This window comes from Bos grunniens, chromosome 29 (assembly GCF_055505025.1).
Source record: "Bos grunniens cultivar Pamir isolate PY7600 chromosome 29, Bosgru_T2T1.0, whole genome shotgun sequence".
Lineage (NCBI taxonomy): Eukaryota > Metazoa > Chordata > Mammalia > Artiodactyla > Bovidae > Bos > Bos grunniens.
Genome location: NC_141193.1, coordinates 33,586,257 through 33,701,513, shown reverse-complemented (window position 1 = coordinate 33,701,513; position 115,257 = coordinate 33,586,257). Strand labels below are relative to the sequence as shown.

Genomic DNA, 115,257 nt, shown 5'->3' with positions numbered 1-115,257 from the left:
GGGTTTGATCCCTGGTCAGGGAACTAGATCCCACATGCCACAACTAAGAGATCCCATGTCATGATCAGTAAAAAGTGAAAGTTACTCAGTCATGTCTGCCTCTTTGCGACCCCATGGACTATACAGTCCATGGAATTCTCCAGGCCAGAACACTGGAGTGGGTAGCCTCTCCCTTCTCCAGGAGATCTTCCCAACCCAGGGATTGAACCCAGGCTTCCCACATTGCAGATGGATTCTTTACCAGCTGAGCCACAAGAGAAGCCCAAGAATACTGGAGTGTGTAGCCTATCCCTTCTCCAAGAGATCTTCCCAACCCAGGAAATGAACTGGGGTCTCCTGCATTGCAAGCAGATTCTTTACCAACTGAGGTATCAGGGAAGCCCGATGACCATAGATCCTGCATGCCACACAAAAAATCCCACGTGCTGCAACAAAGATGGAAAGTCCCTCATGCTACAACTGAGACCCAGCACAGCCAAATAAATGAATATTTTAAAAAATAATAGCCACTAACACTTAGCACTGGTTGCTAAGTGCCTTTCATTTCACTGGACGTATTTGTATTTATGGTAATCTCTTCAGTCTGAGATGCCTTTCTTTCTTTCTGGAAAATTCACTATTTTAAAGCCAGATTAAAAATCATTTCCTCTGTAAAACTTCCCTGAGGCACCCTGAAGTTAGGTCTGTTTGAAGCACTTGGCTCTGTTATCCAGCACATTTTGCCCACTAATGATCAGTTTGGGTGTCTCCCTTTCCAGTTAGACTGTAGAACCTTGAGGGTAAAAACCATCTTTTCAGCCTTTTGGACTCTTCTCTGCCTACCATAGTCTTCTTTTTATATGCATTCTACATTAATTCATTTCAAAGAATGAAACCATAAACGTCTGTCAACTAAAAACTGGCACTTGCCAAGAGCATTTGCCAGTGACTGAACAACAACAACAAGGGCATTTGCCATCTGCCTGTGTTGCTGCAGTTGCTGACTTTTGACACTCTCTGAAGGGAGTTTAGGGTGGAGAGTCAGGCACTCTGTGCTCCAGTGAAACTGGTGGGACAGCTCTTTAGATAGTTGGGTATGTTCAGGAACTGATTTCATGATCCCAATTCTTGCATCTGATGAACTCCTTATTGCAAAATTCAGACTTAAATTGAAGAAGGTAGAGAAAACCAATAGACCATTCATGTATGAACAAGATCAAATCCCTTATGATTATATAGTGAAAGTGACAAATAGATTCAAGGGATTATATCTGATATACAGAGTGCCTGAAGAACTATGGATGGAGGTTCATGACATTGTACAGGAGGCAGTGATCAAGACCATCCCCAATAAAAAGAAATTCAAAAGGCAACATGGTTGTCTGAGGAGGCCTTACAAATAGCTGAGAAAAGAAAAGAAGCAAAAGGCAAAGGAGAAAAGTAAAGATATATCCATTTGAATGCAGAGTTCCAAAGAATAGCAAGGAGAGCTAAGAAAGCCTTCCTCAGGGATCAGTGCAAAGAAATAGAGGATTTGGCTTCACTTGAGCCAAAGAATGCTCAAGTGAAGTCGCTCAGTCGTGTTTGACTCTTTATGACCCCATGGACTGTAGCCCACCAGGCTCCTCCGTCTGTGGAATTCTCCAGGCAAGAATACTGGAATCGGTTGCCATTTCCTTCTCCAGGGGATCTTCCCGACCCAGGGACCAAACCCAGGTCTCCTGCATTGCAGGCAGATGCTTTAACCCAAGAATGGTCAAACGACCGCATAATTGCACTCATCTCACATGCTAGTAAAGTAATGCTCAAAATTCTCCAAGCCAGGCTTCAACAGTATGTGAATTGTGAACTTCCAGAAGATCAAGCTGGATTTAGAGAAGGCAAAGGAATCAGCGATCAAATTGCCAACATCATTGAAAAACATCAACATCATTGAAAAAGCAAGAGAGTTCCAGAGAAGTGTGTACTTCTGGTTTATTGACTATGCCAAAACTTTTGACTGTGTGGATAACAACAAACTGTGGAAAATTCTTAAAGAGATGGGAATACCAGACCACCTGACCTGCTTCCTGAGAAATCTGTATGCAGGTCAAGAAGCAACAGTTAGAACTGGACATGGAACAACAGACTGATTCCAAACCGTGAAAGGAGTACGTCAAGGCTGTATATTGTCACCCTGCTTATTTAACTTATATGCAAAGTACATCATGAGAAACGCTGGGCTGGATAAAGCATAAGCTGGAATCAAGATTGCCAGGAGAAATATCAGTAACCTCAGATATGCAGATGACACTGCCCTTATGGCAGAAAGTGAAGAAGAACTAAAGAACCTCTTGATGAAAGAGAAAGAAGAGAGTGAAAAAGTTGGCTTAAAACTCAACATTTAGAAAACTAAGATCATGGCATCTGGTCCCATCACTTCATGGGAAATAGATGGGGAAACAGTGGAAACAGTGAGAGACTTTATTTCCTTGGGCTCCAAAATCACTGCAGATGGTGACTGCCACCATGAAATTAAAAGATGCTTGCCCCTTGGAAGAAAAACTATGACCAACCTATACAGCATATTAAAAAGGTGAGACATTATTTGCCAACAAAAGTCCGTCTAGTAAAAGCTGTGGTTTTCCAGTAGTCATGTATGGATATGAGAGTTGGACTATAAAGAAAGCTGTGTGCCAAAGAATTGATGCTTTTGAACTGTGGTGTTGGAGAAGACCCTTGAGAGTCCCTTGGACTGCAAGGAGATCCAACCAGTCCATCCTAAAGGAAATCAGTACTGAATATTTATGTGGAAGGACTGATGCTGAAGCTGAAACTCTAATAATTTGGCCACCTGATGTGAAGAACTGACTCAATGGAAAAGACCCTGATGCTGGGAAAGATTGAAGGTGGGAGGAGAAGGGGATGACAGGGATGAGATGGTTGGATGGTATCACCGACTTGATGGACACGAGTTTGAATAAGCTCTGGAAGTTGGTGATGGACAGGGAAGCCTGGTGTGCTGCAGTTCATGGGGTGGCAAAGAGACACGACTGAATGACTGAACTGACTGACTGACTGAATCCTTGCATCTCCTCACATCTCAGTTCAGTTCAGTCACTCAATCGTGTCTGACTCTTTGTGACCCCATGAATTGCAGCACGCCAGGCCTCCCTGTCCATCACCAACTCCCGGAGTTCACCCAAACCCACATCCACCGAGTCCCTCCATGGTGATATCAGCTCCTTGTGACTAGCAGAAAAACTAGTCACTTGATTTGTGAGTTGATTGATTGCAATGAATTCCCCCTTCACTAAAATTTTATATATTGACCTTCCCCCCACTGCCTATTTGGAGTAGTCTCTCAGAACTATCTGAGATGCTGTCTCTTGGCTTCCCTGGTGGCTCAGCTGGTAAAGAATCTGCCTGCCAATGAAGGAGATGCAAGAGACGTAGGTTTGATCCCCGCATCAGGAAGATTCCCTGGAGAAGGAAATGGCAACCCATTCCAGTATTCTTGCCTGGAAAATTCCATGGACAGAAGAGCCTGGCTGGCTACAGTCCATGTGGTCACAAAGTGTTGGCCACAACTGAACACACATGCCTTTTTCTCTTGGGCTGTAGTCCTCATTTTGCCCCCAATAAAACTTAGCTCACAGCTCTCAGGTTGTGCATCTTTTTAGTTGACACAGCTAAAGTGTAATGCAGGATGTAAACCTTGACCTTGGATTTATTAACACCAGCATGTGAACTACACTTTATAGTGCAAAGTATTTCTGCATTATTTCATTCCGCTACATCTTTGTTGGGTTAGGTGTTACTGCCATTGTAGTTGAGGCTACTTGTTCATTAAGTGCCAGCTGTAGCGAAGCAGGAGGGAAGGGCGCAGGGCACAACCTTTAAAAGAATGACAATAGCTAAGAGTTCCCTGGTGGCCCAGAGGTTAGGATTCCAAGCTTTCACTGCTGTGGCCTGGGTTCAATCCCTGGTCAGAGTAATGAGATGCTGCAAGCCACATGTCACAGCCAAAAAACAAACAAACAAATAAAAAGAATGACATAACCGTTGAGGATAAGACATAAACTGGTTAGAACCAAGTAGGTCCAAGATGGCAGAAGATTCACCTTCCAGTAGACCTGGAGCTTCATTATATGTTCATCGTAGTACATTAGCATATGCTAAATGACACCCCTACAGGCACCATGACAGTTCTGAGCTCAACCATAAAAGGCCAGAAAGTGGGTGGTGGCCCAGTTCCTGGAAATTCCATCCCTTCCCCGAAATAGTTGGAATAATCCTCCCACTCATTAGTCTATGAGATTACTCAGCCCATAAAAACTAATCACCTCATATTTCAGGGCCTCTCATCTTATGAGTGGACACACACTCTGTCTTTGGAGGCTGTTCCTCCCAGGTTCGCACTTGCCTTTTGAGACAAGGCATTCTTGTTTATGGGATGTGTATCTCATTCTGTTTATGGGATGTGTATTTCTCTAAATAAATCCACTGCTTACCCATCACTTTGCTTCTTGCTGAAATCTTTCTGTGCTGAGACATAAAGAACCTGAGCTTCAGTAAGTCCTGACACGAGGTGAGCAATTTTAACTGAAAGACAGTGGGTTCAAGTCTCACCTCATGGGTTCAAGTCCCAGTCAGAGTTTTGGCTGGGTTCAAATCCCATCTGAGTTATGTGATCTGAACCTTTGTTGCTTGATCCTTGGCCTCAGAATTCTTTCCACTCTCCCCTAGCTATCAGATGATGGCTTGATTCATTAAAGGATAGGTAGCTTTTCAACAACTGGAATGAGAGAGCAGGAAAAAGTACCCTAGGCCAGGAGAGGTTTGGAGGGGTGGCATACAGCTTTGTAGGCAGATAGGGTGGGGGGGTCCCTAGAAAAAGATGTAAGAAAAGCCATTTTTGGCTTAAGCCATTGTTTGATCTAAGCCTGACCACAATGCTTGTCCTTGAACAGGTCTCAGTAATTAATTATCTTGAGAGAAGTGAGGGAATGAAGGAACAAAAGAAATACGTTTTCATGTTCCTTGCAGTCAAAAACCAGTTTTTCCTTAAAAATATATATGTAACAATCTGATATATGTCTTTGAGTTCTGCAACAACTAATGTTCCCCACTCACGTGGAAGATGGAATGATGATGTCGACCCTCCTGACTTCAATCAACTAAAGCTTGGGCCCTGTAGACCTCTGCCCCAATCCAATGCTGAATTCTCCTCTGCGCAAGCGCCTTCATGAATGAATATGCATGAACCCTTAGGCTTCTGTGGTAGGTCAGAATCTGCCTACAGTGCATGACACCTGAGCTTGATCCCTGGGTCAGGAAGATCCCCTGGAGAAGGGGACAGCAATTCATTTCAGTATTCTTGCCTGGAGAATTCCATGGATGGAGTGGCCTGGTGGGCTACAATCAACGGGGTCTCAAAGAACTGGACACCATCGAGCGACTAATACTTAGCTTAAAGCGTCCCCAGTTTTGCTGTTTGGAGACACTGCTTTGGGGAAGATTGCTTGTGCTCTCCTTACTTGCTGCAAGTAATATGTCCTTACTTCTTTGGAACTTTGGTTAGTTGGATCTTCAGGCTTGACACCAACCAGAAGGCAAACTCAGTTTTTGAGCAACAGCTCGATCAAAAGGCGAGCACAGGATACAGACAGATAGCAAATACTGAGAACAGCAATGGATGATGGAGCTGTCAGCTTGACCTCTTTATGTTATCTTCTGAGTCCGAATCCTCACACAGCTCCAGGTTTTATCTCTAGCTCTGGATAGCTCCACCTCTGCCCTTTACACTGTAGCACTTCCCCCGACCCTCCGTTTCCCTCCGTCACTCAAACCCAACAGAAAGCCCCCCAAAGCTCCCATTGGCTCCTCCAGCCTTTCCGACCCGCCTCCTCCTGCCAGAAGCCCCGCCCCCTGTGCTACGCTCCGGCTCCGGTTTCCGTTCCTCCCGCTCAGCAGGCGTAGGTGGCTAAATCCAGACGCACAGCGACAAGGCAGTAGAGCAGCCGGAAGCGGCTTCTCTTTCCCGGAACCCCACTGCCTTGTGGGACAGCGGCTGGTTCCTCCCTCCTGGGCAAGTTTTTTCGTATTCCTCTGCCTCCCTCAGCCCCGTCGGGTACGGAAGCTGAGAAGGTGTATGGGCAACCATGGCGGCCCATCTGAAGAAGCGGGTTTATGAGGAGTTCACTAAGGTGGTTCAGGTAAGCTCTGGAAGGAAAGGTCTCAGGACTGGTCTGGGAAAGGGGAAGGTTATCCACGCCCAGACACTTTGCCAGAACTGGCGCCACAAAGCTGGGTAGGGTGCCAGTGCTGCCAGTGCTTTGGTAGGCTGCCTCTCTGACTACACTTTAGTGGGCGTGTTCATTGGCCGCTGCTGTTGTCAGTATTAACATGTGCAGTCTGACAATAAAAAAACTATTAGAAGAAGCAAACAGCAACTTACAATTTACGAAAGTATCTTATCTGTTATCTCATTTTATTCATGTTACATTCAGTTCAGCAGCTCAGTCGTGTCCGACTCTTTGCGACCCCATGGACTGCAGCACCCCAGGCCTCCCTGTCCATCACCAACTCCCGGAGTTTACTCAAACTCATGTCCATCGAGTGGGTGATGCCGTCCAACCATCTCATCCTCTGTCGTCCTCTTCTCCTCCCGCCTTTAATCTTTCCCAGCATCAGGGTTTTTTTTTTTTTTTTCCCAATGAGTCAGTTCTTCGCATCAGGTGGCCAAAGTATTGGAGTTTCAGCTTCAGCGTCAGTCCTTCCAATGAATATTCGGGACTGATTTCCTTTAGGTTTGACTGGTTTAATCTCCTTGCTGTCCAAGGGACTTCCGAGAGGCTTCCCCAAACACCACATTTCATTAGCATCCTCGTTTTACAAATGAGGACTTTGAGACTTCTGGTGGGGTATTGACAAATTTCCTCCCAACTCCCATTAGCAAAAAAGTGCCCAAAGCCAAATTGGCTGTATGGAGAGCTCTAAGGGTTTGGAAGAGGAATCTATAGGAATCCTCAAGACCCAGTCACAGCAGGCGAGGGTCACAGGCTTCATAGGGGTTGAAGTTTTCGTTCGTAGAACAGCTCACTTATAAAGGAGGGCAGTACCATGCTTCCTCCTTTGGAGTTGTTTCAGGACTGAGGGGCCCAAACCGTGTCAACAGTCAGTGATTCTCTATGTATTTCCTCAGAGAGATCGCTAAAGTAGAGGTTGATCCCAAGTCATACGTTGTGTCCTGCTTCTCTGACTTTGTGTATCCAAATCACCTGGGCTCTTGTTAAAATGTAGATTCTAGTAAGTGAGTTTTATGGGGGAGGCAAGGCAATAATCTGCATTTCTGAAGAGCCCCTGGTTAATGTCAGCCAATAGCAGGTTTCCATCCATAGACTTGTGGCCTAGCAAGATTTAGACCATGCAGCAGGACGCTGATCCTTAAGTATGTCATTTATTCCTTCAACAAGAGTTTATTGAATAAAGTAGTGGTTATTATGTATCAATATTGGGTATGGTGAAAGGTGCTGAGCTATAAAATCCAATACACATTAGGGTTCCTGTCCTTTTGGAACTCACAGGCGAGCGAGAGATGTGGAGCATCATATCTGAGATTATAGTACGGAGAGGTAATTGCATCGACAAACCAAGTCTTCCTTACTCTTTTACAACTACTTCTTTTTCTGAAAACTAGCCAAACTCTCTTGCCCTTTGTGATTTAACAGTATTCCTTCATTGCCTTTTTCGTTTTTTTGTGTGTGTGGCATATTTCCGTTGTGTGTAGGGAAGTTAGTTGGCTGCTTGTTCTTGTTTTTTTTTTTTTTTTTCTGAAAATAACTTTGATACTCACCTTGTCAGTCTTGTTGCTCCTTTTTATGTGAAATTCGTTTTCTTGAACTTTTAGAATGAGTCAAGATTCAGGAAAGCTTTACAGCGCTCCCTCTTCCGTGGCTTGCTTTTTGGGATTTCCTAGCTCTGGATTCCTTTGCCCCCATTTAAAAAACAAATTGTGCCAAATAAACATAACAGGATTTATCATTTTAACCATTTTTTAAGTGTGGAGTTCAATGACATTAAGTCCATTCACTTTGTTGGGCAGTATCAGTTCCTTTCTTTATTCTGTTGTTCCCTCTTACCAAGACTGCTCACCTCTCCTCCAGTATACTGTGTGTTTGGACCTTTCCAAACTTTTGTATCTGTTGTCTCTTTTACATAGAATGGATGTCATTCTTCCCTCTCTTTTGGTTCTCCACTCCGTGGACTTAGGTTTTGCTTTAGTCTCTCCTCCCCTACTGCGGTAGCACTCATCTATTTGTACTTATCACTCGGTGCTACTGTTCAGTTCAGTTCAGTCCCTCAGTTGTGTCCTACTTTTTGCGACCCCATGAATTGCAGCACGCCAGGCCTCCCTGTCCATCACCAACTCCCGGAGTTCACTCAGACTCACGTCCTTCGAGTCAGTGATGCCATCCAGCCATCTCATCCTCTGTCATCCCCTTCTCCTCCTGCCCCCAATCTCTCCCAGCATCAGAGTCTTTTCCAGTGAGTCAACTCTTCGCATGAGGTGGCCGAAGTACTGGAGTTTCAGCTTTAGCATCATTCCTTCCAAAGAAATCCCAGGGCTGATCTCCTTCAGAATGGACTGGTTGGATCTCCTTGCAGTCCAAGGGACTCTCAAGAGTCTTCTCCAACACCACAGTTCAAAAGCATCAATTCTTCGGCGCTTAGCCTTCTTCACAGTCCAACTCTCACATCCATACATGACCACTGGAAAAACCGTAGCCTTGACTAGATGGACCTTTGTTGGCAAAGTAATGTCTCTGCTTTTGAATATGCTATCTAGGTTGGTCATAACTTTCCTTCCAAGGAGTAAGCGTCTTTTAATTTCGTGGCTGAAGTCACCATCTGCAGTGATTTTGGAGCTACTGTAATTACTAGTATTTGTTTCTGCCTACCAGTTTGGGCTCCTTGAGGGCAGAGGTAACGCTTGGTTCATCTGTGTTCCCTGGATAGACCATAGGGCCTGGCGCACTAAAATATTGATGGTTGAATGATAGCAGATATTGGTTTGTCCTTCTCCTTATGTGCTCCTTAGGGAAAAAAAATCTTCCCAGTTTTTTTACCTAACTGCTGATAACACTGAAGAATGAATTTGTGTGGAATAGGATGGAAATGGGTAAGGATTTTAAGAGCTCATTTCTTTGCTTCATTGTTCGTAAATGGTTACCACAGAGTAATCACCTGAGATCTTAGTGCTTCTGTTATTTTTCCTCTGCCATGAAGATGAGAGCGAGAGAATTGATATGTATGTGGTGCATATGATGTGTTTGTACAACAAAGACATTGTAGTTTAGACTTCTCAGGTATCCCTATGATGTAAGTATTGTATTCCTTTTTATAGAAGGAGGAGCTACCAAGTGATAATTTAACTCAAATTCCTTTGATTTCAAAGCCCTTAGTCTTATTATCATGCCATGCCATGTTCCCGTCTAGACTAATCCGACTCTCTAGTCTGCAGAGGTGTAATTTTATAAAGAGATGATTCTTCAAGGTATCATTGTGATGCATCAAGTGTTAAGGAAAATTATTGATTACAACTTTATTCTTATGTTGTGATCCTCTCTATATCTATCCCAGGGCCTTACTTAAGCCCTGGAGTGAAGGTTCCCTTTTACATGAACTTTTTGACACTCCTTATATGTAACAGACGTGTCTGAAATAGTTCTAGTTATGTACTATCCTTGAGAGAATCGAGAAGACAGTTGCTCAGCTAATTTGGTGTGTTCTGTGGTTCAGATGAGGATTCCTGATTGAGAAAGAGTAGCGGTAGGTCATCATTCCTATTTTATAGATGGTGAAACTGAGAAGTATGACATCCTTAGAAGAGAGCAGCAGAGTTGGATCTCAGAGAGAACTCCTAATTCCACATTAGTCATTTAGTAAACATTTATTAAATAGCTGCAGTTTGCTAGGCATGTGGCAATGCATTTTTCCCTTATACTGTCTATTCTTCTAATAAAGGTAGAATGATTTGGGTGAAAATAGTCATCTGTTTTGAGAGGAAGATTTTTTTCCTCAGTGTAAGCTGTAGACTGTTCCTGTTGGTTCTGGGTTTCTCAGGAGGGAAGGTGAGCCTAGTAAGTGCTTTAGCACAGTCTGAATATATTTGCTGAATTGAGATTTCTGTTCTAATAAAGAGTGGAATAGATCTTTTGTGTGTCCTCTTAACCCCGAAGCTACAGCAATCCTAAGAGATAGGCAGAACAAAATATTATGGACATACTTTACAGAGAAAGAAACTGAGACTTGAAGAAATGAAATGACTTTCCCAAAGCCATTGGAGCTAGTGAAAAGCAAAATTGGGACTCATAACTTTGTCTCCAGTTGGGTCTTTTTCTAGTTCATAACGCTGCTTTTTTGTTTAGGCTAGGTCTGTTACCCAAATACGTTATTTGGTGTAGAAAAAGTTAATTTTCATCAAATGAGGCAAAGTTAGATTTGTAGACTCTTTGTTTTCAGCCAGGTTTTCATGTTTTATCTTCCTTACCCTCTTGCAGCAACAACAGGAAGAAGTTGCTACTAAGAAACTCCGAATGACAAAACCAAGTAAATCTGCAGCACTCCACATAGATCTATGTAAGGCTACCTCCCCAGCAGATGCTTTGCAGTACCTACTTCAGTTTGCCAGGAAGCCTGTTGAGGCAGAAAGTGTGGAGGGAGTCGTCAGGATTCTCTTGGAACATTATTACAAGGTAAGAAGGTCTTGGGACCTGATGGCAGTAGGTATGAGAGTTGTATTATATCTGCAGAATGGGTTAAAATGGAAAATAAATAAGGTGTTCATTCAGCAGTCTTTTCCTGAGTATCTTCTATATGCTAGGCGCTGTGGATACCGAGATGAAAAAGGTCCAAAAGATTCAAAAAGATCCTCTCCTTAGAAGCTTGGGGTAGCTAGATGGAGACAGATGTGAATGATAAAATGCATCAAATTGCTGAGGGTACTGAGAGTGCAGTGGAGCACAGAGGAGGAGTTAACTTCAACCAGGACCGTCTGTAAGCAGATTTGCCTCTGGTATATAGTCTTCTCTCTGCTGTTACTGCTTTAGTTCAGGGCCCCAATATCTTAACTGCAGTAGCCCCTCATTTTTTTTTTAAGTTATGTAGCATTTTATTTCTCTGTTTTCATAGGCTAGAAAAAAGCATCAAGTCATGCATGATTAAATACAGAAAACAGTTTAAAGAGAGAAAATGAAATTTACAAAATACATTTTTTTTTTAGTTTTTGTTTGTGAGATCTGAGGTAAAAGAAGAAATGATTTGTAAATATTTGAATCACAGATGACTTAGAATTTGAAACTTTAGTATGAAAATTATTAAGCTTATAGTAAAGTAGAGACAGTACTATAATGAACTCCCAAATAACCCATCTTTGGGGTTAAATAGTTAATGTTTTGTCAAATTTGCTTTATTTGCTTTCCTGAAGTTTTTGTTAAAGTATCATAATATTTTCCCCTAAATAGTTGATTAAATACCTCTTAAAAGGGTACATTGAAAAAAGATATAACCATCTAACCACCTCAATATAATTCAGTTATTCCTTAATGCCATCTAACAAATAGTTTGTATTCAAATTTCTCTGGTGGCGATGGTTTAGTTGCTAAGTTATGTCCAACTCTTGTGACCCTATGGGCTGTAACCCGCCAGGCTCCTCTGTCCATGGAATTTCCCTTCAACAGAGGATAGTGGAGTGGGTTGTCCTTTCCTTCACCAGGGGATCTTCCCAGGGATAATCCTGTGTCTCCTGCATTGGCAGGCAAATTCTATACCACTGAGCCATGAAGAAAGCCCCAAATTTCTCTAGTTGTTTCCACAATATCTTGTTAAGGTTGATATGTTCAAATCAGAATGCAAACTGTGTCCACGCCTGGCATTTGCTTTTTGTAAAATCTGGAACAGTTTTTATTATTTTGGTGATATGATCTATTAAAGAAATTTGGTCAGTTGTTTTACAAACTGTCTTGTTTTCTGAATTTGTTTACTTCCTTGGTTAACTTGTTCCTCTATCTCCTATATTTACTATGAACTGGAAGTTAGATCAATAGACTTTGTTAGATCCTAGATAAGCATACTTTTGAAAATTTTAAGAATACCTTATAAATGATTTGTACTTCATATTTACATCAATCAGGATGTATATATATTGAAGTCCCTCCTTGCTTCTTATCTTTTTCCCTTTAGTCTCTTTTATTTTTATAAACTATCTGTATTTAAATATTTTATGTATGATCTAAAAAGTCCTTTTCTTCACGTATATAATGTTGTAGCTTAATCAGAATGGTTGCAGTTTTCCAAAGACCTTGTGTGTTTTCAGAAGTCAGTGTCTTTTCCCATGTTGTTACCTCAGCCTAGAACCCCTCTCCTTGACACGAACCTGGTCTGGTGTGTCATTTTCTCTGTCAAGTATATTGCTTTCTCAGTCTTTCCACTTATCTTTCCTTCTGCTTGGAACACTTCCCTCAGGTGCTCATATGTCTGTTTCCCACACTGCATTCAAGCCTTTGCTTAAATGTTACTTTTTCATTAAGGTCTTCTTTTATCACTCTATTTGAAATTGAAACTGCCTATCCCACTTTCAGCACTTTCTAGCCCCTTCCTTTATTTTGTTTTCTCCAGAGCACTTAACATCTTCTAATATTGTATATAATTTTCTCATTTATTTTGTTCCTTGTCCATTTCCTTGTACAAGGATGTAAGATTCTCTTGAACAATATGGGACTTTTTTTTTTCTTCCAGTTTTATTGAGATATAATGACATACAGCACTATTTACATTTAAGGATACAGCATAATGATTTGGCTTGCGTAAATCATAAAGAAATACAGTTCAGTTCAGTTCAGTCACTCAATTGTGTCCGATTCTTTGCGACCCTATGAACCGCAGCACGCCAGGCCTCCCTGTCCATCACAACTCCTGGAGTGTACCCAAACTCATGTCCATCAAGTTGGCAATGCCATCCAACCATCTCATCCTCTGTCGTCCCCTTTTCCTCCTGCCCTCAATCTTTCCCAGCATCAGGGTCTTTTCAAATGAGTCAGTTCTTCGCATCAGGTGGCCAAAGTATTGGAGTTTCAGCTTCAACATCAGTCCTTCCAATGAACACCCAGGACTGATTTCCTTTAAGATTGACTGGTTGGATCTCCTTGCAGTCCAAGGGACTCCCAAGAGTCTTCTCCAACACCACAGTTCAAAAACATCAGTTCTTCGGTGCTCAGCTTTCTTTATATATAGTCCAACTCTCACATCCTTACATGACTGCTGGAAAAACCATAGCCTTGATTAGATAGACCTTTGTTGACAAAAGTAATGTCTCTGCTTTTGAATATGCTGTCTAGGTTGGTCATAACTTCCTTCCAAGGAGTAAGCATCTTTTAATTTCATGGCTGCAGTTACCATCTGCAGTGATTTTGGAGCCCCCCAAAATAAAGTCAGCCACTGTTTTCACTGTTTCTCCATCTATTTCCCATGAAGTGATGGGACCGGATGCCATGATGTTAGTTTTCTGAATGTTGAGCTTTAAGCCAACTATTTCACTCTCCTCTTTCACTTTCGTCAAGAGGCTCTTTAATTCTTCTTCACTTTCTGCCATAAGGGTGGTGTCATCTGCATATCTGAGGTTATTGACATTTCTCCCGGCAATCTTGATTCCAGATTGTGCTTCTTCCAGCCCAGTGTTTCTCATGATGTACTTTGCAGTGTCCAGTTCTAACTGTTGCTTCCTCACCTGCATACAGGTTTCTCAAGAGGTAGGTCAGGTGGTCTGATATTTCCATCTCTTTAGAATTTTCCACAGTTTATTGTGATCCACACAGTCAAAGGCTTTGGCATAATCAATAAAGCAGAAATAGATGTTTTTCTGGAACTCTGTTGTTTTTTTGATGATCCAGTGGATGTTGGCAATTTGATCTCTGGTTCCTCTGCCTTTTCTAAAATCAGCTTGAACATCTGGAAGTTCACGGTTCATGTACTGCTGAAGCCTGGCTTGGAGAATTTTGAGCATTACTTTACTAGCGTGTGAGATGAGTGCAATTGTGCAGTAGTTTGAGCATTCTTTGGCATTGCCTTTCTCTGGGATTGGAATGAAAACTGACCTTTTCCAGTCCTGTGGCCACTGCTGAGTTTTCCAAATTTGCTGGCATATTGAGTGCAACACTTTCACAGCATCATCTTTCAGGATTTGGAATAGCTCAACTGGAATTCCATCACCTCTACTAGCTTTGTAGGGATGCTTCCTAAGGCCCGCTTCACTTCACATTCCAGGATGTGTGACTCTAGTTGATTGATCACACCATTGTGATTATCTGGGTTGTGAAGATCTTTTTTGTATAGTTCTGTGTATTCTTGCCACCTGTTCTTAATATCTTCTGCTTCTCTTAGGTCCATACCATTTCTGTCCTTTATGGTGCCCATCTTTGCATGAAATGTTCCCTTCGTATCTCTCATTTTCTTGAAGAGATCTCTAGTCTTTCCCATTCTATTGTTTTCCTCTATTTCTTTGCATTGATCACTGAGGAAGGCTTTCTTATCTCTCCTTGCTATTCTTTGGAACTGTGCATTCAAATGGGTATATCTTTCCTTTTCTCCTTTGCCTTTCACTTCTCTTCTTTTGATAGCTATTTGTAAGACCTCCTCAGACAACCATTTTGCATTTCTTTTTCTTGGGGATGGTCTTGATCCCTGTCTCCTGTACATTGTCATGAACCTCTGTCCATAGTTCTTCAGGCACTCTATCAGATCTAGTCTCTTAAATCTATTTCTCACTTCCACTGTATAATCATGAGGTATTTGACTTAGGTCATATCTGAATGGTCTAGAAGTTTTCCCCACTTTCTTTAATTTAAGTCTGAATTTGGCAATAAGGAGTTCATGATCTGAGCCACAGTCAGCTCCTGGTCTTGTTTTTGCTGACTGTATAGAGCTTCTCCATCTTTGGCTGCAAAGAATATAATCAGTCTGATTTTGGTGTTGACCATCTGGTGATGTCCATGTGTAGAGTCTTCTCTTGTGTTGTTGGAAGAGGGTGTTTGCTGTGACTAGAGCGTTCTGTTCGCAAAACTCTGTTAGCCTTTGCCCTGCATCTTTGTGTAATCCAAGGCCAAATTTGCCTGTTACTCCAGGTATCTCTTGACTTCCTACTTTTGTGTTCCAGTCCCCTGTAATGAAAAGGACATCTTTTTGGGTGTTAGTTCTAGAAAGTCTTTTAGGTCTTCATAGAACTGTTCAACTTCAGCTTCTTCTGCATTACTGGTCAGGGCATAGACTTGGATTACCATGATGTTGAATGGTTTGCCTTGGAAACGAACAGAGATCATTCTGTCACTTTTGAGATTGCATCCAAGTACTGCATTTCAGACTCTTTTGTTGACCATGATGGCTACTCCATTTCTTCTAAGGGATTCCTGCCCATAGTAGCAGATATAATGGTCATCTGAGTTAAATCCATCCATTTCCAGTCCATCTTAGTTCGCTGATTTCTAGAATGTCGTCATTCACTCTTGCCATCTCCTGTTCGACCACTTCCAATTTGCCTTGATTGATGGACTTAACATTCCAGGTTCCTATGCAATATTGCTCTTTACAGCATCGGAGCCTGCTTCTATCACCAGTCACATCCACAGCTGGGTACTGTTTTTGCTTTGGTTCCATCCCTTCATTCTTTCTGGAGTTATTTCTCCACTGATCTCCAGTAGCATATTGGGCACCTCCTGACCTGGGGAGTTCCTCTTTCAGTATCCTATCATTTTGCCTTTTCATACTGTTCATGGGGTTCTCAAGGCAAGAATACTGAAGTGATTTGCCATTCCCTTCTCCAGTGGACCACATTCTGTCAGACCTCTCCACCATGACCTGTCTGTCTTGGGTGGCCCCACAGGCATGGCTTAGTTTTATTGAGTTAGACAAGCTTTGGTCTGTGTAATCAGATTGGCTGGTTGTCTGTGATTGTGGTTTCAGTCTGTCTGCCCTCTGATGCCCTCTCTCAGCTCCTACTGTCTTACTTGGGTTTCTCTTACCTTGTACATGGGGTATCTCTTCACAGCTCCCCCAGCAAAGCACAGCTGCTGCTCCTTACCTTGAACGTGGGGTAGCTTCTCTCAGCTGCTGCTGCTGACCTTGGATGTGGGGTATCTCCTCATGGCCTCTGCTCCTAACCTTGAACGTGGGGTAGCTCCTCAACGGCCGCCACTCCTGACCTTGGACGTGGGATAGTTCCTCAACGGCTGCCGCTCCTGCACCACCACAATACATTTAGTGAACATCTGTCATCTCACATAGATACAAAATTAAAGAAATAGACACAGTTTTTTTCTTGTGTTGAGAACACTTGGGATTTACTCTCCTATAACAACTTTCGTATGTAACATACAGCAGTGTTAATTGTATTTATCATGTTATTCATTACAACCTTAATACTTAACCTCACAACTAAAAGTTTGTACCTTTTGACTACCTTCATCCAGTTCCCTTCTGCCCACCTCTGCTTCTGGTAACCACAAATCTGATCCCCTTTTCCATGGATTCATTTGTTTTTAAAGTATAATTAAGGGCTTTCTTGGTAGCTCAGCTGGTAAAAAATCTACCTGCAATGCAGGAGACCCCAGTTCAACTCCTGGGTCAGGAAGATCCCCAGGAGAAGGGATAGGCTACCCTCTCCAGTATTCTTGGGCTTCCCTGGTGGCTCAGCTGGTAAAGAATCCGCCTGCAATGTGGGAGACCTGGGTTCGCTCCCTGGGTTGTTCCCTTTCCCCCACCTCTGCTTCTGGTAACCACAAATCTGATCCCCTTTTCTATGGATTTGTTTGTTTTTAAAGTAGAACTGACCTACAACCTTATGTTAGGTCATGCTACACAGTGTAGTGATGCAGTATTTCTATGCATTTCAAAATGACCACAATAAATTGAGTTATGATCTGTCACCATACAAAGATATTAGTTATTGACTGTGTTCCCGATGCTGTACATTTCATGCTCATGATGCATTTATTTTGCACCTGGAAGTATGCATCTCTTAATCTTCCTCACCTATTTCTCCCTCCTCCCCCTCTGGCAAACACCTATGTATCTCTGTATCTATGACTTTATTTCCATTTGGTTATGTTTATTCATTTGTTTTGTTTTTCAGATTCTACATATAAGTGAAATCATACAGTATGACTTTCTCTGACTTATTTTACTTAGCGTAATACCCCCTAGATCCATCCATGTTGCTGCAAATTGCAAGATTTCATTTTTTTTTTATGGCTAAGATTCCATGGTGTATATATATATCACGTCTTTTTTACCCATTCATCTATCAATGGGCACTTAGGTTGCTTCCGTATCTTGGCTATTGTTATAATGCCGCAACATACAGGGGTGCTGATATCTTTTGGAATTAGTATTTTTGTTTTCTTCTGATAAATACCCAGGGATAGAATCTCTCGATTGTATGGAATATTTTTTCAACTTTTTACTATGGAACAAATCTATATACAGTTAGAATAGTTTAATTAATTCATATGTAGTTATTATCCAGCTTCAACAATTATCATTTCATGTCCAGATTTGTTTTATTCTCACCCCCCGAGCCCAACTCCTACTGTCTACCTCCATTTCCTCCACTTTCACCCTCTGCACCAGATTCTTGTGAAAACAAATTCCTAGCATCTTATCATTTTACTCTTAAATTTCAGTTTATATCTCTAACAGTAAAGACTCTTTTTAGGGACTTCCCTGGTGGTCCAGTGGTTAAGATTGTGCTTCTACTGCAGGGGACGTGGGTTTGGGCCCTGGTTGGGGAACAAAGATCCTGCATGCCTTGTGGTATGGCCAAAAATTAATAATAAAAAGCTTCTTTTTAAAAACATAATACTGATACCATCTCTAGAAGAAGTATTATGTCAGACCCTAAGCCGTTTAACGAGGCCATGCTGCTTGCCTTAGTCTAGCAGATTCTAGCCCCAAAGGTAACGAGCATTAATAAGTTGGTCCAGATCTAGATTGATGACCATAGTGTTTTATTTATCCTTTCTTCTATTTTATCCAGAAATGTGGTATCCTGTATTTTAGTGGGTAATTACTTCAGCTTCTGCTTTTCTACTACAAATTTTTCTGTGGCCAGGTAGCAGTATCTGAACTTATTTCATATGAGGGATTCTTCATTTATTCTACTGTATTAGTTACTGTGGAGGATGTTAAAGAACTGTGAGACATGTTCTTTGTCCTTTAAGGACTAGCAGTAGAGTTGGTAGACCAAATAATACATGTGATATATAGATAGTTAAGGGCTTGAGTTATTAATTTACTCATTTTGTTCATTCATTCAAAATGTTCTGGATACTAATTCTGCCAGCCCTTTGCTTCATGTTAGTGATACAGAGATTAATATATGATCCCTGATCTGAGTCTGATTGGGTAGATTAGACAATAAATGGATAATTGCACACTGATTTCCCAGGCAAAAATGCTGGCATGGATTGCCATTTCCTTCTCCAGGGGATCTTCCTGACCCAGGGATCAAACCCATGTCACCTGCCTTGGCAGGCAGATTCTTTACCACTCAGCCACCATGGAAACCCAGTACAGTGTTACAGGTGTTATGAAATGTGGGACAGGTTATAATGTAACTTTTAAAGAAAAAGGTAATCAGTTTTACGTGGGAGCATAGGTCTAGAAGGGCATCATAGAGTAGTGATGCTTGGTGGTGGTTTAGTCACTAAGTCGTGTCCGACTCTTGAGACCCCATGGACTATAACCCGTGAGGCTCCTCTGTCCATGGGGTTCTCTAGGCAAGAATACTGAAGTGGGTTGCCATTTCCTTTTCCTGGGGATCTTCCTGACCTAAGGATTGAACCCGGGTCTCCTGCATTGCAGGCAGATTCTTTACCGACTGAGCTAGGGTGATGCTTCAGGTGAATCTTAAAAAGCAGATTTTGACTAGTTGGAAAACAAGAGGAAAGGTGTTTTAGAAAGAAGGAAGAATTGTGAGCAAAGACTTGGAGATGTGAAATAATCTGTCACATTAGAAGAAATACAGGTAGTTGGGCTGGTGTACATTTTAAATTGAGAGCTCTTTAAGAGATAAGACTAGAAATCTTATCTAATAGGTTTTTGAATTCTGCCTTGTGAATTTTTGTTTTAGCTGTCACTCTGGGGGGTGGTATGGCAGATGGAGGAATTGAATGAGGGCCAGGTAAGACAGGACTTAGGGTGACCAGCTAGGAAACTGGAAAGTCTGTAGCAAGATGAGAAAAGCCTGAACAAGGAGAATTTTAATGGTGAGAAGAGCAGTTATTAGGCTTTTGACAGAGGCAGTTGTAAGCTTAGTCATGAAGGGTACCAGGGGATAATTTCAGAAAGTAGAAAAACTTGAGTAAAGTATCCAGATGAAGAAAGAATGTTACTGGATCAGATACTCTCATTATTCTTTGTTCCGTCCTTGCCTTCCTCTTATTTGCTAGACTTAGTATTTCTGCTTTCTTGGCTGTTTCCATCTGTTTGGAGGTCTGTGACTCCATTCCAGACTGTAGAAAGGCTATGTAGCTTTTCTGTCCTTTCTTACTACAAAATTAGGGTATTTGATGAGTGCATTGTCTCTGAAAGACAATTACTTGATTTGATGATGTTCTTTCAGTCCATAAAGAATTGACTTCTCTTTGTATTCAGAACTGAACTTGGTATCTCCATTCATTCTCCAGTCTGCCTTATAGCAGGAAATGTACCACCATCAATATAGACCCTTACATCAGAAAACCAAGAAAGATACTTTGTACCACCCTCACCCTTTCCTCTCCCCATATTCCCTTCTTCCCCACTCATGTTGATTTTACTTTCTAAGTATCTCTTGAGTCCACCTACCTCGCTGTTTCCACTATTACCCTGGTAATCTAAGTAACTATCGTATTTTTAGAACTTTATTATGAACTGTAACACAAAAAATATATAGAAAAAACTCATATAGCCTATTGATCAACATGAACACAGGGTGTGACTGCCATCCAGGTTAAGAAATGGAATATAATGAGCCTCCCATAGGGCCCCTCAAAATTCTTTGTAATTGTTTCTCCTCACTTTTTCAAAGATAACCATCGCTCTCTTGATGTTATGGGTAAAAGCTTCCTTTAAAAAGATTTTTTTTAAATCATTCAAACCTGTACTAAATGCAACCCATGCTTCCTTCCTTCCTCCTTCCCTCCTTTACTTTCTGTGTGTATCTTTTTATGTGTAACTCTCGCTCAAAATTCTATCTTGAGATTTACCTCTGTTGTTAACTTTAGCTATAGTTCATTTATTTTTATCGCAGTATAAGATTTCATTGTATGAATATGCCATAATTTATTTATTCATTCTATTATTGATAGACATTTAGATTGTCTCCAGTTTTTAGCTATTATAAGAAGTGTTACCATAACATTTTTGTACAAGTCTTAGTATGCATTGTTTGTGTTTCTGTCTAGTGTGTTTCTCTATTATGCCAATACTGTGCTGTCTTAGCATAGCATTATAATAAATTTTGACATCTGGTAGGGTAACTTCTCCTGTTTTCTTCCTCTTTAAGAATATATTAATTATTCTTGTCTCTTAATTTCTTTATAAATTTTTAAATCAACTTGTGAAAATCTGCCTGAAAAGAAAATTTCTTGTTAGAATTTTGATTAGGGTTGCATTAATTCTGTAATTAAGATGCAATTTGCTGATTGGCATTTTATAACATTGAGTCTTCCATTCAATGGACATGGTATGTCCATTATTTTAATGCTGTTTTCTGCATAGAAGTTTTGTACGTCTATTTGTTAGTTATTCCTATATAGTTAATATTTTGTTATTGTAAATGATATATTTAAAAATTCTATTTTTAAGTAGTACATAGAGGACATTCAGAAATGCAGTTGGTTTTTGTTTATTAAACCCTATATCTAACAACTTTGTTAAGCTCATTTAATAATTTTAATAAATTACGTGTATGTTCTTTTAGATTCTTTGCGAATAATCATGTCACCATATAATGGCTTTGTCTAGTACTGATATAATGATACCAGCTATCTCTTGCATGATATACCTATTTCTGCCTTTTATTTTCAACTCTTTTTTTAAATCACTTTTTATTTTGTGACCCAACGGCATATAGTTAGTTTTTTAAGAAATTTTACCTGATAGTGTTTAGTTTTTAATTGGAGCATTTAGTTCTTTATATTTAATGTGTTTATTGAAATATATGGGTTTAAATCTACCCTCTTATGAAATACATTCTATTTATCTTACTTGCTAGTGTTCTTTTTTTCCTCTCAATTGTTACCATCTTTTGCATTGGCTCTTTTTTATTTTTTTATTTATTTATTTTTTTCATTGGCTCTTTTTTAAAAAATTCTCTCCTCCACTGCTTTTTTATTAGCGTGGGGGTTATACATTTTACTGGTTAACCTAGATATTACGTTAATTCTTTTTAAGAATTAATTTTATTTTTGACTGCTCTAGGTCTTCATTTCTGTGCACGAGCTTTCTCTAGTTGTGGTGGGTAGTGGCTACTCCCAAGTTGCAATATGGGGGCTTCTTATTGTGGTGGCTTCTCTTGTTGCAGAGCACAGGTTCTAGGGCACTTGGGCTTCCGTAGTTGTGGCACATGGACTCAGTAGTTGCTCGCAGGCTCTAGAGCACAAGCTCAGTAGTTGGGGTTGTGTGGGCTTAGTTGCTCCGCACCATGTGGGGTCTTCTGGACAAGGGACTGAACCTGTGTCCCCTGCATTGGCAAGTGGATTCTTAACCACTGAACCACCATTCACTCAGTTACGTCTGACTCTGCGACCCCACAGACTGTAGCCCTCCAGGCTCTTCTGTCCATGGAGTTCTCTAGGCAAGAATCCTGGAGTAGGTTGCCATTTCCTTCTTTTAGGGGATCTTCCTGACCCAGGGATCTAACCTGGGTCTCTTGCATTGCAGGTGGATTCTTTACCATCTGAGCCAACAGGGAAGCCCAATAAATCATTTCTTAGTCTCTTTTGCCTTGGGGCTGAGATCCGGGTCCAGGCAGCGGACCTACACCCAGACAATTAGATTCACCTGCTCCGAACTTCTGATCAGGATATGGTGATCCAAAAAAACAGCGAAAATTTTCTGGCAATAGCAGCGGTAGCTGCAGCACCCAATTTCTGGGGGCTCCCAAAACAGTCGCGCTGATAGCAGTGTTGGGGTGCCCGGTGTTTATGGTACAAGTTGCTGCAGCTCATGTCAAATGTGACTGCGCAGTGGAAGAAAGGTACTTTTAATCCCAGAAGCATACATCTGGTGAGAGATTAATGACATCAGGAAGGTGTGAAAATATTCTCATTCACTTTGCTTTATTTGGATGTAACACACAGATTGAGAAAAACTTTCTCCCCCAAAGCATATACAGCTAATTTTTCAGAAATAAAGCTTGAGAATACTTGGATCATTGAGTCTTTTTTGAGATACTTCCCATGTTCCTGTTGTTGGTTAGCTGAGAGTAGAGCATTAAGGTAACAATAGCTTCTTTTGTTGCAGGAGAATGATCCGTCTGTGAGACTGAAAATTGCATCATTGTTGGGTTTACTGTCAAAGACTGCAGGCTTTTCACCAGACTGCATTATGGACGATGCCATTAATATCCTGCAGAATGAAAGTAAGTTGAAGTTTAAAAGCTGTAGAGGGAATTCCCAGGTGGTCCAGTGATTAGGACGCTGCACTTCACTGAAGGGGCAGGAGTTCCATCCCTGGTTGGAAAACTAAGATCCTCTGTGCCTCGCTGTGCAACCAAATAAATAAAAGTTGTATAACTAGAGCAGAAATCTTTAGTTCCTTTTGTATAAAGTGTAGAGCAAAGTTTTGTTGTGTTGGTGATTATTGAAAAGAAATATGAGGATGACAGCAGCAGCAGTAAAACCATGTACAGATATTTACCTTCGAGTTTAAAATACAGGTTTGTCTCTTAATAGCTGTCATTTATTGACCTCTACTAAGACTGCTGCACAATTGCACTCATCTCTCATACTTTGAGCTAGTAAAGTAATACTCAAAATTCTCTAAGCCAGGCTTCAGCAGTACATGAACTGTGAACCTCCAGATGTTCAAGCTGGTTTTAGAAAAGGCAGAGGAACCAGAGATCAAATTGCCAACATCCGCTGGATCATCAAAAAAACAAGAGAGTTCCAGAAAAACATCTATTTCTGCTTTATTGACTATGCCAAAGCCTTTGGCTGTATGGATCACAATAAGCTGTGGAAAATTCTGAAAGAGATAGGAATACCAGACCACCTGACCTGCCTCTTGAGAAATCTGTATGCAGGTCAGGAAGCAACAGTTAGAACTGACATGGAACAACAGACTGGTTCCAAAAGGTCAAGGCTGTATATTGTCACCCTGCTTATTTAACTTATATGCAGAGTACATCATGAGAAACACTAGGCTGGAAGAAGCACAAGCTGGAATCAAGGTTGCCGGGACAAATATCAATAACCTCAGATATGCAGATGACACCACCCTTATGGCAGAAAGTGAAGAGGAACTAAAAAGCCTCTTGATGAAAGTGAAAGTGGAGAGTGAAAAAGTTGGCTTAAAGCTCAACATTCAGAAAACGAAGATCATGGCATCCGGTCCCATCACTTCACGGGAAATAGATGGGGAAACAGTGGAAACTGTGACTGACTTTATTTTGGGGGGCTCCAAAATCACTGCAGATGGTGACTGCAGCCATGAAATTAAAAATGCTTACTCCTTGGAAGGAAAATTATGATCAATCTAGACAGCATATTAAAAAGCAGAGACATTACTTTGTCAACCAAGTTCCATCTAGTCAAGGCTATGGTTTTTCCAGTAGTCACGTATGGATGTGAGAGTTGGACTATAGAGAAAGCTCAGCGCTGAAGAATTGATACTTTTGAACTGTGGTGTTGGAGAAGACTCTTGAGAGTCCCTTGGACTGCAAGGAGATCCAACCAGTCCATCCTAAAATCAGTCCTGGGTGTTCGTTGGAAGGACTGATGTTGAAGCTGAAACTCCAATATTTTGGTCACCTGATGTGAAGAGTTGACTCATTTGAAAAGACCCTGATGTTGGGAAGGACTGAAGGCAGGAGGAGAAGGGGACGACAGAGGATGAGATGGTTAGATGTCATGTCCATCACCGACTCAATGGACATGAGTTTGAGTAAACACCGGGAGTTGGTGATGGACAGAGAGGCCTGCCGTGCTGTGGTTCATGGGGTCGCAAAGAGTTGTACACGACTCAGCGACTGAACTGAACTGAGCTGAAGAGCCATATACCTAAGACAGTTTACATATAACATAAGATAGATAATATTGTCCTTAATTTATAGGTGGGGAAACTGAAGCTCAGAGAAGTTAACTGACCTGCTCAAGGTTACGAGTCTGTAACAGAGTTGATGTTTTATTGACTGTGCCTACCAACCCAGCAGGGGCTTCCCCGGGTGACTCAGTGGTAAAGGACCTGCCTTTACCAGCGGAGATGCAGGAGGCACAGATTTAATCTCTGGGTCGGGAAGATCCCCTGGAGAAGGGAATGGCTGCCCACTTCAGTACTCTTGCCTGGAGAATCCCATGCATGGAGGAGTCTGGTGGACAGTTCATGGCGTTGCAAAGAGTCAGACATGACTGAACAACTAAGTACACACACCCACACACCCACACCCACATCCTCACACACCCCCCTGGTCATGGAGTCCTCCACCATTTAGTTCCTATAAAAGCAGAAACTAAAGCAGACTTTAGTTCCTAAGTCTCATATGTTGTTGCCTTTTCTATTTGTTCCTTGTTGATGTGTACTAAACATCTCAGTGTTTACGTGAAAAGGAAAACTGTTTCATCATAAGAAGTTTTTTAAATTATATTTGTCTTGTTTTATTTATGTACAAGATTTTCTAATAGAGTTAGTGCCTCATCACCTTGATACTTATTCTGAAATTAAAAGAAAAGAAATCTTTTGCTGCTGTTTCTGAAAATATTTTAGTTTTGTGTGAATTGGTCGTAATTTCAAAAAATAGTTTTATTTCACTTTAGGGTATCCATATTTAAACAAATATGATTATTTAAATATTGGACAACAGTTTATTCTATAAACTTAAGAGGTTATAAGAATAATAAAGGGCCAGTGAACTTAAGAGATAATCTAAATTCATTTATTGTACAACTAATGATACAAATATAAGTGGCCCATTGGTTGATATTGAAAATATTTTTTGTAGAAACAACTTTATATTTAAATTTTAGTTGTATTGAATTTTGACCCAAGACTTATAATTCATAGAAAACAATCAAAATACCTTAAAAACTTTTTTTGACATTTATTGAAAGCCAATGTAATGATATTAAGGGAAAAATTAAAAGATATCCCTACTGCTACCATACAACTATTTGTTTTACATATTACCTTTTACTTACATAAGTTTTATATGGTTGTACTTACAGTGAATGTATTATTTTATCTTTTAGTATATTTACTTAACATTATATATGATTTTCCCATTTTTATACATTCAGTTCAGTTCAGTCACTCAGTCGTGTCCAATTCTTTGCGACCCCATGAATTGCAGCACGCCAGGCCTCCCTGTCCATCACCAACTCCCGAAGTTCACCCAAACTCATGTCCATTGAGTTGGTGATGCCATACAGCCATCTCATCCTCTGTCGTCCCCTTCGCTTCCTGCCCCCAATCCCTCCCAGCATCAGGGTCTTTTCCAATGAGTCAACTCTTCGCATGAGGTGGCCAAAGTACTGGAGTTTCAGCTTTAGCATCAGTCCTTCCAATGCACACCCGGGACTGATCTCCTTTCGAATGGACTGGTTGAATCTCCTTGCAGTCCAAGGAACTCTCAAGAATCTTCTCCAACATCACAGTTCAAAAGCATCAATTCTTCGGTGCTCAGCTTTCTTCACAGTCCAACTCTTACATCCGTACATGACCACAGGAAAAACCATAGCCTTGTCTAGACAGACCTTTGTTGGCAAAGTAATGTCTCTGCTTTTTAATATGGTATGTAGGTTGGTCATAACTTTCCTTCCAAGGAGTAAGTGTCTTTTAATTTCATGGCTGCAGTCACCATCTGCAGTGATTTTGGAGCCCCAAAAAACAAAGTCTGACACTGTTTCCACTGTTTCCCCATCTGTTTCCCATGAAGTGATGGGACCAGATGCCATGATCTTAGTTTTCTGAAAGCTTTAAGCCAACTTTTTCACTCTCCTCTTTCACTTTCATCAAGAGGCTTTTTAGTTCCTCTTCACTTTCTGCCATAAGGGTGGTGTCATCTGCATGACTGAGGTTATTGATATTTCTCCCGGCAATCTTGATTTTATACATTACCTTGATAAAAATTAGGGTGTTGATAATATATTAAATATTTCTTTGCTCTTGTAGTTAGTGGCAAAAAAATATTTCTTTTAAAAGCACCAATGCAATTATATTGCCTCAATATCCCTTTTTTCCCTGGAAAGTTCTTATATGAGCTATACTTGGAAGAATTTCTTACTTATTGATTGGGGATTTCATACAGTCATAGACTATTTGAGATATAAATGGCCTTATAGTGATCATCTTGTCTAATTGCTTCTTTTTGCAGATGACAAGACTGTTAAGAACCAGAGAGATGAAATGAGTTGAAGTGAGTTGGTCTAGCTAAAAGTAGTAGCAGAATTGAGAACTTAGTGTGGTGCTCTTTCTTATGGGCTACAATTTAACTAAAAACACTTTATCTCTGAAACAGAAACATTATAAGAGAGACTTAATTTTAAATCAGAACTCATTCTAGCCAAATTATGCAATATTCATGAAAATAGCTGTTTTACTTTTTTTAAGTATTCTAATGTTTCTTATTTAATTGTCTGTAAGAGATCTGGTCTAGGACTCTTCCTGGTTTCCTGTTCCTGGCCCACCTAGATTCATAGAAGATAGAATTGGAAGGGACCATAAGTTTCATCTAGTTCAAACCCTTAATTTCAAGGCTGAGGAAGATGAACTCCGGGGAATTAAAGTGACTGCTGAAGTCACTTTATATTTGCAGCTTAAAATTAAGAGTTTCCCGATTATCAGTCTGAATATTATCAAATCCAGGACTGTGGTCTGCACCTTGGACCAGAAGTCTTTAAGTTCATCAAATGCATGAATTTTATAACTCTTTGGCAAGCATTGCTTCTCTAGTACATGCTACACCACTAATGATAACGTCAAGCTTGTTTTAGAGGAGGTATAATTAGCATACTGTGGGAGCAGAGGAGAGAATGGGATCAGTGCTGACTGGCGGGCTCTAGAAAGGCTTAGTGAAAAGGTAGGTTTGGAAAGTCCAAATCCTCCAAATTTGGGGAAGGGTGGTACCAAGAAGGAACATGATGATAGAAGATAGAAGACTGGCAAAGTATAAGAGATGCTTGAAGAACTGAGTTGAGAGATCGATAGGAAGGAAGTAAGGGGCTTTTGGAAGAAAAACATTGGTAAAATGTTCTGAAGCCAAAGGGTAGTAGTCTTGAGTACTGAGGATTTTAAACGTTATTTTGTAGGCAGTGGGTACCTAGTTCTCCTTGAACAAGGCATGAAGTGATCAAGTCTAGTTTTATAAGGATAATTTAGTGGTTGTGTGGAATTTGCTCTGATGAACTGGGTGGTTTAGAGAAGAAATGTGGAAGATTCATTTATTCTTGTGGCTATGCTATGCTATGCTCTGCGAAGTCACTTCAGTCGTGTCCGACTCTGTGCGACTCCATAGACGGCAGCCCACCAGGCTCCCCCATCCCTGAGATTCTCCAGGCAAGAACACTGGAGAGGGTTGCCATTTCCTTCTCCAATGCATGAAAGTGAAAAGTGAAAGTGAAATCACTCAGTCGTGTCTGACTCTTAGCGACTCCATGGACTGCAGCCTACCAGGCTCCTCTGTCCATGGGATTTTCCAGGCAAGAGTACTGGAGTAGGGTGCCATTGCCTTCTCCGATTCTTGTGGCGATGTCCATCTAACCCGAACTTACAGTGTAGGCCTGGAACTCAGCTGAGAGACCGGGATTTAAGATTTAAATTAGATTTATGATTTATTAGAGGCAAGAGTTAAGTTCAAAAAGGTCTAGCTGTCTTTTTATGGTTGTCATGCAGAATCATCTTTTTTAAGAAGTAAATTTTAGAGCAGTATGGTGGTATTGATTTCTTCACCTCTTTTTTATTACCTTCTTTTCTCTTTGTGACCTCTTTCATATTGGAGACTTACCTTTCCTTTCTTAATCTATTCAACTTAAAAAAATTCTTATATTCTTACTGAAATATAATTGATTTACAGTGTTGTGCTTGTTTTGTTTTTTCATATTACTTCTTTGACTGGGCCGGATCTTGGTTGCTGCCTGCAGAATCTTCAGTCTTTGTTGAGGCATGGGAGATCTTTTAGTTGCAGCATGTGGGATTTAGTTCCCTGACGAGTGGTTGAACTAGCCGCCTGCTTTGGAAGCGTAGAGGACCACCAGGGAAGTCCCCTACAATGTTGTGTTTATGGAGACTTCTCTTAATGATCCTTGGCTTTGCATTGACGTTTAGGATGAAGCACTAAAAAGCTGAGTGAGAGTTCTTTGTGAATGAATGGGGCTTGTCAGCTGGTAGGCGCCACTCTAACATGATCCTGTGTGTCTTTGGAGGACTGTTAAATAGTAGTGTCTTATGCTGTTTTTTGTGGGCCTGTCAACTTTTGACTCTCCTTCTGGGAGGACAGATGCCTGACTGCCATGTTTTTTTAGCCAAAGCAGCCGAAGAGTGATAGGGAGGGAGTCTCACTTTCAGTGTGTTGATTATCTCTTAACCTCTTTATTATCAGTTCAGTTCAGTCCCTCAGTCACGTCCAACACTTTGCGACCCCATGGACTGCAGCACGTCAGGCCTCCCTGTCCATCACCAGCTCCCAGAGCTCACACAAACTCATGTCCATTAAGTCAGCGATGCCATCCAACCATTTCATCCTCTGTTGTCCCCTTCTCCTTCTGCTTTCGATCTTTCTCAGCATCAGGGTCTTTTCAAATGAGTCAGTTCTTCACATCAGGTGGCCAAAGTGTTGGAGTTTCAGCTTTAGCATCAGTCCTTCCAATGAATACTCAGGACTGATTTCCTTTAGGATGGAGTGGTTGGATCTCCTTGCAGTACAGGGGACTCTCAAGAGTCTTCTCCAATACCACAGTTCAAAAGCATCAATTCTTCTGCACTCAACTTTCTTTATAAACTCTCATGTCCATACATGACTACTGGAAAAACCATGGCTTTGACTAGACAGACCTTTGTTGGCAAAGTAATGTCTTGGCTTTTGAATATGCTGTCTAGGTTGGTCATAGCTTTTCTTCCAAGGAGCAAGCGTCTTTTAATTTCCTGGCTGCAGTCACCACCTGCAGTAATTTTGGAGCCCCCAAAAATAAAGACTCTGTTTCCATTATTTCCCCATCTATTTCCCATGAAGTAATGGGACCAGATGCCATGATCTTAGTTCTCTGAATGTTAAGTTTTAAGCTAGCTTTTTCACTCTCCTCTTTCGCTTTCATCAAGAGGCTCTTTAGTTCTTCTTTACTTTCTGCTATAACGTGGTATCATCTGCATATCTGAGATGATGTTATTGATATTTCTCCCAGCCATCTTGATTCCAGCTTGTGCTTTATCCAGCCTGGCATTTCTCATGATGTACTCTGCATAGAAGTTAAATAAGCAGGGTGACAATATACAACCTTGAGGTACTCCTTTCCCGATTTGGAACTAGTCTGTTGTTCCATATCCAGTTCTAACTGTTGCTTCTTGACCTGCATACAGATTTCTCAGGAGGCAGGTCAGGTGGTCTGGTATTCCCATCTCTTTAGAATTTTCCACACAGGTCAAAGGCTTTGGCATAGTCAGTAAAGCAGAAGTAGATGTTTTTCTGGAACTCTCTTGCTTTTTACATGATCCAGTGGATGTTGGCAATTTGGTCTCTGGTTCCTCTGCCTTTTCTAAATCCAGCTTGAATACCTGAAGTTCATGGTTCACGTACTGTTGAAGCCTGGCTTGGAGAATTTTGAGTATTACTTTGCTAGTGTATGAGATGAGTGCAGTTGTGTGATAGTTTGAACATTCTTTGCCATCGTGTTTCTTAGGGATTGGAATGAAAACTGACATTTTCCAGTCCTGTGGCCACTGTTGGGTTTTCCAAATTTGCTGGCGTATTGAGCGCAACACTTTCACAGCATCATCTTTTAGGATTTGAGATAGTTCAACTGGAATTCCATCACCTCCACTAGCTTTGTTCGTAGGGATGCTTCCTAAGGCCCACTTGACTTTACATTCCAGGATGTCTGCTCTAGATGAGTGATCACACCATCGTGATTATCTGGGTTGTGAAGATCTTTTTGTATAGTTCTTCTGTTTATTCTTGCCACCTCTTCTTAATATCTTCTGCTTCTGTTAGGTCCATACCATTTCTGTCCTTTATTGTGCCCGTCTTTGCATGAAATGTTCCCTTGGTATCTCTAATTTTCTTGAAGAGATCCCTAGTCTTTCCCATTCTATTGTTTTTCTCTATTTCTTTGCATTGATCACTGAGGAAGGCTTTCTTATCTCTCCTTGCTATTCTTTGGAACTGTGCATTCAAATGGGTATATCTTTCCTTTTCTCCTTTGCCTTTCACTTCTCTTCTTTTGATAGCTATTTGTAAGACCTCCTCAGACATCCATTTTGCATTTCTTTTTCTTGGGGATGGTCGTGATCCCTGTCTCCTTTACAATGTCATGAACCTCCATCCATAGTTCTTCAGGCACTCTGTCTATCAGATTTAATCCCTTGAATCTATTTCTGACTTCCACTGTATAATTGTAAGGAATTAGATTTAGGTCACACCTGAATGGTCTAGTGGCTTTCCTTACTTTTTTCAATTTAAGTCTGAATTTGGCAATAAGGAGCTCATGATCTGAGCCACAGTCAGCTCCTGGTCTTGTTTTTGCTGACTGTATAGAGCTTCTTCATCTTTGGTTGCAAAGAATATAATCAGTCTGACTTTGGTATTGACCATCTGGTGATGTCCATGTGTAGAGTCTTCTCTTGTGTTGTTGGAAGAGAGTGTTTGCTGTGATCAGTGTGTTTTCTTGGCAAAACTCTGTTAGCCTTTGCCCTGCTTCATTCTGTAATCTAAGGCCAAATTTGCCTGTTACTCTGGGTATTTCTTGACTTCCTACTTTTGCATTCCAGTCTCCTGTAATGAAAAGGGCATCTTTTTGGGTGTTAGTTTAAGAAAGTCTTTTAGGTCTTCATAGAAGTCTCAACTTCAGCTTCTTCAGTGTTATTGGTAGGGGCATAGACTTGGATTACTGTTATATTGAATGATTTGCCTTGGAAATGAACAGAGATCATTCTGTCATTTTTGAGATTGCATCCAAGTACTGCATTTCAGACTCTTTTGTTGACTATAATGGGCTACTCCGTTTCTTCTAAGTGATTCTGTCCACAGTAGTAGATAAAATGGTCATCTGAGTTAAATTCACCTGTTCTAGGCCATTTTGGAGAAGACAGTGGCACCCCACTCCAGTACTCTTGCCTGGAAAATCTCATGGACGGAGGAGCCTGGTAGGCTGCAGTCCATGGGGTTGCTACGAGTCGGGGGCGACTGAACGACTTCACTTTCACTTTTCGCTTTCATGCACTGGAGAAGGAAATGGCAACCCACTCCAGTATTCTTGCCTGGAGAATCCCAGGGACGGAGGAGCCTAGTGGGCTGCCGTCTCTGGGGTTGCATAGAGTTGGACACGACTGAAGCAACTTAGCAGCAGCAGCAGGCCATTTTAGTTCACTGACTCCTAAAAGACCTATGTTCATTCTTGCCATCTCCTGTTTGACCACTTCCAATTTGCCTTGATTCATGCACCTAACGTTCCAGGTTCCTATGGAGTATTGCTGTTTATAGCATCGGACTTTACTTCCATCACCAGTCACATGCACAACTGGGTGTTGTTTTTGCTTTGGCTCCATCTCTTCATTCTCTGGAGTTGTTTCTCCACTGATCTCTGGTAGCATATTGGGTACCTACCAACCTGGGGAGTTCATCTTTCAGTTTCCTATCTTTTTGCCTGTTCATGGGGTTCTCGAGGCAAGAATACTGAAGTCCCTTCTCCAGTGGGCCACGTTTTGTCAGAACTCTCCACCATGACCCGTCCATCTTGGGTAGTCCTACATGGCGTGGCTCATAGTTTCATTGAGTTAGACAAGGCTGTGGTCCATGTGGTCAGATGAGTTATATTTATTATATATTATCTTTATTATATTTCCTTCCTTTCCTCACGTAGCATCTGCCAGATTAGATCTTTTCTGTCCTAATTTTTAGAGAAAAAAAACTCTACTTCAGTGGTTGATTAGCCAGTTGTATAGCATAGGGAAGGAGGTAGAGGTCCAGCTACTTCTTATAGAAACTTTAAACAAATCCATGCCTCACTCCATTTTGGGGTGTTTTATGGTTGGTTTTTTTCTTTTCTTTTAAATCTATGATTCTTGATTCTTGCTTGGCATATGGCTGAAATTTATTTGCTCTGTTATGACTCCCTCCTCAGTAGGCATTTAGATTAAATTTCTCAGTTTGCCATAGACTTTTTCATTTGCTTGCCATCTCTGAAAAATTTGTTGACTTTTCTCATCTGCTTACTATTCTTCTGTTTTCTTAGTCCTTGTACGTTTATACTTTTAAAGTTTCTTTATATGTTAATGAGGTTTTAAGAAAGAATTAGTGATAAACAGAGGTGTTCAATCTAGTGTGTCTTACTGGAAGTGTTTTTAAGAGGTGATTGTTCCCAGTATTTTATGTTTTTTTTTTTAGGATTTAGTTGTTTATATTTCATTATCATTTTTGAAATTTGTTTTGCATCTATATTATGAATTTCTTAATGTTTTTCTTAAGTGGACAGTTATTTTTTTTAGTTAAAATTAATTTAAAGAGACTATATTAGTAATAGTAAAAGGAAATTAATGTCATCAGCATAGTAACTATATTTTTTATTTTGTTCTTAAAATATAGTCATGCATACCTCTGAGATATTGCAGATTCTGTTCCAGATGATCACAGTAAATTAAATATTGCAGTAAAGCGAGTCACCCGTTTTTGATTTCCCAGTGCAGATAAAAGTAATGTCTATACTATACTATAGTTTATTGTGTGCAATAGCATTGTGTCTAAAAAGAATGTACTACCTTAATACTGTACTGATAAAAAATGTTAACCATAATCTGAGCCTTTAGCAAGTTGTAATCTTTTTGCAATAGTAACATCAAAAATCATTGACCACAAATCACCATAACAAATATAACAATGAAAGTTTGACATACTGCAAGAATTACCAAAATGTGACAGAAACATGAAGTGAGAATGCTGTTGAAAAATGGTGTAGAAGACTTGCTTAATGAGCAGGATTGAGGCAAACCTTCAATTTATAAGAAAAACAGTATAGTATCTACAAGTGAAGTTGCTCAGTCATGTCTGACTCTTTGCGACTCCATGGATGGTAGCCTACCAGGCTCCAGGTCCATGGGATTTTCCAGGCAAGAATACTGCAGTGGGCTGCCATTTCCTTCTCCAAGGGATCTTCCCAACCCAGTGATCGAACCCTGGTCTCCTGCATTGCAGACAGACGCTCTACCGTCTGAGCCACTAGGGAAGCCTGTATCTACAAAGTGCAGTAAAATGAAGCACAATAAAACAAAGTATGTCTATAGAAGGGTATTAACATAAAAATGATTTTCTGCATGCCTCTTGTATACCACTAGCATAGAACCATAGAACCATATTTTGAAACAAAGAAGAGAATCTGGTTAAGGTGATTGACAGTGATTTACTTGGAATTGTCTGTTTGCTCATTTATTAAGCATCCATTGAGCATGTAATGAGGCATGCTAGATTCTGAGAATACAAAGGTGAATAAAACATAATCCTTGCTCTTAAGGATCTTTCAGTTTCCTGGTTTTGTCTGATATGCAAATAAGTATCATAAAGTTACAGTTTATGTCAAGGGTTCAGTGGAAGCATGAATGAAGAAATGGTCAATATTTCTAGGGAAAGAGCGAAAAGCACCATACAGGAGGTGACGTTTCAAGATTAGGAGGTACTCTCTGGGGAGTAGGGTTGAGAATGGAGCAGAATGTAGATGAAAGCATTCTAGGTAGGGAAGTGGGCCTGAGCAAAGATAGGGGGACATGGATCATAAGTAATTGGGAAAAAGGAGATAGGGAAACCTGAAAGAGATGAGGCTAATAGATAAAGTAGGGAGGACTAGGCATCATGGAGGGACTGGTATGTATGTATGTCTTGCTAAGGAATTTAGACTTGATTTTGAAGGCAGTGAAAAGCCTTTGAATTAGTCAAGCACTGAACATTTTTGGAGCACTGTGTTGCATCCTGTGGAGGACTCAAATTTTTAGACATGATCCCTTTAGGAACTTAGCTTTTAGTTGAGGAAATCAAGAATCAAACAGCAGAACTCAGTTGACAAAAATCTTCATTCTTATACCCAAGTAAATTTAGTTTTTATAATAATCTCCTTTTGAAATTCTAAAACCTAACTTTCCATCTTCCTTTCTAGAGTCTCATCAAGTCCTTGCTCAACTGTTGGACACTTTGCTTGCAATTGGCACTAAACTGCCAGAGAATCAAGCTATCCAGATGCGATTAGTTGATGTAGCCTGCAAGGTAAGAATATAATGGTTAGACACAGGGTTGCTTCTTTATTGAACAGTTTTGCATTATCTGGAGAAATGATACGAGCTGTCAGATCTGCTTACCTCCATCCTAAGGCTATAACTGAGAATTGCCAAAGACTCTTAAATGGCTTTAAGAACTGCTTCATTTTTTGTTTCTTGATGTTGGATTAGGAACAGAGTTGAGTAACTTGTTATAAAATGAACTTCCTCACTGTCCCAAAAGAAATGAAAATAATTATAGGAACTACCATGTATTCCATGCCTAACATATGCTCTCTGCTTATTATGGTACTATTTTTTACCTTTTTTAAAGAAAAGTAATTTTATTCCTATGGTGTATGCTCATTGTTAAAAACAAAATTAACTAATACAGAAATAAGATAAGTGACAGCCACTCCATCTTTCCCTCCTAGGCCCTCTTCTCAGGCATAACACCTCCCAACAGTTTGGAATTATGATACTTTCATTCGTTCCTCATAGTCCTTTAGGGAAGTGCTGTTATATCTCTTTTACTAAGATGGGAATTGAGGTTGAAGGAGTTTAGTTTGTCCAAGTTTTCATACTTAGGGAGTTGCAGAACCAGGGCATAGACTCTTTTCTGATTCCAAAGCCAAATTCTTTTTAATTTTGAACTTTTAATTAGCTTTCTCTTGTGCAAACCTTGTAGAATTGGCTTTACTTTTAATCTTTTTGATAAATTTGTTTTGACAATATAAGGAGACAAATACGTTTGAATTGTGGAAGGGTTACATTCATGGAATTAGAAAACTATTTCTTAACCCCAGGAAAGAGTATTTCATTTATCTTAATAAACAATGACAACAACAAAAAAACCCCTCAGAACACTTTGAGAAGTACAGTATTAAAAGCTTAAGTGGGAGAAAACTAGGGATTACATGATTGAGAGAGTAAGTACGTCTTCCATGTGAGAGAATATATGTATCTAGGAGGTTGTGCTTATAAGAGAGGTGTTTTACTCAGTGGATTATTCTGCTTGAAGCAATAGTTTCTTAAATTTGTTCTAAAGAAATCTTTTATTATAAAAATTTATACTCATGGAAATTTGGAAAGAAGTATAAAGAAAGAACTACACTCATAATTCACTACGTAAAGGCATCCATTATTATTAGCCTTTTGATGTATCTGTTCTGATTTTTTTTCTGTGTACAGATTGTTTGCTTTTCTTTTTCCACATATAGCTATAATCATATTCTGTATTCAGTTTTGCTTTTTGACTAACATAACAAGTATTTTCTTTATATTGTAAATGTTTTATAAATATTTTTAATGGATGCATGATATTTTGTCCAGTAATCAAGCCATAGTTTGTCCTAACCATTCTCTTATTAATGGACATTTATATTGTAGCCATTTTAAAAAATAGTAAATAATACCACACAGTGAGTGTGATTAGTCTAAAGTATTTCCTGTATCTAGGGTTATTTCCTAAACATACATTGTCACAGTAGAATCACTGGATGAAAGCATTTAGAATTTTTGTTTTTTTCCTAAGGCTTTTGATACTTTTGGCAAATCGCTTTCTACAATATTCTAGTTTAAGCCTATCCACAGTATATGAGAGTGCATAATTTCACATATTATTCTAGCATTTGGATATTAATGTTTAAAAGCAAGATGTAAACCTGTTAATTTGGTAAGAAGGAAATGGTATTTCATTTTAAAAATTTTCCTATTTTTTCTTCATTTGTGTATTCTGTCTTCAGTTCAGTTCACTTCAGTCGCTCAGTCGTGTCTGACTCTTTGCAACCCCATGGCCTGAAGCACGCCAGGCCTTCCTGTCCATCACCAACTCCTGGAGTTTACTCAGATTCATGTCCATTGAGTCGGTGATGTCATCCAACCATCCTCTGTCGTCCCCTTCTCCTCTCGCCTTCAATCTTTCCCAACATCAGGGTCTTTTCAAATGAGTCAGTTCTTCTCATCAGGTGGCCAAAGTATTGGAGTTTCAGCCTTAGTATCAGTCCTTCCACATGAATATTCAGAACTGATTTCCTTTAGGATTGACTGGTTGGATCTCCTTGCAGTCCAAGGGACTCTCAAGAGTCTTCTCTGATACCACAGTTCAAAAGCATCAATTCTTCGGCATTCAACTTTCTTTATAGTCCAACTCTCACATCCCTGCTTGACTACTGGAAAAACCATAGCCTTGACTAGATGGACCTTTGTTGGCAAAGTAATGTCTCTGCTTTTGAATATGCTGTCTAGGTTGATCATAGCTTTTCTTCCAAGGAGCAAGCGTCTTTTAATTGCATGGCTGCAATCACCATCTGCAGTGATTTTGGAGCCCCCCAAAATAAAGACTCTCACTGTTTCCATTATTTCCCCATCTATTTGCCATGAAGTGATGGGACCAGATGCCATAATCCTAGTTTTCTGAATGTTGAGTTTTAAGCCAACTTTTTCACTCTCTTCTTTCACTTTCATCAAGAGGCTCTTTAGTTGTTCTTCACTTCTTGCCATAAGGGCAGTGTCATCTGCATATCTGAGGTTATTGATATTTCTCCTGGCACCCTTGATTCCAGCTTGTGCTTCATCCAGCCTGGCATTTCTCATGATGTACTCTGCATAGAAGTTAAATAAGCAGGGTGACAATATACAGTCTTGATGTACTCCTTTTTCTATTTGGAACCAGTCTGTTGTTCCATGTCCAGTTCTAACTGTTGCTTCTTGACCTGCGTACAGATTTCTCAGGAAACTGGTCAGATGGTTTGGTATTCCCATCTCTTTAAGAATTTTCCACAGTTTGTTGTTATCGACACAGTCAAAGGCTTTGGCATAGTCAATAAAGTAGATGTTTTTTCTGGAACTCTCTTGCTTTTTTGATGATCCAATGAATGTTGGCAATTTGATCTCTGGTTCTGTCTTGGGAATGAACTTTTCATGTTCTTTTCTAGTTTTTCATATGGATTTTTTGTGCGTTTCTTCACCATTTGTAGAGGATCATAACTGGGTAGAAATTTGAACTATTTGGAAATGGAATATCTGCCACAAGCTTTTGCAAATTCAAGTAAATAAAGGCTGTCTATGATTCATAGCTATAGTTACTGTTTTTATTGCCTAATGCTATTTTGTCTGATTTTTGTCATACAGTGATCTTTGAGATATGATTCACCTTAAAATAACATTCCCCCTTTTAATAGAAATAATGCAGAGTATGTTTTCCAACTACAATGGAATTAAATTAGATGAGTAACAGAAAAAAATTAGGAAAACCACAAATATGTGGAAATTAAACAACATTCTCCTATTTAACCAATGAATCAGAGAGGAAATCAGCAGGTAAATTAGAAAATACTTTGAGGTGAATGAATGAAGACCCTGTGTACCAAAACTTGGCTGTAGCTACTGCATGCTTAGAGGTACATTTATAGCAATTAGTGTCCATAGTAAAAAAGAAGAAAGATCTCATTCCAGTACCTTATTCTTTTATCTAAGATGCTGGATAAAGAAGAACATATTAAATATAAAAGCATGCAGAAGGAAGGAAATAAGAAAGACTAGAGTGGAAATTAATGAAATCAAGAGTAGAAAAACAGTAGAGAAAAATCAAAGAATCAAAAGCTTGTTCTTTGTAAAGATCAACAAAATTGAGAAACCTTTATTTTTGAAAGGAAAAAAAGAAGGTTCAAAGTACTAGAATTATAAATGAAAAGAGGCTATTTCTGCTGACCTGGCAGAAATGAAAAGGATTATAAAAAAATACTATGAACAATTTTATGCCAATAAATTAGATAACTTATGTAAAATGCACAAATTCCCACTAATCCTACAAAGATATGAACTGTGAAAACTGTCTCAAGGAGTAGACAATCTGAATATACTTATAACAAGTAATTAAATTAATAATGAAAAAAAACAAAAACTTACCTACAAAGAGAAGCTCAGGCCCACATGGCTTTGAATCAAACATTTTAAATAAGAATTTCATACCAATTCTTCACAGATTTTCCTAAGAAGTAGAAGAGAAGCAGCATTTCTCCAATGATTCTATCAGAGACATTTTAAGAAAAGCCAGATATGTTCTAGAGAACTTATTGGATAAGAAGCCAGTTAGGATGTTATTGCACTGGGGTTCCCTCATGGCTCAGATAGTAAAGGATGTTATTGTAGTAGCCTACATGAAAGGTTATAGTCGTTTGAATTAAAGTGATGGAAAGATATGGATAGATTTGAGAAATATTTAGGAAGTAAGATTGGCAGGACTTGATAACTGGTTGAGCATGGAGTGACGGTGAAGGAATTGCTGAGGATATTTCCCGTTTTCAGCTTATGTGCCAGATTAGATGGTGGTGCCTTTCACTCAGAGAATTCTGGGAAAGCATTTGGTTGGGTATGGGACAAAGTCCAAATAACCCAACAATTTCAAACTTACTAAAAAAAATTATGAAAATAGTACAAGAGATTTCCATATACCCTTCTTTTTGATTCATTAATCATTAACATTCTCCCGCATTTACTTTATCATTCTCTCTCTTTGTTGGGGGCTTCCCTGATAGCTCAGTTGGTGAAGAATCTGCCTGCAATGAGGGAGACTTGGGTTCGATCCCTGAGTTGGGAAGATCCCCTGGAGAAGGGAAAGGCTACCCGCTCCAGTGTTCTGGCCTGGAGAATTCCAAGGACTGTATAGTCCATGGGGTCGCAAAGAGTTGGACAGGACTGATCAACTCTCACTTTCATGCTCTATATATTTTACTGAACCATTTAAGAGCAAATTGCAGACATTACACTTCTTTTCCACTAAATACTTAAATTTTTATTTCTTAAGAAGGAGGAAATCATTTTTATAAACCTAGTTTTCAAAATCAGGAAATTTAACTCTGGATTTTGTCTGTTTGTTTTTTTGACTGCGTGGTCTGTGAGATCTTAGTTCCCCAACCAGGGATTGAACTCATGCGCCTTGCAGAGGAAACATGGAATCCTACACTGAACTGCCAGGAAATTCCCAGGAAATTTAACTTTGATATAATGCTAATCTGTAGTAGTATTAGACTTTATTCAGATTCTACCTATTGTCTTTTATATTATATTTTATATAAATTTTTCTTTTCTGGTCCAGAATCACATGTTGCATTTAGTTTTCATGTCCCTGTTTTCTTTAATCTGTAACGGTCCCTTAGGCTATCTTTGTCTTTCATGGCCTTAACTTGAAGAGTATAGGCTGTTTACTTTATAGAATGTCTTTTTTTAAAAAGTTTTGGCTGCACTGGGTTTTCATTGCTGCGTGTGGGCTTTCTCCAGTTGCAGCTTTCAGGCTCTAGAGGGCAAAGTCAGTAGTTGTGGCACGCAGGCTTAGCTGCTGCAGAGCATGTAAGATCTTGCCAGACCAGGAATCAAACTGGTGTCCCTTGCATTGCAAGGTGGATTCTTAACCTCTGGACCACCAGTAAATCCCTAGAATGTCTTTCAGCCTGGCTTTATCTGGTATTTCCTCTGTTTAGATTCAAATGACACGTTTTGGTGGGAATAATACATAAATAATACTGTGTCCTTCTCAGTGCATCATATCATAAGGCACACGTGAGGTCTGACTCATTATTGGTGTTAACTTTGATACTTGATTAAGGTAGTGTCTGCCAGGTTTTTCATTGTAGAGTTGTTATTTCCTCCTGTGATTAATGAGTAATTTGTGGAGAGATACTTTGAGATAATGTAAATGTCCTCTTCCCCATCAAACTTTTATTCTCTATTTTAGCAACTATTAATAAATCTTGCTGAGTCATTTATAACTCTGATTATTACAAAATGGTGATATTCTGATGCTGTTATTCCATCTCTATTTTTTACTTGGCATGCTATTGTAAGAAAGTTTTCTTTCCCTTTCTTTCCCTCCCTCCCTTCTTATCAATCTCCTAATTTATTCAAAATATTATAATCTGTTCTATCCTTATTATTTTTTGAAGTTCATATTGTTCCTTTGTATATTTTTAAAATATGAGATATCAATCTGTCATATTTTTTGCTTCATAGTAGGAAGAAAGTCATGATTTTGGGTATTCTTAACATCTCAAAATTCATCTCTGTCAGTAATTATTATTCTGTCAGTAATCCTTTGAGGTACTGTGTGCTGTGCTATGCTTAGTCGCTCAGTTGTGTTCAACTCTTTGCAACCCCATGGACTGTAGCCCACCAGGCTCCTCTGTCCATGGGATCCTCCAGGCAAGAATACTGGAGTGGGTTGCCGTGCCCTCCTCCACGGATCTTCCTAACCCAAGGATCGAACCCAGGTCTCCCACATTGCAGGCGGATTCTTTACTGTCTGAGCCACTAAGGAAGCCTAAGAATACTGGAGTGGGTAGCCTATCCCTTCTCCAGGGAATCTTCCTGACCCAGGAGTTGAACAAGGGTCTCCTGCATTGCAGGCAGATTGTTCACCAGCTGAGCTATTGTACAGCTAATCCTCATTTGATAGATGATGAGATTTAAATTTGGCCAGGAAATTACTAAGTCTTTTCTTCTGTAGAATCTGCATAACTGAAATTGGAGGTCTTCTACTTTGTTTCTTATTCATGAAGATTTTTCTAGGGAATAAATATCTTGTCATTTTTGTATATATGGCTTCCTTAGAGCCTAGTTTAATTCTGTTTCTCTTTTTCTATCTCATTTCTTCTGGTCTCTGTATTTCTTTTTTGTTCCTTTAATTCTGTGGCAAAAGTACATTAAGCTCTCCAGGCAACAGAAACATGGCAGCAGTTTAACATTTATCAAATACTACCTGAGCAAATGTTATATGTTCTTTTGTTAGGAGAGGTTGTCTCTTAGAATAATTTCCATTGTTTGGTATGTTAAATTTTTATCTGTGCTTAAAAATAATCCATGTTAATGGGAATTCCTTGATGGTCCAGTGGTTAGAACTCATTGCTTTCACCGTTGTGGCCCAGCTTCAATCCCTGGTTGGCTACTAAGTTATCACAAGCTGTGTGGTGCTCAGCAACGCCCCTCCCAAAAAAAAAGAAAGAAAAAAAGTCCATATTGAAACTGAATGAGTCAGTAAGTTATTTTTGTCTTATTTAACCTCATTCTTGGATTTTCCTGACATACTTAATCATTGATTTTTTATTCTTTTAACAGTAGTTTTAAACTGATTAGTTTAGCTTATTTTTGATGTGGATTAGTCTTATTGGGGATGTGGTTTGCTTACTCCATTAATATAGAAATGATGGTATTTTAATGGCCTAGGTATAGCACCAAAATAGCATCATCTGCAGAGCAGGCACTAGGCATCTATTAGTGATGATATCCGTGATGTAAGTAGTGACCTGTGGGGGAAGGATATCATAAAACTAATTGCTGCCCTAAGGGTGTGATTTAGACTTACCGTTTCTTTGAGGCTAACATTCAGTGTGCAGTAACAGGCTAGTTATGCGTCAGTGTTGCCTTGGTTACCTTAATAGGAACTAGAAGACTTTAGTTTGTTGTTTGAAAATCAAATAAAGTATTTGTAATAATGGTAGCAACCTTCTAGGGGATGGTGATTCAGTTGACAGTTCAGTTATGACAAATGATGCTTCCGTACTAAATAAAAATAGTTTATTTAAAAAAACAGCATTGCTGTATTAACTGTGACAGTGTCACTGTCAGCTTCATATCTGGAAATTTCTCTTAGCTTTTCAGTTTCAGCGTGTCATTTTGTTGGATAAGTTTGAGCATTGTGAACACTTAAGAGTGTTTATGTTTCACACTTCTTTAACCTAAATAACTTGGAGACATGAATTAACTCTGATCTCAAATGTTCTACTGAGTCGTTTTTATGAGGAGACAGTCCCTCTGTGAGAGCCCCACCCCTCTGCACCTCACTTGCTTACTAGATTTCCTTTGTTCTCTCCTCTGAGTAAGCCTACCTGCCCAGCCCGCCGTCTCATAGAACATAGCTTCTGTGAGAATGTCTAGGTCCCATTTAGTTCAGGAGTCTTCTGCTAGAGCATCTGATGTGAACCATTAACAGATGCTCAGTACCTTTCGAGACAGATTGCCCCCTTGTTAGACAGCTATTGCTGGAAGATTTGTGCTTGTGTATTCCAGATCAGCAGGCCTGTTTCATCCAGGTGGCCCACTTTTACCTCTATTTTCTTTTTTTGCCACCTTTCCCACACCTGCTTCCCTTTTCTTAAGCAGGCTGGTTTTTTTTTAATTTAATTTTGGCTGCACTGGGTTTTCATTGTTGTGTTCAGGCTTTCTCTAGTTGTGGTGCGTGACTCCTTTCTTTTGGTTGTGGTGTGTGGGCTTCTCATTGTGGTGGCTTCTCTTGTTGCAGAGCGTGGACTCTTGGCAGGCTCCGTAGTTGCAGCATGCAGGCTCTAGAGTGTGTAGGCTTCAGTAGTTACGGCACACGGGCTTGGTTATTGTGGTGTGTGGGCCCTGGGGTGTAGTCTCAGTGGTTGTAGTGCATGGGCTTAGTTGCCTCGTGGCATGTGGAATCTTCCTGGACCAGGTATCGGACCCATGTCCCCTGCATTGACAGATGGATTCTTTTTTTTTTTAATTGTTTATATGGTTGTGTTGGGTCTTAGTTGAGGCAGGTGGGATATTTTTGTTGCTGCACGTGGAACCTATCCTTGTGGCGTCTAGTCTTGATAGTTGTGGTACACGGGCTTAATTCCCCCTTGGTGTGTGGGATCTTAGTTCCCTGACCAGGGATCGAACCCATGTCCTTTGCATTGCAAGGTAGATTCTTAACCACTGGACCACCAGGGAATACTATTATTCCTTCTCTATAAATGAGGAAACTTAGACTCTTGAGAGGTCTAGTGACTTGATCAGTGGTACACATATAGAGTCAGAACTGAAATTTGAAGCTAGGTCTTTTTTTTTTCAATTTATATATATTTTATAATATGGAAAATTTCAAATTATTCTTTGCAGTTTTTGGTATAAATTTGACAATTATTTTTATTTTGCAGTCTTTTTCATCTGTTTTTTCTCTCACTTTCTGTTGTAATCTGCTGTAATATTTTAAAGTAAATCCCTGATATGTTATTTAAATCATACATTGTTCAGTATGTATCTCTAACTAATAATAACTGATATTTTTTAATATAGCCTGTTCCACATCATCTCATACCAATTCATATTAAAACTTTCTTAACTGCATTAAATATCTTTTTATAGTTTTTTTTTTTTGGTTTAGCATATATTTGGAAAGTCTCTTAAATTTCTTTTAATCAATATCAGTGGCCCATTTTTTTTTTCTTTAAATACCACAGTTTTATTGACAAAACCAGATTGTTGGTCTTGTCGAATATCCCACATTCTGGATTTGTTTGATTGTTTACTTTTGATATAAATGTTGACAGTGGGAACCCATACAGATTGATTTCTTTGTCTTTTTTATCTGACTCAATTAGTCCTTGATATTTTCTTGCTTTTTGGCACATGTCCCAACTTCTTCTTACATTATTTCTTGCCTAGTTTTGAGACTAGTCATTTCACTAAAGTCTTTTCAGTTCCTGTTACTGCATTATGCAAATAGTTTATTTCAGTAGCAGTGGAATGATGAGAAGTGCTAAAAAAAGATCGACAGTACTAAGTGTTGACAGAGGTGTATCATATCTGGAACATTTACATATGACTGGTGAAAGTGTAAATTAGTTAAATTAGTACAACCACTTTGGAATAGTATTTGGCAGTATCTTCTTAAGCTGAACATATACGTTTTCTGTGACCCAGCAGTTTCACTTCCAACTATGTATTCAACAGATGTGTGAAAAAGTATATCAAAAACCACATTAAGAATAATTATAGTAACATTATATTTATAATAATGCAAAACTGGAAATAGCCCAAATATCTATCAACAGTAGAAAAGATAAATGGATTATGGTGTATACACAAATGGAATACTTATAGTAATGAGAGTGAATCAACCATTGCTCGATGCCATACTGTGGATGATTCTCACCAGCATAATAGTAAGCAAAGGAAGCGTAGCACTAGTTGATTTTACAAATTATAAAACTAGGCAGAATTTTGTGTTAGAAGTCAAGATAATGGTTACTTTAGTTTTTTAATACTGCATTAGTTTATCTCAATATTATAATTGATTTACAGTATTATATTAGTTTCAGGTATACAACACAGTGATTCAGTATTTTTATAGTTGGTTGTTGCTGTTCAGTCACTAAGTCATGTCTGACTATTTGTGACCCCATGTGAACTGCCTCATGCCAGGCTTCCTTGTCCTTCACCATCTTCTAGAGTTTGCTCAAACTCATGTCCATTGAGTCAGTGATGCCATCCAACCATCTCTTCCTATGTCATACCCTTCTCCTGCCCTCAGTCTTTCCCAGCATGAGGGTCTTTCCTAATGAGTCAGCTCTTTACATCAGGTGGCCAAAGTATTGGAGCTTCAGCTTCAGCATCAGTCCTTCCAATGAATATTCGGGACTGATTTCCTTTGGGATGGACTGGTTGGATCTCCTTGCAGTCCAAGGGGCTCTCAACAGTCTTCTCTAGCACCAGAGTTCAAAAGCATCAATTCTTTGGCACTCAGCTTTCTTTATAGTCCAACTCTCACATCCATACATGACTACTGGAAAAACCATAGCTTTGACTATAGGGACCTTTTTTGGCAAAGTGATGTCTCTGCTTCTTAATATGCTGTCTAGGTTTGTCATTGGAGAAGGCACTGGCACCCCACTCCAGTACTCTTGCCTGGAAAATCCCATGGATGGAGGAGCCTGGTGGGCTGCAGTCCATGGGGTCTCTGAGGGTTGGACACGACTGAGCGACTTCACTTTCACTTTTCACTTTTCACTTTCATGCATTGGAGAAGGATATGGCAACCCACTCTGGTGTTCTTGCCTGGAGAATCCCAGGGACGGGGCATCCTGGTGGGCTGCCGTCTCTGGGCTCGCACAGAGTCGGACATGACTGAAGCGACTCAGCAGCAGCAGCAGCAGCAGGTTTGTCATAGCTTTTCTTCCAGGGAGCAAGCATCTTCTAATTTCATGGCTGCAGTTACTGTCAACACTGGTTTTGGAGCCCAAGAAAATAAAATCTGTTACCTTTTTCACTTTCCCCCCTTCTGTTTGCCATAAAGTGATGGATGCCATGATCTTAGTTTTTTGAAAGGTGAGTTTTAAGCCAGCTTTTTCACTGTCCTTTTTCACCCTCATCAAGAAGCTCTTTAGTTCCTCTTCACTTTCTGCCATTAGAGTGATATCATCTGCATATCTGAGTTTGTTAATATTTCTCCTGGCTATCTTGATTCCAGCTTGTGAGTCATCTAGCTTGGCATTTTGCATGATGTACTCTGCATATAAGTTCAATAAGCAAGGTGATAGTATACAGCCTTGATGTATTCCTTTCCCGATTTTAAACCAATCCATTGTTCCATGTCCAGTCATAACTGTTGCTTCTTGTCCTGCATACAGGTTTCTCAGGAGACAGGTAAGGTGATCTGGTATTCCTATCTCTTTAAGAATTTTCCATAGTTTGTTGTGATCCACACAAAGGCTTTAGTGTAGTCAATGAACCAGAAGTAGATTTTTTTTTTAATTCCCTTGCTTTTTCTGTCATCCGAATGATATTGGCAACTTGGTCTCTAATTTTTGTGCCTTTCCTAAACCCAGCTTGAACATCTGAAAGTTCTTGGTTCACATACTTTTGAAGCCTAGCTTGAAGGATTTTGGACATTACCTTGCCTAGCATGTGAAATGAGTGCAGTTGTATGATAGTTTGAGCATTCTTTAGCATTGCCTTTCTTTGGGATTGCAGATTGACGTTTTCCAGTCCTGTGGCCACTGCTGAGTTTTCCAAATTTGCTGGCATATTGAGTGCAACACTTTTACAGAATCATCTTTTAGAATTTGAAATAACTCAGCTGGAATTCCATCACCTCCACTAGCTTTGTTGGTAGTGATGCTTCCAAAGGCCCACTTGACTTCACACTCCAGGGTGTCTGGCTCTAGATGTGTGACCACACAATAGTAGTTATGGAGGTCATTAAGACCTTTTTTGTGAAGTTCTTCTGTGTATTTTTGCCACCTCTTCTTAATCTCTTCTGCTTCTGTTGTGTGTGTTTGTGCTAAGTTGCTTCAGTTGGGTCCAACTATTTGCAACCCCATGGACTGTAACCCACCAGGCTCCTCTGTCCATGGGATTTCCTAGGCAAGATTGCCATGCCCTCCTCCAGGGGATCTTCCCCACCCAGGGATTGAACCAGCATCTCTTATGTCTCCTGCATTGACAGGCAGGTTCTTTACCAGTAGCCCCACCTGGGAAGTCCCTTTCTTTTGTTAGTTATCCTTATATTAGCTATGGCTTCCCTGGTATCTCACCTGGTAATGAATTCACCTGCAATGCAGGAGACCCAGTTTGATTCCTGGGTCAGGAAGATCCACTGGAGAAGGGAACGGCTACCCACTGCAATATCCTGGCCTGGAGAATTCCATGGACTGTATAATACATGGGGTCACAAAAAGTTAGACACGACTGAGCAACTTTCACTTTGTCTTTGTAGCTTATTCATTTTTTACGTAGCAGTTCATACTTCTTAATCCCATACTCCTATTTTGCTTCTCCTTTTCTTCCCATTGATTCCCACTAATTTGCTCTCTATCTGAAGTCTGTTTCTGTTTTGTTATATTTGTTTTTTTTTTTTTAAAGATTTCATTATAAGCAATAATATCCAATATTTGTCTTTCTCTGTGTGACTTATTTCACTAAGCATAATACCCTCAAAGATCATCCATGTTGTTGTTGCAAATGGCAAAATTTTGTTCTTTCTTACAGTTGAGTAATATCCCATTGTGTGTATATGTGTTTGTGTGTATTCATTGTGTGTGTATATATGTATGCACACAAACACATGCACTGGGTCTTCTTTTTCCATTTTTCTGTTGATGGACACTTGGAATTGCTTCCATATCTTGGCTCTTATAACTAATGCTGCTGTGAACATTGGATGCATGTGTCTTTTCCAAGATGTGTTTTTGTTTTCTTCAGCTATTTACACAGGAATGGAATCACTGGATCATACGGTAGTTCTATTTTTAATTTTTTGAAAAATACTGTTTTCCATAGTGGGTGCGCCAATTTTCATTCCCACCAATAGTGTACAAGGGTTCCTGTTAATCCACATCCTCGATAACATTTGTTATTTGTATTCTTTTTGATGATCGCCATTCTGAGAAATGTGAGGTGATATTTCATGATGGTTTTGATTTGCTTGCCTCTGATAGTTAGCTATGTTGAGCATCTTTTCATGTGCCTATTGACCATTTGTAGGTCTTTGGAAAAACGTCTCTTCAGGTCTTCTGCTCAGTTTGTATCAGGCTGTTTGGGTTTTTTGTTTGTTTGTTTTTGATATTGAGGTATATAAACTGTTTACTATTCACAAATGTTTTCTCCCATTTACTTGGTTGTTTTTTTGTTTTGTCAGTGGTTTCCCTTGCTGTGCAAAGGCTCTTAAGTTTAGTTAGGTCCTATTTGTTTATTGTTGCTTTTGTTTCCTTTGCCTTGGGAGAGAGAGATCCAACAACAACAACAACAAAAGCTGTGATTTATGTCAAAGAGTGTTCCGCCTGTATTTTCTTCTGGGAGTTTTATAGTTTCTGGTCTTATGTTTACGTTTTTAATCCATTTTGAGTTTACTTTTGTATATGGTATGAGAAAATGTTCTGATTTCATCCTTTTACATGTAGCTGTACAGTTTCCCCAGCACCACTTATTGAAGAGGCTGCCCTTTCCCCACTGTATATTCTTTCTTCCTTTGTTGTAGGTTAATTGACCGTAAGTCTGTGCGTTTATTTCTTGCCTCTCCCTTCTGTTCCCTTGATCTCTGTGACTGTTTTTGTGCCGTTAATATACTGTTTTGATCATGGAAGCTTTGTAGTGTAGTCTAAAGGCAGGGAGCATGATTCCTCCAACTTTGTTCTTTTTTCTCAAGATTGCTTTGGTGATGGTGGCTGTTTTTGATGGTGGTAGAGTAGTTACTGGGATGGGACATGAGCGTTTTTCATGTTTACTTCTTTATCTAGATGCTTATTTGTGTGTGTTTTGTGAAAATTTATTGAACTGTACATTTAATATTTTTGCATATTTCTGTATGAATATTAAAATTTAAAAATTTTTGTTCTGTTTTTAGATTTGATAGTAAATAAAATGCAGTTTAAGGGGTCACATTTAAAGTAACCTATTCTTTCCAAGGCCAGGTGCTTGCTGTTGGGAGTATGATGTTGAATAACTGGGAGTCTTTAGAACTCATGATTCTTTTTGGAAGACATATGCTCGAAAAACATGAAGGGAATTCACTGGGAGTCCAGTGGTTAGGATTCGGCATTTTCACTGCTGGAGCCTGGGTTTGATCTTTGGTGGAGGAACTAAGATCCCACAGACTACACAGCATGACCAAAACAAACAACCCCCACTCACCCCCACCCCCAGAGATAAAAAAAGAAAACATGAGACCTGACTAGTGAGAATGTATTGTTTGAAGTCATTCCTAAAGTTGATGCAGTGCTTTTGTTTCTGCTTTTTGTTTATTTTTAAGATATCTTAATCATGTCCTTTTGTTCTCTCTTTTCATAGCACCTGACAGATACCTCTCATGGTGTAAGAAATAAGTGTCTGCAGTTACTTGGCAATCTTGGTTCTTTGGAGAAAAATGTCACAAAAGATGCAGAAGGCCTAGCTGTCAGAGATGTTCAGAAGATTATAGGGGATTACTTTAATGATCAGGACCCACGTGTCAGAACAGCAGCTATAAAAGCCATGGTAAACATGATGATGGAAACTAAATGGAGTCCGTTTTTTTTTATTTGTACTTTTCTTTTTTCATTTTTTTTTTTTAAGTTAATGGCTAATGCCACCTTGGATAGATACATTCTGAATCCCCCCAGGATACACTTTATCCACACTTTCAGGAAGGTGTTGGTGGCATTACAGAACTCAAAGACACACATTCCTTTATAACAGTTGCTTATCTTGTAGGCTTCTCTGGTAGCTTTTACCTGCATTTCTGAAACCTGGAAGGTAGAGCTTGTATCCCAGGTCCATGGGAGGGATGTTACTTGGTACTGTGGTACAATAGGTACATGTTGTACCCTTGTATTTCAGGAGTATAGGTGAAAGTTATGGGGAGGAGTGCTCCTTAGGGAGAGATGGTGTCAACCATTTCTTCCTCAGCCTCCTTATCATTATTTCATATTTTTCCTGGTATCCCCTTGGGACAGCCCATGGGTTAGATTTAGTAAGCATTTGAGTGTTTCTATAGAAAAGCCCAGGTTTCAGATTTCTTATTTATATAGCACTGACTTTGGCCAAAGGGAACCATGTAAATGGGATGTGATGGGGAAAAATATGTGAGATTGAGGGGAGACTTTGGAAATATTGACTCCCCCCTCCCCAGTACTTAAACTGTATCTTTATTGTCTAGTTGCAGCTGCATGAAAGAGGACTGAAGTTACACCAAACAATTTACAATCAGGTACCTTAAATGCTTGCTGTCTGAAAGGAGGGAGGTGAAGGTATGGTGAAATTGAGAGGGGTCACAGTGGTTGTCAGAATTTGAAAACATAGAGCTTCATCTGGCTAACAGTGGCAGTATTAATTGTCATGGTGTATCCGCAACATACATTCTAAGAAGAGAATGGGGGATGTGTAATGAATAGCACTAGTACGTGTGAGGAGGACATTTAGGAGGACTTCGGTAGCTGAGTATGAATCCCAGAGTATACAAAACAGAGTTCAGAGTAAGAACTTCAAACCTGAAGTCAATTCTGGGCACCACGCTTGAGAAACTGGAGTGTTTCTGGAGGAGGATGACCACGACCATGGGATCAGATGAAAAGATATCACATGATTATTGTAGCATTGATAAGGAAAAGCACAATAAAGTTACAGTATCATTAGGACAAGCTGATTGAGTGCCTAACTAAAAGGCCTTACAGTTACTCTTGTAGAATAATTGGATGTATCCAGAGAAAAGAAGTCTAAATCCAGGCTCAGAGTCCAGTTTTTGTTAGCCTATCGAGTGGTTTTAAGCCTTTAGCAGTAGCTGATAATAAACCCAGCCACTATGACTGCTGTGTAAACCAAATATGTTCTTTTACAAATGAAGTAGAATGAATTCAGAATGGTTATGATGGTGTGACCTATAGGAAAACTGTGTGGGAAGCCAAATAATTAAAGGAAACTTGTAAAGATACAGAGGAAGAAGAGTCAGATGATTCAGGTGTTTAGTGACCTAAGACTGTGTTGGTTAATTAGGCAAGCGATGCTGTGGGCCTCGAGAGAGTGAGGGTGGAATGCTGGGGGAGGTTCTGAGATGTGAGGCAGCAGTAGTTACCATACTGAGTTCCCTTTGGATTATGTTGACTTTGAGAGGTTGATGGGATACTCATGAGGAGGATTTCAGGTCTGGAACTCAGGAAAGATCAGAGCTGGAGGTGGATATTTGGAGTCATCAGTATCCAGGGAGAGGAAGAAAATCAGAAGAAATGAAGGATGGAGCCAGGGGCAAGGCCAGACATTTAAGAAAGGAGCCCTAGAATGGAACTGAGGAGCAGCTTGATGGGGGAGGAGGAAAAGCATATTCCGGAAGAGGCAGTAGGGCATTCTCGTAGTCAGCAGTGTTAAAATGCTTGTGAAAGGGTATTTAGGATAGGGCTGAAATCTGGTCATTGGACTAAGCAACAAAGTGGCCATTAGTGAGTTTTTAAAGAGAGCAGTTTTAGTAGAGTGGTGGGATTGGGGAGCGCCAGATCAGGGTCTGTTGAGGTGAGCCAGTTTAATGTGATTATTGACTATGAGTGAAGACACTTGACTGATGGGAAAGTGGGGTGGAAGCTGGCAGAAGGGAGCATAGGATTAAGGGTTTTTTGTTGTTGTTGTTGTATTTTAAAGATAGTTGCTAAGTATATTTATATGTTGGAGAGAGAGCTAGTGTTTTGGGAGAGCTAGTATTATGGTGGTCTTCCCTGGTGACTCAGTGGTAAAGAATCTGCCTGCCAATGTAGGAGACTTGGGTTATATTCCTGGGTCAGGAAGATCCCCTGGAGAAGGAAATGGTAACCCACTCCAGTATTCTTGCCTAGGAAACCCAATGGACAGAGGAGCCTGATGGACTATAGGCCATGGGGTCACAAAAGAGTCAGATGCAACTTAGCAACTAAACAGCAATGACAGCAAGTGTTATGATGAAGGAGGCAAAGGGGAGTAAATGATAGAGTAAGTTCCTTGAGGCAGAAAATCAGATTCATGAGCTGATTCATCAACAGATGTTATTGAGAACCTAATGCTGGCTGTGTAATGCCAAGCATGTTAGATGGGACCTGTGCCCTTCCCGTTCTTGTAGATAAGACGGCAGTTAATAAATAAGCAAGCACAGTTATAGCATATGAGTATTGCTGTGAGGTAAAGCAATAGGATGCTATCTTAGAGAATCACAAGGAAGATCTTTTTGGAGGATGGTAAGGGATGGTCATGTGAGGAAGTGATGGGATTCATAGCAAAAATAGGATTAGGAACTAGAGCTCAGCTATTGAGAAAACAAGATGTGGGAGAATACAGGAATAAATGAGCTTATAACTGGTATGGAGTAGCTGAGTGGGTTTGTGCATGATAACCTTGATTTTTCTAAGATATACCGATTGCCTGATGGCTAGTAGTGGGATAGAAGTCCTGAGGGGAAGGTTAAGAAAAGCTGCCTTGGGAAATGGAAGTTGAAAGCCAGAGTGTAAGAGATTTCAGAGTACAGCTAATAAGGTTTGATATCATGAGTTACCCATCCCCTAGAGAGTGTGGTCTTTGCCAGTGTTCTTCTGCCCTTAGGAAGTCTTAGGTTCGTGGAGCAGCTGTAGCACAAGTCTTGAGGGGATCCTGTGTGATGATGCAGGCAGTGCTGTCAGGAGACCGAAGTAGGAAAGAGTACAGAGCAAAGAGAAGGCGATTTATTTGGAGAGAAAAGATGGAATTAAAGCAGTGGTTTTCAACCAAGGTAATTTTGCCCCCCAGGGAGTATTTGGTGATGTGTGGAGGTATTTTTTATTCTAATAATTTTATTTATTTATTTTTGGCTGTGCTGGGCCTTCGTTTCTGCGTGGAATTTTCTCTAGTTGCAGTGAGCAGGTGCTACTTGCTAATTGCGGTGCACGGACTCCTCATTGCAGTGGCTTCTCTTGTTGCAGAGCATGGGCTCTAGGGCCTGTGGGCTTCAGTATTTGCGGCTCCTGGACTCCACAGCGCAGGCTCAATAGTTGTGGTGCACTGGACTTCATGGCTCCGTGGCACGTAGGATCTTACTGGATCAGGGATCAAACCCATATCTCCTGCATTGATTCTTTAGTGTAGAAGTTTTTTTTTTTTTTTTTTAAGGTATTTTTGAGTATTGCAGTTGCTGGGGAGAGGAAGAGGGTGCGGTACTATGACTGTCTAATGGCTAGAGGCCCAGGGATGCTGCTAAATGTATTGCACAGGTCAGCCCCTCACAACAAAGAATTAATCCAATCCAAAATGTCGATAGTAGCAAGGTTGAGAGACCTTGCTTAAAGAGATAGTTAGTTCAAGTGGGATGAAGAGCAGGTATGATGGGTAAGTTATGACCTTGGAAGAACCGATAGAGTAGCATGTTATAGTCAGAGCATGGAATATAAGATTTTAAAGTTTCAAAAGCTGTAGTTCTGGCTGTTGTTGCAGTCTAAGGTGTTGCTATGACTGTGGGTGGAGTAGGGATATTCCATTTCAGACCAAAGTAAAACAGGAAAATTTGGCCTCTTTTTGGCAGTTTAGCCAAAAGCTGCCAAATTGTACATTTAATTTGGCATTAAAATTGTACATTTATTTAGAGTGCTTGAGTTTTCAGATGGACTGTCAGTCAGAAATTTGTGCTCTGAATTTACACGTAGGGGAAAAACTCATCTTTGGTGTTTGAGCCTGTAAGGGTAGCACTGTGGGGTTGGACCAAGCTTTGCTAGGATTGATGCTATTCTAGTTGGCTTTTGGGCTGTCAGTCTGTGGTTCTCCTTTCAGACATGGGGTGGGAGGGTACACAAAACAATTTTTTACTGTGCAAAGGTTGAAGAAGTTAAACCATATGTACATATTTTGATTGGCATCCTGGTCCAGCCACTTTATCTTCATTTTGAAAGTGGTTTGAACGTCACCTGGGAGGACATGGAACTAACAGACTTCTGGAATCCTTGTTTGCAGGCTTGTAAGCTGCTCTCTGATGACTATGAACAAGTGCGCAGTGCTGCAGTCCAGCTCATCTGGGTTGTCAGTCAACTCTATCCTGAAAGGTCAGTGTGGGTGTCAGCCAGCTTTTGTTCATTGCTAAGCCATTTTCTTTCCTCCCACTATGTAAAAAGCCCACCTCCAGAAAAGGAATGTTGGAAGGCAGCGTGGAATAGGAAAAAAGCATGGATCCTGAAAATGAGGATGCCTGGGCCTTGCCTTTCAGCTCTGCCTTGAACTTTCTGTGTATGTTAGGAAAGATACTTCACCTCTCTGGGTCCCAGCTTCCTCAACTATAGATGAAGAGATGGATGGCTGTTCTCAAATGCTATCTCCTCCACCTCTGCCCACCCCTTAAAAAAGTCTTTAAAATGCTTTGGAGCCCATTTTAGTTAATACAAAAGTCAGCTAAAGATACCAGGTAAGTTTGGGAATAATGATCCTTTATGTACTGTTGCCCTGGTTAAAAATATTTTCATAGGGAATTCCCTGGTTGTCCAGTGGTTAGGACTTGGCCCTTTCACTGCTGGGACCTGGGTTCAATCTCTGATCGAGGGAATTAGAATCCCATAAGCTGTGCAGTTTGGTTAAAAAAAACCTTTTTTTCCACAATAATTAAATAATTTATTCTCATAGTGATTCTTTGAGGTGGAGAAATAGGTATTATTTATTCTGTTTCATAGAAGAACTCCTTTTATAGGAAAAAGCAGTGTTTTTTTCTTCCTCATTAAACGCATTGAAATTGGAAAAGCAGAATGAGTTAATAAAGCTATAGACCCCTCACCCCCCCAAAAAAGACTACTATCTGGAAATTGTCTTTTCATTTAGGACCAGATATGTAAGTATGTTTTATACTGGTTTAAACTTAAAGATATAAAATGTGGTAGCTGTTTTTGGTATCTCATAAATCTTTGAATTTTTGCTGTGAAATACTTTTTATCTAAGACAAAAATTTGCAGTGCAAATAAAAATAAAGAAATCCTAGAGAGATTTGTTTACTCTGAAATGTATTTCGTCATTCTAGGATTTGAATTATTCAGTTATTTCTATTTGCGTGTCAGTTGTCACTGGTCATTCTCAGTTTTTTGAACCTGTAATTTTAGGTTCATGTTTTGTCACTTTTGGTTTCTTTTAATATAGCATTGTCCCAATCCCTTCTTCTAATGAAGAAATTCGCTTAGTTGATGATGCGTTTGGAAAAATTTGTCACATGGTCAGTGATGGCTCCTGGATGGTTCGAGTTCAAGCTGCAAAGCTATTGGTAAGTTGCGTCTTCTTTAATGAACATATTACCTGTTACACTTGTACAGACATTTTGAGAAGCTAGATAGGGACAAGTGGAATACACTTTTATAAAGCTTCATGTTTCTTAAAATAGAAAGAAAAGGCTCATTTTCCCATAGTCTTTTAGAACTAGAAAGAATTTTAAAGATAATCCTATTTAATCTCTTTAGCATATTAGACAGCCAAAGCCTAGAGGAAAAGGAACATAATAGTAAAAATAACTGCTACTGTTTCTAAGCACCTGGTATGGCCTACATGCTTTGCCATAAGGCCACTTAGATTATCTCATTTATTCTTACTATTCTTATCTCATTTTTCTCTGAGAGCCTAAGTAAATATTTGACTTAGACAGATAGGAAGTTCTAGGAGATTCAGATGCTAATCTGACTTTTAGCCTCGCTCTTTCCTACTGTTGTGCCTTTGGGGATCCTGGTACATTTATAAAAAATTTTTTTTAACTTTTCAGAGATAGAACTGTTTTACAGAAGGAGTGTTGGTGTAATACTGAGGTTTATTTTATACCTGTGTTGTCTTGGACATGTCACTTAGTCTTAGCCTCAGTTTCTTCATCTGTATCTGTCAAGTGGCTTATAATATTTCTCAGGTTTACCCCACAGGGCTGTCATGATACTCAAATGAGATCCTTTCTGTGAAAATGTGTATAAATTGTAAAATACTGCCCTATGCAAGGTAGTGGGGTGGTTATAATATATAAACATATATATAACCATCTATAAAAATTTATATTAGTGTCACAGCAAGAAAGCCTAAAATTCTTTTTGCTCACTTCTCTTTTGAGGGCCTCCAACTCTGCCAGTCTTAGTAAGATTGTTGGCTAAAAAGTTTGGGCCTGACTGTACTGGACACAATATAGTGATAGCCCTTGTCCTTTGATCAGTATTTTGGGGGTAACTGCTAAGACGTTTGTGAAGCATTTTTGTGGAAAAATAAAGAATTTGGATGATTTCATTTTTTCCTGCTTATATATTGTGTTGCTTGTCCATAATAAAGAAGCCAGCTTTTAGTGATTTTATTTTTGAATTCACATTTTAAAGCATTGTTTTGATTTGTGGATATTTTAACATTCAGAACTATTCAGTCATTCATCAGATTCTTTCATTCAACATGTACTGAGCATCTGCAGTGTGTTATAGTGTGTGTGAGGGGATGTTTAAGAGGAATAATTCAATGATATATTGTCATCTGAGTAGGCAGGTTAGAAAAGTAATCCTTAAAACAGAGTCATTCAAATTTTTGGTGTTGTGTATATAAAGCTATATGAATAATGAATTGCAGTGGTGAGCAGAAAAGGTTTTCACTTAGACTCTAGTTTGAGTCAAGTGCTTTATGTTATTTCAGTAATTTCAAATCCAAACAACTCTAAATTACGTAATTATGTTTATACTTCAAAAGTAATTATTAGTCTAATTTTGCTAATAATAATAATTGTTACCGTTTATTGAGTTCCTAGCCTACTAAGCTTTTAGTCACAAAAGCATATTCATATACACATGCATATACACCCACTTCCTTATACACAAGCACACGTGAATAGATGCCTACATACTTACACTCATATATATTCACTTTTTGCAAATAATTTTTAGTTCTTTTAAACTCTTTGAGGTAGATATTATATTATTCATTTTATAAATAATAAATCTAAAGGGTTTAGGAAAGTATAATTTTTCCAAGGCCACATAGGTAGTAATGATACTTGATGCTCTAAAGCCCATGTAGAATTCCTTCCTAGTGGGGGTCCAGTTATGTATTGGAAGCTGTGGTTGTACAGCTTAGGTCCTGCTGGTTTACTAGTTCCTCTGTACAAGCTAAGAGGTAAACTCCGCTGCTCCAACTCTTGAGTAGACAAACCCATAATCAGTAAACTGTATTTAGTCTTCAGACTACATGTTCATTAATTCAACAAACTGAGCATAATGTGTGTCTTCAAAAGAGTGGATGGTCAGGTCGATTGACATAGGCAGTCAATCAGTTATAATATTGGTACTTCTAGGAAAGAGCATCTAACACATGTGCAGAAAGCTTCTTGGAGGAGGTAATTTCTTAGCTGACTTTGAAAGGTGAGTATGGGTTAGCTAGGTAAAGAAGTAGGGAAGGAGAAAATGTGAGCAGAAATATAGGAGTACACTATCATGCATACTAACATCATACTCAACTATAATATCATACTAAACTACAATATCATGTTAAACCACAGCAGTTTGGTATGTTTTGGTAAGAGGGAGTGTTCAGCTTGGGTGATGTGTGACAAGAGTAAGCTCTAGAGGAAAGCAGAAGCCAGGCTTTCAAGAACATAAATGAAATGATAAGGCTTTAGACTTAAGTCCATGTACAAAAAGCGAATAGAGTCCATTCTGCTTGACTTACAGCAGGATGAAAACTTTCAGATATTTTATAAAATTTCATACCATAATGCGGTTAATCTCTTATCAATTTTCCTCACTAGTATGTGAAATTGTTGAGTGCAGAATTGGTGTCTTTTTGTATTTGTATTCTTCTTCCTGGTAACTCTAGGCATATAAAGAAATGGTTGCTAAATATGTATTTGTTTAAGGAATGAATGGACAAATGAATGAATAGAATGCAATGAAAAGCAAAGTAGTAGTTAAGGCAAAGGATTCTGGAGCCTGGGTTTATAGCCCAGCTCTATAATTTACGCTCTTTGTCACCTTGAATGAATTGCTTCATCTTTTTGTGCTTTCTTTCCCCCTTATATAAGTTGTGACTAATAATAGTATTTACTTTGTAGAGTTGTAGTGAGTATTACATGAGTTAATATGTGTATAAAGCACTTAGAGCAATGCATGACACCTAGTAGCTCTATATAGGTGCTGCTGCTGCTAATGGTTTTATTATTTTCCTGATGATTCAAAACCCATAGGGATGTTTACTATCAAGAATAATGTTATCTTTATGCTCTTAAGTTGGCAGCAAACTCAATTTTAAGATAATATTTAGGTCTTAATAGTTGTTTAATTTGCTCTGGATTCTTCTTTTTTATAGGGCTCTATGGAGCAAGTCAGTTCTCATTTCTTGGAACAGACGCTTGACAAGAAGCTGATGTCAGATCTGAGGGTAACTTGAATTCTTTGTTGTTTAAACTGGGTTTCTGAAACCAAAATCAGTGGAACTGTATGTCAGGTTGTGTTGATTCAATTTTACAGCCCATGAATTTGTTAATGTAGGGTGACTAGATTACATTTTAATTTAAAATCTTAGTGCTGGGTGCTAAGTTGCTTCAGTTGTGACCAACTCTGTGCAATCCTGTAGACTGTAGCCTGCCAGGCTCCTCTGTCCTTGGGATTCTCCAGGCAAGAACACTGGAGTGGGTTGCTCTGCCCTCCTGCAAATTCTTAGTAACTTGACCCAAATCACAAATAACTTCATTACATTTTAAATTATCTTAATGAGATACTTTTCACAGGTTGTGTTTTATAAAGAAGAGGCAAGATTAACTTTCTCTTTTAGAAACTACAACGGTCTGGTCTTATTTTATTAGATTGTATGACATCTTAGAACTCCTTTCAATAGCAATGCTCTTGGAAGAATTTACATGAGAATTCAGTAGCAGCATCCTGTTACTCTGAACAGTAACAGAATGCCCTTAAACTAACTGATGGTTCTCTGACATAGTTGTCAGGAACAGATATGAGTCTGAAAATATGATAGGCTCATTTATTGTCAGTATCTTAAGTTTTAAATTATAAAAGTGTTAATAAGGAATCAGAATCTTTGACAAGTAGAGGGAAAAGGGAAACAGTTTACCCATATTCCCACTACTCTTAACACATTGTTTTGAGGTATTTGTCTTCAGCTGTTTCTTATGCATGTTTTAAACATGGAATCATTATATACAGATAATTTTGTAGTCTACTTTTTACCTTTACCACTACATGCTGTTTTCATTTTGTTAGGTTTTTACTGATAGTGTAATATCCCATTAAGTAGATGGATCATCATTTTGTAGCCCTTTGTTATACATTTATAGTTTCTCCTAAATTTTTCCACCATTATAAATCATATAGAGAGTGTTATCTCCATGGATTTTTTAGATCTTTTCTTCTTTTGATTTATTCCATAAGATAAATTCTTAGGAATGGTTGAAGAGTTGATATCTTTGCTTCATGAAACATTGCCATATGGCTTTCTTGAAGGGCATTCCCTTCATTTGCGGTCAGTAATTGCTTCAGTGTTCTTTGTGTATACTGGAGTGGAAGTGCAAAGAAGGACATGCTCTGGTGAATGATGAGGGATGGGTAATTCAGGGATTCCTAAGATACATTGCAAACCACACATGGGTCCGAACCACATCCCTGTAGGCTCAGGTGCTATATTTCATCAGTGCCTTTGAGATCATCAGCTGGGAGGGTGTGGTCTCACTCCAGCAAGATTCATAGAACCTGATATCTAAAGCAGATTGCCGGGGACTTCCCTGGTGGTCCAGTGGATAAGAGTCTGAGCTCTCAGTGCCAAGGGCCAGGGTTCAAACCCTGTCAGGAACTGGATTCTACATGCCGCAACAAAAATCGAGCATGGCATGACTAAGATCCAATGCAGGCAAATAAATAAAAATATATATAAAAGACCTGGTGAACCCAAATAAATTAAAAAAATAAAGCACAATGCCAGCTTATTCATTTATGAAGGTAACTGTAACTGTCAAGTAGACTCAATATTTACTTTAGCCAACTAGTATATCTCCCCTTAAGCACCCTGTGTAGGAAGTAAATTTGAGGCTTGCTTGGTGAGCATAATGTTGCTCAAATAAAGCATAGTCCTATGGTTTGAAAAAAATTCTTTTCTAGGGCTAGTGTATTGTCTACCCAGGATGATGCTTAGAGGGATACTGCCATTATTTTAACCTCTCTAGTTCTCCCTTTCCTGTGTTGCCATGGCAAACATAACCACCTCTCTGATGAATAGTCTTATGTTCTCTTTAATAAAGCTGTGGGTGTGTTTCTTCAGTCACTCAGCCATGTTGGACTTCTTTGTGACCCCATAGACTGTAAAACTTCCAGGCTTCTTCTGTCCATGGGATTATCCCAGCAAAAATACAGGAGTGGGTAGCCATTTCCCCCTCCAAGGAATATTCCCAGCCCTAGTATCGAAGCCAAGTCTCCTACGCTCCTGCATTCGCAGGCAGATTCTTTACCAAGTGAGCCACTTGGGAAGCCCCTTAATAAAGTTACTATCTTTGATCAGATTACTATCGGCTATGATAGACCTGAGAGTCTTTGTCTTTGCTTCAAGTTGAATTTGCATATCTCTGCTCTGGTAACTATTGAATGTTTTTTTTTTAATTAACTTTCAGAAAGCAGTTTTTTTTTTTAAGATTTATTTATTTACTTTAAAATTTTTATTTTTTCATTGTGCTGGGTCTTCATTGCTACACAGGCTTTCTCTAGTTGTGGAGAGCAGGGGCTTCTCTTGTTGCGGCACATGTGCTCTAGGTGTGTGGGCTGCAGTAGCTGGGGCTTATGGGCTCTACAGTGTGGGCTTAGTAGGTGCACAGGCTTAGTTGCTCCATGGCATGTGGGATCTTCCCCGACCAGGGATTGAACTCATGTCCTCTGCATTGACAGGCAGATTCTTAACCACTAGGTGACCAGGGAAGCCCCCGAGAGCAGTCTTTATTTCCCACTTTCTCGTGTTCTTGGTGTGCACCTTCACTGTTCTCCCATGAATCTCCAGCAAGTGGTAATTGTTGTCTTCTACAGAGGAAACGCACTGCACATGAACGTGCCAAGGAACTTTACAGTTCGGGAGAGTTTTCCAGCGGCAGGAAGTGGGGAGATGATGCTCCCAAGGAAGAGATAGATACGGGGGCTGTGAACTTGATTGAGTCAGGAGCTTGTGGAGCCTTTGTTCATGGATTGGAAGATGAGATGTACGGTAAGAATGACTTCATAATAATACCAGTGCCCACTTACTGAGTGACTGCTATGTCACTGGCATTGTATTGAGCGATACAGATTGTCTCACTTGATCTTCACAGTCACTCAGTGAAGACTTTATTTCACCTTCATTTTTTAAAAATAATTCTTTTATTATTTATTTGCATATTTTTGCTTGTGCTAGCTCTTCATTGCTGCACTTGGGCTTTCTGTAGTTGCGGTGAGCAGGGGTTACTCTTTGTTGCAGTGCCCTGGCTTCTCATTGCAGTGGCTTCTCTTGTCACAGAATACAGGCTCTAGGCACACAGGCTTCAGCACTTGCAGCACATGGGCTCAGTAGTTGTGGCTCAAGGGCTCTGGAGAGCAGCCTTAGTAATTGTGATGCACAGGCCTAGTTGTTCCTTGGCATGTGGAATCTTCCCAGACCAGGGATGGAACCTGTGTCCCCTGTATTGGCAGGAGGATTCTTATCCACTGTACCACAAATGAAATGGGAAGTCCCATTTCATTTTTGTTTTGTTTTTAATATAAATTTATTTATTTTAATTGGAGGCTAATTATTTTACAATAGTATATTGGTTTTGCCATACATCAACATGAATCCGCCACGGGTATACACGTGTTCCCCATCCTGAACCCCTCTCCCACCTCCCTCCCCGTACCATCCCTCTAGGTCGTCTCAGTGCACCAGCCCCAAGCATCCAGTATTGTGCATCAAACCTGGACTGGCGATTCGTTTCATATATGATATTATACATGTCTCAGTGCAATTCTCCCAAATCATCCCACCCTCTCCCTTTCCCACAGAGTCCAAAAGACTGTTCTATACATCAGTGTCTCTTTTGCTCTCTCGCATACAGGGTTATCGTTACCATCTTTCTAAATTCTATATATATGCGTTAGTATACTGTATTGGTGTTTTTCTTTCTGGCTTACTTCACTCTGTATAATAGGCTCCAGTTTCATCCACCTCATTAGAACTGATTCAAATGTATTCTTTTTAATGGATGAGTAATACTCCATTGTGTATATGTAGCACAGCTTTCTTATCCATTCATCTGCTGATGGACATCTGGGTTGCTTGCATGTCCTGGCTATTATAAACAGTGCTGCGATGAACATTGGGGTACACGTGTCTCTTTCCCTTCTGGTTTCCTCAGTGTGTATGCCCAGCAGTGGGATTGCTGGGTCATAAAGCAGTTCTATTTCCAGTTTTTTAAGGAAATTTCCACACTGTTCTCCATAGTAGCTGTACTAGTTTGCATTCCCACCAATGGTGTAAGAGGGTTCCCTTTTCTCCACACCCTCTCCAGCATTTATTGCTTGTAGACTTTTGGATCACAGCCATTCTGACTGGCATGAAATGGTACCTCATTGTGGTTTTGATTTGCATTTCTCTGATCATGAGTGATGTTGAGCGTCTTTTCATGTGTTTGTTAGCCATCTGTATGTCTTCTTTGGAGAAATGTCTATTTAGTTTTTTGGCCCATTTTTGATTGGGTCGTTTATTTTTCTGGAATTGAGCTGCAGGAGTTGCTTGTATATTTTTGAGATTAGTTGTTTGTCAGTTGCTGCATTTACTATTATTTTCTCCCATTCTGAAGGCTGTCTTTTTTCCTTGCTTATAGTTTCCTTTGTTGTGCAGAAGCTTTTAATTTTAATTAGGTCCCATTTATTTATTTTTGCTTTTATTTCCAACATTCTGGGAGGTGGGTCATAGAGGATCCTGCTGAGATTTATGTTGGAGAGTGTTTTGCCTATGTTCTCTAGGAGTTTTATAGTTTCTGGTCTTATGTTTAGATCTTTAATCCATTTTGAGTTTATTTTTGTGTATGGTGTTAGAAAGTTTTCTAGTTTCATTCCATTTCATTTTTGAAAGATATTTCCCTGGGAATCCAATTCTAGATTAATAGTGGTTTATTTATTTATTTATTTTGTCCTTTAAAGATCTTGTTCCACAGTTTTTCAGTTCTGTTGAGAAGTCTGCTGTCTTTTTCTTTTTTTTTTTTACTTATTTATATTTTTGACTATTGGAGCTTCAGTGCTGTGCACAGGCTTTTGTCTAGCTGTGGTGAGCAGGCTCTACTCTCTAGTTGTGGTGCACAGGCTCCTGTTTCAGTGGCTTCTCTTGTTTTGAAGCATGGACTCTAGGCACATGGGCTCATTAATTGCAGCTTGAGGGCTTAGTTGTTCCAGAGCATGTAGGTTTTTCCTGGACCAAGGATCGAACCACTGTTCCCTGCATTACAAGGTGCACTCTTAACCACTTGACTACCAGGGAAGCCCTGCTGTAATTTAAAATTTCTGTTTTTCTGTATGTAATGTATCTTTTTTTACTGTCTGCTTTTAAGGCTTTCTCTTTATTACTGGTTTTAAATGATTTAATTATCATATGCCTTGGTAAAATTTTCTTCATATTTCATATGCTTGGAGTTTGTTGAGCTTCTTGGATTTATGGGTTTGTTCAGTTCAGTTCAGTTCAGTCACTCAGCCATGTCCGACTCTTTGCAACCCTATGAATCGCAGCACGCCAGGCCTCCCTGTCCATCACCAACTCCCGGAGTTCACTCAGATTCACGTCCATCAAGTCAGTGATGCGAGCCAGCCATCTCATCCTCTGTCGTCCCCTTCTATTCCTGCCCTAATCCTTCCCAGCATCAACAGTCTTTTCCAATGAGTCAACACTTCTCATGAGGTGGCCAAAGTACTAGAGTTTCAGCTTTAGCATCATTCCTTCCAAAGAACACCCAGGGCTGATCTCCTTCAGAATGGACTGGTTGGATCCCCTTGCAGTCCAAGGGACTCTCAAGAGTCTTCTCCAACACCACAGTTCAAAAGCATTAATTCTTCGGCACTCAGCTTTCTTCACAGTCCAACTCTCACATCCATGCATGACCACAGGAAAAACCATAGCCTTGACTAGACAGACCTTTGTTGGCAAAGTAATGTCTCTGCTTTTGAATATGCTATGTAGGTTAGTCATAACTTTCCTTCCAAGGAGTAAGTGTCTTTTAATTTCATGGCTTCAGTCACCATCTGCAGTGATTTTGGAGTCCCCAAAAAATAAAGTCTGACACTGTTTTCACCGTTTCCCATACAAACTATGGGTTTGTAGTTTTTATCAAATTTGAAAAATCTTTGGTTGTTATTTCTTTAAATATTTTTCTTTTTTTTTTTTATTTTTTTTAATTTTTTTTATTTATTTATTTTTTTATTTCTTTAAATATTTTTCTGAACCCATGCTCCTTTGGGATCTCCCAGTTACATATATATTAGGCTACTGAGTTTGTCCTGCAACTCACAGGTGGTCTGTTCTTTTTTTTCACTTTTTAGTCTTTTTTCTCTTTGTTTCATTTTGAATAATGTGTGTTTTGTCTTATCTAATCTTTTCTTCCATGATGTCTAATCTGATGTTGATTCCATCTAGTATATTTTTCACCTCAGACATTTTAATTGTCATCCCTAGGAGTTTGATTAGAATTTAAGTTTCTTTTCTTTAGTGTCTTCTATGTCACTACTTAATATGTTTAATCTTTCTTGTAGCTTTGTCAACAGAGAATGTATTTACAGTAACTGTTCTAATGTCATTGTCTTCTAGCTCTATTACTTTTGTGATTGCTGGTTTTGATTGGTTGAGTTTTCTCTTCATTATGGATTATATTTTCCTGCTTCTATCCATGCCTGGTAATTTGTGATTGGATGCCAGACACCATGAATTTTACTTTATTGAGTGCTAAGCATTGTTATATTCCTGTAAGTATTCTTGAGCTTTGTTCTAGAATGCATTTAGCTCAGGTTTTATTTTTAAGCTTTTTTAGGTGGACTGGAGTAGCACTAAGTCTCAGGGTTATTTTTCTCCACTAGTAAAACAACCCTTCTGAAAAAACTTGTTGACCATGTGTGAGTTTAGGAGACGGTTTCCTCAAATCGTCGAGTGGTTCTTTCTCAGGCCTTGGGTAGTTTCCTCACAGATCAGAAATTGACTGAAGACTTAGGAGGACCCTCTGCAGGTCTCCCAAGCTTTCTCTGTCTGTGCACTTCTTTCCTTTCTGTACTTTGCCCTCTAACTCTAATCACAGCTCTGTCTTCTGAACTCAGGGAGACCTACAACCTGGAAACTCTCCAGACAGTAAACTGATAGAGTCATAGAGCTCGCCTCATTTATTTCCTGTCTCTCAGAGATCACTCCCTTTTACTGCCTGATATATGGTGTGTTGAATACTTTTGTTTCATATATTTTGTCTCTGTTTTTAGTTGTTGTTTCAGAAAGGATTAATCTGGCTTTGTTACTCCATTTTAACCAGTAATAGAAGCCCTTGCAAAGCTCTTAGCATTTCCACAGTGTGATGCTGTCCATCTCACATATATCACAGATAGTGCTTTGAGTTGAGTGACTCCAACATCCTATTTTCAGTTAGGCTAACATACCTAAGGAGATAATGTTGATTGTCCAAATTTTACAGTAAAATTGTGTCAGAGGATTAGAACTAAGGTCTTTAAAATGCCTACAAAAATGATAACCTTAGAACAGAATTTCTTAGAAGGACAAGAAAATTACTTTGGAAAGACAGTTCTTCTGTTAGTAGATAGAAGAATTGGGTTACCCTATTCAGTTTGCTATAAGGCTTTCTATATACGTGGAAATTAAAGCTGCCTCTGCTTTTTTTCCCCATGAACTTGATATATGAATGAAAAATTTAAATAGTGTTAGATAGTAAGGAATTCCAGTTATTAAAACCCAGTTTATCCTAAGACAGGTAACTAGAATCTATTTTGTTTCTACTAGCAGTTTTGCTTTGTTTAGTTTCTACAAATGAATTTAATCACAGTTAATGTTTATGTGGTTTATTTCTACAGTTTTTAGTTTGTCACTAAGGTCTAATTAAAGGAACTTAACTTTGGAAAGTGAGTAGATCATAACCAGCATCAGGTACGGCAGCTCTCTAATCATATTTACAGAATTCTGGATCAGTCAGGGTCTTAGGGATACATTTGCTAGGTGAATTCGTTGGCTGTAGCCGCTATGTATCCATAGTATTACACAGTTCCAGTCCTCTTGTTGCATGTTCTCCCTCCTTCCTGGGCCTTTACATGTGCTTCCTCTGTGTAGAAAGGCCCTTTTTCTTTCTTCTGGCCCAGCCATTCCATCTGGTGTTATTTTAGGGGTCACTTTGCAGAATGCTGCCTGTGATCCTGCTCAGTAGGCTGTGTGCCTCTTCTGCATTTTCTTAATAGGACCTGTGCTTTTCCGTTGTACCGTTCATCACTGTGTGATGCAGTAGACTATTCTAGTCTATAGTGGCTAGGAGATGGTATATCTTTAGTATGAAGCACAAAGCTGGTAAGTAACAAAACTAGAACCTCATTACACATGTTAAGATACCAGAGGATCAATTTTTTTTTTCTCTCGAGCAAGCTAGTTCCTTTTCTCTGCCCTGGATCCTTAAGGAGACTGTTACGTATTTTCGACATTCCAAAAAGTCCAGTAGGAAATGTTACTTTAGCTACCTGTAGCTGAGCTGTGCATGGCAAAGTAGAAAGCCAAGTGTCTTTGCTTCTGCTTGGAATTGTATCAGGTCAGGTCATACTGATTACCTCATGTTGATCAGAAGTTTCTCTGTGATTCCCTTGATACACTTGCAGGACTTACATATGAGTCAGTGCTACATAACCGATAAAGCCCTTGGAAGCAGGGTCAGCATTTAAAATATTTGGGTCCGTCTCTGTCTTGTTTTATAATTATTAGCAATTTCATGTTTAAATTATATTATTGTGATGCGGAGCAAATCCTTCCCTTCTGATGAAAAGGAGGAATTAATAAGTACCAAGAAAAATCTGAGTCATCATCTCTCTTTAATGTAGTAATTCTGTTTTTAAGTGTCTGTAAAACCTTTCTTATACAAAAAAACTGGACTATATTTGAGAGTTTAACCACAGTTGAAGGCTTTTTTGAAACTGTACATTTTATTGTAGAACTCAGTGGGAACCATTGGAACGAAACAGGCATCTGTGGAAGTCTTGTGAGCATGGACTGTAACTTACTCATCTCTCATCTGTATATCCCAACACTCAGCACAGGGCCTGGCATATAGTGCATGTTCAGGATGCATTGTCAGTGAATGAATACAGGGCTTCCTGGACTCAGTGGCCTCACTGTTACATGTTCTGAGCACATAAAGAGATAGGGGAGATGCCTCGGTTTTCAAGGTGCTTACAAGGTCTGTACCTATATCATAGTTAATATTTATTGAGCCTTTAACACATTCCAGACAGTGTGCTATGTGCTTTCCCCACACTATGTCCTTTACTCCTCCTAACTGCTCTGTAAGAAATGAGTATTCTCTTGAAGTGCTGTCAAGTGAAGTTACTTATTCAAGATCACCGTCCAAGTTAGTGGATGGATTACTTTTTGCAATTCACTGTGAGACCTCTGTCATTCCAGAGCCAGTACCCTTAACCACTACATGAGACTAGTCTATAATTAGCAGACCAGAGTACTAGTCTTATCTCTGCTCTCACTTTGAGGCAAGTTTATCCACTTTGCTGAGTCTTATCTCTAGATTGAGAATAATGATACTTGACCCTATTTTAATCTTAATAATGCTGTTTGAAAAGTGCTTTTTAGAAAAGTACTGTTGTTGGAATACTGAGATAATAAGACAACTGAGTTTTCAAGAAATTTAAGTTAATGGAGATAGACATGTGACTTGATCACATGTCTGTGGATTTAAGATCTGAACCTCAGTTCTTGTGTTACCAGCATCCTTGTTTGTAGGTCCATGTGAAGGCAGTAGCAGAATCTACAGGCTTGGAGGAGATCTCCCAGAGAAAGTTTGCAGAGTGAGAGGAGTAAAGGGGGAAACACAAGCCTGAATGAGGAGTCCTTGCATTTTATCCATGGTTCTTAACTTGATGTGCAGTTTTGTTTGTTCCCTTCTCTCTAGAAGTCCGCATTGCTGCTGTGGAGGCGCTCTGCATGCTGGCCCAGTCTTCCCCCTCTTTTGCTGAGAAGTGCCTTGATTTCCTGGTTGACATGTTTAATGATGAAATTGAGGAAGTACGTCTACAGTCCATACATACCATGAGAAAAATCTCTAACAATATCACCCTTCGAGAGGATCAGCTTGACACTGTCCTGGCTGTGTTAGAGGTGAGTGATCACAGTTTGTTATGCATTTCTTCATCACTACCTACTGAGTGCTGCTTTTCTTTTCTTTTTTTTGCCAGACATTGGTGATAAAATAGTGAAGAGGTAGCACAATTCTGCTTTCTGATCACACAGCTCCTTCATGATGGAGGAGACTGACTGTTAAACAGGATTATTTGAATAAAGCTTAGTATTGCTATGATCAGGAAAAGATGGGATGCCCTGGGAATACAGAGTATCTAATCTGAGTTAGCCGAGGTAAGGTTGGGGAGATAGGGAAGAAAGAAGGAATGCTGTAGTGGATACTTGAAGGAGTAGGACTTAATGGGGCATTTTCTTTCTTTTTTTTTTAATGAAAGTATAGTTGACTTGCTATATTAGAAAAATTAGAAGGAGAAATTATATTAGATTCACGTATATAAAGAATTTTCTTGGGAACGAGTGGCGCTGATGGTAGTGGGGTGGAAGGGTACCAGGCAGAGGTACCTTAAGGATCCAGAGGTAAAAGTGGATATGATATATTCAAGGAATTGGGAAGAGCCAAATAAATACATAAAATTAAAAAAAAAAAATCAGTTAGGACCCATCCAGTCATTCTGGTTAAAATGAATAAATAAAATTAAAAAGGAGTAGTTGCTGATATATGTAACAACATGGATACATTATGCTAAATGAAAGTACCCAGGCAGGAGAAGCAGCATGCTCTATGATTTCATTTATATGACATTTGGGAAAAACAAAAGTGTAACAGAAAATGCATCGTTGATCGCTAGAAACTGGGGTGAGGGGTAGACTCCAAAGGGACACAAGGAAAGTGAGTGATGCAGGTGTTGTATATCGTGATTGTGATGGTGGTTGCATAACTATATGGATTTGTTAAACTATGGAAGTGTGCACTAAACAGGATGAATTTTATAGAATATAACACATGTCAATAAACCTGACTTAAAAAAAAGCGCTTTGGAGATCCTATTTCCTGCTACAAGTAACCAAAATGCAGAAGAGAAATGGCTGATTCCAGGTGTGGTGCAGGAAACATAACAAGATAACCTTGTACCGCCTTGTCATACAGAAAGCAGATATTAGCTTTCAAACACCTCTAGGCTTTTATCAAAAGACCCAGGAGATGACTTAAATAGTCTCTCACTGGCCAAAGGTGAAACATCTCATTAAGATTACAAGGGCAAATATAATGAAACCCATGATTTTGTAATAATTAAGTAAAACACTTCATTAGTCACATTGGAAGATGCTTAGTAATCAACTCATTATTTTGAAAACTGGTAAATTAAGGAATCAAGCATTTATCCTTCCTTTTCCTATACAAATGGAACTTCAAGACAACCAGCTAGGTGATAAAGGGAAGTTTCTCTTGTACAAGTATTCCAGTTAATAAATCAAGAATGATAGAATTTACATATCATTGTTTTACAACTTTAATGAATTACTAGATCTAGGCAGTGATCATCAGTGGTTAGTAATATCACAAAGGAGAAATATATAGTTGCTTCGAGAAGTACATGGTGCCACCTGTGAAGTGGTCTTATTAAAAAATTGAACCTGATTCTGATCAAGCCTGTAAATCAAACTACCATCTTGAAATATACAGGGAAGAAATTGCAAGGGGTAAAAAAAGTGAGATGTAAAGAGATTTTACGTATTAAAAGATACTTAAGGGGCATATTACCCAACTGCAATGGGTGGACATTCTTGGAGCCTGATTAGAACAAGTAAAAACCTTTTTGAGTAGGGGAAATTTGATTATGGGGTGGATATTTGATATTAAGGAATTATTAAAATTTTAGGCATTGTATTGGTTTTATGGATTTTTTTTTTAAAATAAAGACTCATTTTTAAAAATAAGTATTATGGAAATATTTACCAACAGAATGCTATGATTTCTCTGACTGGATTCAAAATAATTTGGGAGGGGAGGGTTAAGGTATAGATGAAGCATGATTGGCTGTGAGTTAATTGTTGAGACTGGGGGGTTTCTTGTCTCTACTTATTTATACATGCTTCAAATTGTCTATGTTAAAAAGTTTTAAAGAACTGGCAAAACTGCTTTGGAGATATCAATAAGAGTAAAACTGATACGTGTCCGTTTACGTTAGCATTAAGAAGTTGTTGGTGAACTCTTCTAATCATTTTAGTGAGGCTGAGCAGAAGGTATTGGGGAGGGAAGAGGCCACTTTCTGACATCACCTGGTGTACCTCTTTTTTTGTTTATCTGCCCTAGCCACGTTGCTATTTTTTCAACATGCTTTTGCCTTTCAAACATAGGCTTTATGTTTGCTGTTCCCTTTGATTGTGCCATGTAAAATAACCCTCCAGTCCTAGCACTCTTAACCTTCTTTATAGTTTCTCATATCTTATTTATTTAGGGTGTGCTTGGTCTTTGTTGCTGTGCATGGGCTTTCTCTAGTTGCAGTGAGCAGGGGCTGCTCTCTAGCTGTGGTGCTTGGGCTACCCGTTGCCGTGGCTTCTCTTATTGCAGAGCACCGACTCCAGGACATGCAGGCTTCAGGAGTTGTAATGCACGGGCTTAGTTACCCTGAGGTATGTGGAATCTTCCCAGACTAGAGATGGAACCCGTGTCCCTTAAACACTGGATCACTAGGGCAGTCCTTTAGCTGTTTATTTTTGTCTTTTCACTGGAAGGAAGCTCTTGAGAGCAGGGATTTGATTTTATTTATGGCTGTATCCCTAACACTTGGTATATATGTTGATTGCTTAATAAGTATTCTGTAAATATAGAGTGTACAAATGAATGAATGAACAAAGGAATGAATTCTTCAAATATTTCAAAGTTTACCTCCTCTGTGAAGTCTTTTCAACTACTAGCCCCTCCCCTTTGAGAGGGCTCTTTGCCTAATCCTCCCACTTTAACTTGTACAGTCCTCCATAAATAGCTAATCCATAGTGATTGCTTTTATTATTACTTTTTTTTTTTAAGGATTCATCCAGAGATATTAGAGAGGCTCTTCATGAACTCCTATGCTGTACTAATGTTTCAACCAAAGAAGGGATTCATCTTGCACTGGTGGAGCTGCTAAAAAATTTAACCAAGTACCCTACTGATAGGGACTCCATATGGAAGTAAGGATTTTTTTTTCTCATTTGCTTGCTGGGTCTGATAATGTGTTAAATGTACAGTGTTGACATTATTCAGTGGATTATCATGGATTGAGATATGGCCTTCAGTTTTGTCTTCACTGTAGAAACCTGATTCAACTTAGCCATACCTGCAAGAATCTGGTTCCTAAACTGAATATCATGTCTTAGGTTATTCATTTGTCCATCTGTCCACCTAGCAAATAAAATGTGCCTGCCATGTGCTTACTATGTGCCAAGCCCTATGGTAACTTTTGGAGGTACAGAGATGAGTCTGTAGATTCCCTTTTCCTCGTATATGATGTTAGTCACTCCTTTGTGTATTTCCATCACTGTAAAGATTAGAGGGAGGGTAAGTACTTGATCTTCAGGTGGAAAATCATGATTCCCCTGATTACCTCTAGTTTAGAGTCAGGCTTAACACTGTTCGTTTGAAGAGCTACTTGCATACATTTACTATAAACTGTGCTTTGTTGTACTCTACATATTTCAACAAACTTATGTGATGAGACCACTCGAAATATATGATTTATTTAAAAAAATTATTACCAAAACTAGAAAAACTGTGGGACAAATCAGGTCAAATCAAGATATACTAAAGGTTAAAAATACCAGGAAATCTTGCTCTAGGTAACATTTCTATTATCTGGTTTTCTGTTTTGCCATTTCTTTATGTTTTTTCAGCTCAATTCATTGTGTGTTTCTTGATTGCCTTCAGGGAACACTCAGTCATTTGGGATGTGGGGCTACAGTGTCCCCTGAGGCATTGTAGTGAGTGAAAGGGCTGAGAGAGGTCAGAAAACTAGTGAATTAAGTTCTTTCCACACAGAAGGAAATCAAGCCTGGGGAAAAGTGTACTTTCCTAACAGTATCAAGTGTTTTGAATGTGATGCCTTTCCTACCCCATACTCCTCTCAGTTTGTCCATGGGGTTTGTTTTCTCTCTTTTGCTGATCTTACTTTCCAGTCCTTGGTGAAGTCTCATCTCCTTTGTGAAACTTTGGTCATGGTGATCTCTTCTACCTTTGACAAGTAGAAAGCAAATGGTATCAACTATCATTTAATAGTTCATTACCTTGTAATGTTAGTCATCTTTGCCTCAGTTAGATTACAAACTCAATGAGAGCATTAAATTAAGTTCTATGTTTCTTTTTAATTCAGCACACCTTCTACACTAGAAATTTATTAAAAATAAGAAAACTGCCTAAATACCAGCACATATATAGTTTTTTATGCCTTATAAAGGGCATTCATGTAGTCATAGTAGTTAACTAATAGCCAGTTAATAATAGCTAAACTAATAGTTAATTGAGTTCTTCTTATATAATGGCAGACACCTTGCTAAGTACTTTTCATTCATTATTTTGTTTAATCCTTTTATCCCATTTGTAGGTAAGAAATATATCTGTTCAAGGCCACATAGTTATTAAGTTTCCTGTTTCAGATCAAGTCTCTTCCGATTTTAGAATTTTACCTAGGAAATCAGTTAGAATGCTTTTGTCTATAAGTAACAGAAAATCTGATTAAAAGAGGCTTACTCACTGTCTAGTGTTTTTGTTTAACAAAAAAGTCAGAGAGTTGACTTCAGGATTGGTCATTCAACAGCTTAACATGAGAAATACTCTGGTTGATTTTTTTTGCAATTCTCTTGACTTTCTTCTCATAGTTGCAACATGGCTGTCTCATAAGACAGGATCTTAAGACAGAAAGAAAAGGACATTCCCTCTATGCATTTTTTTCTCTCTCTCTTCTTAAAAAAATTTATTGAAGTATAGTTGCTTTACAATGTTGTGTTACTTTCTAGTAGATAGCAAAGTATATTTGTGTGTAATTTTTCATATTCTTTTCCATTATGGTTTACCACAGGATATTGAATATAGTTGCCTGTGCTATACAGTTAGAACTTTGTTTATCCATCCTATATATAATAGTTTCTGTTTGCTAATGAAAGTGAAAGAGGAGAGTGAAAAAGTTGGCTTAAAGCTCAACATTCAGAAAACTAAGATCATGGCATCTGGTCCCATCACTTCATGGGAAATAGATGGGGAAACAGTGGAAACAGTGTCAGACTTTATTCTGGGGGGCTCCAAAATCACTGCAGATGGTGATTGCAGCCATGAAATTAAAAGACGCTTACTCCTTGGAAGGAAAGTTATGACCGACCTAGATAGCATATTCAAAAGCAGAGACATTACTTTGCCAACAAAGGTCTGTCTAGTCAAGGCTATGGTTTTTCCTGTGGTCATGTATGGATATGAGAGTTGGACTGTGAAGAAAGCTGAGTGCTGAAGAATTGATGCTTTTGAACTGTGGTGTTGGAGAAGACTCTTGAGAGTCCCTTGGACTGCAAGGAGATCCAACCAGTCCATTCTGAAGGAGATCAGCCCTGGGTGTTCTTTGGAAGGAATGATGCTAAAGCTGAAATTCTAGTACTTTGGCCACCTCATGCGGAGAGTTGACTCATTGGAAAAGACTGATGCTGGGAGGGATTGGGGGCAGGAGGAGAAGGGGATGACAGAGGATGAGATGGCTGGATGGCATCACTGACTCCATGGATGTGAATTTGAGTGAACACCAGGAGTTGATGATGGACAGAGAGGCCTGGTGTACTGTGATTCATGTGGTTGCAAAGAGTTGGACACAACTGAGCGACTGAACTGAACTGAATCTCAAACTTCCAATCCTTTCCTCCCCCACCCATTTCCCTGTTTGACAACTACAAATCTGTTCTCTATATCTGTAATCTGTTTCTGTTTCATAGATATGTTCATTTGCATGCAATTTTTTTTTTTTCCATTTGGTTAGGAAAACATTCCTGAGAAATTCCCCAGCAGACTTGATCTCCTGTTCCATTGACCAGAACTAGGTTACTTGACTACTTGCAAACTAGTCACTGTAAAATGGGATTGGGATTGCCATGATGTTGTGGTTGTTCAGACACTAAGTAGGGTCCGACTCTGCGACCCCATGAACGGCAGCATACCAGGCTTCTCTGTCCTTCACTGTCTCCCAGAGTTTACTCAAATTCTTGTCCATTTGAGTCGGTGGTACTATCTAACCATCTCATCCTCTGCCTCCCCCTTCTCCTTTTACCTCCAGTCTTTCCCAACATCAGGGTCTTTTCCAGGGAGTCATCTCTTCCCATCAGGTGGCCAAAGTATTGGAGCTTCAACATCAGTCCTTCCAGTGAATATTCAGGGTTATTTCCTTTAGGATTGACTAGTTTGATCTCCTTGAAGTCCAGGGAACTCTCAAAAGTCTTCTCCAGCACCACAATTCAAATGCATCAGTTCTTTGGCTCTCAGTCTTCTTTATGGTCCAACTCTCACATCTGTACACGACAGCCAAAAAAACCACAGCTTTGACTATATGGGCCATTGTCAGCAAAGTGATGTCTAGATTTGTCATGCCTTTACTTCCAAGGAGCAAGCATCTTTTTATTTCTTAGCTATAATCACCATCCTCAGTCATTTTTCCCTGATGAGTTAAGACCAGTTATGGTTGAGCCCTAGGGCTGAGCCTACCTTCATTGAATATTTTACTACTTACCTGATGCCTGAGTAAAATCAGGGTCTCTTGGCAGTGAAGTTGGGGGAAATGGTTATTAGTTAAATAACTTTGAGAAGTATCTGCTATATCAGCTCTTTTACCTCCATAATAACCAAGTTCTTAGATGAATTAACTGAGTTCCAGGATAATTGAATGACTTACCAGAAGTCACAGAAGTCACAAAAGTAGATGGTTGAGAATTTGTAATTCTGACTCATGTTTTCTAATTCCAATTCCTGGTGCTTTTTAAAGCATTTATTAACTTACTAAAGAGGGCTCTCATTCTGTTTGTTTCAGATGCTTGAAGTTTCTGGGAAGTCGGCACCCAACCCTGGTGCTTCCCTTGGTGCCTGAGCTGCTGAGCACCCACCCGTTTTTTGACACAGCTGAACCAGACATGGATGATCCAGCTTGTATCCTCTGCTGACTTAGCAGGAAATTTTGGCCTCTTTTTCTGCAGTGTAGCTTTGGTGGTCTGAGGGTTTTGGATTTTGTTTTCTCTTTCTCGTTTCTTTTAGTTAAAAGTGTATGTTGAGGAAACCTAGTGATAATTATTTTCCTCAGCTTTTGTTTCTGTATTCACAGTAATTCACCTTTGCCATTGAATACTACTACTAATTTTTTAGCCATTTATTGAATACCTAGTATATTCCACATACTGTTTAAATACTTCATATATTTTATCACTGATCTTCCAAACAACCCTGGAAGGAGGTATTATTCCCTGCTTACAGATGAGGAAACTGAGATCCCTAGAGGTTAAATAACGCTTATGCAGCAAATCTGGCATGCAGAGCCAGGCATATTTGGTTTTAAAGGCTGTGGACTTTTCCCTTTCTTATTCCATGTTTCTTTTGATCTGCAGCCTGAAGGAGAGGATGGGCTGAACTAGGGTACATGAATTCTGTGGCTCTAATACAAGCTTAAGGGTGTTGTGATAGCTTTGGGCAGCATGGCATGTAGTCTGATTGTTTTCTACTAATGGGAATATATTTACATCAATGCATCCGTATTCTTCCACGCTTCTTTTCGCTTTATAGCACACCTTTGGTGGGGTTTAAGGAGGTATTTATTGAGAGACGTGAATCAGCCAAATAACTGGCTATTGGGGATGACCATTGTTTTCTCTTAATTCTTTTTTTTGTTGTGTTAGTTTCAAACACTTTTTATTTATTTATTTTTTTTATTTCTTTTTTTTTAATTTTATTTAATTTTTAAACTTTACATAATTGTATTAGTTTTGCCAAATATCAAAATGAATCCACCACAGGTATACATGTGTTCCCCATCCTGAAGTTTTCATAGGGCATTTGGACAATTTTTTAAAAGATCTGTGTAATTGATGTGCTAACAAATGCCTGACTCTGTGTTTACCTCTAAGAAAGGTATATCCCTGACCTGACCTCTACAGGTGCAGTACTATGGCTATTTGAAATTCAGCTCATCTGAGATAGACTTGTGGGCTAGGTGTTACTACAAATTATGCAGGACATATTAAAATGCCTGGAAATCTGAAGCCCCCTTCACATTAAAAAAAACAAAAAGCTAAACATTTTTGAAAGTATAATGTTAGTATGTTTGTCTTCGAATAATAGATTGCCTCAAATGTAGCTTAAATATTAATTACAGGTTTGTTTATTTTTTTTTCTCTCAATGTAAAAGAAGTCAGGAGGTAAGCAGTCTGCTCCTGATATAGTAGCTCCACATTTCTTCTTCTCCTTCTTTTTTTTTTTTTTTTTTCAATTTTTGGCCATTCTAAGAGGCATGTGGGATCTTAGTTCCTGAACTAGGGATTAAACCCATGCCCCCTGCATTGGGAGCTCAGAGTCTTAACCCACTGGACCACCGGGGAAGTCCTATCTTGTATTTTTAATTTCTGATTTTCTCTCTGTTGCAAAATTAATACACATAGAAAAAATTTTAAAGTGGAAAAAAAAATTTCATGTCTAATAGCCAGAGTCTTACTAGCTAAAGTAATTGTTAATATTTTGGTGTGTTTCCTTCTCCCTTTTTATTTATTTATTTTTTTGGCAATGGTATGACTATATTTATTGTGCCTGGGAAGCAAGGTGAGGAAGCAACCTCAACATGCAGAAGATGGGGAAAGTATGGAGTCCGCTGTAAAAGTCAGGAGGTCTCTGCTGGACCCATCACAGAATGAGGGGAAGCTCTCAATAGATCATTCCCTTCATTTCTTCCCTGGGATTTTGGGCTTTTGGGCTTTCGAAATTCTTCAGGATGATGATGTATAATACAGTATAAGCATTGCGGATCTCCATGACCATCAGCCAGATATCCTGTCTGATGATACTCTGCCTCTTCCAGCTCCTGCACCAGTTGTCGATAAGACCCACGTGGGGCTGCTTAGCTGCTTTGGTCATGGTATCACCGTACTCAGAGAAGTACTTGGGAGATTTGTGTGTGAAAGCCTTCCAGTTTGGTGTGAAGGGCTGTTATCAGTTCAAATACCTTCTGGACAGCCACTCCAAAATTGTCCCATCCTGAATCTGAAGTATCTGCAGCTGCAACCAGGTGGTGACCAGGTTGAGCTTCTCAATGACATCCTTGATCTCAGGCTGCACATGCTGCAGGAGGACCCCAGTCTTCTCATTGCAGCTCACTGGGCTACATCATGGAGGACCTTTGTCTTCATCTTCCCCTGTCTTCTTTTCATCCTTGTCTTCCTTCTCTTGCTGATTTTTTCCCCTCCTCCTTTTCTTTCTCTTTGATTGGATCAAGACTGGAATGCCTACCAGGGCCTTCAGATTGGCTTCATTGAGAGCTAGCTCCTTTAAAAATGCATCCCCCACAAAAAAAAAAATCCAACTCAGAAATCTTCTTGGGGAAATAGCTCCAGAGCAGGTTCTCTGTCTTACTACACAGGTCTTCATGGAACACATGCACCTTGGCTTGGGCTTCAGGCAGGACCCCCAGGACCCTGAGCGTGGCCATGGCTGGGGTGGGGGCCTAGCGCTGCATACGGATGGAGAAGTGGGTATGGGAAAGTGAAAGCAGTGGTTACTCCCCACGTGGCCTTCCTGGGTAGTGGGAGTGGAGGTCCTAGAGGAGGCCGGGACAGACCAGAGAGAGGTGGGGAGGCAGCCCCTCTGCAACCAGGTGGTGACCAGGTTGAGCTTAGACCCCTAGAGCCCAAGAGGTGCCTTCCTGCTTCCCCACCTCCCCTTCTCCCTTTTTAAGAGCTTGGGTTTTGCTGTTATTTTTTTTTTAACATTTTATTTCATCAAACAACATTTGATGATAGATAGCTGCTATCATATCCCCTATACATTTTGGAGCCTAATTTTTTCAGTTATAATAAAATGCTTCTGATACAATATTAAACTAATAAATATAATTTTTAATGATTGTGTAATACTTCATCAAGTAGATTAAACAGAAGTTGTATAATTGTTCTTCTGGTTTGGGACATTTAGGTTGTTTCTGATTATTTGCTATTATTTAAATGATTATCTATTTGATTTTGAGATGAGGAATTACTCAGCATTCATAAGATTCTTAGGGTGGTGGTTTAGTTGCTAATTTGTGTCCACCATGGACTGTAGCCCACCAGGCTCCTCTGTCCATGGGATTTCCCAGGCAAGAATACTGGAATGAGTTGCCATTTCTTTCTACAGGGGATCTTCCTGACCCAGGGCTCGAACTCGAGTCTCTTGTACTCAGGTGGGTCTCCTGCACTGCAGGCAGATTTTTTACCGACTGAGCCACCAAGGAAGCCTATAATCTTGTATCAAGTTATTATTCAAAGAGGTTGTGCCAGTATATACTTTAGTAGGCATTGTACCAAAGTTTCTATTTGTTAGTATTCTCATCAACAGACATAATTTAAAACAACCTTTCTTGGAGAAGGAAATGGCAACCCACTCCAGTATTCTTGCCTGGAAAAGTCCATGGACAGGGGAGGCTGGCGGGCTGCAGTCCATGGGGTTACACGACTGAGCATGTGTGCATGAGGGTGCAGGGAGATGGGTTGGTAGCAATAAACTGGTAGAACTAAAAATAAATAAATAGAACAACCTTTCTTTGGTAATTGGAGGGGTAATTGGGGAAATTTGGTGTGAGGTTTATATAGCTCTTCGAATCTGCATTTGTTTGTTAGAAAAATTGTAGTCATTTAGCAGGAATCTGAGGGCTTAGAAGTACAGGCACAAAATTCTGGCCAGGCTCAACCTTTAATACCTCCAAGTTTCCTTAACGCACCTGTTTTTCAGACATTGCAGTTTTGGTTCTTATTTTCAATGCTGCTAAAACGTGTCCAACGATGCCTGCATTGTTCTCAGATCACACCTTCAGGCACTATGCCTACCTTCGAGACAGTCTTTCTCATCTTGTTCCTGCCTTGAGAGTATGTTGAAAACATCTTTTGTCCATGTTTTTGCTTGTTTGATTTTTAGTCCTTTGTGGTAAATAGCAGAAAGCAGACTGTATATTTTCTGAAAATACATTCATTAATTCTCTGTAACTCTTATTTTGTACTCCTGCTTCTGAATCCTTTACCTTTTAAGAACATTCATTTTTTGAATGTACCTGGGTTATTGACTATGTTATATTAGGCAAGAAGAAGCCTGGAATATTTCTTATTTTATTTATTTATTTTAAAATTTTTTGGCCACGTCATACAGTATGTGGGATCTTAGACCCCTGACCAGAGATGGAACCCACACCCCCTGCTTGGGAAGCATGGAATCTTAACCACTGAACTGCCAGGGAAGTTTCTGAAACAGCGTATTTTAAATCAAGGATTAGATCCTGTTACATTTTAATAATTATATATAGATATGATTCTCAATAAGTTTATTTTTTAATAATAAAATGTTATTTTAAAAACTTAAGAGATATAGAAAGAAAACATTTTTGATGAATCATACTGATAATATACTGATCACCATACTGATGATAATAGCAAACACTGAATGCTTTGTGCGGGCACTTTGTTAAGCTCTTTATTTGAATTTACTCATCCCTACTTAAATAACTCTAAATGACTTAATTTAGAATAATATATGTACATAGTTAGAAAATTTAAACTAAAAACTATAAACTTCTCATCCCTTTCTTGAAAGGTAACCACTTTTAGCAGTAAGAACAAGAATTATAATTCTTAATTATCATAATATAAAACATTTTGATAGCATGCTATAAAATTTTTTTAATACAAAAATTTACTTGGGAATAAATCATCAGTCTTTTATGAAGTGAATAATCAATAAAGGTTAAAAATAAATGTGGCATTAATTTTTAGTCTCCTTTCTGTGGTTAGCCCATTTATTTCAGTTAACGATAGAAAATAACATTATACCATTCTCTTTTCTTTTTCTCCTTGCAGCTTATAGCTTGCAGCTTGCAGCTTGTGGCATGGCTGCATGTTCATTTTTTCTCTCTTTCCCTTTCTCCCACTTAAGCTGAGGAAGGAGAAAAAGATTATTTACAGAGTTACCTAGCTCTTTTTTCCTTTTCTTTGTTTGACTCACATTTTTTCCCCTGGTTTCTTTGTTTTACCAAAAGTCGAGCCACAGAGTTTGATGGTGCTGTAACCCCACTGTGTTTGCTTAGTTACCAGGTAGAAAGCTAGTATCATCAGGTCTTTCTCCCAATATCACACCTCATGAGGATCCTTCCCATCAGTTCCTGCAGCAGAGCCTTGAAAGGGTATACAGTCTTCAGCACCTTGACCCTCAGGGAACCCAGGAGCTGCTAGAGTTTACCATCAGGTGAGGTGACTGATCATCCTTTTCCTTTGACCTAGTTAATGTCGTTATGCTTGGCTTGACCCTTATGATTTCTAATGTTGGTTATAGGTTGATTTTTCTGACTCTGTTGACATGATTTTATGATGTTTTTATTTTGAATTAGATTATGGTTTAAGCATATTACAAAGAAAAGGTTTGTGTTCATGACTAGATTGATGATTAGTACTAAACTAGAAACGGTTAGCAAAGAAGCTGTTTTCAGCTTTTCTTTTATATATATATATATATATATATATATATATATATATATATTAGTTTGGGTAACAGAAAATGCAACTAATAGTGGTTTAAACAAGAGGAAAAGTTAATTCTTTCTCACAGGCAGACAGCTGAGGTGGCTGATAACCTAGACTCATTCTTTCTTGTTTCTCCATCTTCGGCATCAAGTGGCCTTTGCCTGAAGATCCAAACTTTAACTGTCTCCTTTATAATCCAACCTCGGGAAAATAGGAAAGAGTAGAAGGGCATCATTTCTACAAGCACCCCCTTTAAAGACATTTCCCACAAAGTTGCATATTCTAATGTTCCTTGTGTCTCATTGAGTGGAACTTAAGTCACATAGCTATATCTAGCTGTGAGGGGCTAGGCAAGGTAGTTTTTGTTTCAAGTGACCAGTGCTTAGTTAGCGCATGGTGACTCTGTTACTGAGGAAGAAGGGAAGGATATTGATAACAATCAGCAGACTGTCAGGCTCTGTTGGAATGTCCTGAATGATATCAAAAGAAATGAATCCCGTTTGCCTTTAGCAAAGGCAGTATCTGTCTGCCTCTGTAAATAGGGTTTGGTTGAGACACAGCATTTAGCAGCTGCTTTCCTGCTGCAGTGGTCCAGCTGAGTAGTTACCATGGAGACACTATGGATGGCAAAGCCTAAAGTATTTACTATCTGATCCTTTATGGAAAAAGTTTGCTGACCCTGAAGTGCTGCCTCAATCACATTTTCTTTCTCATCTGCTCCCTCACTAAGGTGATTAAATTTAGAGGCTGCTACTGAAGTTGTTGGCACTGAGCCTAGGAAAATAAGCTCTACTTCCGACTCAACCGCACCTAAATAAACATTTAAGTTTTATCCTTGACACTTTACTAACCAGTTGGCATTAAGAAAGTACAGAATGAAACCAAAAAAAAAAAAGAAAGTAGAGAATGCATGAAAGTTAGCTAGTTTGGTCATTAGCTGCAATGCTGGCTTTTTTTTTTTTTAAGCTAATGAAACTTTATTAAACAATATTTGGAAAAAACCAAAGGGGAAAAAAAGATAAATCTCCAAATCACCCATATACAACAGAAACACAAAGATGCTATACACTATTCCTTTCAGATCCACCCTGGCCCTCCACTAGGTAGACCACTGGTGTTTGACTTCAGTAAACACCTTGGTTGAGTCACCGTCATGATCTCGGTTTTATGAAGTGATAGTGCTGCTGGGCTTTGGGCTGGTCAGATGACCGTTCTACTGCTGTGGTCCGTCCTGAGCACTGTTTCTCATTAAGTGCATTCTTGAGAAAGGTGGCCAGGATGGTGAAAAATTTGGAAAGGAAAGCAGGTGGTACAGTAGTTAACTGATCACCTACTATGTTTTACAAACATTATTGCAGTTAGATGTTGTGAACCATTTCACAAAGAAGTAGAAATTTGAGGAAATGAAGCAGTTTGTTAGGAAGTAGAACTGAGATTTAAATCTAGCTTTGTTTGACTCTCAAACTGATGCCGTCTGATATGCAGCAGTGAAAGGGATTCTTATATCTGTGAAGAATAGATCAAATGGCCCCTGGGGTTCTGCAGAATTTACATTTTCTATAGTTGTTGAAAAGTGAACTTAGTCCAGATTTCATACAGAAGTTTCTCTGATTAAGACTGTGGCCATTTACTTGTTAGTACTAGTATCAAACAAACAAAATTCACTGTCATACACATTGTCCTTCATTGTAATCTAAGCAGGCATGTCACCCAACTAAGATTTCACCTCACTGCTATAGTTCAGTGATGGTCCTGGGGGATGAATTTTTGGTTTGTTTTTAGAACTTGACATAACTACTTAGTGTTCACTACTGTATTTTGGGTGCTTTATAGGAGCTGAGTAAGTATTTGTTGAAAACTTTAGTTATGATGGCTTAACCAGGAAGGAAAACTTCTAAGATTTTTATAGATGGCATTTTCTTCTGCTTATACCTCATCTTCAGTCTCATGGATTTGATCCTTTGTAAGGCTCTGCTATCCTTGATTATAACAAGAACTATTTTCTATTAAGTGTCCACTATGTATGCACCCTTCTAAGTGTATTATGTACATTGTTTCATTGAATTTGAAAACAATCATATGAGAATTATCCAACTTTTACAATGAGTGAGGGAGCCTGGGTTCATTAATTAGTTATATGGTTTTTCAGCACCCATCGTATGTCAAGCATTGTGCTGGGAAAAAGGGACACAGTCATAACAAGACACAGTCCCTGTTACAGGGGATCTTACAGCCTGGTTGGGTAAATAAGGCAAGCAATATTGTGCTTCCCACACGATACAGTAAGTACAGGGTTTTCTAAAAGATGGAAGCGGGGTTTAACCCTTCCATTCATGGCTTAAGCAGTGACCAGAAGAATGAATATAAATTTGTCAAGTGAGGAAGGGAGGAAACTGTCAAAGGCAAGGAACAGCAAAGGCCTAGACTAGAGCCTAGGTTGTTAGAGTCCTTCTGTCAACACACTGCTCTGTTTCTGGATAAACAGTGTATGATATGAAAGATCTGGTACAGTGAGGTTTAAAATCTAAAGACTTGTTTCAAATCAAACAGGAAAGGTAAAAAATACCTGGAGTAAAATGAAAATGAAAACCTGACAATCTAGAACCTATGGATGTAGCAAAAACAGTCCTTAGAGGGAAGTTTACAGTGATACAGTCTTAACTCAAGAACCAAGAAAAATCTCAGATGACCCAAGTTTACACCTAAAGCAATGATAGAAAGAAGGACAAACAAAACCCAAAGTTAGTAGGAGAGAAGTCATAAAATTACAGCAGAAATAAATAAGAGACTAAAAGAACAATAGAAAAGGCTGATGGAATTAAAAGCTGGTTCTTTTTTTTATTATTTTATTTTCGGTTGCATTGGGTCTGCATTGCTACACGCAGACTTTCCCTACTTGCAGAGAGCAAGGGCTTCTCTAGTTGCAGTGCCTAGGATTCTCATTGCAGTGGCTTTTCTGGTTGTGGAGCCTGGGCTCTGGGTACAGGGGTTTCAGTGGTTGTGGCCCTGGGCTGAGTTGCTCGGCAGCATGTGGAATCTTCCTGGACCAGGGATTGAACCCATCTGGGTCCCCTGCATTGACAGGCAGACTCTTACCAACTGTACCACCAGTGAAATTCCTAAAAGCTTTTTGTTTTATCCCTTTGATAAAATAAACAAAATCGATAAATCTTTAGCCAGATTCATCAAGAAAAATGGGCTGGGGGAGGGGGCGAAACTCCACAGCAGCTTGTGTCAGGCAAGTCTGTCAGTGTCATTTTTCTAGCATTATTTGCTCATTTTGTATCTCTTCACATTCTGGTAATTCTCACAATATTTAAGACTTTTTCATTATTATCATATTTGTTATGGTCATTTGTGATCAGTGATCTTTAATGTAACTATTGCAAAAAGATTATAGCTTGCTGAAGTCTCTGATGATGGTTAGCATTTTTTAACAAAAATTGTTTTTAAATTAAGGTACTTCTACTGTTTTCTTAGACACAGTGCTGTTGTTCACTTAGTAACCTCCGGTGTAGTATAAACATAACTTTTATGTGTATGGGGAAAGAGTTTGCATGCCTAACTTTATTGTGATGTTTGCTTTATTTGTGGTGGTTTGGAACTGAACCCAGGATTTTCTGATGTATGCCTGTAATTGCAGTTCACGTTGTAAGGATTAAATGCGCTCAAGTAAGGAAACACCCGTCACTGTACTAGTACACTGTACTAGTACAGTACACATAGACGGTGCTTTTTGTACCTTTTTCATTAATGAGTCCGTAGTCTCCTAATGAATGTCTGAACTGAGGCTTCCTAAGGATTGTGGGCATAAAAAGATATAGGGAGGAAACACTGGGACACAGAATGTTTTGAGCAGGGCTAGAAATTTTCTATTTTTGTTTGTATAATAGTTCAGATTTCCTGTAGCTAGTTGGGTTGCATCTTATTTTGTGCAACTCAGAATAATCGTTACAGTTCAAGGATGGTAGAATGACTTAACACTTGGGAACGGTCAGCTAATGTATAGTCAGCTGGTCAGTGTTCTCTGTAATGTAAGAGAAGGCAGAATCTGTCTGTAGATGATATGGTTCCAAAGTAGAATGATTCAGAGCCATCTTTTGCAAGATAGATGTTAGTGGTGCAAAAAGGGAGAGACCAGCTGGCCACCAAAATAGCATTTTACAGGTGTGGTTTGCTAGTACAGGGTCTTGCCATTCATTGTGATAGATTTCCACACATGAACAGGCTCTCCGGGATCAGCTCAAACCACCAAAACTCAAGAGACAATAGTGTAAGCCACAGACCCCAATTTATTCAGTCACTTTGGAAATAATTCTCTCTTCACCCCTTTCCGGGGCATCTCCTTTTTGGTACCAAGGAGGCAGCACTAGCTATCAGAAAGTTGCCCAAGATAAGAGGGAGAGACTTAGTCCAGTGGACAGTTTTGTATAGGCTGCTCTGAAACCTGATATATTATGGCAGCTCTGAAAGAGTTAACTTCTCTCATTAGCCAAATCTTTAGGTTTCCCACAGTTACAATTACTATATGAAATCTTGATATGGACCTTAAGAAAACAGGCAGCTTTCTATGAATTTTCTTGAGATGGATTGTTAGTTCTAAGTATGGTATGGTTAAGTAGTTCATTTATATCATTAAGGACCCAGTTTCTCTCTGCCTCTTTGGATTTTTCTTGTCCTCAACATTTGCTTTATCCCAAGGCTTTTTTCTTTTAGAGTTGCAGTATGGCTGCCATTGGTAATCAGGACTATAAAACATTCTTGTTCAGTTTAGTGAGAGAAAGAGGGAGCATGAGTGATTCGGAGACCAGCATCAAACGTGCTTCACGTTTCAAATAAGAGTCCTTCCAGGGAATTTCCTGGGGGATCCCAGTGGTTAGGGCTCCATTCTTCCACTGCAGGAGGCACAGGTTTGATCCCTGGTCAGGAACTAAGATTGCTGCATGCCACACATCACAGCCAGAAAAAAAATAATAAATCCTTTCCTTCCAAGTAGGACTGATAAGGTCACATAACCAGGGAGATGACATGTACCAACTGGTTTAATCCAGTTGTACTCTACCTACAACTAGGTTTGGGGACATCTCTTGAACAAAATCAGGGTTCACTTAGTAGGAAGTAGGAAGGGTTCACATTATTAGGAAGAAGTAGAGCATAAATTCGGAAAAGGCAATAGCAACCCACTCCAGTACTCTTGCCTGGAAAATCCCGTGGACTGAGAAGCCTGGTAGGCTGCTGTCCATGGGGTTGCTAAGAGTTGGACACAACTGAGTGACTTCACTTTCACTTTTCACTTTCGTGCATTGGAGGAGGAAATGGCAACCCACTCCAGTGTTCTTGCTTGGAAAATCCCAGGGATGGGGGAGCCTCTTCGGCTGCTGTCTATGGGGTCGCACAGAGTCGGACACGACTGAAGCGACTTAGCAGCAGCAGCAGCAGAGCATAAATTAGGTAGGCAGCCAATAGAGCCCACTACAATACTTAAAACATTTTTTTTCTGATGATATAAAACATACTTGTCCATTGTATAAAACATTTGGAAAATAAAGCATAGTTGGGAGAAGGCAATAAAAACACCCTAATTCCTCTATCCAGAAAACAGTTTGCTGTCTTTTTCTTGTGTGTGTGTGTGTGTGTGTGTGTGTATAGTTTTTATATAATTGAGATCATATACCTTATTACCATATTATATTTTAACGCTTGCAGAATATTCCATTGACTGGATGTACAGTAATTTATTTAATAATTCCTCTACCATTAACTATTTAAATAATTACTGTGTTTTGCTGTAATAGTCCATACAAGAGTGAATATTGTGGGGCATAAAACATTTCATTTGTTTTGAATATTTCCCTGCTATCTCTCAGGATAATATTTCCCTGCTATCTCTCAGGATAAAACTACTTATCAAATTATTTGATTATATGTGTGCCTTTTGGTTTTACTTTCCAGAAGAATTATATCAACTTAAACTGCTATCAAAATGTAAGTGAACCAGTTTCATTATAACCACTTCAGCACTGGGTTCTGTCATTTAAATTTTTTTTAATCAATTTACTAGGTATAAAATGGTAAATGCTTTTGACATGATCTTTAATTGTTGTCATTATCCTTATTCTCTGTTTGACTTGGGGTTTTATTTATGGCAGGGATCTGCAAAGGCTTGGAGAACTTCAGTCTGAATTGGCGGGAGTAGCTGACTTCTCTGCTACCTATCTTAGGTGTCAACTTCTTCTCATTAAGGTTAGTTTGAATCCATTTTGTTCTTGAATATGATGCTAAGAATGTGCTTTAATGGATTCAGCAGTGTTTGAGGCCTTAAGTGGAAAAATATATGGTCTTATGCAACTGCTTAGCAATGGGGAAATTATGTACTCTGAAGTATAATTACATTTGTCTCTAATTAAAGAATTGTTAACTCATATAGGAAGTTTAATTTTTTAATTTGGGAGAATTCTTTCATTATATAATTGGAGCAGATTGGATAATCAGTTGCGTTAGAATCCCAAGGATTTTAACTGTTTTTAAATAATTTGATTAGCAAAGATCTTATATAAACATATATATATTTTTGTAATGCTAATTTCATTTTGTCAAAGTCAAATTAGTCAAAGGTTGATTTCATTGCTCTTAAAAGGGCCAACTTGCTGGCATTTCATAGTAGGTAGTTAGATTACATGTATATATATATATATGTATGTGTGTGTGTGTAGCAAGTTAGTACCAAAAGGCTGTTTCAGTTTACTGAGTTGAAAACCAATTAAACTAGCTCAATAGCTGTCAGCTTCTGCAGCAGAGTTCTGCTGTTAATTCAAACGTCTGATTTTGGAGCGCCCTCTCACTTGATAAAACTTTACCTTGGCTTTAGTTCTAAGTGTTGTTAGTCTTCAAAGCTGTTAGTGATATTTGACCAAAGTCAGAATAAATGAAGGAGTCAGAAATTATTAGCCACTGTAAGATATGTGATTTTAGGGTGATTAGGTGTATGTATAAATGTGAAAATGGATGTGTACACTAAAGTAGGTTGGGATTTAAACAGTCCTAAATTGGCTAGATAGATTCATTCAAATATATATACCTTTGTAACCACTAATGTAGAACATTTCCATTATCCCCAAAAGTTCCTTTATGTCCCTTTGCACAGTTATTTGGCTTTTCCAAGTTTCTATAGAAAGTGAAAGTGAAGTCGCTCAGTTGTGTCCAACTCCTAGCGACCCCATGGACTTCAGCCTACCAGGCTCCTCCGTCCATGGGATTTTCCAGGCAAGAGTGCTGGAGTGGATTGCCATTTTCTTCTCCAGGGGATCTTCCCGACCCAGGAATCAAACCCAGGTCTCCTGCACTGCAGGCAGACGCTTTACCATCGGAGCCACCAGGGAAGCATAAGTTTCTATAAAACAAGGCTAATAATTACTCTACCCAGGTAAGAATTGGTAGCAAGCAGCATGTGAAAACCCTTGGTCTATTGTCTGGTACATAGTGAGTGCCATGTCAACATTGGTCTTCTTCCTTCTTCCTTGGCTTGCTATCTTCTGCATTGGAATACCAAAAGGCCTTCGAAAAGAATCTACTTTTCTTTAGTAGTAAAAGAGAAGAGATTACTTCAAAATGTGATATAATGTTATATACCCAAATGCTTCCCAGGTGGCGCTAGTGGTAAAGAACCCACCTGCCAATGCTGGAGTCCTAAGAGGCACAGGTTCGATCCCTAGGTCAGGAAGATCCCCTGGAGGAGGAAATGGCAACCCACTTCAGTATTCTTGCCTGGAAAATTCCATGGACAGAGAAGCCTGGTGGGCTACAGTCCATAGGATTTCAAAGAGTCAGACATGACTGAGGTGACTTAGTGCACACACACCCCAAAAAGCATACAAAATTACTCTGATTTCTACAACTACAACTATATAAAAAACATGTATATGAGAAATTATTGGAAGCAAATATTCGAAAACAGTAACTCTGTTAGTGGTAGTGTGATTTAGTAGTATAATTAAAAAATTTCTATGTTAATACTCCAGACTTGCCGCTGTCTGATAGTCACTAGGTACATGTAACTGTTGAGCACTTTAAATGTTCATATTGAGATGTGCTGTAAGTGTAAATACACACTGGATTTCTTAGACTTAGTATGAAAAAATGTGAACTAGCTCGTTAATAATTTTTAAACTATTGATTGCATAGTGTATATACTGGGTTAAATAAATTGTATTGATAAATTAATTTCACCTGTCTCTTTTTACATTTCTTGGTTATTGTTATTTTTCTGTCTTTTTTTTTAAATTTCAAAGATGTAACTACTAGAAAATGTAAAATCACATCCATGGCTTATGTTATATTTCTATTGGACAGTGTAAGTCTAGGTTTTCTGAACTGTCATTATGTCTATAATTAAGAAGGACTGTGAAAATAAGAGACTATAGCAGAGGTTTAGATGAGATGCCATATGGATGGATAGGAGAGGAGAGAGATGAAAGGTAAAATTCGTGGCTATAAGTGATAGTTTTGAATATGGAGAGTTAGCGAGGAATCTAGGAAATCTTGATTTTTTATTTGAGTATGTTGGTCAGGTGATAGGGGTATTCACAGATAGTGAGCATAGAGCAAAGAAAAAGGAATCAAGTCAAGGAAGAAGGGTCTGGGCTGTTAGGGTAGTCCATGGGCTTTGAGATCAGGAGGTCCCAGACCTCAGAAGCCTAGCTTGCCTGGACATTGTGATAAGGCCTTCATGTCTCCTGCACTTTGCTTGCAAAGCTATGGTCTGGGGCATGGGGTCTTTGGGCCACGAATTGAATGGGGGAGGATTGCATTTGGCCCAAATCATTGGTCTCTACTTTGGCTTAAAAGAGTAAGACTGAGAGGGGGTCTTGATCACAGTAAATTTTCAAAGTAAAACAAACTCTAAAGTCTCAAATGATATGCAGTCTTTATGACCTCTGGTTCTATCCTCTGCTGACTTGTTAGGCCCTGCAGGAAAAGCTGTGGAATGTGGCCGCCCCTTTATATTTGAAGCAGAGTGATTTGGCCTCAGCAGCAGCAAAACAGGTAAGCTTATTGAGACCTTCTCCTCAGATAGGTATTTGTCCAGAAATTGTGTTCTCTAAGTTAGTTAGAGTCAGAGGACTTCACAAGGCTCTGCTGTGGCTCCCCACTTCCAGCCTGTGACAGAAGATAGTGATACGAGGAGCAGCATAATTAGGGGACACAGCACCGGCTTTCGAGTCAGGGGGCTTTGGTTCTGTTCCCATGTCTGCCTCTAATTTGCTAAGTGATAAAGAGCAAGTTACTTAATCTCTCTGATCTCTAAGATTTCTTTTGTGTTCTAAAATATTAATTTGTATTTCAGAAATGGGGACTTCTCTGTTGGCTCAGTGGTAAAGAATCTGTCTGCCAATGAAGGCGATGTGGGTTTGATCCCTGGGTAGGGAAGATCCCCAGGAGAAGGAAATGGCAACCTACTCCACTATTCTTGAGTGGGCAATCCCATGGACAGAGGAGCTTGGTGGGCTATAGGAGCCTGGTAATCCATGCGATTACAAAAGAGTTGGACACAATTTGGTGACTAAACAACAATAAATTTCAGATATGCTAAAATTGAATAATAATATCATGAGTCTTTCATCTGAAAATGTAGCTGAACTCATTTCGAGGTTGTTTATAATTTCAGCCTGTACCATCTCTCTCATTTCTTTAACCATCTCTTGAATATTTAAAGGTCCTTATGTTTCTCCTCAGTTCATTAAGTAGAATTTAATTTTACTTGCCTTAAGTGTCTTTCTTCCTAGTTTTGAGCAATTTCCCTTCATTTTTGGGTAATGGCATTTGCTCTTCTGGGTCATGCCTTCCTAACAGTAAGTTTGTATATGACTAACTATGACCCAATTGGAAGATAATGATGGTGACTATGACTGTTACATTATAGTTCACTAAATGATTTCAAGTCTATTTTACTTAATCCTCCTAATAATCTCATTTGGTGGAACTTCCCTGGCAGTCCAATGGTTAGGACTCTGTGCTTTCACTTAAGGGGGCACAGGTTCAGTCCCTGGTCAGAGAACGAAGATCCTGAAAGCTGCATGGCGTGCGTGTGCACACACACACACACCCCATTAAGTAGGAATAAGTATTGAGTCCACACACACACACACACACCCCGTTAGGTAGGAGTAAGTATTGAGTCCATTTTACAGATGAAACAGCACTCAGCAAGGTTATAGTCAGAGAGCTATAGGTAGTAAATCAGAGACTTGACCTCAGATCCTCTGATACCCAGAGTCTGTTTTCTTTCCACTATTCTGCTTGATCTCTAATCTAGTCCCCCTCTCAGACCTACCATGTGGCTTGTAGGGGAGTAGAACTTAATGACTACAGACTGGAGATGGGCCATGTTGGGAGGGATGGGACCAGGAAGCAGTAATCTGGAAGAGAGAAAGGAATTACCATTTCCATGCGACAGTTGGGCTCCCTGGTGGCTCAGATGTAGAGTCTGCCTGCAAGATGGGAAACCTAGGTTCGATTCTTGGATCAAGAAGATCCCCTGGAGAAGGAAATGGCAACCCACTCCAGTATTCTTACGTGGAGAATCGGGTGGACGGAGGAGGCTGGCGGGCTGCAGTCCATGGGTCACAAAGAGTCAGACACGACTGAGTGACTAGTACTGCGCTTTCATGTGACAGTTACTGTGTTAAGCACCTTCCATGCCCCATTTAATCCTTTAAATTTTACTATGTTGGTGCTGTTTCTTCTGCATTTACAGTTAGGGAAACTGAGGCACTGTGTTATTAGGAAATATACCTTACTGTCAGTTGTAGGAGAACCTGGAGTCATTTTTCTGACTCAGTGCCTTCAAAAACCACAGAAGGGAAAGAGAAACATCATTAGAGGGAGTCGCTGCCTTGGATAGAATAGAATAAGAGCTTAAGATGCATTGGGCTTGAGCTGAGGTCACAGATACTGTTTTCTGCACTGATTCCCTCCGTAAAATCCCTCTGATAGACCCAGCTCATGGAGCAGACTAGATGACTAACAGCTGGGTAATGGTTCCTGATACTAAACTCTTGAGGGCCTTTCTTGAAGATTACGTTTCTATATATATCCATTTGCTGCCACACGAAGTGAATTTGCTTTAGAGTTACAAGCAGTGCTTTACAGTTTTATCTAAGTGTGTAAACTTTCATATCTTTATGTCATCAACTAAATAATATTACCAGATGACTTTGTTATTTTAATTGACAAAGTAATTCTCTTTTCACAAGACTTAAAAATTTCTGTTAACATGAATATTAATTTCTCTGAAATTATATCAATTTCTATAAACATAGGCACTTAAAAATCTCAGATCAGAATTAAAGCTTAGGCCTTAAAAAAAAAAACTGGTCAGGTCTGGTTTCACTCAGAATTCTGTGCTGCTGTTTTCCTTATAGATCATGGAAGAAACCTACAAAATGGAGTTCATGTATAGTGGCGTGGAGAACAAGCAGGTGGTGATTATCCATCACATGAGGCTGCAGGCCAAAGCCCTGCAACTTATAGTAACAGCACGGACTGCTCGAGGGTAAGATGTGTGGTTGGCAAAAAGAGGGTCGCCCAGTCCTTTTAAGGACACCTAAAAATACATTCAGAAATCTCACCAAGGTTAATGATGCATGAAATTATATTTAGGAAAGATTACCTATGGGATGGGCTTCCCTGGTGGCTCAGACAGTAAAGATTCCATCTGCAATGCAGGAGACCTGGGTTCGATCCCTGGGTCGAGAAGATCCCCTGGAGAAGAAAATGGCAACCCACTCCAGTATTCCTGCCTGGGAAATCTCACGGACAGAGGAATCTGGTAGACTACAGTCCATAGGGTCACAGAGAGTCAGGCACGACTGGAGACTAACACTTGCAGTGTTACTTTTCACCTAAGGGATATTGCAAGCTCTTTATTTCTTGAGATATTCCAAATTCCATTCTTATATCATATTAGATCCCTGGCAAAACCCCTCAGTGGCTCTCCATTTCCTACAGCAGAATATAGGATTTCATCTGGCAACAAAGTGTACTATATGATCCCTGATAGATTTCTTTAAGAATTTCATGCCTGAACCATTTTGTTTTCTCTTCTGAAGGGACTAGTGCTTTGTCTTAGGCAGTAAAGACAAATTTTGAGACTATCTGGTGCTGTGAGACTACTTTGTTCAAATCTTGACCTTTCTACTTACTCCTTGTTTGATTATAGACAGGTTTTTTTCTTTTTTTTTTTAGCCTCTCTGAGCCTTGTTTCCCTACCTGTAAAATGAGAATGATGACAGCATCTGTCTCATAAGGTTTCCATGAACAATCAGTCAGTTCAGTCGCTCATTCGTGTCCGACTCTTTGCAACCCCATGGACTGCAGTACGCCAGGCCTCCCTGTCCATCACCAACTTCTGGAGTTTACACAAACTCAAGTCCATTGAGCCGGTGATACCATCCAACCATCTCATCCTGTTGTCCCTTTCTCCTCCTGCCTTCAATCTTTCCCAGCATCAGGGTCTTTTCAAATGAGTCAGTTCTTCACATCAGGTGGCCAAAGTATTGGAGTTTCAGCTTCAACATCAGACCTTCCAGTGAATATTCAGGACTGATTTCCTTTAGGATGGACTGGTTGGATTTCCTTGCAGTCCAAAGGATTCTCAATTGTCTTCTCCAACACCACAGTTCAAAAGCATCAATTCTTCGGCCCTCAGCTTTCTTTATAGGCCAACACTCACATCCATACATGACTACTAGAAAAACCATAGCCTTGACTAGACAGACCTTTTTTGGCAAAGTAACGTCTCTGCTTTTGAATATGCTGTCTAGGTTGGTCATAACTTTTCTTCCAATGAGCAAGCGTCTTTTCATTTCATGGCTGCAGTCACCATCTGCAGTGATTTTGGAGCACCCAAAAATAAATTATTTCACTGTTTCCACTGTTTGCCCATCTATTTCCCATGAAGTGATGGGACCAGATGCCATGATCTTAGTTTTCTGAATGTTGAGCTTTAAGCCAACTTTTTCACTCTGCTCTTTCACTTTCATCAAGAGGCTTTTTAGTTCTTTGCTTTCTGCCATAAGGGTGGTGTCATCTGCATCATCCAGGCCAGTCTTTTTCATGATGTACTCTGCATAGAAGTTAAATAAGCAGGGTGACAATAGCCTTGACCTTTTGGAACCAGTCTGTTTTTCCATGTCTAGTTCTAACTGTTGCTTCCTGACCTGCATATCTGTTTCTCAAGAGGCAGGTCAGGTGGTCTGGTATTCCCATCTCTTTCAGAATTTTCCACAGTTTATTGTGATCCACACAGTCAAAGGCTTTGGCATAGTCAATAAAGCAGAAATAGATGTTTTTCTGGAACTTTCTTGCTTTTCGATGATCCAACGAATGTTGACAATTTGATCTCTGGTTCCTTTGCCTTTTCTAAATCCAGCTTGAACATCTGGAAGTTTACAGTTCATGTACTTCTGAAGCCTGGCTTGGAGAATTTTGAGCATTGCTTTACTAGCGTGTGAGATGAGTGCGATTGTGCGGTAGTTTGAACATTCTTTGGCATTGCCTTTCTGGGATTGGAATGAAAACTGACCTTTTCTAGTCCTGTGGCCACTGCTGAGTTTTCCAAATTTGCTGGCATATTGAATGCAGCAATCATCTTTGAGTGCATCACAGCATCATCTTTCAGGATTTGAAATAGCTCAACTGGAATTCCATCACCTCCACTAGCCTTGTTCGTAGTGATGCTTTCTAAGGCCCACTTGATTTCACATTCCAGGATGTCTGGCTCTAGGTGAGTGATCACACCATCATAATTATGTGGGTCATGAAGATCATTTTTGTATAGTTCTTCTATGTATTCTTGCCACCTCTTCATAATGTCTTCTGCCATGAATAATGAATGGAGTAAAATGTGTAAAAGCACTAACATGGTACTTGGTACATAGTAAGAGTTCATTATAATGATAGCTGTTAGACTTTCTGAGAATGAGAATTGCTATGTTGCTATATTTCATTGATTCTGAAATGTTCATTTAAAAATTTTAACTTCTCTGAAATCAGATATTTTGATGATGTGCTATAGTTTGATTCAAAGTGTTTTTTGTTTCTTGGTGTTTGATAAAAGTGCATCTTTGGCACCATAGGTTTCGTATAATATGTATTTAGGGAACTTGTTATCAGACAGAAGACACATTTGATGCTCAGTCCACTAGTTGTGTTAGCCTAAAAATCATGTAGAGAAACAAATATATGAGTGTTTAAGTAAGCAGCTAAAAACACATTATGAAGAACATTCTGAGTGTTGTTTTATTTCTTTGCTTCTCTTGATGGTGACCTGATACAGTCAGGTGGTACCTCAGTCTTAGAGATAGCCATACATTCATTTAGCAAATGTTAAATCCCTGCTATGTGCCAGTTGTAGCTGAGAAAAGATAAGTGCTTGTGACAGCATCTACACTTTTTTATTTAAAGAAAATGGATCTCCTTTTCAGTTTATATATAATTATTGTAAACATTTAAATATTGCAGATTAAATGAACATTCTGTTCTTTGTAATCTACCCATTGTAAAACACCTAAATGTCCATTTAGATTATAAATATGTGTGTTTAATATAGATTGAATCATAACATACTTGTCTGTTGTACCTTATTTTTACTTCATCCAGCAATATATTTCATGTTTCCATGTCATTAATAAGGTTCCAATATATTTGGTCTTTACTCATTTTTTTTGGGCTGTGCTGCTGCTTTGTGTGCATATAAAATCTTAATTTCCTGACCAGGAATCAAACCCGCGCCACCTGCTTTGGACTGCCAGAGAAGTCCCTCATAATATATTATTTTATATTTTCCATTTGTACGTGTTCCTGCTACTTTTTCTTTTTCCTTGAATTTTGCTGGATTGATTGCTTTGTTTCTCTCTTCTTCCAGGGGTTTGAAGGTTTTATACTATTCAGGTTTTAAGCTATTCAAATTAGAAGCAGTAGAACATACTACTGGTTCAGAGGGCTAGGGTGCCTCATAGCTTAGATTCAGATCTTAACTCCTCCATTTGCAAACTTAGTAGCCATGGGCAAGGTACTTAATGTCTCTCCATTTGTTTTCTGTAAGTTAAACCGGGGCAATGATAGTACCTGGATCTCTGTCATGAAGTTATTGTAAGGATTAATGAATTATTATATGTAAAGCCCTTAAAATGCTGCCTGACACATTAAGAATAAACCCTTAATATATGTTAGCTCTTTTTAGTTGTATAAATAGTATTTTTACTCATTTTTAATAAATCGATTGACCTTATATTTGGAGAAGGCAATGGCACCCCACTCCAGTACTCTTGCCTGGAAAATTCCATGGACGAAGGGGCCTGGTAGGCTGCAGTCCATGGGATCACTGAGAGTCGGACACAACTGAGAGACTTCACTTTCACTTTTCACTTTCACGCATTGGAGAAGGAAATGGCAACCCACTCCAGTGTTCTTGCCTGGAAATCCCAGGGACTGGGGAGCCTGGTGGGCTGCCATCTATGGGGTCGTATAGAGTCGGACACGACTGGAGCGGCTTAGCAGCAGACCTTATATTTATTAGCATTAAAAATAGAATTCATGATCACCTTTATCAAGACCACGTTTAATCAAAATTTAAGTTTATTTGCTAGTTTCACATTGTTAAATAATTTAGAATTTAGTTTCAGATTATCCTTTTTTTCAATTGCAGCTGATTTAAAGTATTAGTTTCAGGTATTCACTATTTTTATAGATCATACTTAATTAAAAGTTATTACAAGATAATGGCTATAGCTCCTTATGCTATACAGTATGTTGAATTACAGTTTTTCATGTATGTCTTATTTTATGAATTCTTTATTAAAATCTGCTTCAATCTTTATAAGTACATTGTCAAAATTATTTAGCTCCAGCTTGCCCACCACTCCTGTTTTTGTACTACAACTATGTTTTTAAAAAAAATTATTTATTTGGTTGTTTGGTCTTAGTTGCTGCATGCAGGATCTTTAAATTCTAGCACGTGAGATCTACTTCTCTCACCAGGGATGGAACCCAGGCTGCCTACATTGGGAGTTCAGAATCTTAGCCACTGGCCCACCAGGGAAGTCCCCACAGTTGCCTTTTAAAATTCCCTGTTCTAATTCACTGTGTATCTGACTGGAACACATTCACTAGTAATTGTTTTTCAGAATAAGTACATAAGTAGTGTACTCATGTGGAGAAGGAAATGGCAACCCACTCCAGTGTTCTTGCCTGGAGAGTTCCAGTGATGGCAGAGCCTGGTGGGCTGCCATCTATGGGGTCGCACAGAGTCGGACACGACTGAAGTGACTTAGCAGCAGCAGCAGTGTACTCATGGCGGAGAAGGCAATGGCAACCCACTCCAGTACTCTTGCCTGGAAAATCCCATGGACAGAGGAGCCTGGTGGGCTGCAGTCTATGGGGTCACTAAAAGTCAGACACGACTGAGCGACTTCACTTTCACTTTTCACCTTCATGCATTGGACAAGGAAATGGCAACCCACTCCAGTGTTCTTGCCTGGAGAATCCCAGGGACGGGGGAGCCTAGTGGGCTGCCGTCTGTGAGGTCGCACAGAGTTGGACACGACTGAAGCGACTTAGCTTAGCAGTGTACTCATGGAGACTTTGCATATCTGAAACTTTCTTTTGCTCTCATACGTGAATGGAGTTCTTTCAGAACTAAATATTGCTATGTCTGTTTCATTCTCTTTCCTTTGTAGTTAATTAATTTTTCTCAAAGCTGTAAACTTTTCTTTTTAGAATTCAGAAATTTCTGAATATGTCTAGGTATGTGTTTACTTTCCTTGTTCTTACTGACCTTTAGTGGGACTTTGAAGTCTTCAGTTCAGTTCAGTCGCTCAGTCGTGTCCAACTCTTTTCGACCTCATGAATCAGCATGCCAGGCCTCCCTGTCCCCATCACCAACTCCTGGAGTTCACTCAGACTCACGTCCATCGAGTCAGTGATGCCATCCAGCCATCTCATCCTCTGGCGTCCCCTTCTCCTCCTGCCCCCAATCCCTCCCAGCATCACAGTCTTTTCCAATGAGTCAACTCTTCACATGAGGTGGCCAGAGTACTGGAATTTCAGCTTTAGCATCATTCCTTCCAAAGAAATCCCAGGGCTGATCTCCTTCAGAATGGACTGGTTGGATCTCCTTGCAGTCCAAGGGACTCTCAAGAGTCTTCTCCAACACCACAGTTCAAAAGCATCAATTCTTCGGCACTCAGCCTTCTTCACAGTCCAACTCTCACATCCATACATGACCACTGGAAAAACCATAGCCTTGACTAGATGGACCTTTGTTGGCAAAGTAATGTCTCTGCTTTTGAATATACTGTCTAGGTTGGTCATAACTTTCCTTCCAAGGAGTAAGCGTCTTTTAATTTCATGGCTGCAATCATGATCTGCAGTGATTTTGGAGCCCCCCAAAATAAAGTCTGACACTGTTTCCACTGTTTCCCCATCTATTTCCCATGAAGTGATGGGACCAGATGCCATGATCTTCGTTTTCTGAATGTTGAGCTTTAAGCCAACTTTTTCACTCTCCATTTTCACTTTCATCAAGAGGCTTTTGAGTTCCTCTTCACTTTCTGCCATAAGGGTGGTGTCATCTTCATATCTAAGGTTACTGATATTTCGCCGGGCAATCTTGATTCCAGCTTGTGTTTCTTCCAGTCCAGCGTTTCTCATGATGTACTCTGCATATAAGTTAAATAAGCAGGGTTACAATATACAGCCTTGATATACTCCTTACCTCTGTTTTACCTCAAAATTTTTTTTCCCTCTATCATTTCTTTAATTACTTCTTCTTCCATCTGCTTCAATCTGTCATACTGGATATTGTATCATCTGGCTCTATTTTTCCTACATTGTATCTTTTCTCTTACAATTTCAGTTTCTTTTTCTATTTTGTATTCTGAGTAAATTCCTCAGCATACTCTTTTAATTTACCATTTCAGTTTTCCTCATTTTTCCTTCTAGTGTTCAACTGTTGAATTGATTTCAGTATTATTGTTTATTTCTGTACCTTATTTTAGCAGTTTTTCTTGCTTTATTATTGCAATATTGTTTCAAATCTTCTCTTGAGTCTTACTGAGGTTGTTTATTAGAATTTTTAAAAAAGGTTTTTGTGCTTTCTTGCCCTGATATTATCTCATTGAGGTCTTCTTGGTTTTCTTGATAGCTCCTGATCATCCTTATAACATCTGGTAATTTTTCATTGTGTTTTTATACTTATAAGTGAAAGTTTAGACCAGTTTAAATTGGTAATTGGTATAGGCTTGCCTAACAGTTATAGATCAGTGTTTGGTTTTCCCTAGTGGGCCTTGCTCTGACACTGAAAATGGGGGGTTCTTAGTGGTAGAGGCCTACTTCATGTATCATGTAGGTGAGGCTACCTACTCTGTTTGGGAGTTTGGGAAGAGTTGTCAAATCTTTTCATATTTTACTGCTTGGAAATTCTCCAAACTGGTTGTACGTAAGCAGGCCAAAAAAGGTACTACTTGGCTAACTTGCTTTCAGTTCAGTCTCTGCTTAGCTGGAGTTCTGTCTAGCTGTCTCATCCTTGGTGATCTTTGGTTGGTTAACCTCACTAGCAAATTTCAGTTCTACTTCTGGTAGTTTTTCAGAGTTAAGGAAGACTCAAGTGCTACAGACTTTTTAGGAAAATAATTCAGATTAGTGTTGCTTTTAGAATACATTTCCATTTGCCATTTATTATTTATTTATCCATTCAACAAATAGTTATTGAAGAGCTGCTTGTTTCAGGAAATACATGATGAATAATATGAAGCCCCTACTGTCATGGAGCTTATGGTTTAGTAGAAAGACTCAAGTGGATTATTAAGAGCCTTGAGCCCGTCCTCTTGCCCTTTTTTAGCTTGTACTGGTCCTTCGTTGCCGCGCGAGGGCTCACTCTAGTTGCAGTGAGTGGGCTTTCTCGTTGTGGTGGCTTCTCGTCTTGTGGAGCAGAGGCTCTGGACGTCCGGGCTTCAGTCGTTGCGGCACAGCATGTGGGCTTCAGTAGCTGTGGCTTGAGGTCTCTAGAGCACAGGCTCAGTAGTTGTGCATGTCCCCTGCATTGGCAGGTGGGTTCTTATTCACTATACCACCAGGGAAGTCCCTCTTACATGTTTTTATATAAGGAAAGAGTGTTTGTTTTTTATTCACTGGAGCTGTATTCCTTCAAATAATAATGTATTAATGAAAATAAATGGAACATTCCATGTAAAAATTATAAGGAAAAAAGTGCAAAGATCAAAGGAAAAATCTATTCTTTGATTAGTAAGTTACATTGACCTGGCATATTGCCTGGGCTTAATTAGGTATATATTTAAGTTTAAAGTACTATGAGGCCAAAGAAACCAAGATAGAGAGGAAAAAATATAGTCTATGTCTGTGTGCAAAGTAGTAACAAAATCTTTTTCCATTTTGCATGAGAATGTGACCTTTGATTTCCAAGTCTGTTTCCCGGAAACCTGATGACATCAACTCTATTACTAGATGACACTGCTGTGGTAAAAATGATCTCTAGGAAAATTACATATAGACTAGAAGGAACTATTGGACTTCCCAGATGGCTCTGTGGTAAAGAATCCGCCTGCCAATGTAGGAGACTCAGGTTTGATCCCTGGGTCGGGAAGATCCTCTAGAGAAGGAAATGGCAACCCATTCCAGTATGCTTGCCTGGAGAATTCCATGGACAGAGGAGTCTGGTGGCTACAGTACATGGGTTCGAAAAGGAGTCAGACATAAGGTAGTGACTAACAGCAACAACAAGAAGGAACTATCAGTGAACTCTAATTACCTGACGCAGATGCCAAGGCTTTGGCCTTCACTGAGTGCAGTGATTCTTGCAACTGAGCATATCCCTTTAGGTACCCTGGAAGGTATAACTGTAGGTTACTTCAAGAGATATTAGCACCTATGAGGCATGAAATTTCTCCATGAATATGGCCTCTACATTGGCCTGATGTAGGTCTCATCTCCTTGAACCTGAGCTGTCAAAACTCCCAGAGAGCTCTGTGGATTGCTTCATGGGCTGCTGCATGGACTGCTGCAGCGGAAGAATGTGACATTGCACGGCCCATAAGCTGTGCTCCTGTCCTATATCCAAACCGAATCTGGTGCCCAGTGTGCCTGTCATAGTCTTTCATTTTGATTATTCATTGAGTCAGTGAGCACTGCACTGTTTTAATTGGGTTTGGGATTCTGTCTAATATTTCCCTGTAGGTCCTTTAGGAGTCCTTTAAGAGAAATAGAATTTTTACAGTGTAACATGCTCACTGTCTTTCCATGTAGGTTCAGTTTCTGGGACTTTGGTCTTTACTACTCAGTTCTCAGATTTCAAATAACATGGGTTTTTATTTGTTTTGTTGTTTTTTTTTCTCTTCTATAGCGTTGACCCCTTATTTGGAATGTGTGAAAAATTTTTACAGGAAGTGGACTTTTTTCAGAGGTAAGTATTTGATCACTTTCTAGCTTATTAAATCTTGGTTATATAGAGAATTGCATTTATAGGGAAACAGGAGTGATCACAACCAGAATCTTTGGTTTAGCCCATGTAGCCAGTGTGCCCTAATTTGTATGCAGTTGACCTTCAGTATCAGTGGCTTCTGCGTTCATGGATATGGAGGGCCTGGCTGTACTATTCCCTTTTATGTGAAGGACTTGAGCATCCATGGATTTTGTTATGTGCTAGGGGTCCTAGACCCAATCTGCCACAAATACTGAGAGATAATTGTATTTTCTTTACTGGTGTGTAAACTTCCTAAGTTAGCTAAACATACAGCATAATAATAAAAACATCAGGAATTATTGAGTGTTTTGATTCAACACTCAGCTGGGCCAGAAAAAGACAAATATTATTTGGAATATTTTCCAAATATTATTTGGAATATTTTCCAAATATTATTTGGAAAAACTCAAAGTCACAACTTGTCTATTTTTTTCACCATGGTTCTGAAAGTGGTGCATTTCTCTGTTATCTACAAAATATTGTTCCATAATTCTGTAGGTAACTTTTATTTTGTAGCCTAGATATATTTTCTGAGGATTCTGTATGAAGTTAATTGGCTAAAACTGATGCAGTTGATGAGTGGAAGGCTTGGTGAAACAGTAGCAGTCAAAGTAGTGACCAGACCTGTGGTATGCTGCCTGTACTATACTAGGAAGGATTTATAAGAATTTAAGATGTAATACTTTTGAAATCTAACGTTTCATTCTTCCACTCCTTGTTCCTACCCCCCTGAACTTTACCAAAACTGACTCTACAGGTTTGAAGGACTCTTCGCTTTTCAGGCTTTTTTCATTTGGATGATGATAGCTTCCTGTATGGAGAAGGCAATGGCACCCCACTCCAGTACTCTTGCCTGGAAAATCCCATGGACCGAGGAGCCTTGTAGGCTGCAGTCCATGGGGTCGCTCAGAGTTGGACACGACTAAGCGACTTCACTTTCACTTTTCATTTTCATGCATTGGAGAAGGAAATGGCAACCCACTCCAGTGTTCTTGCCTGGAGAATCCCAGGAACGGGGGAGCCTGGTGGGCTGCCATCTACGGGGTCACACAGAGTTGGACACTACTGAAGCGACTTAGCAGCAGCAGCTTCCTATAGGGCTAGGTTGTAGTACTACCCTCACCAGTAGGGGCTATGCTGTGCTGTGCTTAGTCGCTCAGTTGTGTCTGACTCTTTGTAACCCCCATGGACTGTAGCCTGCCGGGCTCCTCTGTCCATGGGAATTCTCCAAGCAAGAATACTGGAGTGGGTTGCCATGCCCTCCTCCAGGGGATCTTCTCAACCCAGGGATTGAACCCAGGTCTCCTGCGTTGCAGGCAGACTCTTCACCAGCTGAGCTATCAGGGAAGCCCTACTCTCTAGTAAATAATACAGTCTAGCTTGACTCTTCAGAACCTGACTTCAAATCTCTATGAAGTCCCTGCCTTACTTTTGGTTTTAGATTTTTATTTTTAATTGAAGTATAGTTGGTTTACAATGTTGTATAAATTTCTGGTGTACAGCAAGCTGATTTAGTTAAACATAGTTTTAGATTCTTTAAGGTGGAGAATCTGTTTTTGCATAGTTGGATTGAAGAGATTTTTGGAAAGATGACAGCTCTGATTTGCCACAGAGGAGAATGTGTTGTTAAGAGCTGTACATTCTTCCTTATTTCAGCCTCCGAGTCCCAGGATTGATGTCACCCTTTCAGTGAAATATTTTTTAACTATCTCCTTTTACAAAGCAAAGTACCATGGAATCATTCAGAGCTGGGAGTAAGTTACTTAACTTTTTTAAGCCTCAGTACAACATTATCCTCTCTGAGTCTCAGCATTCTTATCAGTGGTTATAAGCTCCATTAAAACAGGCTTTTTTAAAAAATTAAAAATTAAAAAAAAAAGATCAAATTAGAAAGCTGTATTGACTAGTAAAAATGATTTTTTGCATATTGAGAATATTACTCAACTTATAAAAAAAAAAAACACAGGCTTTTTCTTCTCTTTGGCTCACTGTTTATGTCCCCAGTGTCCAGAATAGTACCTACCACCTGGTAAGGCCTAAACATATTTTTTATATTAATTAATGAATCTATGATACAAAAATAATATTTCTAACAATGCACAGGATTGCTAGATTAAATAAGATAGTATTTATTAGTTTTATAAAATAAAACACTCAAGAGGTTGCCTGGCACATTTTAATAAACAAGGCTATTGTGATGATTTTGTCACTGCAGCTTAATTATATAGGTGCATGACTTTCCTCAGGAACCGTGAACTCCTCCAGTTCATCACTTTTCCTACCTCAGGGCCTGGCAGAAGTTCAGGGGTCAGCCTGTGGTGAATGAATTCCGAGTTGCTTCTGTTTGTTCCTTCAGGTGTTTCATCGCTGATTTGCCCCACCTGCAGGACAGCTTTGTGGACAGACTTCTTGACCTCATGCCCCGACTCATGACATCCAAACCTGCAGAAGTGGTCAAAATTCTGCAGGCCATGCTGCGGCAGAGCACCTTCCTACACCTCCCCCTTCCAGAGCAGGTCAGTGTCTGTGTCAGTATCTTGACCCCTTCAGGGCAAGTCTATCCAGAGAATCAAAACTGCTCACCTTGGTGATCTTCTTTGACTTAGTGGAGCAGCTGAGTTCAGGCCTTTCTTCTGCTTGACTAACATATGTCCATCCATTAGTTAAGGAGGTCATGTTTTGTTGCGCAGGGATGACCTGGCTTGAGAATCATATTTTCTTCTTGTTTACAGATCCACAAAGCCTCCGCCACCATTATTGAGCCAGCAGGCGAGTCAGACAACCCTTTGAGGTTTACATCTGGGTTGGTGGTGGCCCTGGATGTCGATGCAACCCTGGAACATGTGCAGGATCCTCAGAACACTGTGAAAGTCCAGGTCTGTCCGGTTTGGGTTCCCATGGAGTTTCTAAACTGACTTTGTGTTGGAACTTTTCACTTTAGCACCCCCTGTAATCTCTGCCTGAGGGACAGAAACTGGGGAGAGGGAAGAGACGTTTTTATGGACGAGAGCCTAGGCACAGTTCCCAGCTCTACTGCTGAATATGGTTCGGAGCAGGTTACATTAAACTGCATCTCAGATTCTACAACTAACAAGTAGGAATGGTAACATTGAAATGATGCATTAATATGAAAAATCCTTGGTCCCCACTCTGGGTTCATTAAATGGCAGGGCCCCTTCTGTTCTTACAATGTGAAGTTAAGACTTGGTGTTTTTAGGACTATAAGCAAACTGTAATAAGCAAATTCATACAGGTTGTGATTAGGTCAGCTTGGTGAATAAAATTTATGGGTGGGGAAAAAAGCAGTCCTAGGGAGTATTTTTCCCAAGTTAGATAGATGCACTAGAGATGGGAGAGATTCAGTATAGACACTAATCAGTTTGTAACATTCTGTAGTTGAGCCCCAAAGGAGTCCTACCCATTTACCGTATCCCTCCCTTCTTCCTTCCCTCCTTTCTCCTTCCCCTCCTTCTTTCCATCCATGCAATAATGTTTACTCTGTTGCACCTGCTAAGTGCTAGGCAAGGGAATTCCTGCCCTCAGGATGCTTAATTCCAGTGGGAGACAGACAAGTGGACAGGCTGTTGTAAAACAGAAGTTCAGCCATCAGTTCAGACAGGTACAGGATGAATTAAGAATATTATGGTTTCTTATTAAATACTGGCCTGTTCCGACAACATAGATCTAGTTTTGGGAGCCACTTGCAACACAACCTCCTGAAATGAGACACAACTTTTAAAATGACCTGTTCTCAAGACTAAGACTGGTTCAGTAAGATAATGGACTGACTTAATGGACTCAGTTTCTGGATTGTGAAGCTTCTTAGAAGTTTCAAAGGTGGGGATGAAGGTGTACAGAACATACACCCAAAATAAGTCTTTTGGGCCCAAAGATTCTTTGGAGTGATTATTTTTGAGAGTCTGTAGACACAGGTGAATCTCTGGAAACAGAGTAGAATTGCTCTTTTTGAGAGAAAAATGTACGTTTATACGGGAAATCTCCATTTGTAAGATGTCTCCCTCTTAGTACCTGGAAGACTAATCTCTAGAAGCTCATATCAGTGGAGAGTATGCCAACTTAAATTTGCCTGACAACTTACCCTTGTTAATTGTGTTTTACTTGATGGCCTCCTGTAACAGGCTGTCTTTCTCTTCAGCATCTTTTTTTTGTCTGGCTGAAGATGGTATTTAAGGTGATGGCTTGGGCAGTTTTAAGGGGTGACTCAGTTTTCCTAGGTCTCTCCTAGGAGAGATGTATTTATATATAGAGATGTATTTATATATATATGTTCTTATATATATACACATTTATATATATATATGTATTGTTATTAAACTTCTGTTTTTCTCCTGTTAATCTGCCTTTATTATAGAAGAGTCTCAGACAAGAACCTAGAAGGGTAGAGGGGAAATTAGTTTTCCTTTCCTATAGGGTTATTTCCAATTTTTGGCTTCTATAAAGAATTCAGCAGTATGCTTAAAAAATATATATGTTATCGAGTCCAAGCTCGCTTCTAGGGCTCAAAACTGGGCTTTTGTCTAGCACTCAGAAATGAATTGTCTGAGGAGACACATGTGCTGACAAAGCAAGAGATTTTATTGGGAAAGGGTGCCCAGGTGGAGAGCAGTTGGGTCAGGGAACCCAGGAGAACAGCTGTCCCTTGTGGCTCGCAGTCTTGGGTTTTTTGGTGATGGGATTAGTTTCCGGGTTGTCGTTAGCCAGTCATTCTGATTCAGAATCCTTCATGGTGGTGCCCACCTTGTTCAGCCACGATGGATACCATTGAGGATTCTGGGAGATGGTCGGACATGTGGTGTCTCCTTTTGATCTTTCCCCAACTCTTGCAGTTGGTGGTGGCTTATTAGTTCCGTGTTCCTTACCAGGACCTCCTGTCCTAAACAACTCATGCAAATGGTTACTGTGGTGCTTGGCCAGGGTGGGCGGTTTCATTCAAAGTGCTTCCCCTAATGGCTCTGCTCAGTGCACAACAGGCCAATGAATCTGAGAGATGAGGTGTTGAGGCAAGGAAGAGACTTTAATCGGGGAGCCGGGAACCAAGAAGATAGCAGGCTAGTGCCTCAAGATAACCATCTTATTGGGGACTGGATGCCAGGTTCTTTTAAAAATTAGAAAGAAGCAATGAGGAACTAAAGTCAAAAGGCAGAATAGAGAAGGAGATGCAGTGGGGAAGTAAAGGGCCTTCAGTCTTGCAAAACATCTCCAAGGGAATGGCCAGCCTTCAGAAGGGTGTGTTATTCTCTCCTATTCAAAGGTGGGCCAGGACAAAGTATCTCTTGTGAGCTGAACAAAAGCACTTTACAGTCAAGCAGGAGGCCAGGGTCCTCCAGGCAAGCCACTGAGTATGATATTAATATAAGGAATACAATGGGAGAAACCCTTAATTTGTGGCTGAAGAAAAGAAAGACCTTGTTGAGATACTGTGGCATGGATGAGGTCTGAAAGGATGATTAAGAGCAAAGGATAGAGGTATTCCAGGCAGAGGGAATATGAATAAACACTGGCAGTAAGTACAGAAAAGTAGCTTGGAGCAGGCAGGGTCAGCTTCCTGGAAGAGAATAAGGATGAATCAGGCCCTGGAGATGGTAATATTTGCCTATGGTGACAGTAGAGGAAAAATATCTTCTGGCTTTCCATCTGGAATTATTATAAATTATGAGACCTACAGAGAACTAATGCTGAGCTGCCGTGAAGTTGTGCTGCAGCTTTTTTTGTTTTGCCCTGTCGACTGAAAAAATAATGCACAACCTAGAATTGGAGAGTTAGGTTACTTTTTTGAGCGGATGTTCTTAGGGCTTCAGGCCTGGGAGATACCATCTCAGATTAATGCTGAGAAAACTGTTCTGAAGAGGAAGTGGGGGAAACTAGGTTATACAGGAATTTTTGCTACAACACCAGGTAGTCACAATGAAAGATTACTGTTCGTAAAAGAAAACTAAATATCTCAAGGAGTTTAGCGCTTTTCTGAAGATGCAAGAATCTGGACTCGCTGAAATCATTCCTTTGATATGCACCTCAGCTGTCTGGGGCCAACATCCTGTGTTTTCTCATCCTGAGTTTTCTCAGGCTGTACCATGGGTGTGACTGCAGTCTGATGACTGCTGGATGGTGGGCATTCCTTGTTTCTGCCCTGTGTTCTCTCAGGGCTCACGGTTGGAGGGTGGCTGCTGTCCCTGATAGCTCAAAATCCTTTGCTTACTGAAACGGCAGGCAGTATTTTATTTCTCACTGCCAACATTAGCTTTACCCTAGCTCCGCATTCGAATTACTCAGAATGTGTTAAAAAAAAAAAAATACTGATGCACAGGCTTCAACCTACACCAGTTTAAGTCAGAATCTTGAGTAGAACTCATGAGTACCAGTATTTTTTATTTAAGAGCTCATAGGTTCCAATTAAAAAGAAAAAATAAAGAACCCATAGGTGATTCTAATGTGCAGCCAGGGTTGAGAACCAGTTTCACATTGTTCCTGGAAAAAGTTCATTGACCAGTTGTGCATAAATGCAATCGCAGGTAGATTGTTTAAGGTTCATCTGCTAGACTCTACTGAAAAATCACCTTCAGAGTAGCTTTACTACATGCATAGCCAAACGGTTTGAATGCCATCATAGGTGGGAAGATGGGGAACTCACTGCTCAGTCGTTGGACAGCTCTGACAATAAGAAAGCACTGTCCAGCTCAGCTGCCATGCCCCAACACTTCTGGACCAATGAGACTATGGGGCAGGTGGGCTGAGACACGCCTCCCCAGAGTTTTGTAGTTGAAAGACTTGTGCGGTCCCAACTTTACCCCATCAGTATATTCCCAAAGCCCAGGTCCTATGTGCTTCTAGGATATGCTTCATCTCTTCCTTTAGCTCACTTGTACACTGTGCAGTGACAGGCCCTCTAACAGATAGCTGTGAAGCTCCCCTCGGTGTTGAGAGCTCTTCGGCAGCTTGTGAGACTTGAGGAACTGGCCTGTGATTTGAGCAGACCCCTCATGAAGCACTATCTCTGTAGAAAGAGAGAAACAGGTTCCTGGCTGCTTACAGTCTAGTGAAAAGTTACAGAATTGTTCTTTTTTAAAATACGTACGTATGTATGTACTTAACTTTGGCTATGCTGGGTCTTTGTTGCTGTGGGCAGGCTTTCTCTAGTTGCAGCACGCAGGGGCTGCTTTCTGTTGTGGTGCGTGGGCTTCTCATGATGGCTTCTCTTGTTGCAGAGCACGGGCTTCACTAGTTGTGGCATCCAGGTTTAGTTTGCCCCACAACCTGTGGGATCTTCCTGGACCAAGGATTGCACCCATGTCCCCTGCACAGGCAGGTGGATTCTTAACCGCTGGACTACCAGCAAGGTTCCAGAATTATTCTTAATACTTGATAGTTGATGATGGATGGTGGGCCATGCTGTGACTCAGAGCCAGAAGAAGCAGGGAGTGCCTGCAAAGGCTCTTCACGTCAGGATTAATATAGAGGCACCTTATTTCTCTCACTCACCATAAATTCAGGAAAGATTTATCACACACTGGCTTGTACTGGGGGGAGGGTAGAGAGATTTTGATAGTATTGTCCTCCCCACAAGGAGCAGTTTCTTATGAAGGATGGTGTTATCTTTTCCTCCTGTTTTGGGGTTCACAGCATATGTCACCAGTAATTTTGTTAAAAGCTCATGGCTCTTCTGGCTCTTTTTCTCATGTCTGTCACCTCGTAGGTCTTATATCCAGATGGCCAGGCTCAGATGATCCACCCTAAGCCGGCAGACTTTCGGAATCCTGGCCCAGGACGCCACCGGCTCATCACTCAGGTGTTCCTCTCCCACACTGCCTGGACAGGTAAGGAGTCAGTGGGGGCAAGGCATTTGTTTTTTATAGTTTGAAAAATATGTGATTGAACCAGGCCTGCTGAGGGTTGAACTTGGTTTCCTAAGGTGCTTATAAGCTCAGACTGGGTACATTTAGACATTATTGCTTCATTGCTTTGATTACATACAGCACAAACTTTTTTCAAAAGATTATGATAGAATGGAGTCTTATGGAAGGAACTGCAGGCTGACACCTGGAGACTATTTTCTTATCATAACCTTGTCACTGACCTGCTGCAAAACCTTGGACAGGCTACTCTCCCTTGTGAATCTTGTCTCCTCACCTTCTAAATTAAGATGACAATTCTTAATCTACTACTTAATTCTGAGGACTAGTCTTTCTGGAAATTAAACAGTTTTATATTTTTTTTACCAGTAATTTAAAATCACTCTTTTTGTTATATGAACAGTTCATTTCATTCCCCCAGAAGTGGTACAGTGACAACTGTTCTGCCTTCCCTTCCCACATGGGCTGGTTTGTGGGTAGTGCAAAGATGATCTATTCCTACTTCGCCCTACAGCGTCTGAGTAGAAACTTGATAATTTGAGAAAATCACATAGAAGCTACATAAATATTTTTCTTTAATTCGTAAAGGATAAACTGAGAGAATACAAATGCAATGACATTCCATTTCCACAGTCTGTAAAGCACTTTGGAAACTTTAGAAAGAGACTCAGTCTGCAGAACCTAAAATGTGGGAGAGAATTGGTCTCGGTGGTGTTGCCTCAATTGTTGAAGATGATTCAGAAGTATGGTTGTTATTGGAGATGGTGTTCAATACCAGCAAATTTGGTTTATTTTAGAAATAGATGAATGCCTTCTGGAATTTTCTTTCACTGTATTTTTGAATACATGCGTAATTATTTATTGCCATTATTAGTGCTTTTCCCCAGTGAAGGGTGTTAGGTGGGAAAGTTTTCACAAAGAGGAAATGGTGCTGTTGAATGTCGGAGCAGCCCTTTGAGAGGTCCAGTGCTGCTGCTAAGTCGCTTCAGTCGTGTCTGACTCTGTGCGACCCCATAGACGGCAGCCCACCAGGCTCCCCCGTCCCTGGGAGTCTCCAGGCAAGAACACTGGAGTGGGTTGCCATTTCCTTCCCCAATGCATGAAAGTGAAAAGTGAAAGTGAAGTCACTCAGTCGTGTCCGACCCTTCTCGACCCCATGGACTGAGGCCTTCCAGGCCCCTCCGTCCGTGGGATTTTCTAGGCAAGAGTCCTGGAGTGGGGTGCCACTGCCTTCTCCAAGAGGTCCAGTGGGCCTGTCACAATTGAGGGAGCTTCCAGCCAGGAAGCTTTTCCCAGGACCTGCCTCCCTGAACGTCCCTCACTCCGTATCCTTGCTGATGGAGTGTTCTGCACTGTTGGTCACAGTGCAAGTCTACAGGAAGGTAGAGTTCCTTATTCTGATCTCTTTTGGTGAAGGGACCCTAGATATGGGGAAATAAATGCTGTGGGACAGCATTTTCTGCAGGGACCAAGGCTGAGGGAGGCAGAACAGCATATTACAGCTCAGAAGAGCTTGAAAGGTTTCAAGGGGTGTATTGACTTGTCCCTGGTCATACAGCAGCTCACTGCATGAACCAGGCATACAATTTGGGCTGTCTTGAGCCTGAAAAATTATAATTCACTCAGGTTTACCTCCTTTGAGAGGCTGCTACCTAGTCATAATTTAAAATCTCTGTTTTAATTCTCTGCTCAGGAGTTACTCATGTCAGATGTTTCCTCATTCATTTATTGACTTTATCTGCAATTAGAATGTGGGCTGCTTGAGGACAGGAAACTTGCTCATCACCTTTACCTCTGTGTTCCCAGTACCTCTATATCTCATGTCCCTAGTGCCTGACATGTAGTAGATGCTCAACAAATAATGAAAACGGAATGTAGGGTTTCAAGTTTGCAATAAAAATTCACTTAATTCTTAGATAACTCTGTGGTGGGAGTTAGTATTCTGCTCTTCATTTTATAGATGCGTAAGTGGGGGCCCATGTGCCGATTAATGGTGGCTTGGAGGCCGGCATGCAGATTTCCTAAGTGCCTTGTTTTTTCACTATACCATCCTCCCGTCTGGCCTGGGATACTATAGTGAAATGTGTTCTCATTCTGAATGCACCAGCACTTTCTTCCTCCTAACCCAGGAGACCAGGCCTGGTGTTGGGAAGGGGCTCCTCCCTCTAGTCCCTCAGCTTTCTACCTAGGCCCTGTCTTTTGGGAGATGGGATGCTGCTAGGCCTGGAGTCACATAGACAGGTTTCCAAATTCTGCCTTACTTGCTGTGATCCTGAGAAAGTTATTTAACCTGTCTGTCTCATTTTCCTTTAAGACTGTGGAGTGGTAATATATACCTCATAAAGCCATACTCTTCTAAGCATGATAAACAGGTTGCATGATTGGCCCCAGACGATCTTTTGTTTCTTTTCCCCACTGTCTTCTCCCTCTTGTTTTTTTCTCTCTGCTCCCTTCCTCTAATGGCAGTGGCTTGAATTGCCACTCTTCACATGTACTGGTGAGGGAAGGCTTAATGACCAGGTAGGGTTCAGTTGTCTGACCTTACCAGGGTTTGGCTCCTGAAAGTGCTGTGAGAGCCAGGGCTGGGTTGTGGTTCAAGGGTTGGCAGTAGCCATCTAGGACAAAAGAGGAGAGCCTGTTGGGAGAGCTGATACTGGAGCCTCGGACCGGAGAGCAGTGCTGGTTTCATTGCAGACACTGAAGGCTAGTGAAGGGGCCCATGGTAAATGGTCCTGCTGAAGCTGCTGTCTGGGCTCGGCTGGGTTGCTCTGGCTGGCTGCCAGCCCTCCCTTCCTGGAAGACAGTGATCTCGTCTCTGTTTTGATCCCTAGGGAGAAGTCTGGAAATAACAAGGAACATGTCTGGGGAGGCATTGAGAAGTCCTGGGACCTCTGCCCTTGTTCATTTCCTGTTCTATCAGCCCTCGTTGCTGCCCTTTAAACCCCTTACCCTTGGGCTCATCTTTAAAACTTGCATCTTTCATGAAGTAAGGAGGTTACCCAGTCACACAAGATCAAGGAGGACACCCAAGCTTGCGGTGTTCTTGTCCTCTGCACCTGTCGTTAGGTCTTTCTGAAATCCTCTCCTTCTTCTTTATTGAAACCACATGGTTAATAGAAAGATTAGTGTTTCAGTTTATGAACTGAGCTCAAATTCTGTCACTAGTGTGGGTTTGGGCAGTCACTTAGAAACTCTGAGAACCTTGGAACTTTTTTGGGATCGTGACGATCTTTCTTTCGTGGTGCAGCAGGGTAAGAACTCTTGGAGTTATGTATTTGGCACCAAGCAGGTGTTCCATTCCAAAGCCTTCCTGGGCGCCTTCGTCAGTGCTTTTTACAGACTCGCGTGTGTACTGTGCTCTATGCAACTGTCTCTGCGTCCTCAGCCAAACAGCAGCTTAAGGGAGGTCTTATTTATTTTTCTGGGTCTGCCAGGTACAGACACCAGATCAGTATTGTAATGTCATGTCGTGAAAGAATGGAAGGTTCAGTGACATGATTTTAGGTCCCTGAAATGTGTTCCTGTTCAGTAATGAGTGTTTTCTGTCCAAACTATTTCCAGATGAACAGCTTCTTCTCTGCTAATACAGCAGAGTCCACTCTGCACATAGACCTCAGGTCTGAGATCGGCTGCCCAAAAAGAGCATGGTTACCTGGGCACAAGAACTGGCCATATGCACATACCTTATGACCCTCTGTCTTTGAGGCTGGAAGGCCTCTGTGCAAGACAGTTTTTCGCTTGCTCTCTGAGCATCTCAGCAGCCATGGCTCTGAGCTGCAGGGAGCCCAACAGACCCGAGGAGGAGGTGGCGGTGGCAGAGATGTCGCAGCACGTCTGTAGCTTAGGAAGAGCCTCATGGTATTCAGGCTGGAAAATTGTTTTTGTTTTGCAGATGGGGGAAGGGAGGGATGCAGACAGGTGAAAAATGTTCTTGAAACCCTGCTGCCTCCATCTTTGATCTTGCGTTTACTTGACATTTCATCCCAATTCCTGGGTGTTGCCCTGTCATTTATGATTTTTGTCTTTTTTTCTAGAACCCTGCCAGGTGGAAGTGAGGCTGCTGCTGGCCTACAACTCCAGTTCACGAATTCCAAAATCGCCCTGGATTGAAGGTGGTGAGATGTCACCCCAGGTGGAAACCGGCATCGAGGGCACCATCCCCTTCAGCAAGTCTGTAAAAGTTTACATAATGCCCAAACCTGCAAGGCGCTGAGTCACAAGCAGCCTTTACAGCCGTGGCCTAGAAGGCCCTTCTTGGGATCAGAGTGAGCCAGAAGCCAGAGCATTTCACCTGGAAATGGTATATAGGCATAAGGAGGAACATGTGACCCTTGCAGTCTCATCTGTATGAAGCATTGGATAAATTATTTCGCATTAATTAAGAAAACAGAAACCTTCAAGGCTATCCTGCCCCCTACCCCCAACCTCGATAGCCCTGCCCCCAATAAAACTGAGACACCAAGCTGCTCTAGTCCCTGGTCCTTCAGGGAATCTGTGTGGCTATAGGTTCAACATTTATACTACATGTCTACATTCTTCAGGTGTGAAACAAAAAGATCCAATTTTCTAGCCACTTCTAAAGAGCCAGTTACTGGAGCCATAATCTTATTTCTTAAAGCAACAGTCTGTCAGAGCCAACCGCAAAGCGGCTTTCGCAGCTTTGTTTTTTCACCATCGACAGTTCCCGAATGGCCCTAGACTTCATTATCTTGCTGAGAGTCTCCTTCCTTAACTCAGGCAATGGCTGGCCAAGAACTGAATGGACAGCTGAAGAATGAATCATTTTCATTCTTCAGGATAATTTTTGATCTTGCCTGCCATTATCCTTAGGACCAAAATATGAGAGATGGCCCATATTTTAGAAAAGAAACCAGCATTATGGGAACGAGGGATCTAGTTTAAGAAACACAGTCATTTTCCAGTCCTCTGATGACTCCAGTGTTGGAGCTGCATGTGAGTTAAAGATGCAGCTGCGGTGTAAGAACAGTAAAGCCTGTGAACCATGTGAGGGCCTGTGTTGTGTTCTTTACCTGTCATTTAATCCTTGTAACGGCCAAGTGAGTCTGACAGGTTAGGTCATTGGTAGGAATACTGTAATAACACTTGTATTCATTCAAATCCAAAATGAGTCCAAAGGTCTGAGCTATACCACATCAGGAGAAGTATATGGAAAAGAACCTACAAATTTCTCTTGTGCCTTAATTTTCTTATCTGTAAAATAGAGATAATTATACTTTATGGGTTGTTGAATGGGTTTAATTAAATAATGCTTGGCAGAATCTTAATCTCTGGCCAGTCTTGATCATATTTGGTGCTTGGAAAGCTAATAAAAATAACAAGAACATACAGTTCCTGAGAGGCAGAGCTGGAATTTGAATTCAAGCACGTTTGACTTCTGGTTTAACACACCTAATGTATGCCCAGCAGTATTGCAAACCCTTTAATGAATTAACTCATTTAATCCTCAAAACTATAGTGTGAAGTAGGTGCTATTATAATAAACCTAATAGTAGGTTTTTATTAAAGCAGTTGAAGTTCAGAGAATTTAAAGAAGCCAGGATTATGGGAAAGAGGGATCCACTATAAGAAATAGCACTTTCAACTCCATCTCTGATGGCTACAGTGTTGGAGCTGCCTCCTTGGCCTAGGTCTCATAGCTGGTAAACGCGAGCTGGAATTAGAACCTGGGTGGTCTGGCTCCTGGAGGTCGTAACTGCTATGAAGAGACTAAAAGAAGATCACCTCTATGGCGTTTACTTTTCTTGTGTGCTTATTTACTTAGTACATCTCAGTGATGTGCCATCAGTGTCAACAGGAGGCCCTAAAGAAAATTGCCTGCCTTGGAGATAAAGTAAAGCTTAAAGCCAGGCTGAGTCATACCATGGCCCTGACATAAGCACCTAATGATGATTACTGAGTTGACGCACAGATGAAAACATCAAGAACCGATGCTGCTAACTGAGCCTTCCAAGG

The 115,257-nt window shown here is 39.9% G+C and overlaps 1 protein-coding gene and 1 pseudogene across 3 annotated transcripts; one reads left to right on the top strand and one right to left on the bottom strand.

Moving 5' to 3' along the window:
* Positions 1 to 6,093: 6,093 nt before the first annotated feature.
* INTS4 (integrator complex subunit 4) lies at positions 6,094 to 114,569 on the top strand. 3 transcript variants are annotated; one of them, XM_086385761.1, is made up of 23 exons: positions 6,094 to 6,176; positions 10,524 to 10,718; positions 22,519 to 22,636; positions 34,560 to 34,666; positions 49,225 to 49,410; positions 50,072 to 50,122; positions 53,845 to 53,933; positions 55,009 to 55,129; positions 58,177 to 58,248; positions 60,891 to 61,065; positions 68,012 to 68,217; positions 71,171 to 71,313; positions 75,174 to 75,289; positions 79,106 to 79,239; positions 80,520 to 80,605; positions 87,030 to 87,123; positions 89,842 to 89,922; positions 92,301 to 92,431; positions 101,297 to 101,356; positions 103,773 to 103,932; positions 104,149 to 104,292; positions 109,128 to 109,248; positions 113,319 to 114,569. In XM_086385761.1, the coding sequence occupies exons 1-23, from the start codon at positions 6,123 to 6,125 to the stop codon at positions 113,495 to 113,497; spliced, it is 2,823 nt and encodes a 940-aa protein (XP_086241887.1). In that variant the 5' UTR covers positions 6,094 to 6,122; the 3' UTR covers positions 113,498 to 114,569. The 3 variants fall into 3 exon arrangements, with proteins under 3 accessions (XP_086241887.1, XP_086241886.1, XP_086241888.1); XM_086385760.1 differs by having other exon boundaries at positions 80,448 to 80,605; XM_086385762.1 differs by lacking the exon at positions 60,891 to 61,065 and having other exon boundaries at positions 80,448 to 80,605.
* LOC147342487 (proteasome activator complex subunit 1 pseudogene) lies at positions 77,048 to 77,843 on the bottom strand (annotated as a pseudogene).
* Positions 114,570 to 115,257: the final 688 nt, after the last annotated feature.

Excerpts from the sequence above, each read along its gene's own strand:
- INTS4 (XM_086385760.1), top strand. The coding sequence starts at position 6,123 with ATGGCGGCCCATCTGAAGAAGCGGGTTTATGAGGAGTTCACTAAGGTG. Across the intron at positions 61,066-68,011 it reads ATTGGAAGATGAGATGTACG|AAGTCCGCATTGCTGCTGTG; the intron begins GTAAGAATGACT and ends CCTTCTCTCTAG. Across the intron at positions 71,314-75,173 it reads GATAGGGACTCCATATGGAA|ATGCTTGAAGTTTCTGGGAA; the intron begins GTAAGGATTTTT and ends TGTTTGTTTCAG.